The sequence below is a fragment of the Leucoraja erinacea genome, chromosome 26 (genome assembly GCF_028641065.1).
Source record: "Leucoraja erinacea ecotype New England chromosome 26, Leri_hhj_1, whole genome shotgun sequence".
Taxonomy (NCBI): Eukaryota; Metazoa; Chordata; class Chondrichthyes; order Rajiformes; family Rajidae; genus Leucoraja; species Leucoraja erinaceus.
In genome coordinates, this window is record NC_073402.1 from 21,804,156 (window position 1) to 21,914,942 (window position 110,787).

General features: G+C 41.2%; 4 protein-coding genes across 12 annotated transcripts in view; 1 reads left to right on the forward strand and 3 right to left on the reverse strand.

Annotated features, from left to right (window-relative positions):
* The window catches only part of LOC129709781 (14-3-3 protein beta/alpha-A-like), a 26,720-nt gene extending 16,385 nt beyond the window's left edge, over positions 1 to 10,335 (reverse strand). The window contains exon 1 of the mRNA XM_055656356.1: positions 9,855 to 10,335. Within this exon, the coding sequence (XP_055512331.1) occupies positions 9,855 to 10,157 (303 nt within the window). The 5' untranslated portion in view covers positions 10,158 to 10,335. The remainder of the gene's footprint in view (positions 1 to 9,854) is intronic.
* Positions 10,336 to 16,485: 6,150 nt separating this feature from the next.
* On the reverse strand, positions 16,486 to 26,768 carry zgc:91910 (Zinc finger protein 706-like). Its single transcript, XM_055656357.1, has 4 exons — positions 26,626 to 26,768; positions 23,155 to 23,303; positions 20,622 to 20,739; positions 16,486 to 17,693 (listed from the first exon to the last, which is right to left on the reverse strand). Exons 2-3 carry the CDS (start codon positions 23,284 to 23,286, stop codon positions 20,644 to 20,646), a joined length of 228 nt encoding a protein of 75 aa, XP_055512332.1. The 5' UTR covers positions 23,287 to 23,303; positions 26,626 to 26,768; the 3' UTR covers positions 16,486 to 17,693; positions 20,622 to 20,643.
* Positions 26,769 to 41,946: 15,178 nt separating this feature from the next.
* Positions 41,947 to 94,612, forward strand: LOC129709783 (homeobox-containing protein 1-like). 8 transcript variants are annotated; one of them, XM_055656359.1, is made up of 11 exons: positions 41,947 to 42,078; positions 58,669 to 58,748; positions 60,582 to 61,038; positions 62,011 to 62,096; positions 63,037 to 63,147; positions 69,746 to 69,893; positions 71,892 to 71,974; positions 73,101 to 73,196; positions 74,261 to 74,355; positions 84,237 to 84,379; positions 85,203 to 94,612. In XM_055656359.1, the coding sequence occupies exons 3-10, from the start codon at positions 60,590 to 60,592 to the stop codon at positions 84,375 to 84,377; spliced, it is 1,209 nt and encodes a 402-aa protein (XP_055512334.1). In that variant the 5' UTR covers positions 41,947 to 42,078; positions 58,669 to 58,748; positions 60,582 to 60,589; the 3' UTR covers positions 84,378 to 84,379; positions 85,203 to 94,612. The 8 variants fall into 8 exon arrangements, with proteins under 8 accessions (XP_055512334.1, XP_055512333.1, XP_055512335.1 ...); XM_055656358.1 differs by lacking the exon at positions 85,203 to 94,612 and having other exon boundaries at positions 84,237 to 85,175; XM_055656360.1 differs by lacking the exon at positions 85,203 to 94,612 and having other exon boundaries at positions 74,264 to 74,355; positions 84,237 to 85,175.
* A 363-nt stretch (positions 94,613 to 94,975) lies between these two features.
* Positions 94,976 to 106,595, reverse strand: ppie (peptidylprolyl isomerase E (cyclophilin E)). Of its 2 annotated transcripts, none has more exons than XM_055656367.1 (10): positions 106,452 to 106,595; positions 103,115 to 103,213; positions 102,752 to 102,795; positions 101,277 to 101,303; positions 100,965 to 101,046; positions 100,456 to 100,559; positions 99,608 to 99,731; positions 97,631 to 97,816; positions 96,388 to 96,530; positions 94,976 to 95,163 (listed from the first exon to the last, which is right to left on the reverse strand). In XM_055656367.1, the coding sequence occupies exons 1-10, from the start codon at positions 106,480 to 106,482 to the stop codon at positions 95,095 to 95,097; spliced, it is 909 nt and encodes a 302-aa protein (XP_055512342.1). In that variant the 5' UTR covers positions 106,483 to 106,595; the 3' UTR covers positions 94,976 to 95,094. The 2 variants fall into 2 exon arrangements, with proteins under 2 accessions (XP_055512342.1, XP_055512341.1); XM_055656366.1 differs by having other exon boundaries at positions 106,448 to 106,565.
* Between the last annotated feature and the right edge of the window lie 4,192 nt (positions 106,596 to 110,787).

Sequence of the window (110,787 nt, forward strand, 5' to 3'; positions counted from 1 at the left end):
TCAATCACTCCAGTTGATCTGCCATTAGTCAGACTTCAACCATGACTTTAAATTCTGTAAGTGCTTGATGCATCACCATTAACCTTTATTTCCACTCGCATAAATCCTGAAACGTTAGTTCTTTCAGTGACTCTAATAGTCGTCCTCCAAATTTAATCTAAACCAAAGTGAATATTGTTGTCTTACACGTATCAGGTGTTAATCATTGTAATTGTAAATGTTTTATCCTAAAATCACACACAGCACCGTGGGAATATGCTCGCAACGAGAGTACCGTTATCTCCAATAGTTACAGAAAAGCAAAATAAATTTGAATTTTCAATGCAAAATGTCCAAATAATTAAATTCATATTTTAATACAGGGCAATTCTGTGCAGAGTTTAATGTAGTGAGGTAGAAACAGAAAATATTGGAAATAAGGCAGCATCTGTAAAGCGAGGAGCAGAGTTAAAGTTTTATGTTTTCAAAAAATCCATCTGAAATATTAACCTCTCCCTCTCTCTCGACACGTATTGTCTGGCATGTTAAGCAAATTCCCCACCATCTTCAGATTTTCACTCTTTGAATGTATTTAAGTGACATCATGTTAGGTTTCCTTTCATAAGAATACAATGTGGAAGAATGAAAAACATGATGAAAATCTTATAATATAATCGCCTTGGCTATTTAAGTAATATATTAAAAGGATAAAAATTCAAATTAGCTTAACTGAAGATTTGTACATAATATACAATAAGTTGTTGAGTATGTACAGCTACGTCACAAACATTCCCTTTGTAGCAAAACAATCCCAAAGTATAACATTTTGGAAGTGAAACCATGGCAGATGATAGGACATACGTAGTGAATAGTAGAGACCATGGTAGTTTTGTTGAATTGAGAGACCTTGGAATAATACATAATGCATAATTCCCTAAAAGTGGAAACATGGTTAGAGAACAATGAATGTTCATAGGATGCATGCCTTCATCCGTTGAGGCACTGAGTAAAGTGGTGGAGCGCATGTTACAGTTGTAAAAAATGTTGGATTGGTTGCAGTTGGAGTATTGTGTGCAGTTCTGGTCATCACACTTTCGGAAAGATACGATGAATCTAAAAAGGGTGCAAAAAAATTCAAAAAGGTGCGCCTGGATGGAAGGGATTGTACTATAAGGAGAGATTTCATAGACGGGTCTGTTTTCCTCAGAGCAAAGTATGCTGAGAGGTGACACAATAGATATATATATAAAATTATGAGGGGATAGTCAGTCTAAAGAAGGGTCCAACCCAAAACATTATCTATCCACTTTCTCCTGAGATGCTGCATGACTTGCTGAGCTACTCCAGCACTCAATGTCTTTGCTTAGCCAGATAGCCAGACTTCATTTCCCATGATAGGGTTGTCTAAAACTAAAGTGAAAAGGGGATATGAAGGGTACATTTTTAAACAGAGTAATTGCAATCTGGAACTACTGCCAGAGGAGGTGGTTAAGATAAGAATAGCAGCAACATTTAAGAAACATCCCTAAGTCAGTTATTAAAGATGGGATAGCAGCACATTTGGAAAGTGGTGAAATTATTGGACAAAGTCAGCATGGATTTATGAAAGGTAAATCATGTCTGACGAATCTTATAGAATTTTTCGAGGATGTAACTAGTAGAGTGGATAAGGGAGAACCAGTGGATGTGTTATATCTGGACTTTCAGAAGACTTTCGACAAGGTCCCACATAAGAGATTAGTATGCAAACTTAATGCACACGGTATTGGGGGTTCAGTATTGATGTGGATAGAGAACTGGCTAGCAGACAGGAAGCAAAGAGTAGGAGTAAACGGGTCCTTTTCAGAAAGGCAGGCAGTGACTAGTGGGGTACCGCAAGGCTCGGTGCTGGGACCCCAGCTATTTACAATATATATTAATGATTTGGACGAGGGAATTGAATGCAACATCTCCAAGTTTGCGGATGACACAAAGCTGGGGGGGCAGTGTTAGCTGTGAGGAGGATGCTAGGAGGTTACATGGTGACTTGGATAGGTTGGGTGATTGGGCAAATGCATCGCAGATGCAGTATAATGTGGATAAATGTGAGATTATCCATTTTGGTGGCAACAGGAAAATAGACTATTATCTGAATGGTGGCCGATTAGGAAAAGGGGAGATGCAACGAGACCTGGGTGTCATGGTACACCAGTCATTGAAAGTAGGCACGCAGATGCAGCAGGCAGTGAAGAAAGTGAATGGTCTGTTAGCATTCATAGCAAAAGGATTTGAGTATAGGAGCAGGGAGGTTCTACTGCAGTGGTACTGGGGCTTGGTGAGACCACACCTGGAGTATTGCGTACGGTTTTGGTCTCCTAGTCCGAGGAAAGACATTTTTGCCATAGAGGGAGTACAGAGAAGGTTCACCAAACTGATTCCTGGGATGGCAGGACTTTCATATGAAGAAAGACTGGATAGACTCGGTTTGTACTCGCTAGAATTTAAAAGATTGAGGGGGGATCTGATAGAAACTTACAACATTTTTAAGGGGTTGGACAGGCTAGATGCAGGAAGATTGTTCCCGATGTTGGGGAAGTCCAGAACAAGGGGTCACAGTTTGAGGATAAGGGGGAAAGTCTTTTAGGACCGAGATGAGAAGAAAAAAAATTCACAGAGCGTGGCGAATCTGTGGAATTCTCTGCCACAGAGGGTGGTTGAGGCCAGTTTATTGGCTATATTTAAGAGGGAGTTAGATATGGCTAAAGGGATCAGGGGGTATGGAGAGAAGGCAGGTACAGGATACTGAGTTGGATGATCAGCCATGATCGTATTGAATGGTGGTGCAGGCTCAAAGGGCCGAATGGCCTACTCCTGCACCTAATTTCTATGTTTCTATGTTTTTATCTTGACAGGTACTTGAATGAGCAAGGCATAGAGGGATACAGAATTAATGCAGGCAAGAAGAATTTGTCTAGATAAGCATGGTGGTTGGCATAAACGCAATGGGCTGAAGGGCCGATTCCAGACACTGCAGGAAGATTAAATCAAACAAAATTTGACGTCATACCACTTGAAGATATCTGTTGACAGGAACTAAAAGGTTAATTAAAAGAATCTTTGTTAATTAGTATAGATATAAAGTTGGAATAGTTTACAAGGGAATTTCAAATCTTACTGCATTGCAGTGTAAGATTCAATAATAGTTAAAGGAGATCAGCAAACACATGAATGTTGGGTAAACGGGAATAATTGCAAGAGCATAACACAGTGCTGCATTAACGCAGAATCCCACGCAGCCTCAGTTCGGGACTTTTTCCAGGCTGGTTGTGGTTGGGAGAGAAAGCAGGAAGAGAGAAGTAGGGGTTGCACAAAACCTGGCAAGTGATACAGATACAAATGGAGGGGAGCATGGGTTTGATTAGCAGATGGGTGAAGTAAGTGACAAATGCTAGAGGTGAAATGGAGACATAAAGTTGTCAGATAAGGAGAGAAGAGGGGTAAGATCTAAAGCCAGCGGAATATAGGTGGAAGAGGATGGGTAGAGGGGCAGGATAGTGGAGGAATTACATAAAATTGGAAAATTCAATGTTCATACCATTGGGTTGTAAACTACGCAAGTGGAAAATGTGGTGCAATTCCTCCAATTTGTGTTGCCTCAGTCTGGTAATGAAGATGACCCAGGACAGAAAGCTAGTATGGGAACAGGAGTTAAAATGTTTAGCAATTGGGAGATGTAGTAGGCCATGGTGGTCAAAGCAATGTTTCCTTGGTCCGCACTTGGTCTCTCCAATGTCTCTCCACATTGGGAGCACTGAATATAGTAAATGGGATTTGAAGAGCTGTATATTAACCCATCTCACTTGAAATGCTTGCTGAGGTCCATGGATAGAGGTGAGTGAGGAGGGATAAGGGCAGGTGTTACATCTCTTGCAGTTACAGGGTCAAGTAGTTGGGGAGGTGGCAGTTTGGGTGTGTAGGGATGTGAACCAAGGAGCTACAGAGGGTGTTGTCTCTGTAGAAAAGGGGTGGGATGGGGAAAATATGACAGTGAAGGTGGCTGAAATGTTGAGATTGATGTGTTGGATGCGGAGACTAGTGGAGTGAAATGGATACGATATCCTTGTTCCGTCTGGGAGAGGGAGCGAGAGGAGAAATGCAAAATATAGACATGGGTGAGGATCCATCCGCAACAGCAGGTAGGACCGATGTTTACTCAAGATAAGAACTTAAATGTTCAAGAGCGGAAGTCCTATGATTGAAGTTAGGGCACAACCATCTGTACTTCGGATGACATGTTTATAAAGAATAGGGAAAAGGTGGACCAGTCATGGAAGCATTGGTATAAACATGCTCAGGGGTACTAAAAGCATGGACTACAGTTTCATCAGCAAAGGAACTGAGGAAGGAAAAGGGATAATATTATAAAGCCATAAAAGGGTCAGGCAAGAAAAACTGCTGGAGAGGGTCAGGCAACATCGATGGAAGGAAATTTCATGGAAAGGAATGGACTGACAACATTTCAGGTTGGGGTCCTTCCTCACATTGATACGAGGGAAGATAATTGGTAGAAAGAGGTGTGGAAGAGGAACAGTAACAGTTCGTCTAGTTGAAAGGGGGAGGGGAGGTAAAATGAGGAACCCGGAGTTGGGAAAGATGAGTGATGGGCGGATGGAAGAGGTGAAGAAGGGGAAAAGAACGGTGACACACTTGAGCAGGGAAGCAAAAGGAATTATACGGTGGGGGGGGGGGGGGGGGGGGGGGGGGGGGGGGGGGGGATGGAGGAGGGGAGGGTGTACCTGAAATTAGTGAATTGAATGTTCATGCTGTTGGATTGTAGGCTACCCAGGTGGAATGAGAGGTGCTGTTCTTCCACTCTAGCAGTGTCACTCTGCAAGGGGTGACTTTGAAACAGGAGATGTGAAGTCAGTATGGATAGAACTGAGGAACTGTAAGGGTAAAAAGACCCTAATGGGAGTTATCTACAGGCCCCCAAGCAGTAGTCTGGATATAGGGTGCTATGGTAAGATAATGCTACGTAAAGTTAACACTACGGTTGTTATGGGAGATTTCAACATGAAGGTAGACTGGGAAAATCAGATTGGTACTGGACCCCAAGAAAGGGAGTGCCTCCATGATGGATTCTTAGAGCAGCTTGTATTGGAGCCTACCAGGGAGAAGGCAATTCTGGATTTAGTGTTGTGTAATGAACTGGATTTGATAAGGAAACATGAGGTTATGGAGCCATTAGGAGGTAGTGACCATAATATGGTATGTTTTAATCTACAATTTGAGAGGGAGAAGGGTAAATTGGAGGTGTCAGTGTTACAGTTGAACAAAGGGGACTATGGAGCCACGAGGGAGGAGCTGGCCAAAGTTGACTGGAAAGATACCCTAGCAGGGATAACAGTGGAACAACAACGGCATGTATTTCTGGGAATAATATAGAAGGTTCAGGATCCGTTCATTCCAAAGAGGAAGAAATATTCCAATGGGTGTATGGGGCAACTGTGGCTGACAAGGGAAGTCAGGGACAGTATAAAAATAAAAGAGAAGTACAATGTAGCAAAGATGAGCAGGAAGCAAGAGGATTGGGTAATGTTTAAGAAGCAACAGAAGATAATTGAAAAGGCAATACGGGGAGAAAAGATGAAGTGCGAAGGTAAGAGACCCAAGAATATAAAGGAGGATAGTAAAAGCTTCTTTAGGTATGTGAAGAGGAAAAAAATAGTTAAGATCAAAGTTGGACCCTTGAAGACTGAAAAAGGTGAATTTATTATGGGGAACAAGGAAATGGCAGATGAGTTGAACAGGTACTTTGGATCCGTCTTCACTAAGGAGGACACACACAATCTTCCTGATGTACTAGTGGCCAGAGGATCTGGGGTGGCGGGGGAACTGAAGGAAATCCACATTAGGCAGGAAATGGTGATGGGTAGACTGATGGGACTGAAGGCTGATAAATCTCCAGAGCCTGATGGTCTGCATCCCAGGGTACTTAAGGAAGCAGTTCTAGAAATTGTGGACGCATTGGTGACAATTTTCCAATGTTCTATAGATTCAGGAACCCTTAACAGGTCCCTTTCTTAATGGCAGACAGTGACTAGTGGGGTACTGCAGGGCTCGGTGCTGCGACCGGAGCTTTTTACAATATACATCAATGATTTAGTTGAAGGGATTCAAAATAACATTAGCAAATTTGCAGGTGACACAAAGCTGGGTGGCAGTGTGAACTGTGAGGAGGATGCTATGAGAATGCAGGGTGACGTGGACAGGTTGGGTGAGTGGGCAGATGCAGTTTATTGTGAATAAATGTGAGGTTATCTACTTTGGTAGCAAAAACAGGAAGGCAGATTATTATCTAAATGGTGTCAAGTTGGGTACAACGGGACCTGGGGGTCTGGTCAATGAAAGTAAGCATGCAGATACAGCAGGTAGTGAAGAAAGCAAATGGCATGTTGGCCTTCACAACAAGAGGAGTTGAGTATAGGAGCAAAGAGGTCCATCTGCAGTTGTACGGGGGCCCAGTGAGACCACACCTGGAGTATTGTGTGCAGTTTTTGTCCCCTAATGTGAGGAAGGACATTCTTGCTATTGAGGGAGTGCAGTGTAGGTTTACGGGGTTAATTCCCGAGATGGCGGGACTGTCATATCCTGAGAGAATGGAGCGGCTGAGCTTGTATACTCTGGAATTTAGAAGGATGAGAGGATATCTTATTGAAACATAAGATTATTCAGGGTTTGGACACGCGAGAGGCAGGAAACATGTTCCCGATGTTGGGGGAGTCGAGGACCAGGGGCCATAGTTTAAGAATAAGGGGTAAACCATTTAGAACTGAGACGAGGAAACACTTTTTCCACACAGAGACTTGGGAGTCTGGAATTCTCTGCCTCAGAGGGCATTGGAGGCTGGTTCTCTGGATACTTTCAAGAGAGAGCCAGATAGGACTCTTAAAGATAGCTGAGTCAGGGGATATGGGAGGCAGGGACGGGGCACTGATTGGGGGTGATCAGCTATGATCACATTGAATGGCGGTGCTGGCTCGAATGGCCTACTCCTGCATCTATTGTCTATTGACTGGTCATTATTTGAATAGGAAGAGCGATAAAAATGGCTAGCAACCATGAGCTCCAGCTTGCCCTGGTGGACAGAATGCAATTGTTTGGTAAAAGGTTCGCCAACTTTACAATTAGTCTCACCGATTTAGAGGAAGCCGTAATGAGAATACTGAATGCAATAGATGAGGTTGGAGGTACCTGGAAAAACTGACTTACCTACAAGAATTATTGGGATAAGTGGAGCTGAATATGCTAGTCTATGCCAAAGATAGGCACACAATATTGCAGGAACTCAGCGGGTCAGGCAGCATCTCTGGAGAAAACGGATAGGTGACATTTCAGATCAGGGCATTATTATCAGACTCAGAATGGAGGTAAGGGAGATGGAGTAGGGACACATGTTGCATCTCCTGCAGTTGCAAGAGAAAGGGAGGGGAAAGTGGCGAGTTGGGAAGGATGGACGAACCAATGTCGTGGAGAGAATGGTCTTCGCAGAAATGCCTGGGGATGGAAAAATGTGACTGTTGATGGGATCATGATAAAGTTGACTGAAACATCGGGGCACGGGGTATTGGATGCGGCGGCTCGTGGATTGTAAGAACTTCATTGTTTTATCTGGGACATATGACAATAAAACACTCTTGAACTCTATCCCTGTTCTGTCTACAAGAATTGGGAGCAGACTTGTAGGAACAGAGGAGACACAAGTGAGGGCTCCACCCACAACTACAGTGGGGAGGATTCAACCCCGCTGAAGAAAAGGCACATCTCAGAGAGCCTCGTTGAGAGCAAATGAGTCAGAGGTGGAGAAACTGCAAGAAAGTGGCAGGGTGATTAGATGCAATAGGTCGGTCAGCGTCCTGAAATGGAGCGATGTCAGTGATGGTCCAAGTGCATTTGAGGGCAGGAAAGTTAGAGTCACACAGCACAGAAACAGGCCCTTTGGCCCAACTAGTCCATGTCAACCAAGATGCCTCATCTAAGCTGGTCCCATTTGACCATGTTTGCCCCTTGCCCCTCTAAACCTTTTCTATCTCTATATCTATCCAATGTCTTTTAAATGTTATTTTACCTGCCCTAACTGCTTCTTTTGGCAACTTGCTCGATATACCACCCTCTGTATGGAAAAAGTAGTTCCTCAAGTTCCTTTTAAATTTTAAATCAATGCCATCTAGTTCTAGATTCCCCTGCCCTGGGCAAAACAATGTTGGGGGTAAAGCTATGAAATCGACTAGGTTCTGCAGGGTCTAGGTGGCAACCATAATACAGTCGACAAGAGTTGGGAAGTGGTGCCTGGATAAACATGGAACAAAGTGTTCAGCATAGCCACGGTAGCGCAGCACTAGAGTAGCTGCCTTACAGCGCCGGAGATCCGGGTTCGATCCTGACTACGGGTGCTGTCTATACGGAGTTTGTACATTCTCCCCGAGACAGTGTGGGTTTTCTCCGAGATCTTTGGTTTCTTCCCACACTCCAAAGACATACAGCTCCGTAGGTTAATTGGCTTGGTGTATGTGTAAATTATCCCTAGTGTGTGTAGGACAGTTTCAACGTGCAGGAATCGCTGATGGGTCAAAAGGCCTGTTTCCGTGCTGTATCTCTAAACTAAACAATGAAACAAACGGCATGGATAGGGTCAATGCCAATGGCTACACCTTTTATTGGAAGAGAGTGTTGATGAATCAAGATTAATGATGGTTGGCTTTTATATATGAACCAGAATCTCTTCAGAATCAAATGTGACTGAGAAAGTGAACAGTCCAATTCACTTCAAACAGAAAGTGATGGAGTTGGGGGCTACGAAATGAGATGTACAGTTAATTGAAGACAAGGAATTCAGACTTCCCAATATTTAATAAATATTTCTTGCATTAAACACCATTTGTTTATTACAATACAGGATTTCCACCAAAAGCAAAAAATATGATAGCTAGAAATCGAATACAAGAATGGAAAGGTGCTTGGAATGCTCAACAAATCAGGCAGCATCTGGGGAAAGAAACAGTTAATGTTTCAAATCAAAATAGCTGTGGCATTGATAGGTGAAGACCATTTCCCCAAAATATTGATATTTAATGAATTAGCAATTCACCTTCAAGCCCCTTTTTGCACACCACCTGTTATTGACCTCTGTACAGGTCACCTACATAACGAGACCGAATTTGTAAGGAAATGTTCATTTGCACATCGTTCCTAAACCAACATACCAGGTTATACCCAACATATCCAAAATTTCCATCCAAAAAAAATTATATTTAGAAAAAAAAATCTTAAACTCTAAAACACATGCTCCAAAATTCCCATTCTTTTATTACATATTGGCTGTAATTTTATGTAAATGTGCTGCTTTTTCAATAGAAAGGAACTCGACGCTGCGAAACAAAGTAACTGAAATAACATTTAATTTTAGATAAATTAAATTACTGCATCCAAGCAATGACAATTCATGTTTCTTGATGTGAATATGTATTTCTTTTGAAAACCGAGCCAACTGCATAAGCTGCTAGGTAATTTTATTTTGCTTGGTATACGTTGGATTTTATAACCGCCCACCCCGCCCGTTTACCCGCAGCTCATTGCAGAGAAGAGGTTAGTTATCCTCCTCCATTTTCTACAGGTTACTCGCGTCTGATACCCAGAAATGATGGCGAGGAACCGTTTTAATGCGGCAGCTTGGTATTTATACCGCCCGAGTCCCCGATATCTCGGGGCATGTCAATGACAGGGAAGCTGCGGCTCATTTTCGTTTTAAACAAAAATGATGCAGAGGCAGCGGAAGTGATTGGAGACTGCATTCATTTTATCAGCCAGTAAACCAGCCCCCCCTTTTTTTTCCTCACCAGCACATCATTGCAGATCTCCCTGAGCTCAGCCTCCACCTTCTCCCGATACTCCTTCACCATGTGCAACTTCTTCTCGCTGCCGCCGCCCTCGCCGGTTTTCTGCTCGATGCTGGAGATGACCCTCCACGCCGAGCGGCGGGCCCCCACCACGTTCTTGTAGGCGACCGAGAGCAGGTTGCGCTCCTCGTTTGACAGCTCTTCGCCCCACTCAGTTACCGCCTTCATGGCAGCCGCCATGTCCTCGTACCGCTCCGCCTGCTCCGACAGCTTGGCTTTCTGCACCAGCTCGTTCTTATCCATGGTCCCCTCCTTTCTTTCTTTTTTTTTTTTAAACTTTGCTTCGTCCTTTCTTCACCAGTAAAGCGCGTCTGACGTTTTATTTCGGCCTCGACCACCAGCCAGGAGTAGAGCACCGTGCCGCCTTCTTTCCCTCCGATTCTCTCTCCTCGAAACCAAATGGCGGTTGAGATCCTTCCCCCCCCCCCCACCCCCCAGACCTCGCCTGCACATGCGCGACCAGGCCTCGCCCTGGCGATGACGTCAATGAGTGACCAAGGCTGCAATGGGACGGACCTGACTCATCCAAATGGGTAAGAAAGAACTGCAGATGCTGGTGTAAACCGAACTGCTGGAGTAACCCAGCTGGTGAGGCTGGAGCATCTCTGGAGAGAAAGAATGGACGACGTTTCGGGTCGAGACCCTTTTTCAAACTGATGTCAGGGGAGGGGGCGGGACAGAGATAGAATGCAGGCGGAGATAGTAAGACTGGTGGGAGAACAGGGAAGGGGATAAAGAGGGAAAGGAAGGGCCATCTGAAGTTGGAGGAGGCAACGTTCATACCGCTGAGGTGTAAACCACCCAAACGAAATACGAGGTGCTGTTCCTCCAATTACCGCTGGGCCCACACTCTGACAATGGTCCATCGTCTCGAGTGCCCATCCTCGACCTCCCCCCCCCCCCCTCCCCACCAGGAGGGTCTTAAAGCCCTTAGTTCCTTCCTCGACCCCTATTCCCCACCAGGAGGGTCTTAAAGCCCTTTGTTTCTTCCTCGACCTCCATTCCCCACCAGGAGGGTCTTAAAGCCCTCCGTTTCTTCCTCGACCGCAAAACCAGTCAATTTCCGTCTACCAATACTCTCCTCCGCCTAGCAGAGCTGGTCCTTACCCTCAACAATTTCTCATTCGACTCGTCCCATTTCCTCCAGATCCAAGGCACTAGCTATGCCTGCCTCTTTGTAGTGTACGTTGAACAATCCTTTTTCCAGACGTACACTGGCCCTATCCCCGAACTCTACCTCCGCATATTGACTACTGCATTGGTGCTACCTCCTGCACCCATGCAGAACTCACTGACTTCATCAACTTCACCACTAATTTCCATCCTGCACTCAAATTCACTTGGACTATCTCCGACATCTCCCTACCATTTCTAGATCTCACTGTCTCCATCACATTACACAGACTATTGACTGACTTCTATGACAAACCTACGGACTCCCATAGATATCTTGACTACACTTCTTCCCTCGCTGCTTCCTGTAAAGACTCTATCCCCTACTCCCAATTCCTCCGTCTACGCCCAGGATGAGGCGTTTCATAACTAGGCATGGGAGATGTACTCATTCTTTAGGGAATGGGGGTTCCCCTCTTCCATTATAGATGAGGCTCTCACTAGGGTCTCCTCAATATCCTGCAGTTCCGCTCATACTCCCCCTTCCCCCCCCCATTCTTAACAAGGACAGAGTCCCCCTTGTCCTCACCTTCCACCCCATCAGTCGACAGATACAGCATATTATCCTGCAACAATTTCTCCACCTCCAACGGGATCCCACTACTGACCACATCTTCCCTTTCTGCTTTCCGCAGACCGTTCCCTCCAAAACTCCCTGGTCAACTCGTCCCTTCCCAACCAAACCACCCCCACCCCAGGTACTTTCCCCTGCAACCGCACGAGATGCAACACCTGTCCCTGTACCTCCTCCCTTGACTCCATCCAAGGTCCCAAACCGTATTTCCAGGTGAGACAGGATTACTTGCACCTTCTCCAACCTCATCTACTGTATCTGCTGTTCCAGGTGTTAACTTCTCTACATCGGCAACACCAAGCACAGGCACGGTGATCGTTTCGCTGAACACCTCCGCTCAGTCCGTCGTAACCTACCTGATCTCCCAGTGGCCCAGCACTTCAACTCCCCCTCCCATTCCCAAGCTTTTGGTCCTCGGCCTCCTCCATTGTCAGAGTGAGGCCCAGCTTAAATTGGAGGAACAGCACCTCATATTTCACTTGGGTAGTTTACACCCCAGTGGTATGAACGTTGACTTCTCCAACTTCAGATAGCCCTTGCTTTCTCTCTCCATCCCCTTCCCAGTTCTCCCACTTGTCTTACTGTCTCCGCCTACATTCTACCTTTGTCTCACTCCCTCCACTGACATTGGTCTGAAGAAGGGCCTCGACCCGAAACATTGCCCATTCCTTCATCTAAATGGGTCATGATTGTGCAGTGGTTGTTCTCAGAGAATAGGCGGATGTTTTGGTGTGCAGAATTGCTCCGATCAATGCCGTAAAACATCGTAGTTGCTATACCAGTCCGATTTGCTGCTTGCGTTTTAACCAGGTGTTGCAAACATATTGCCTTACTTCTACAGTAACAAAATGCAAAGTGCTGGAGGGGGTCGGAATCCTTCTTTGGACTGATATACTGCAGAGATGCAGCCTGGCCCGCTTACTCCAGCACTTTGTGTCTTTTTTTAAATCAGCATCTGCTGTTCCTTGTATCTCCATACTTCTACAGTAGCTGTTTGCTTGGAACCAGTTTTGAAATATTGTTTACGACTATTTCTTCACCAAAAAGAACAAAGTTATCAAATCAGTTGCTCCAAACCTACTGCACAAGTAATTCAGTGTAATGAACAGTATAATATGGGCTAAAATCGATGGATTTTAGAATCCAGTGGAATTGATTAATATTGGCGATGGGTAGCAAGCAGAGTGGGCAGAAAAGCTGAAGGCATATCACCTGTGATCTTGACAAATGACAGCTTTCTTCTACTATATCTTATGGGCATGAAAATGTACTCTACAAGATCTAATCAAAATAACGTATGGAAAGCATCCAAATGTCCTTGGTTATTACAATTACCGTGTATTTTTTAACTTAATAATATGTAGAGCTTTCCTGGACATTTTAGCAATGTAACTGGTTGACAAAACAAAAATTGCAATTTAAATGCAATAAGTCCTCAGTCAGAGAAGGTTTTTGATAAACTATCACTATGACTATGTGTCCCCAATAGAGTGTGTAAACAGACCTTCGGCCCAACTTGCCCACACCGGCCAACAATGTCCCAGCCACACTAGCCCCACCTCCCTGCACTTGGTCCATATCCCTACAAACCTGTCCTACCACGTGCCTGTCTAACTGCTTCTTAAACATTGCAATAGTCCCTGCCTTAACTACGTCCTTTGGCAGCTCGTTCCATAAACCCACCACCCTCTGAAATAGGTACCCCTCAGATTCCACCTTGAACCCATGTCTTCTGGTCATCGATTCCCCTACTCGGGGCAAGAGACTGTGCATCTACCCGATCTATTCCTCTCATGATTTTGTACATCTCTATAAGATCACCCCTCACCCTCCTGCGCTCGAAGGAATAGGCCCTATAGCTCACACCCTCTAGTCGTGGCAACATGCTCGTAAATCTTGTCTGAACCCTTTCAAGCTTGATAATATCTTTCCTATAACATGGTGCCAAGAGCTGAACACAATAAGCGAGTTCAATATTCTGAAAAACGCAAGGAATCATGGGATTTGTCAAAGATCATTCACGATAAAGAACAAGCGAACAAAGCGCTGGCTGAAGAAACTGGGTATAAATTCTTATCTTTATTCCTAACTAGACCAAATCCTGTCACACGGGCTGGTCCCCCAACGCAACCCGTTCCCCTAAGCAATATTCCACCACTCACCCGTTCTTCCAACGCAACCCTTTCCCCCAACGCACTATACCACCACTCACGCCTACCTTCCTCCTATCAAATCCACCCCTCGCTGTCCCCCTTTCTGTCTACTCCCCCCCGCTATTCCACCTTGCCCATCTCCCCGGACCCATTCTACCCCCCCCTCCCTACCCCCCTCCCCCCCCCCCACCTCCCTCCCTCTCCCCCCCCCCCCCCCCCCTCTCCCTCCCTCCCCCCCCCCCCCCCCCCCCCCCCCCCCCCCCCACCGTGCTGTGGACCGGCTGCTGCGGCGCCCCCTCTCTCCGTGTAACAGTGCGATGCTTTAGGGCCGCTGCCCGCCCCAGCACCCGCGGGGATCGTCGCTGCACCCAAACCCCATCTCCCTCTACCACCCCTTCATTCTCACCCCCCCCCCCCCCCCCCCCCATTTCCCTCATCCTCCTCCCCTCACTCCTATTCCCTGCCCCAGCACCTACCCAGGTCGTAGAGCAGCCCCATGGAATGGAACTCGGCCTGGTTCTTGTACTGTAGGCAGCTGAAGAACTCGCAGATCTGGGCCTCGACGGAGCCGGGCTAACTGTGCCGGGGGCGGGGTGAGGGTGGCGGGCAGCCTAGCCAGAGCTGCCAGCAGAGCAGGAAGCGGAGGCTGTGCTACAGGATGGTGGCAGCCGGGCGACCCCTGAGGCGCTGGTACTCCCTTGACCCAGGACCTGGGCATGACTCCAACCCTCAACTCGGCCGCCGCCTGGGCACCAGTCCAGGCCCCGACTTCATCTCCGGGCTCATCCCTGACCCCTGACCTAGCCTCATCCTTGGATCCAGCCCAGGCCCAGTCCCCGGGCTCGGCCCGTGGCACCACCCTCCCCACCAGTTACTGGGCGGTGGCGCCACTCCTTCACCATGGCGACCTCCAGCGGATGGTGCCGGGAAGGGACGTCACCGGGAGAAGAACGGAGAAGCACCGACCTCAGCTCAACTCCCGCCGGGTCAACCGACAGCCCCAGGCCCACAGCCAGCGCGGAGAAGAAGCGCCAACTTCAGCCCTACCATGCTCCCCGATGGGCCAGGGACTCCCCAGACACCTGTCATTTACTGTGTAGGTCCTGTCCTCGTTAGACATCTCAAAATGCCACCCCACACTTCTCTGTATTAAATTCCAACAACCATTCCTCAGCCCACCTGGCCAATCGATCCTGATCCTGCTGCAATCTTTCACAACCATCTTCACTCTCTGCAAAACCATTCACTTTTGTATCATCAACAACAAACTTACTAATCTTGCCCTGTCCGTTCTCATCCAAATAATTGATGTAGATGACAAACAATAATAGGCCCAGCACCAAACCGTGTGGCACACCACTAATCACAGGCCGCCAGTCCGAGAAGCAACCTTCCATCACGCTCTTCATCCTTCCATGCAGCCAATTTGCTATCCATTCAGCTATCTCTCCTTGGATGCCATGCAATCTAATCTTTCAGAGCAGCCTACCATACGGAACCTTGTCGAATGCCTTACTGTATGACAAAGGACACTATATACTGTGCCCGATGTATTAAATATTTAGTTTGAAAATGAAGATTATTTTATAACCTAGACACAAAATTTCAAGAATTAACAAAATTAAGTCAGTTTTCAATTTTGATTCTTCTTGCTATTCTATATTTCTAGAGTCACAGTTCAGTGCAATTTTTGCAGTATATAATCTCAAGTTTTTAAAGTGCCATTTATAATAACAAAGTACGATGTGTTATGCATTTAAATTAATAAACATAGCATTGTCCAACACTTAGCTCTCTTCCTAACCACAGACTCCCAACAGATCAGTGGAAGACCGGCCTTCTCAGGATACAAATACATTTTTAAACAAAATTACAACCACTGAGACAAGGAGTAAAGCTAAAAGGGTGGCAACAATTTCAATGGCCAAATTAAACACAAACTCTTTGTTAAGCATTTGGCATTTGAGAAAATGTAATAAAATTTGAACCATTATTAAACACATTGTAAAATGCAGCGGGAAAATTGAAAAAACCTACGAAAGTTCAGTTCCCATACCATATCTGACAATTCATTCATTTTAAATTCATAAGTGGCAAAGTTATAGTATAAAACTAATCCTGGTTACATTTCTAGCACTAAGAACTTAAGGTTTCCAAATTTAAGTGGTCAGAAACCAGTGAAGGTCAATGTATTGTATGACATAGGATAGAATGGGCAGAAATTGTTAGAATCCAAACACTAGCAGGAAAAGTAAAGTATTTGTATGGAGATGGCCCAGATCACCAGACATTTAAAAAAAAATAACACACATCTGAATGAGTTATGTTTTTTTGAAACAGTGTCCTTGTATACTAGTTAGCTTTAACTCAGCTGTATCAGAAAACAGTGGTCAAAATTTATCTCGACCCTCTTGTATTCATTAACTGCATTCCTTAAAATAAAAGCTTTACTGAAATCATGGCACATTTTTAAAAAAGCAAGAATTTTTCTTCATCAGTGTTTACTATAGCCTTCAACCAAAGGATAGTTACAAGAAACTCAGTGTTAGACTACAGTTTAGAGTCGAGGTTTCTTTAATTAGACTATTATCAAGGGCTACATATTGTAGGAGACAGTACGAGTCGGGCATTGCCACAAATGTCATTTAAACAAATAAAGGTGATTGAGCCATTCTATAAGAAAATGTGCTTTTGATATTTATTGAAATTACAGTGAGCTCCAGTTAAATCACAAAATACTGTATGTATGATTATGCACGGTTGCTACAGAACAGAGAAAATATGGCTAAGGACTAGAAGCATATCCAGGTGTAATAAAAGCTATTGCAATCCTAGATATTGTCATTTCAAATTGGAATACTAGATATTGTCATTTCAAATTGGAATTACAGTCAATGTGATAATTGGTTTCCCTCTATATGGAGTAACCCCTTCAACCAAATTTCATAAAACCATTACTCGTTAATAACCTGTTATATACAAACTTACCAGTTTACCAACAAGATGTTAACCCTGCAAACTGTAGCTATAAACTAATCGTTTGCAAACAATATCTGTAGAGCTCAAACAGCCTCTGATTTCGCATCATGAGTCTGTGTTCCTTCAAACGTCTACTTGAAGCATCGGATGTCTGTACAAGAACGCCATTTAAACTGTTGGGAATCCTACTATGATTTGTGGAGCTCATGAAATCTGTTATTTATTTTCAGAAAATCAAACACAAGGCAAATTAAAATCAGACGGGTGGTCACGAGAATAAATTGTCCTGCAATCATCTGGGAGCATCTAGTGAAATAGACCATATTGTCTTTATGGATTGATCATAATTATCAGTTTGCAACAGGGATACAAGTTTTAATATATTGCAACATCCCTTCTACAAAGAAGATGCCGAACACAAGCGGTACAAGGCATACATATGCTAACATAGCTGACTGGGCTGTACTTGGGAAGGTCAAGGAATTTTATTAGTCATAGACCAGTACTCTAACCTAACACAGTATTCATCCATAGTGGTTCTCAAAAAACCAATATAGTTGTAAGTTAGATTCAAACTCCCATATTTTTAGTAACAGACTCCAACAGTACTAATATTACAATGATGCCAGTGCTTAAAAGTAGTGAAGAGACAAGTTCATATTAGTACTGATCTATCACGAGATCTGTACCACATCTTTCACAGAGCCTACTCGAAGAATTGGCACCTTTGTAATGCCCAAACAAAAAATCTCCAATGCTTCATCCCAAAACATGAAAAGATTAAACATCAACAGTTCAGTAGTAAGTAGAAATGGAAAAGGTTGAAGAATTAAATTTTCTTCATCTTTTCCAGGCCTTGTGTAGTAGTATTCAGTGCATCATGTCAGCAGAATTCCAAGTCTAAAAGCAAACATAAAAAAAAGTTAACAAATACTGCCACATATAACCAACCTCTATTGCACTATCCAATCTTACTTTTAATTTTAAAAAATGGAAGCTGTAGATAACTTCATTGGGGTATTCACTTTGGAAAAAGTATATTCACACGGGTCCGGAATTGATGTTATACAAATTTGTTTGATTCTTTTTAGTGCCAATAAACAAACTATTTTTTGACTAACTTATTTGATGATGTTACAATACACAATAAAATTCCTTAATGCAAAAATTGTAAACTTATCTATATAAATGAATCTGGGATTAATAAATGCTTTTACTTTTACATCAATTATGGCTGTGCACTATTAAGAAAAGATTGTACAGATAGATCTTCTAGCAAAATATCTGCTGCATGCCATACAAACAAGCAACAAGTATTTGTCATATGTCCCAAAACACAACAATGACATTCTTACTTGCAGCAATACAGCATATATGTAAACATAATACTCTTTAAATTGCATATTAAACAAAAAAAGTTCAATATATATATATACACACACACACATATACAATAATGGAATAAGTGGGTGGAAATGAATAGGTTTGTTAGAAATCAGTATAACTAAGGCTCAGATGGAATTGATATTGTGCAGTATTATTTATATCAAGGAATATCTTATTTAACCAGTGTTTTTCCCTTATCCTAACCCCCCCCCCCCCCCCAAAGCTATCACATCCTAGCTCTCTCTCTCTCTCTGTGTCACCTATGGTTAGGGAGGAGAGTCGCCCTTGGTATCAATTTTCCCCTGTTTAACTATTTCCCCCACCATCATAAAACTCCCCAGAATATTCAGGTGCACTGAAACTGCTTTAGCGAGTACAAGCTGTCTAATAATCCATCAGCATATTATTATTTTTGCAGAAGGGAGAAGTAACAATAATACAAAAACAATAAACAGGAATAAAGAAATAACTTTGATTCAAGAAGGCACGTTTCATGTAAATGCAAGGTTACAATCAATAGAGGAAATGTAAGCAGGGATTTTTTTTAAACTGAAGAAGGGTCCCAACCGAAATATTACCCTATCCATCTTCTCCAGATATGCTGCCTGACCTAGTTACTTCAGCATTGTGTGTCTATCTTTGGGATATTTTTGTTACTTTTAAATGAATACTTTGAATATCCACAAATTTATGAGTCATACACAACTAACCAATGAAAGGCAATATACCCCTGCTATTGGTCCTCCAATAGCTGGCTTTGCAAAGCCAAAGCACAACCACAAACAGAATGTTTAAGAAGGGACCACAGATGCTGGAAAATCGAAGGTACACAAAAATGCTGTAGAAACTCAGCAGGTGAGGCAGCATCAATGCTTCCCTCCATAGATGGTGCCTCACCCACAGAGTTTCTCCAGCATTTTTGTCTAACCACAACCAGAATGATAATCTTCTTAAAATTAAGAGTTTACATTTGGAAAATTTACAATTAATTAAACATTTGCTCTTTTTAAAAATTCTGAATGCCAACACTACCCCAGTTTGAATGTCATAGCTCTATAATGCAGACAATGCAATGATTTACATCGTAACACTGAGTAAAATGCTTGATATCTGGTAAACTGTAATTCACTGGGTTAAAAAGTCACACCTGCCAGCTGAATATTAACTGGCAACTTATGGAATAGCAGATTAATCACAAAATGAACAAATTACATATTTAATTTCTAAGCATGAGCTTTGCAATGTAAAATTGTACTGAAGTGTATTTATTATTTCCAGCTGAAAGTAATCCCCATTCTCCCCATTTATTTTCTTTTAACATAGAAGATCTCACCACTGCACCCCATCATCCATCCTACATGGGGGGGGTTGATGAATTACAAAAGTTAATTAGCACAACTTTGGAATGTGGGAAAGGTCTGAAATACCTGGGGAAACCCAGTGTCACAGGGAGAACATAAACTACACATTCAGCACAGATCAGAATCGAACCCAGTTCACTGGAGCTGTAAGTTAGTTATATGAACTGCAGTGCCATTTCACAGTTTAAAAGCATCCCACATGGTTTGTATAACAAGACATTTGGCTTTGCTGAAAGCTACTTAATTGCTGCAAATTCTATGAATCCTGTTCATAAGTGACATGCAAACCAACAAGATGCAAACTTGTGCCTAAACTTTTAGCTCTGGTGACAGGTGACCACTTCATGTTGGGGGAATTCATTCACATGCTTTTGTGGTGCATTAACTGAATGTGCTTGGGAGAAAATCACATTGAGCATCTTAACTGGGTTACATACAAGCAGCATTGAACAACAAAAATCTGAAAATATAAACTTAGTCAGTTCTTTAATGGGGTCAAGTAAAGAGCGTTCATGTTGCGGCCCTTTTTTCATCAATCTTTCCACCACCACGCACAAGAAGCGCAAGACAGATACCATTGTATGCAGATGCTGAGAAGTGTGTTCAGCTCTGGCTGAACAACTTCTAATCTTGTGTGTGGACTCGATAAGAAGTTGTTCTTTAATAAAGTTTCAAAACAAAACAAAATACAGTTCACAACTTTTATTCTAAGGTTTTTTTTCTGATTTAGGTTAACATACATTTATTTTTGTATAAAAACATTGTAGGCTCAATGTCAGAATTAAATAATATATTAGATTCAAATCTCAATTATATGACTGAAAACAACTATAATCTCACAATTTCTGGGAAGAGCCTCATCTACTCGATGTTTATTTAATGATATTCCCTTTCTCCCAAAATTGAGGTATTAACTCCTGTCATCAGATTAATAGTCCAAATCTCTGGTAATTACACCAGTAACTGTATCACTATGCTACTGTCTCCCCATAATGACTGTAACCACAGCCAAAATCAAAAAGCTGTGCTATTTCCTTTCTCTTACTAGGTAATAAGAGATTGACACTGAAAATCTTCTCACCCAAATCCAAGTTGAGTTTTATTTATGCCTGCACATCTACCAGTTCAGGAGGCATGGGAGATTTAGGATGTTTACTCTCAAAATGCTGTTTGAAGGTTTTAGGATCTGGCATCTGTGTCTGGAAGAATAGAAAATATAAAGGAGCATGATAAGTAACACAATTATCTGAGTGGCCATTAAAAATGAAAGTCCAGCAAAATACTAGTTATACAAACTCCTGATTAGACCACAGGTGAAATACCAAGTGCAGTTCTAAGTTGCATACCTTGTTGGCATTGGAGAAAGTGCAACACAAATACAAAATAAATTACAAACAGAGATTCAAACTAAATGTATAACTCCCTAAAATATTTGGCCTGAGTGTTTTTGAGCAATGTTTAATATCTTAAGCAGACCTGCGATGATAGAAAGAAAATATTTCCGTAGGTCACTAAATGGGAAAATTTCAAAAATTACTGAACATTTCAGGTGAAGACTAGGTGAGTGTACACTGGCCGTATCCCCAAACTGTACCCGACAACTGCATTGGTGCTACCTCCTGCACCCATGCAGAACTCGCTGATTTCTTCAACTTCACGACTAATTTCCATCCTGCACTCAAATTCATTTGGACCATCTCCAACATCTCCCTACCATTTCTAGATCTCACCATCTCCATCACAGGAGACAGATTATCAACTGACATCTATTACAAACCATAGCTATCTAGAACACACTTCTTCCCATCCTGCTTCCTGTAAAGACTCTATCCCCTCCTCCCAATTCCTCCATCTATGCCGCATCTGCGCCCAGGATGAGGTTTTCCATACCAGGCCATCTGAGATGTCCTCATTCTTTAGGGAACAGGGATTCCCCTCTTCCATTACACATGAGGCTCTCACTGGGGTCCCCTCGATATCCCGCAGCACCGCTCTTGCTCCCCAGCTCACATTCTTAACAAGAACAGAGTCCCCTTGTCCTCAGCTTCCACCCATCAGCCGTCACATACAGCTTATAATCCTCCAACATTTTCACCACTTCCAACGGGATCCCACTACTGGCCACATCTTCCCATCTCGGCCCCTTTCTGCTTTCCACAGAGACCGTTCGCTCCGCAACTCCCTGGTCAACTCGTTCCTTCTCACCCGAACCACCCCGTCCACAAGTACTTTACCTTGCAACCGCAGGAGATGCAACACACGTCCCTTTACCTCTCTCCTCAACTCCATGCAAGGACCTCCACAGTCTTTTCAGGCGAGGTAGAGGTTCACTTGCACCTCCTCCAACCTCATCTACTGTATCCGCTGTTCCAGGTGTCAATTCCTGTATATCGGCAAGACCAACCACAGGCTGGGCGATAGTTTCGCTGAACACCTTCGCTCAGTCCGCCTAAACCGACCTGATCTCCCGGTTGCTCAGCACTTTAACTTCCCCTCCCATTCCCAATCAGACCTTTCTGTCCTGGGCCTCCTCCATTGTCAGAGTGAGGTCCAGCGCAAATTGGAGGAACAGCACCTGATATTTTGCTTGGGTAGCTTACACCTCAGCAATATGAACATTGACTTATCTAAATTCAAGTAGCCCTTGCTTTCCCTCTCCCTCCATCCCCTCCCCTTTCCCAGTTCTCCCACCAGTCTTACTGTCTCAGACTACATTTAATCTCTGTACTGCCCACTCCCCTAACATCAGTCTGAAGAAGGGTCACGACCCAAAACGTCACCCATTCCTTCTCTCCAGAGATGCTGCCTGTCCTGCTGAGTTACTCCAGTGCTGTGTCTACTTTCAGGTTAGGAAATTCTTCTACACACAAAGATAGTGGAATTCTTCAGCAAAATAGTAATTGATGGTTAAATGTTTGTCTTAAATATGAGAATGGTAAGCGAAAGTATGGATATGAAGCAATGGTGGACATAAGGAATTAGATCATTAATCAGTCAATTTCATTAAAAGAAAATAGATAGAAGACAGCAAATTGACAATGATGGAGAAAAAAAGCTCACTTTCAAGTCAAGATGGTGTGCCATTTGGAGTGAAACATGCAGTTTATGCCCTTGCCCTTCTTTGCTGTAGAGGCCATTGGTTTGGAAGTGCTATTGGAGTTTCCAATGTAACTGCAATGCAGTATGTAGATGGTATACACACTGCAACCATGGTGTGCTAGTGGTAAAAGGAATACATTGCACTCATCCAGGCGGGCACAATGCTGACTTAATTTGTAGATGTGAAAAGTCTTTGGGTTGCCATTTGACATAGTACTCCCTGCCTGACCTGCTCATACAGCCACATTTACCTGGCTGGTCCAGTTGAGTATCTGGGCAATGGACAGTCTGCAGGAGAATTATGTGGGGGGGCTCAAGTTAAACTCTCTCTTTTTGGACAATTTAGTGAATATAATCAAGTTAACGTTGCTGGTTGAACTCACACTGTTAGAATTATTCTAGAAATATAAATGATTTTAAATCACAATTTAAACCAAAAAAAAAATGCAGTATACCATTTTTCTGAAATACATTTCAGCATAGTTGGAAATTGGACTATTGGCATATTATCTTACTTTGCAGACAGGACATGTGTGCACGAGAGCTGCCTTTGCTGCTGCTTTTTGATCAGATCCCCCCTTTTTCTTATCAGCTTGCCTCTTAGCATTCTTCTGCTGGGCCTGTATTTTCTGCTGTCCACGAGCCATGATGAAATTCACGAAATCTAGCAAAATGTAAAGCATCAGTTACTGTGCCTTGTAATGTAACCCAGAAGCTATCAAAACACTTGCTTTTAACCTATTAAATGAATGAATTAAATTCCAAATTCAGGCACCAAAACTAAGACACATTTCCCGCAGTGTGTTCCCCATAAACAAGGGGAAATAGCAAACAAATTACTTTAGGAAGAAATACTTGTTCACAACATAGGTCAGTTCCAATCCAAAATTTTAAAGTTTTAGTTGAAGCAGAATAGACAGAAAATGACATTCACAATAGCCTGTGTTATAAATAACCTGTGTTATAAATAAACGCCCTACACCTGCAACAAACCAAAAATCAGATTTCAAACATTTGACATTAAAACAGTTGCTCAATGAACTTGATTTAAGAAACATTTTAAAGAGCTTCATTTAAGAAGCATTTTAAATTTCTGGATGGTGATATTCCAGAGTCAAATGTATTGCTCCTAATGATGTAGTATGTGACCACATATTTATGCAGGGGTTACTTTCCCAGAAAACTCTCCGTATTGCAAATTTCCATAGCATGAGTAAAAATGCTAGATAAAAAATAAATTGTTTTAAATATTTTGCCCCTGTAATAGTGAATTTTTATTCTAACTCAATTTTTTTGTAAATATTGCAACAGCAAATTTCCTTTACCCAAACTGCTGTAAAGTAGGGGGTAGACTGAATTTAATTTGCGATTAATCAAGAAACAACCTGGAGGATTCGGGGTGTCTCTAGGTTAAAGGGCTGGGGGGGGGGGGGGGGGGGGGGGGGGGGGTTAGAAATAGGAAGGGTAGAGACAAAGGCAATGGGGAAATTTGAAAATTATAAGAGTAATATTTTCTTTTAAAAAGTCAAGGCCTTGCTTATCCTGGATCTGATAATGATCTGGAACAGTGCAAGGAAATACAAAGATATCTTGAGTTTGGAATTACTTCAAGGTTATGGAGAGCAGTGCAAAGTTAACAACGTAAACACTGGGATAGGGTTGGATAAAAAAAAGGCACAAATGCGAGTCAGAGTCCACTTTACAGAGTGGTAAGTAGGCAGTATTTCTGCAGACATGCACGCAATTCTTAGTTCATCACCTCATGGTCAAATATTACACTAAGGATCTAATAAAAGTTTCCAATATAGGCAGCATGGTAGCAGAGCAGTTAATCTACCCAAGATAGCACTGAAGCATGGACACTTTGCATGCTGAACACAGGATCTACGTACATCTATTACAATCCCTCCACTCTTTTCCGTAGCTGCAACACTAGTTTTCACTGTTTATCTTCTTTTATGTACCACCTGTTATACTCGTGTATTGTATAATCAGCCTGAATAGTACACAAAACAAAGGTTTTCACTGTATCACAGTGCACGTGACCATAATAAACCAATATCAATGTTGCCTGCCCACAGTTGTAGAACCCAGAGTTTGATTCTGGCCTCCAGTGCTGTCAGAGTAGAATTTGTGCATTTTCTCCATCACTGCCACCAAGTGTTCCAGTTTCCTCCCACATCCCAAGGACATCCTGATAAGTTTCTTGGCCACTGTATATTACCCCAGGATAGGCAGGTAGAGACATGATGGTGTTGCAGGATAAATCCAGGTAAATGTGGGGGAATGAGACCTGATTGACCAGGTGACCTCCTATATTGTAAGTAAATACAAAGCAAGGGGAAAAACATTTCCAACTTTGTCCATAATCACTTAAAACATGTGTAAAACATCCAGATCTTTGGTGACATCACTATTCCATAAAGTGGAAATCGCATGCATGATTGGCACCCATCTATTTTTAGCCTCCAAAACAAAATATCCTTGAAAATTATACATCTCTATTGACCTCAAATCTTTAGCCGTCGGCTTTTCAAAATTAACAAACATTTGTGAAAAGATTTCAAACCTCAAGCCTATGTTTCAATGGCACAATCAATCATCCTGACAAGCACCTTCTGCCCCATAGGTGGAAGAATCTGCCATTCACATATAATTATCTCAGAACTCCAATGGAAGCAAGCTATCTCAGTCTTGACAAGCTACCCAGGCAAAGTTAAAGCTGTAATACAGATATTATTGAGTCTATCTACCACTCAATTTCCAAATCAAATCAATAATTCATCCTCCGAGAACTGCAAACTTTAATATTGTACTTGTACTTAATCAAATATTTTCTATTAGTCCAGACAAATATCATGATTCTACCAAGGTAAGTGGAAAAAGTACCAAGAAAATGTGGTACAAGCAGAAGAACACAAAATTAGTCCACTTTAGAAATAAACAAATAAGGTGCTCGAGAATCTGTTTATTTACCATGCAAAACCACAATATGCAATATACAACCTGAATAACCACTGAAACACATATTTTGCTTCAAATAAATTAGGAAAGAGATTTCTATTTTTATATTATTTGGTACCTGTTGAGTGAATTGTCTAAATTAATGTCTAATTGAGTGAATTGTATAAATTAAACACAGAATCCCGTCATCTTATGAATTCCACATACCCCCAAAATGCTAAATCTTCCTAAATTTACAGAAAAATAGCTAACTGCAAATTTCGAAACAGGTTGCAAGTTGAAGTACTTTAAAGTTGGCCCTGCGGTACTAAACAAGTTAGAAGTCTGTAGATTCAATCTGCATTCCAGATCATAATATAAGATAGCACTTTGGTGTAACACTGACGGAGCATTCTGCTTGAAGAACAGAATGGACCAATAATCACATCGATGGCGGTTACCTAACTTGCTATATGGGCCCTGTATTTTCTGATTTTATTTTGGATTTCCAACATATTTTTCGAGGAAAAAAGCCCACGAAATCTATGCCACGCTTTTCAACTTCATTTTACGCCCATTACAGTTTCGGGAATAATCTGGAAACGATCTTCAAGAGGAAAAAGAAAATAACGAAGCCATCGAGATGTATGTGCCATTTTACTTCCTTTCTTTATAAATGTGGACCAACAACTTATCCTCCCAAACAACACTCGGCTGAATTCTCGCCCTATGGCACTAACATTCGGGAATATAAAGCGCTGGGCCAGAATGGGGAGGGTGTGTGAGGAAAGAGTCCGCTGCAGCCAGGGTGAGAAGCAGTCCAACCCTAGCCCCCAGGCGCGGCGTGTGGCCTGCGGACAAGGCGACAGCCTGCCATTTGATGACGGGACGCTGCGCTCTGCGCTGCCCTCTCCCTCTCTCACGGCCAATGCTCACCCCGCCGCTGGCGGCACGACAACACGGTCCTGGAGCTTCAACACGAAGCCACCGACAGAGGCAGCCGCGCAGTTACAGACATACAAGTCACGGCGACAACAACTCACCGGCCGCCACCGACAAACACTCGCAGCCCAACGGATCTTTGGTCAGCAGAGGGGAAAGCCTGACGCAGCCGGAAGTGACGCGGTGGTCCGGGAGGGAGGGGTCACGTGGCGGCGGTGGTCCGGGAGGGAGGGTCACGTGGTGCGGGAGGGAGGGGGTCACGTCACGCCGAGGATCACGTGCGTATGAGAGGCTGCGGTAACTGTAACCAAAAGTGTAGCAACCTTGGCCTTTCTGACTCCCCTCTTTTTTGACTTAATCAGATAGTTCAGATTTCAGACAGGCTTAACATCTCTATAAACAATGTTTACTGCATTTTTCCAACCCATCTGAGTCATCCGTGGTTTTTTGTATTTTCATTTTTTAATAGCGTTTCCCCTGACGGTTTTATTAATAAAAGGGAAAAAACGTTCATTTTGAGAATGTTTTGACTTGCTATTCTTCTCAGGTACTTTACAGAGAAGGGAGTCGAATTCAATGTGAGATTTTCTGATGGATTCCGAGAAGAGAGAAGGTAGATTCAACTTGCAGAGGGGGAAGGAAGGGGGAATATGGGTTGCGTATTGTAACAAGGTAAAGCAGCCCCCTATGCTGAAAATATGCACAACATGCTGGAGTAACTCAGCGAGACAGACAGCGTCTCTGGATAAAAGGAATGGGTGACGTTTGGGGTCTCAACCAGAAACGTCACCCATTCCTTCTCTCCAAAGATGATGTCTGTCCCGCTGAATTACTCCAGCATTTTGTGCATATCTTCGGTTCAAACCAGCAACTGCAATTCCTTCCTACAAATCCATATGCTGACAGTTGCTCGTGGATATTACAGATGCAAAACAATTGTGCGTACAAGACATGACGTTATGCCAGTGAAGGGCAAACAGGCGCCATTTATAAATAATACAGGAGCACTTTGAGGCTCGCCGCACCAATATTTTCCGTGGCTGTTTAAACAGTTTAAAAGGCCAACTGGTGTACTGGTGGCATGTTCTTCACCTGAAGTCATCTCACTCCCCACCCACCCTTGGGATGCGGTCGCCTCTCCGCTGTAGCCTGTAGACAAACGGTAAACTGGTGGGTGGGGGGATCTGCCATGAGTGAAGAAACAAGTCTTGTGACAGGATGTGCCTCGACAAAGTACTCAAAAAGTAGACGCAATAACGCGACACCTTTGAGTGGCGCAGCTGGTAGAGCTGCTGCCTCACACCCCGGTTCGATCCTGACTTCGAGTGCTGTCTGTGTGGAGTTTGCACATTCTCCATGGGATCCTCCGGATGATCCGGTTTCCTTCCACATCCCAAAGACGTGCGAGTTTTTTTAGGTTAATTGACCTCTGTAAATTGCCCTAGTTTGTAGGAAATGGGATAACATAGAACTAGTGCGATCTATGGTCTATGGGTGATCTATGGTCAGCGTGGACCAAGTGGGCTGAAGGGTCTGTTAATATGCTAATAAACTAAAATCCAGTGAGTAAGCACTCAATTATGAGGGTGAGATGACTGAGAATATATTGATAGGAAGTTAAAAACTGAGGCAATGTACCAGTAGTGGATATTAAATTCACTGGCAGAATCTAAGTGTTAAGATTTTATAGACCTTGTCATCAGAACACAGCAATGGGCAAGAATACCCGGCTTCTGCCTGGATCTTAAATCATCGATTGGCCAGTTTCTTGTCAAAGGTGATTCCAAAGTATATGTCGGTAACATCGACCACACTGCCCTAATCGGTTTTCACAAATTGGTGAGACATAATTTCTCACACAGAAAGCATCCTGACAACAGTATCTCTAATCAATTGCTGACTTTCCAAATGCATGTGGATCCTGTCTCTCATGATAGTGTAAGGCTCAGCTGTGTATAGCTCCCAGGCTTTTTTTGCAGCCTTTCTAAAATGGAGGCACAATATTAACTGCATTCTGGTTTTACAGCATCTTACCCTTGGCTATCAATGATACAAATATCTCTGCCAGTAGCCACACACTGTACATTCTTCCCTAGCTTCCTGGGGTACACGTGAAAAAGTTCCTCTTGATTTCCCTCTTACGTGTAACTTAATCGACTAGCTGCATTAAGGGGCTGTCCCACTGCGACGACCTAATTGGCAAGTTTAGAAGAGTTTAGGAGAGTTTGAAAAAATGTCATGTTGAAGACCTGCTTCGACTATGTAGAAGCTTCTTCGACCTCCTTCGACTATGTTGAAGACTAGCTTCGAATAGCTTCAGGAAAATTGGACACCGAATGGCGGAGAGTGACAACGACCTCCTTCGATCTCCTTCGACCTCCCTTCAACTATGTTGAAGACTACCTTTGACTACCCTCGATTACCTACGAATAACATGCCGACCTACTACGACCTACTTCGATTAAACCTACAGGTAAAAAAAGTATCGATTTTTTTCCCATGGCGACCTTTTTTTACTTGCGGGCATTTTTCAACATGTTGAAAAAACGCCGCGACCTAGCTGAGGCCTCGAGTATGCGGAGACTACTCTTGAGCATGAAGGAGAGTTACAAAGACTTCCTAGGACCTCGTGTCGACCTTGCTGAAAGTATGAGTCGAGGGCAAAGTCGTCTGAACTCGCGGATTAGGTCGCTGCAGTGGGACAGCCCCTTTAGTTAAATGGAAAGAAGGACAGGTCATACGCTGGGATTTCTGTGGTAAGTTATGGATCGCTGGGTTCAGTGAATTTTTTCAATGATCTACAAGATGTGATGAAAACTCTTCTTTTGCTTAAATGAGTGCAGCTCAACAAAGATCAAGAAAAACCACAATAAAGAAACTTACTTGATTAACACTTTGTTCACCAGCCTAAACATTTGCTCTCTCCAACACTAGAGCAATGTGACTGCAGTGTTCTCCACCTACAGATTGCACTCTAGTTACTCACATGCCTACTTTGAAAATAGTTCCTAAACCCCACAGAAAGGACAAGGAAATAGAGGAACAACACTACAAAAAACATGAGACACTGTAGATGCTGGTATCTGGGGCAAAAAAAAACTACTGGAGGAAATTAGCAGATCAAACGCCATCTGTGGAGGCAAAGGAATGGATGACATTTTGGGTTGTGACCCTTCTGCAGGACTCGGGTTAACAGACTATCCCTCTGTCTCCACAAATGCAACTTGGCCCATTTGTTCCTTCAGCAGTTTGATTTTTACCATAACCTGTAGATTCACCTCCAATTCACAGGCAAACTTGACTTGGAAATATATATATAACTCTTCTAGCGTTCTTCCTCTCACCCCTGCAATCAGTGTGAAGAAGGGTCCTGACCCGAAACGTCACCTATCCATGTTCTCTAGGGATGCTGCCGGACTCGCTGACTTACTCCAGCATTTTGTGTCTTTCCTTGGAGATATCCTTCCTTCATCGCCACTAGGTCACAATCTTGGAACTTTATTCAAATCAGTGAATGACTGCAGTGGTAGAGGAAGGGAGCTTGTCACTGCAGGCTCATGTGTAATTTATAATTAATATTATGTGCTGGGGATTGCCACTGATGTTCTCATCCTATAAATGTATTGAATGCAAAACTTTGTATTTGGCTTATAATAAATCATAAATTGTTGGAAATAGTGTGTCAAGCAGCATATGTGAGTTTGTAACATAATCAACCTTTCAGTTTTAAAACCCTTTGTCAGAACTGGGAAAATGAGAAAAAAAGTTTGTTTTAAGTTCTTCAGAATAACACCATAAATTATTTCATGTATAAGTGAGAAAATTAATGGGATCTAAGTTTAATGCCGCATGTAAAAATCTATAATCTCTGAGAATGTAACTCTCATAGGACTGCCACACAATCTCTTGCAACCTGTTATCTGCATTCAATGCCCACCATTTTACATTAGTGAAACCAAGTATAGACAAGGTCTCTGCTTTGCAGAGTTCCTCCACTCCATCTGTAATGTCGCATGTCATTTTAACTCTCCTTCCCATTCCTGCACCACCCTGTCTATCCTCTGCCTTCGCCGTTACTGCAGAGAGGCCAACTGCAAATTAGAAGAACATCTTATATTCTGCCTAGGTGGCTTCCAACCCACTGATATAAACATTAAATGTTCCATTTTCAGCTAACCCACACTCTTGATTCTCCCACACATATGCATATCCAACAATTTGTTTTTCTCTTTGTTCACCTCTCCCATGGCCCGTCCCCTTCTGCTCCTAATCCCCTCCCCATCTGGTTCCTCTTATCACTTCATACCACCCTCTCCCCCCCACCTGCCTCCATCTGTCCATGATACTCTCCCCACCTGGTTCTACGTATCCCCTACCAGTTTTTTTCACACTCCCTACCCTCATACTTGACTCCATCTATCCAATGCCCCTTCCCCATCCAGTTTCAACTATCACCAAACAGCCTCTATCCCATCCTCCTTCATAGTGCTATATAGTGGTAATCTTTCCTTTACCCTCTAAGTCCTGATGCAGGGTCCTGAGCCGAAGCGTTGACATACATTTGCGTCCATAGATACTGTTTGACCTGCTGAGTTCTTCTAGCATTCTGTTTTTTATTCTAGTTTGTGCAAATGTTCATCTGAATGACAATGAACTTCATCTGTGCATAAAATCAAGACTTGACAAACAGAATTATACAAACATTGATTCAGCCGCACAGTTCTATTGGTGTACTGTACTAGGGTTTACAGAAACTCATCAAAGTACACTGCGATCAAGGCTAAAAGATAATGGGAATGGTGAAATTAATATCACTACATTGTTATGTGTGCCTGGCACCTCATTTTCAATGTTAAGAGCACATAACATATCTGATCAATACCACTGTAATCTGTAAACGCAGACTCATCATAAACCACTTGGTTTGTGAAATGTGTTTGCTAAGGAAAATTTGCCTCAGGGAAAATTGAGTCAACTGAGCTGTTATCTGAACGAATGTATTAACTTTAGCAAGAACAAATTCCTCCAGCTACTAAAAGCTTCTGAACCATTGCCATTGCCATCCAACTGCCATTGATAGTTGTTGACATTTTACAGAGTTCCTCTGCTATTAGGTTTGCTTTTTTGGGATAAATTTAAGGTGAGAGGTGAAAGATTTAATAGGAACCTGAAGGGCAAAGTTTTCACACCGAGGGTTGTGGATATATGGAAATGAGGTGCCAGAGGAGTAGTTGAGGTAGGTATTATAACAACATTTAAAAGGCATTTGGACAGATAAATGGATAGGAAAGGTTTGGAGGGTTATGGGATACACAGGGGCAGGTGGGACTAGTACAGATGGGGCATCTTGTTCGGCATGGGCAAATTGGGCCGAAGGGCCTGTTTCCATGCTCTATGACATGATATTTCATAAGTATAAGGATCAAATTGAAGGTGGGTATGAGGAGCATAATGTGGTGCTGTGGTACAGCTAATAAAGCTGTTGTCCCAGAGCTGCAGCAATCCACGTTCAAGCTCGGCATCTTATGCTGTGTACATGCAGTTTTCTCCCTGTGACCACTTGGGTTTCCTCTGGATACCCCGGATTCCTCCTACATTCTAAAGATGTGCAGGTTGGTAAGTCAATTGGTTACTTTCTGACCCATAGACCATTATCTATGGGACAATTTGCCGTAGAAAATTATCTGCATTGTATTGTTAGTGATACAATCTGGGGGGAGGGTGAGTTGATGAGAACATGGGGTGAACAAAAATGGGATTAGTGTACAATTAGTGTAAATAGGTGCTGTGGACAATTTGGAGCCAATGGTTTCTTTCTAATCTGTATGAGTCTATGAAAGACTATATCACTTCATAAATGTTCCTGACCAGGTGCAGCTATGACAAAATGATTTTAGCTACATGCATTTTTGCTATTTTAGCGGCAAGACATTTCTTGTCTTTTAAGTAAGTATATTTGCTTAAAAATTACAAATCACCACGTGCTATTTACTAAAATGATTGACTTGCCATGGAGGTTGTACAGTGAGGATTCACCACACTCATTTCAGGGATGGCAACACTGGAATGTGAGGACAGATTATGTCTGTATTCTCTAGATTTTAGAAGAAAGAGGAGTGATCGCATTAACATTCACATCATTTTTACTGGGCTCAACAGGCTGGATACAAGAAATACAAGAAAGACTCAGGAGTCTAGAACCTGGGATTACAGTCACGGAATAAGCGAAGAGCTATTTAGGACTGTAATGAGGAGAAACATATTTACAACAGAGTAGTGAAGGAATTAGGGCAAATATGGATAGTGTTACAAGATGTTCATAAAGTAGAAAATCAGCCAGGGTGTCATGATGTCACTCTGTATGACCTTGGATGACTGCATTTGGAGTATTGCGTACAGTTCAGGTCACCCATTACAGGAAGAATGTGGAGGCTTTGGGGAGATAGCAGGTTTCCAAAATGCTGCCTAGATTAGGGAATATTAGATACAAGGAGAGGTTGGACAAACTTGGATTGTTTTCTCTGAAATGCCAGAGGTTGAAGCAAGACCTGATAGGTGTGTATACAGTTATGAGAGGCATATATAAGGTAGCCAGACAGAACTTTTTCTCAGCATGGAATTGTTAAATAATCAAGGGTATAGGTTTAAGCGAGGGGGCAAACTTAACGGAGTAGTGCAGAGCAAGTTTTTTACAAAGAGGGTACGAGCTCCCAGTGGTGGTGCGGACGCATATACAATAGTACAACGCGTTTGAATCCCCCTGATGTGGCTGATCTTTGTTCTGTGTCTTTGAGCTGATTATTTGTACCTACAGTATGTGCTGTGTGCATTCCTGTGTATGTCTGTTTCTTTTTGTGATTTTAGCTACCTGCTCTGGTCTGTACAGCACTTTGGTCAACATGGGTTGTTTTTAAATGTGCTTTATAAATAAATTTGATTTGATTTGATTTACAATAAGAGGCTCTCAGATAGTCACATGGATAGGAATAGAGGGATATGGACCATGTGCAGGCAGATGAGATTAGTTTATCTTGGCATCATATTAGGCACAAACATTGAAGGCTGAAGGGCCTGTTCCTGTGCTGTACTGTTCTCTGTTCTATTATATTGAGTGGCTGAGTATGCTCAATGTCTCAGTTGGCTTATTCCTGCTCTTAATTCTTTCGATTTTAGGTTAACAGTGAATATATATTTAGTTTTTCTTTTAAAAAAAGCGCTCTGCCTTTTTTCTTACCACAAACAAAAAAATCATTGTTCACGTGCCTATTACAAAAAGTGAATATGAGAATTCAGATCATGTGGAAAATAACGTACCATGTTATTTAATTACTATTTAATACAAGTACCCACACTGTGGCTTTTAAATAAAAAAACTGTCAACAATATATTTGATGAAATGAAGCAAAAATATATATTAATATATATATAATAGTTCAAATAGTTCAATTCCATACATTATTTTATCAGTACTCAGGGTAATATAAACACTCTTGGCTGTCGTAATAAAGTTGTTTTTAAAGCTGAAGTTTAGTTCCCTCAGTAATGAAGGTAGACAAAAATGCTGCAGAAACTCAGCGGGTGCGGCAGCATCTATGGAGCGAAGGAAATAGTTGCCTATTTCTTTCACTTCATAGATGCTGCCGCACCCGTTGAGTTTCTCCAGCATTTTTGTCTACCTTCGATTTTCCAGCATCTGCAGTTCCTTCTTGAACATTCCCTCAGAAATGAAATCTTTGTGAAATACCATCTGTTTTTGGAGGGATTGTTGAGAGCCCTGTTAGTAAAGTGAGTAGGTCATAAATTCTCCTGATTGAGAGATCACTAAAGAACCAGGATTGTTCAAGGATTACTTATATTATAGTAATAGTTTAAATAGAGGCCTTGAATGGCTACCTTGAGTATTCCTACCTTATAAAGATCCAGAGACCCATGGCAGCATTAGGTGTCTGTGTTTGGTGACTAATTCAAAGATTGGAGGGAATAAAAACCATGTGTGTTTGCAGCTAAGATGACAGTCAGTGGGGGCGGTTGGTGACAGAAAAACTAAAACAATTGAATTATAGATTAGATTTAAATCATATGAAAGTGAAATAATGAAACAGAAAGAATGGACTAAGAGATAAATAAAATGAATAGGCAAAAAAGGATTTAAAAAAAAACATAAATCTCCAACAGTAATTAACTTATTCATGAGTGTGCTTTCTGGAACTTAAATCCATAATAGTAGCAAGTACTCTTAGCTTTAAAGCTCATCTCAACTCAAATTCCAAATATCACAGATCAATATACTGTAATAGAATACAAGAAGCAAAAACGACCCGCAGCCTATAAATTAAGCATTGTTAGGCCACAAGGAATAATTGGAGGTGGATGTGTAATTGGGACAGTTTTGCTCTCCCCATTAAAAAATGCAAACTATTCATACTTGGAATGAAAATTATGTAAATGTGTCACTAATGTTGCATCCACCTGCCAATGGTGGGGCTCCATAGGAGGAGATTGTGCAATTGCAGTTTAACAAGTTTATATAAATAATTTTGATTATTGCCTGGAATATCTAAATTCATAATTGAGAGATTGACAACTAATGCTAGTTAGGGATTTTTTAAATCAAATTTGTAATTGAAAACATTAAAGTCACATGTATATGTAACATTTTTAATATGAAATGCACAATCGCAAACCTGAGCAAGTGCATACATACATAATAAATTAAAAGTAGGTTATATTTACATAAGAGAAGGTAAGCTCTTGGGAGTTTTTTTCAGTGTTTCTTTTCAGTAGCTGTTGATTTAAAAACCGGTCGGGAACAGCCTGCCACACATACCTTCAAGGTCGGCAGAGGAGCGGCAGGTGAAAGAGTGAGTGCAGGAATTGGCTGAGGAATTAATTCGCAAATCAATAAATTGGCGAATTAGGCAATTTATCAGAAAATATAAGCAATCTTTGCTCTAGGGCAGCGGCCTGTCTGGGGAAGTGCCTTGTGAAAAAAGTGTGATTCTTTGGCTCAAGAGTCTTCAGCGAGGAGGCTGAGGAAGGAGACTACGCCAAACGTTGAAGAGGGTGAGACGCAGCGAGGAAATGACAGGTAAGCTGATAGAGTGATGCTTGCAGGATGTGGGAGGTCAGGGACACTGATGGTGCCTCTGGCTGCTACAACTGTGGAAAGTGTGTCCAGGTTCAGCTCCTGAAGGACCGTGTTGGGGCACTGAAGAAGCAACTTGATGACCTCAGAATCATCCGGGCAAGAACAGGGAGATAGGGGATATGAATGTGTGGCTGAGGAGCTGGTGCGGGAAGCAGGGATTTAGATTCTTAGACCACTGGAATCTGTTTTGGGGTTAGGGTGAATTGTACAAAAGTCAAGGGTTACATCTTGATAGGGGGGGGGGGGACCAGCATACTGGCAGGCAGGTTTGCCACTGCTACATGGGTGGGTTTAAACTAAATAGTGGGGGAGGACACAAAAACTGGAGATATAAGGATGGAGTTAAAGCAGTGGTTCCCAACCTTTTTTTGGCAATGCCCCACCTAATCACCTCTAAAATCCTCATGGTTCCCCCTTGCTTTCCCTTGAGAGAAAACAGAGGAAATAGATATTATAAGGGTAACTTAGCAAAAGCTCTTTGAATCGCATTTCTAAATCCAATTCAATAAATAAGGTTCTCCCATGACCTCGCGCGCTTTGTGCGACGTGCATGAAGAGCGATGGCGCGGTGATTATGTAATAACTACACAATAAAGACCTTTTTTACCCCAAAAAAATGATTTACTCAAAATAACATCTGAAACATAAATTACATATGTTTACCTGATGGAAAATCCAAAAAAATAAAAATCGAAAATTTGGACCCAGACCTCCTCAGTCGTACTCAATTCCCCCCCTTAAAAATCAAATTGCCCCCCTGTGGGGCGTACGCCCCACGTTGGGAACCACCGAGTTAAAGGGAAAGAGAGTATAAGAAAAGTTAAGAAAGACATCAGAGTTAACGGGGCTGAAAGCTCAGGAAGGGATAGGAGAGTGTGGCCAAGATAAATAGGAATTGATGTAAAAGGTGAGGGGTGTAATGGATTAAAAGTATTACATATGAATGCGCGAAGTATAAGAAATAAAGTGGATGAGCTAGAGGCTCAATTAGAAATTGGCAAGGATGATATTGTGGGAATTACAGAGACATGGCTGCAATGGGACCAGGACTGGGAACTGAATATTCAAAGGTATACATACTATCGAAAAGACAGACAGATGAGCAGAGGGGGTGGGGTAGCTCTGTTGGTGAGGAATGAAATTCAGTCCCTTGCGAGGGGTTACATAGAATCAGGAGATGTAGCGTCAGTATGGATAGAACTGTGGAACTGTAAGGGTAAAAAGACCCTAATGGGAGTTATCTACAGGCCCCCAAACAGTCGCCTGGATATAGGGTGCAAGTTGAATTAATAGTTAAAATCGGCATGTCACAAAGTTAATGCTATGGTTGTTATGGAAGATTTCGACATCAGGTTGGCATTGGTCCCGAAGAAAGGGAGTTTGTGGAGTGTCTCCGAGATGGATTCTTAGAGCAGTTTGTGCTGGAGCCTACCAGGGAGAAGGCAATTCTGGGTGTAATGTTGTGTAATGAACCGTATTTGAAAAGGGAACTCGAGGTAATGGAGCCATTAGGAGGTAGTGACCATAATATGATATGTTTTAATCTACAATTGGAGAGGGAGAAAGGAAAATCGGAAGTGTCAGTATTACAGTTGAACAAAGGGGACTATGGAACCATGAGGGAGGAGCAGGCCAAAGTTGACTGGAAAGATACCCTAGCAGGAATGACAGTGGAACAATGGCAGGTATTTCTGGGAATAATACAGAAGGTGCAGGATCAGTTAATTCCAAAAAAGAAGAAAGATTCTAACGGGAGTAAGGGGCGAACGTGGCTGATAAGGGAAGTCAAGGACAGTATAAAAATAAAAGAGAAGAAGTATAACAAAGCAAAGATGTGCGGGAAGCCAGATTGAGAAACTTTTAAAGAGCAACAGAAGATAACTAAAAAGGCAATACAGGGCGACAAAATGAGGTAGGAAGGTAAGCTAGCCAAGATTCTAAAGGAGGGTAGTAAAAGCTTCTTTAGGTATGTGAAGAGGTAAAAATAAGTTAAGACCAAAGTTGGACCCTTGAAGACAGAAACAGGTGAATTTATTATGGGGAATAAGGAAATGGCAGAAGAGTTGAACAGGTACTTTGGATTCCTCTTCACTAAGGAACACACAAACAATCTTCCAAATGCATTAGTGGCCAGAGGACCTAGGGTGATGGAGGAGCTGAAGGAAATTCACATTAAGCTAGAAATGGTGTTGGGTAGAATGATGGGACTGAAGGCTGATAAATCCCCAGGGCCTGATGGTCTGCATCCCAGGGTACTTAAGAAAGTGGCTCCAGAAATTGTGGATGCATTGGTGACTATTTTGCAATGTTCTATAGATTCAGGATCCATTCCTGTGAATTAGGAAAACCAGGTACAGCAGGCAGTGAAGAAAGCTAATGGCATGTTGGCCTTCATTACGAGAGGAGTTGAGTATAGGAGCAAAGAGGTCCTTCTGCAGCTGTACAGGACCCTAGTGAGACCACACCTGAAGTATTGTGGGCAATTTTGGTCTTCAAATTTGAGGAAGGATTTCCTAATGGTGGATGGTTGTTTGTCAGGTTGGAGGCCAGTGACGAGTGGGGTGCCACAGGGATCTGTGTTGGGTCCACTGTTGTTTGTCATGTACATCAATGATCTGGATGATGGTGTGGTAAATTGGATTAGTAAGTATGCAGATGATACTAAGATAGGTGGGGTTGTGGGTAATGAAGTAGAGTTTCAAAGTCTACAGAGAGATTTATGCCAGTTGGAAGAGTGGGCTGAAAGATGGCAGATGGAGTTTAATGCTGATAAGTGTGAGGTGCTACATCTTGGCAGGACAAATCAAAATAGGACGTACATGGTAAATGGTAGGGAATTGAAGAATGTAGGTGTACAGAGGGATCTGGGAATAACTGTGCACAGTTCCCTGAAAGTGGAATCTCATGTAGATAGGGTGGTAAAGAAAGCTTTTGGTGTGCTGGCCTTTATAAATCAGAGCATTGAGTAAAGAAGTTGGGATGTAATGTTAAAATTGTACAAGGCATTGGTGAGGCCAATTCTGGAGTATGGTGTACAATTTTGGTCGCCTAATTATAGGAAGGATGTCAACAAAATAGAGAGAGTACAGAGGAGATTTACTAGAATGTTGCCTGGGTTTCAGCAACTAAGTTACAGAGAAAGGTTGAACAAGTTAGGGCTTTATTCTTTGGAGCGCAGAAGGTTAAGGGGGGACTTGATAGGTTTTTAAAATGATGAGAGGGATAGACAGAGTTGACGTGGAAAAGCTTTTCCCACTGAGAGTAGGGAAGATTCAAACAAGGGGACATGGCTTGAGAATTAAGCGACTGAAGTTTAGGGGTAACATGAGGGGGAACTTCTTTACTCAGAGAGTGGTAGCTGTGTGGAATGAGCTTCCAGTGGAGGTGGTGGAGGCAGGTTTGTTTTTATCATTTAAAAATAAATTGGATAGTTATATGGACGGGAAGGGAATGGAAGGTTATGGTCTGAGCGCAGGTATATGGGACTAGGGGAGAATATGTGTTCGGCACGGACTAGAAGGGTCGAGATGGCCTGTTTCCGTGCTGTAATTGTTATATTGTTATTATATGGTTATGATGGGACTGTCATATGTTGATAGAATGGAGATGAGGAAAAACTTTTTCACCCAGAGAATTGTGAATCTGTACCACAGAAGGCTGTGGGGGCCAATTCTCTAGATGCTTTCAAGAGAGAGTTAGATAGAGCTCTTAAAGATAGCGGAGTCAAGGGATTTGGCGAGGCTAGCCGTCTTCGAACTGTGGCGGCGCTCGGGCGCTCCAGTGACAGTGGCACGACTCAGGACTGAAACGGCGCTCCGGTGAGGCGCTCCAGTGACAGCGGCACGACTCGGGGCTGTGACGGCGCTCCAGTGCGGACGGTCCGGCCCGTGGCTGGGACGGTGCTCCCATGGCTGAGGCGGCCCAGCGCGGGGCTGGGACGGTGCTCCGGTGAGGACGGCCCGGCGCGGGGCTGGGACGGCACTCCGGTGAGGACGGCCCGACACGGGTCTGAGGCGGTGCTCCGATGGCTGAGGCGGCCCGGCGCGGGGCTGAGACGGTGCTCCGGTAGCTGAGGCGACATTCTGGCGGCGGCGAGATTCAATGAATCCATTGTCTGTGTACGTACAGAGCCAGAAATGCACGACATCTCCCTCGAGAGCGACGCAGGTCAAAAAAATGGTGCCTGGGTTCCGGAGGGGGGGGTCCCGCAGGCAACAGGTACGTCCGCTAGTACTGTGAGGGCGGCCGGAGTTTTCGACCACCTCGGGCCGCGGAGCTTGAACAGGACCGTTCGCGGAGCTCGGTTATGGTTGGGACTGACCTTACCGATCACCCCTCCGCTGGTAGCGCTTGCTTTGGACAGCAGAATGGAGGGGAGGAGGAAGAGAGAGTAACCCTAAGATTTTTTGCCTCCAATCACTTCCGGAGGAGGTGCCTGGTGCCATACCATACTGTGATGCAGTTGGTGTAAGGATGCTCTCGATGGTGCAGCGGTAGAAGTTCACCAGGATCTGAGGAGACAGATGGCAGGCAACAGGAATTTCGTTCAGACGCTGATGAGCCTTCTTGATCAGAGGATCTATTCTAAGTCCAAGAGAGGTCATGGAGAGTTGACTCCCAGGAACTGAAGCTAGAAAATTGTTCCATGATCCGTCCCGATCACATTGAATGGGGTGGCGTGCCGCTCTGGACTTCCTGAAGGGCCGACATGGCCTCCTTGGTCTTCTTGGAGTTAAGGGCTATTGTCTTGTCAGCGCACCATGACTGAGACTTGGCCTCCTATGTTAGGCCAGCTCATCGTTTTTAAATGAGGCCAATCACTCTGTATCATCTGCATACTTGATGATGGTGTTAGTACCATGTACAGGTGTGCAGTCGGGCGCTCCAGTGACATTCTGGCGGCGGCGACCTGAATCCAGGGCTCGGTCGCGGGCCAGTGGACGACACCGTCGGGAGCTCGCAGGTCACAGGCTGGTGCCTGTTTTCCGGAGCTCCCGCGGCAACAGCTACGTCCGCTGGACTGGAGGGCGGCAGCTTCGACCACCTCGGGCTGCGGAGCTTGAACAGGCCCGTTCGCGGAGCTCGGTGAGCCGCGGGACTGACTTACCATCACCCGCTGGTATTGCCTCAGCGCAGAGGGAGAAGAGGAGGGAAGAGACAGTAACCTTAAGATTTTTGCCTCCATCACAGTGAGGAGGTGCCTGGTGAACCACTGTGGTAGATGTTAATTTGTGTTTATTGTGTGTTTTGTTGTTTATTATTATATGTATGGCTGCAGGCAACGACATTTCGATCAGACCGAAAGGTCTGAATGACAAATAAAGGATCTAAGTCTAAGTCTAAGTCTTAGAAGGCAGGAACGGGGTACTCATTGTTGATGATCAGCCATGATCACATTGAATGGTGGTGCTGGCTTGAAGGGCCGAATGGCCTACTCCTGCAACTATTGTCTATTGAAGCAATGACTGAGACTTGGCAGCTATGTTATAAGGAATTTTAAATAAATTGAAGATTGCCAAATTCTGATGTTTGCGTTGAATGATTCTTTGCAAAGCATCAATTGGACAATCACTCCGGGGCGAGCACAGGGCGCCATGCACGGCTCTCGGACTGAGTGACAGCGGCTGTCGTGCAGGGCGCTCGGGCTGACAGGAGCCGCCGTGCACAGTGCTCAGAGTGACAGCGGCTGCAGTGCACGGTGCTCAGTGAGAGCGGCTGGAGTGCACGGCGTTCAGAGTGACAATGGCTGTAGTGCACGGTGCTCAGAGTGACAATGGCTGTAGTGCACGGTGCTCACAGTGACAGCGGGCGTTGTGCACGACGCTCAGAGTGACAGTGGGCGCCGTGCACGGTGCTCAGAGTGACAGCGGCTGTAGTGCACGGCGCTCAGAGTGACAGCGGCTGTAGTGCACGGCGCTCAGAGTGACAGCGGCTGTAGTGCACGGTGCTCAGCAAAGATACTAGAGTATCTTTGGTGCACAGTGAGAGCGGGCGCCGTGCACGGTGCTCGTTGTGCACGGTGCTCAGATTGACAGCGGGCGTTGTGCACGACGCTCATAGTGACAGTGGGCGCCGTGCACGGTGCTCAGAGTGACAACGGGCGTCGTGCACGGCGCTCGGACTGACTGACAGCAGCCGCCGCGCGCGATCCCGGGCTCATGCTCGTGCCTCCGCCAGCGCCGCCGGGTGCACGCGAGGGCGCGCGCGCGAGCACGTGGGAGGAGGGGGAGGGGCAGAGAGTGTGGACGAGGGAGGAGGGGAGGGGAGGGAGGGAGGTGAGAGGTGAGGGGTGAGAGCTCCTCACAATCTGTCATGGCGAATGATGGAGCAGCGACTTGGGCTTTGCTGTGACTCGCAGCTCTGGCTGTAACGGACGGATCGCCGAGCTGCAGGCGGCAGGACACCGGTGAGTTTCCAGACAAACTGCAGGATCCGGGCGGGGGCAGGAGATATCTTGGCCGGTAGCTCTTCTGAGAAGGGAGTTTTTTTTAACGATGAGAGCCACGTTATTTGCAGTGTTTTGATCGCTGGTTTTAGCACAATACTCTTTATTGAATCCAAAAGGCTCCCCCTGCCAGTTTACGGGCACTTTAAATATAAGCAGATCTTTTGTGTGATGTTTGGATATTTTTTTCGCTGTACATTATTGTGTACTAAACTATAATAAAACAAATTTTATACAGTATCCCTACTGTATCCAGATCACCCACTCGCTTAATGCTTTGTAATGGTCTGCTTTGTTTACTGTTTTTATTTTATTCTTCTGGCTCTTTCAATTGTTCTTTTTTTTATTTTTGCATAACAGTTTTTTTCTAAAATCGTATTCGCCATCAAGAAAATCCTGGGCAGTGTAAAAGTTAAAATCTCGATGCCGTGTGCGGAGTTGTGATTTTTTTCGTAATATCATCGCACAACGATGATTAAAATAAACCCGGAAAGATTACAAAATCATTCAGAAGCATCATGCTCTGCTGCATGTTTTTTAATTAACATTTGGCTTCGTTTCAAGAGATTACATGTTTGAAGCAAAATGGGTGATGGGACACGAAACGAATGATGCTCGACTAAATACAAAATGTTTAAATTCATTGTGATTGATAGTATCCCTTCAAAAAAGGTATAAACAATATTACAGTTTCAGGTCTTTGTGATATCATTGATATGTAATGTTCAATATTTTAATAGTTTAATTTACTTTAATATAAAATAACTGTTATATCATACCACCATAAAAATAATCATGACTACTTACTAAAGTTAACTTGAATACAATCAAAACATCTTTACTTTGAACACTTTTTAAACTAAATATTACTGAAGTTTCACAAGATTTCTTTCGCTATTTCAATAGTGTTATTAATCTATTTAAAGCCATATGCCATCACTATTAAAATAGTTTAATGTAATTATACAAATTCTATTTTGGAAACTGTTACTTCAAGCATTCAAGTAACTGTATATTATGGAAAATACATTACTTTGAACGTTTTTTCCTTCAGTTTTGTGAAAACTTTCAAACCCCTCATTCATAAGCAGGTCGAAATTGAGACTTGATTCTTACTCTATAATAACATTATATTGAACTAGACCAAGTTATGAACCAAATGCAGGACAGAATGCCACAGGAAATCCTTCTTCCCTGTGGCTATCAAACTGTACAACTCCTACCCCTTCTGTCATGGGGTAGCCTAACTCCCCCCCCCCCCCCCCCCCCAATCTTTCCACATCCCCCAAGCCTTTCCACTCGTCACTTTAATTTTATGTATTTTGTGTTTTTATGACTGTTGGCAGATCAATTTCCGTCCTGGGATAAATAAAGTTCTATCGTATCTAGAACCCTTCTAGATTAAGCTAAAAATTCAAAACAATAAAGCACCAGAAAACCTCTTTCTTCAGTGTATTTGAGCAACAACTAAATATTTTGATATAGGAGATTTAAGGAAGTGCAGCTGCTGCTTTGTACAAAAAAAAAGACACAAAGTGCTGGAGTACCACAGCAGGTCAGGCAGCATCTCTGGAGAGCATGTCTAGGTAACGATGCAGATCATGACACTCCACCGATCTGAAGAAGGGTCCCGACCCGAAAGTCACATAAATGTTCTCTAGAGATGCTGCTTGGCCTGCAAAGTTACTCCAGCAATATGTGTATTTTTAAACTATTTTGGTAGCTGTCCCCAAATAATTAGAAAGACTAGTGAGGGGAGAGAATGATGGCTTCATGTTGTTAAGCTAAAAGATTATAGTATGGATTTTGTTTGGGAAGAACAAAAGGGAAGTTAGTGTTAGGTGGTAAAACTTTGTGTTTAGTGTCAACAATCTATAAAAACAAGTCGAAAGGGAACTGATGTGATGCATTTCATCATCAGACTTTACAAGATAGTTAATTAATTTGAAATGAAGGGCTAATAACTCCTCTTTGCTGACGTTGGGTTATTTTCTAATAAGGAAGGTAAGAGGATTGACAGCAGAATCTTTCTCTGTCCGTCTTGCATTTTGACAGGCAGGGGAGCGGTCTGGGTTGGGTACAGAAATTGTATCCATTGCCCAAAGAAGTGACAGAAATCAAATAAATGATAATGCACAAGAACAAATATCCATTTGGCGATTACTTTAAGCACAAAATCTTTAAATTTTACGTCAGTAAAATATGAATTTTAACTCTCGAATTTCAATACACACTCTTTAATTTAAGCAGTATTCTGAACAAATAAATAGTGCTGCAGTTAGTCACGAGGAACTGCAGATTCTGGAAGTTTAAGATAGTATTAGAGTAACTTAGCAGGTCTGGCGGCATCTCTGGAGAAAATGGATAGGCGATATTTTGGATCGGAACCCTTCTTCAGATTGGTTGTAGTAGGGGAGAGAAAACAGGAAATAAGGTGGGACGGGACAAAGCCAGGCAAGTGCTAGGTAGATACAGGTGAGGAGGGTTGATTGGCAGATGGTTGGACATAGACCAGATATGAAAAGGAGACAAAAGGCTGTGAGATAAGGTGAGTTGATTTCCAAGGTGTTGTACCCTGTTCAATGTATAGTAGGATTTAAAATAAAACGTGAGAATACTGGCTAGTATTTAACAGGAACACGGTCAACTGGAGAAACTCAGCGGGTGAGGCAGCATCTATGGCCCGAAACGTTGCCTACTTCCTTCGCTCCATAGATGCTGCCCACCCGCTGAGATTCTCCAGCATTTTTGTCTACCTTCGATTTTCCAGCATCTGCAGTTCCTTCTTAAAAATAATGAGTAACTATTATTGAATTGTCAGCATCAGCTCATCAGGTATCCGTAAAAGCTCTCAAATTTATTGCTAAAACATCTCCTCTACACCGAAGGTAGACACAAAATGCTGGAGTAACTCAGCGGGACAGGCAGCGTCTCTGGAGAGAAGGAATGGGTGATGCTTCGGGTCGAGACCCTTTTTCTACACCTGCCTTCTTAAAATTTACATCTCTGTCCAAACGTATGGTCATCTATTTCAATATTTCATTCTTTTTTTATATCAAATTTTGTTTGATAAATACTACTGGAAGGTTAATGTGAATGGTTTTTACTTTGTAAAGATGAAATCTAAATGTTATAATTTAGAAATTGGAACGTTTTCTAGGCAAAATAACAAGTGTTATATTTGATGTAATTTAGGATTGGAAAGGGGTAATTTGTGTATGTTATTTCAAAGTACATACACAATTAAAGATTGTGCGTAATCCAATGTCTCCTCAACGGTACCTCTTAATTTGTTTGTAGACTTAAAAACGGCATGAAGAGTCATAAGCAAAGTAGGAAGTAACTTTGGGATGGAGCTTTAATTTATATCTTGCTTTCAGAAATAGTATGAAAATTATATATATATATACATATCTATAGAGCAGAATCTAACTTTGTTAAACGACAACACTATAACAAGCGATATCTCCCTGGACCATGTGCAACTGACATATATTTTCAAATATGCATGTATGCATATATATATGTGTGTGTGTGTGTATATATATATATATATATATATATACACACACACATATATATTTCCAAATATCTGTCAGCAGTTTCACATGGTCCAGAGAGATATCACTTTTTTTATAGTGCTGTAGTTTAGCGAAGTTAGATTCTGCTCCTGGTAATATTTCAGGATTTGGAGACATTGAATTGGCTGATTCAGAACAAAGCATTCTTAAAAAGCCATTCCTAGGTTTGAATGTTCTGAAGAAGGGTCTCGACCAGAAACGTCACCCATTCCTTCTATCCCGAGATGTTGCCTGTCCGGCTGAGTTACTACAGCATTTTGTGCTCGATCTTCGAAAGTTGCAGGACACAGTTCAATCCATTGGCATCTTTCTTGTGATTGGAGAGGTAGTTTGCTTATTGGCAAACTGATATGAATAGAAAAGAATCAATATATGGATACAGAGTGTACAGGTGAATAATGCAACAGTTAAGCATCTGATCTGCTTTATGATCGATAAAAGTGGCTGTGAATAATGTAGTTAAAACAAAATGTCACCTTTTGTATTCCAAGGCACAACTGTAAATTAGTATTGTGGTACATTTGGAGAGTTGTAGATTCAGGTTAGCTGTTAATCTAACTGGCATTGTCAGCGTTAAGCTATATCATGGCCTCAGATGATACAGTTCTACTTCTGATTTAATGCTGATTTGTTCTATGCAAAGAAGTGCAGGATCCTGCCAATGCCAATCACCAAAAGCATTTTTTTCTGATTGTTATTTCATTTTTGTTTTGCAAATCTGCTGCCGTTTCTCCCAACTTTACATTTGAAATACAATTACTATTCTCAATTGGTTGTGGAACGCCTGTCATGAAGTTTGGAAATTGTAATTTTCTCTCTGGAGTCTGAAGAAAATTCTGCACTATTGTTGCAGTTAGAGGTGCCTTTGCTGTAGATATGGTTGACAAATATGGGTAATCGGGCTGTTTTGGCCTTAAATTTCCTTACACAATGTTTGTCATGTAGTAGCAACTCAGATGAAAGTACTATAATAGTGATGCACAATCCCCAACTTTAAGACTCATTAAAACATCACCCATTGCTTCCATGAGATAGCCTGCTCTCACAACCTTCCTTTGGACATGTCTTGTTACCTGATGCACTTCTGCCGTTCAATTTAGGTATTAGGATACTTCTGAAATGAATGCTGATAACCCTTGATGAAGTTTGACCTACATTTTTTTCCACCATCTCTACTCACTGTGAAAAAAAGGTTTGTGCAATTACTGCAGGGATATGAGAGTACCATTGCTGTTAGTGTCAACATTTGTAACAAGATGGACATGAAAAGAAGAAGAAGTGTTTCAAATGAACATCAATTACCATAAAGGTCATTTTACCAACTAAGTGAGAACTGCAGCAATAAATGCAGAAATTGTTTGAAACTATTGGTAAAATATTCGAGCGTGGCTTTTAAAATCCAATTTTGAGCCTACAAATTGAGGTTTCCAATTGAACTATTGAAAGTTAAGGTGATGGCTTTTGTGTCGTCAAATCAAATTTCCATCATCCATCTTTGGAAATGTACACAAATATGCTAAAGAATCAAAAATAGGGCATGACATATTTTTCTGATAAACCTAAAAGTTGAGATAATCAACTGAAAAACTTCTGACTTGTATTGTTATGTGACACCAGATGCTTGGGAATTTTAACTTCTTATGTTTTAAATAATAATATATATATTTCTTTTGTTGAACAGCCAATGCCATTACTAGTGTGAAGTGCTGACTCAAGATTGGGAATTTGGTTGTTGGGGGGAGGGTGGGTTGGAGAGAGTAGAGAGGAAGAAGGAAGTTCATGAAACTCCTGCTGGTTTGAATGTGCTGCAGGCTTCATGAATCAGTTCTTTATTTAACAAACACATTCTTTGGACAGCAACAGATTGCTTGGGCTGCTGAAAATCCAAAATAAAAGCAGATGGTACTAGAAACACCCAAAAGGTAAGGTGGCCTCCCTGAAGAGAGAAACAGTGTTAGTTCAAGTCAATCATCTTTCATCAGACCTGCTGCATAATGTTTGTGTTTGCATGCATATTCTGCTTTAGAAGTATGAAATATAGAGGTGGGAGCAAGCCATTTGAGCCTTTGAGCTTGCTTTGTTATTTGATGTAATTGTGTCTTTTTCTCTACCTCGGTACCATATTTATCCTCTCTTTCACTAATCCACCTAGAGCTCCACCATGAATGTATTCAGCAACTTGGATTCTGTGGTAGAGAATCTCTTCAACTTAGTTCTGAATGACAGCACATTTCCTGACTCTGACCCCTGGATTTCTTAGCCAGTCCGACCGAGTCCTGTTAGAAGTTTGTATATTTTATAGAATGGTTACAATGCAAAAGAAGAAGACCTTTTAGCCCGTTGTGTCGATACCGGCTCTACACTTTAAGAACACACTATTCCCAGCAGCTTCACTTTAGCTTTCCACATTTTCCCTTGCCTTACATTTAACCAATTCCTTCTTAAAGGGCACAATGGATCTGTCTTCAGTACATCAACTGAGAGAACATTTCAGTTTACAATTACATAGGGCTTTAAAACAAAATGGTTTTCCTTGTCACTGTTAATTCTCTTCCCCCTTATTGTATACCTATGACATTTAGTCCTTGACTCTTCAACCAATGGAAGCAGCCACCCACTGGGCACTCTGTACAGACCCTCATCATTTTATATACTTACCACAGATCTCCCCCCAGCCTCTGCATCACCACAGGAAACTGTTCCAGCTCTCCAATCTATCCTTGTAGCTGTAATCCTTCAGATTCAGATTCAGATTCAGATTCAATTTTAATTGTCATTGTCAGTGTACAGTACAGAGACAACGAAATGCATTTAGCATCTCCTTTGAAGAGCGACATAGCAAACGATTTTGAATAAAAAAAATAAATAATAAGTGTCCGGGGGGGGGGGGGGGGTGATTGGCAGTCACCGAGGTACGTTGTTTAGTAGAGTGACAGCGGCCGGAAAGAAGCTGTTCCTCGACCTGCTGGTTCAGCAACGGAGAGACCGGTAGCGCCTCCCAGATGGTAGGAGGGTAAACAGTCCATGGTTGGGGTGAGAGCAGTCCTTGGCGATGCTGAGCGCCCTCCGCAGACAGCGCTTGCTTTGGACAGACTCAATGGAGGGGAGCGTGGAACCGGTGATGCGTTGGGCAATTTTCACCACCCTCTGCAATGCCTTCCGGTCGGAGACAGAGCAGTTGCCATACCATACTGTGATGCAGTTGGTAAGGATGCTCTCGATGGTGCAGCGGTAGAGGTTCACCAGGATCTGAGGAGACAGATGGACCTTCTTCAGTCTTCTCAGGAAGAAGAGACGCTGATGAGCCTTCTTGATCAGAGTAGAGGTATTGTGGGTCCAAGAGAGGTCATCAGAGATGTTGACTCCCAGGAACCTGAAGCTAGAAACACGTTCCACCTCCGTCCCGTTAATGTGGATGGGGGTGTGCGTGCCGCCTCTGGACTTCCTGAAGTCTACAATGAGCTCCTTGGTCTTCTTGGAGTTAAGGGCCAGGTTGTTGTCAGCGCACCATGCTGCTAAGTGCTGGACCTCCTCCCTGTAGGCCAGCTCATCGTTGTTGCTGATGAGGCCAATCACCGTTGTATCATCTGCATACTTGATGATGGTGTTAGTACCATGTACAGGTGTGCAGTCATAGGTGAAGAGGGAGTAGAGGAGGGGGCTCAGCACACAGCCCTGAGGAACGCCGGTGTTCAGGGTGAGGGTTGAAGAGGTGTGCTTGTCTAACCTCACAGACTGGGGTCTGTTGGTTAGAAAGTCCAGTATCCAGTTGCAGAGGGAGGGGTCGATGCCCAGGTTACCGAGTTTGGTGATCAGTTTTGATGGAATAATGGTGTTGAATGCTGAGCTGTAATCGATGAACAGCATTCTTACATAAGTGTCTCTGTTGTCAAGGTGGGAGAGGGCGGAGTGAAGTGCCGTTGAGATGGCATCCTCCGTACTCCTGTTCTTGCGATAGGCAAACTGATAGGGATCCAGTGTGGGGGGTAGGCAGCTTTTGAGGTGTGCCAGGACCAGCCTCTCGAAGCACTTGGTGATGATGGGGGTAAGTGCAACTGGGCGGAAGTCGTTGAGGCTTGCCGCAGTGGAGTGTTTTGGCACTGGCACGATGGAGGTGGCTTTAAGGCAAGTGGGGACAACTGCTTGGGCAAGTGACAGGTTGAAGATGTCAGTCCAGACGTCTGTCAGCTGCGCAGCACAGGCACTGAGCACGCGCCCGGGGATGCCGTCAGGGCCAGCAGCCTTACGTGCATTAGTCCTACACGTCGTAGGGGGTGAGTGTGAGGGGTTGGTGATCGGCAGGTAGCACAGCCTTGATGGCTGTCTCTAGATTGTCCCTGTCGAAGCGGCCATAGAAGTGATTCAGCTCCTCAAGGAAGGAGGCGTCGCTGGATGTGGGGGTGATGTTGGAGGGTCTGTAGTCCGTGATGGCCTGGATGCCTTGCCACATGCGTCGGGGATCGGAGTTGTTGTTGAAGTGCTCCTCAATCCTGAGCTTATGGCAGTGCTTGGCCTTCCTGATGCCCCTCTTCAGGTTAGCCCTGGATGAACTGTAGGCTCGAGCATCGCCTGACCTGAAAGCGGTGTCCCGTGCTTTCAGCAGTAGCCTGACCTCGCTGTTCATCCATGGCTTCTGATTCGGGTATATGGTCACCTGTTTGAGGGAGGTGACACTATTGATGGTGGAGTTTATAAAGTCCAGAACAGAGGATGTATAGGAATCAATGTCCGTGTGAGAGTCAAGGGTGGCCTGGGCTGCAAACGCCTTCCAGTCAGTGTTTCCAAAACACTGCTGAAGTGTGAAGTCCGCTTCCTCTGACCAGACTTTAACTGTCCTTACAGTTCATCCCGCAAACCATTGCCACAAGTCTCCATTGGACACTCTCTGATGCCTCCATATTCTTACAGTCATGATGTGACCAAAATTGAACAAAATACTCCAGCTGAGGCCAGCCTAATGTTTTAGAAAGGTTCAGCATGACCTCTCCCTTTTACTGTTATCCAACCCAAAATAATGTATGTTAACTGCTTTCCCAGCTTGTCATTTTGTTGGCTTGTACACCCATAGCACCAGACCCCTTTGCACCTGCACTACTTTATCCTTTATTCTGAATTGATTCACCTCATTCTTAAAATACAATTGGACAGTTACATGGATAGAAAAGGCTTAGAGGGATATAAGCCAAATTCAGGCTGATGGAACCCTCTCAAATATCAGTCTGAAGAAATGTCTCGACCCAAAACGTCACCTATTCCTTCTCTCCATAGATGCTGCCTCACCCGCTGAGTTCCTCCAGCATTTTTGTCTAGCTCAAATATCTTAGTTAGCATCTAGGAGTTGGTCGGTAAGACCTCTTTCCATGCTTTATAACTATGACTCTGATATAAGTTGAGTCTTATATTTACATCCTCCAGTTATACTGTCAATTTGTGGCATGTTTCCTTCTGTCCCCACACCTAAATTTAATTCTTTGGAGTTGTATCTTGTGATATGATGAAGTATGTTGAAACTGACTGAAATTGAGATGGTAATCGTGATAGCAAGAAACACAAAGGCAATGAGGGATTGTGTGCGACCAGTTTATGCAAAAGTGATGGCTATTGGGCTATTACTTTTGTTTCTTATTGTATAACACAAACATCATAAAAAATATAAGTGTAAGCATTAAACAATACATTATCAAAGTGATAGTACATTTACTGAAAGTACCTTTAAGACTAGAGGGTAGCTAAGAGTACATTTAAACATGTGAAGAGCTGCCATATTTTTGATTGGCCTTGTTAGGTGGCAGTCTAATCACAGTCAAACTGGATTCTTTAATTTATTGCCTTTGCACATAGGTATCTTTGGTATGTGAATCATAAATTATTAAACACATAACCCTATTCACTTTTGTTACTATTGTCCCTAAACAAAGATGATTCATTCATTTTTAATATTATAACAGCGTTCACTTTCAAATTTATATCAGATTGAAAATAGAGCCTTTAATCTTCTCAGAATGAGCTTGAGTGAATTTCAAATTCCCATTATTGAAAGGCAGGACAACAACAGATAACGATTCCGTAAGAACAGCAGCTCACTAACATAAAAAGTGTATTCTAACAATGAGAAGAACTAAGTCTTTTGATTGCTGATGTTAAATAAGCTTTACCAAACTATTTTTCCATTTGTGCAGTTATTTAACCAGTGTGGACCAAAGGAATTGGTTCAAAGACAGAAATATTCCTGCGTCAATGAAGCGCGAAGATCTAGGTTAATCCCACAATCTCCTGTGTGAAAATGTCATCAAAAGCAAAATGTCCCCTCACAGCATAAAAGCAGCACATTTTTCACAAAATCAGTTTATCTGATTATAGAGTTGTTGGGAAGAAGTAGCTTATTCATCATCTTTTCCTCAACGAAAACAATATATTAAATCGGTATCTGCTGCATCAAGCATTCAATGTTTGGTTGGGCATTTTACTAACAACAACTTGGATTTGTGTAATAACTTTTAATGAATTAATATGCTTACGAGTAATATTACCACACAGAAACCACTAAGCCACATAAAGTTAGTTATAAAAGTAGGATTAATGGAGTTTACCATGGATGTGAACTGATTAGTTTTGTTCTGCTCGTGACTACATATACTGTATAGAAACTTTACACACACACACACATATACATAACTAAGTTCCAATAGATTTACAAATAAATTACTGTGTAATTAAGAAACAACTGTATTTTGAATTGGTTGGGAAATCTACCACTATATATACATTGGCATCCGGAATGCAGGCCAAATCTTAGTTCTAATGCTAAACCCTTGCAATAAATATATGTGCTGTAACATTTCTCTTTAAATAAAATCAAGGTAGTAAAATACATTTTTCTTTTGTATTTTGTTTTTTTAAACTTGAAAAACTGAAAATGGATGTTTACAGAAAGTTATGAATTGGTGATGAACACTGGTTCATTAAACAGAAAATGTGTGTAGTTTGGGTTCTCACGTTTTATACAATTGCAATATTCATTAGTGCAGATTTTGAAAAAGAAGTTTAAAAAATACTGTTTTATATACATCAATAAGCTGCTAGCAATACCAATAACATTACAATATCGCAAGAAAATGGAAAAATCGGCAGTTGAAATAACATTTTACAGAATAGATTTATAATTAGCACTTTACAGCAGAACTCCAATTAAATAAATTCTGCATTGGGACTCCTTAATAAGTTGGCCTTAAGTTATATTCCTCAGTTATCTTGAGGGAGCAGGTACAAATGTAGGGATAAAACATCGCATCATAGATCAGTTACAAAATGAAGGGGCAGCAATGGGAGCGCGTGGGTGAGGTGATATGAAAATAACCTACTCCTGTTATGCTATTCCTCCTTGTGGGAGCATCCTTTGTGATTACCTACTATAATCGCAATTTATTTTAATAAACAGAAGTGCCTCTATCTTGGCATTTGGATAAAGAATATTAAGTATTGCAACAACTAACCCTGTTATGATTCATTTATATGCTATTTCTGGTCTTTAAGTAAAAGAGTAGAAATGTAGAAGGTATAAATAAAAAAATAGCTTATCTAAAATCCTCTACATCTGAGAAACACTGATGAAGGCATTAATCACACTTTGTGCGATGCTGAATTGGAATACGAGTCCACATAAATGATTAGTCAGATGACATCTTGACCAAAGAGCTATTCTTATTTGTGAATTATAGTCATACAGCAGGCCTTTTGGCCAAACTCGACCGTGCCAACCAAGATGCCCCATCTAAGCGAGTCCCATTTGTCTGTGCTTGCTTGGCCCAATCCCTCTAAACCTTTCCTATCAATGTACCTATCTAAGTGTCTTTTTAATGCTGTTATAATATCTGCCTTGACGACCTGCTCTGGCAGCTCATTCGATATACTCACCATACACTGAATGGAAAAAGTTGCCTCGCAAGTTCCTATTAAATTCTGCACCTCTCACCTTAAACCTATGTCCTTTGGTTTTTGATTCCCCTATCCTTGGTAAAAAAAACTCTGTGCATTCACTCTATCTATCCCCCTCATGATTTTATACACCTCTATAAGATCACCCCCTCATCCTCCTGCACTCCAAGAAATAGTCCTAGCTTGCCCAACCTCGTCTTCTAGCTCAGTCCCTTAATAAATACACTTAATTTCAGCAGACTATTATTTTAAGGAGAATCTTGTGGTAGAACCAAATGATGACCTCACTTGACAGTGGTAAAGTGCAATTTGCAGCAAGTTTTGTTGGATAGTGATTAAGAATGAGAATCCTGGTTTCATTTTTCCTTTGCTTAATTGTTAACTCACCAGTCCAAAAGTTCAGTTGTAATTTTTTATTACAAGCAGTTGAGTTGGCACGATCATAACCGCTTGTTTTAGCATATAATAGCAAACACAAGTTTTCCACAATATAAGTAAAGTGACAGAATACTTTAGTAATAAAGCTTGTAGTTATCTAAATCTTGGGACTGTCACTACTCCAATATTGAAGTCAGCCCCACTTCAAATTTGTGTCTTAGTTCCAATGCCTGCATTGCCAATAGGAATAATCTGATTTGAAACTCACTTTCAGGAAAGACCTAATCATTATTTTGACGTGAATGAGAATTATTCTGGAATACAGCCGTATTATTGCTAAAAATAGTCAGTACTTTTTGATTAAAAAAACAATAGATCATTTAAGTTTTGAATCAGTCGAACTATTTCTGATAAATGTAACATTTATTTCTTAACAAGATTATCTTGGTATAGTGGGGTCATATTTGTAGTTAGCTAGTAGTGGTGCAGCCTCTTCGTATGCATCCCCGTCATTTGATTCTGCCTTTGTCTGCACTGAAATTAATAGATGGAATAGAGTAATGAAAAGGTAGTTGCATCAGACTTTATATATCTCCAAGCATATCTTCTACATTTCATTTTCCTAAATGACAGGCAAAGCAATATATTATTCCAAAAGTTTTATTTCACAATGTAGTCCAACTTTATGGTCCACTATCTTATCTGCATTTGACATTGCACATTATTACATAACCATTTGTTTACTGTAGCTGGAAATTCCAAAATATTACCGATGTTGGAAATCTGAAACCAAAGTCTCTCTTGATTCCCAGTGCTGGTGAAGGCTTTTCAGGCTGAAACGTTAACTGTTTCTTTTACCACAGGTGCTTCTGACTCATCGAGTGTTTCTAGTATTTCCTGTTTTTATACCTATTATAAATCTTACAAGTTTATTGCAAATGCACTTCTCCAATTCTGCCGCATTGTGGGGTTTCCTTGTTAGTCTCAGCTAGTTTAGTTGCAGCTAATCAGATCGGACTGCTGCACATCTGTAATGATTGTAAAGCTTGCTTTTTCTGAGACATAATCAAATGAATTTCAAGCAGTTTGTTAACCAGGTCAACCTGTGAATCTGTTTTTCACCACATGAATAATTTCCCCAATTTCAAACTTTTATTTACTTTTCATATCTTTTCATATTTGTTTTTCATAAGCTATCTAATTCCATTTTAAATAACATACACATTTCTCTAAGAAATTTACAGCAAAGACATTCACATTCAAAATATCCCCTGGAGACCCAAGAGTCTGCAAATATTGGAATCTGGAGCAAAAAGCAATCTGCTAGACAAACTCAATGAGCCATGCAGCATCGATAAGGAGGAAAGGAATTGCTGCTGTTTTGGGTCGAGATCCTGAATCAGGACCTGAAACACCAACAATTCCTTTCCCCTCAACAGATGCTGCTCGACCTCTTATTCTTCCAGCAGTTTGTTTCTTTGCTTCAAAATACTCCTTAACTGTTTTGTGATTTTTCTAAAATTGTGCCCTTTGATTTTCATCTTGGTAACTAACAGAAAGTTATTGCAATCTTTTTCATCAGGATTGCAATCGTGATTTTCATTTTCCAGTAAAAATCCTGATTCTATTCCAGTGAGAGTCCTCAATTCTCAAGTCATTCCTCATAACACAATCTCTTAAACTAGTGGATCTATCCTACTCACGATCTCATGTTGCTTTTTCTTTCTTTGTTATAATCATCATTGATCATGAAAGCAACCCAATTAACGAAAGTTTTGTAGAAGATGGTCAAACAACTGTGGATGCTGGAAATCTGCAATGAAACAGAAAAAGCTGGGAACACTCGGCAGATCAGCTAGTTTTTACCCAAAAGTTTACATGGTCTGTTCAAAGACCCTCCGATGAAGGCTTGCCTCTTTCTCCTTCCTCAGAGGCTCTCTGATCTCTTGAGCATTTTCAGCATTTTTTTTGTTTAAGGTTTTGTACAAGTTCCTTGTTTCATATTCTGTGTTTCTAGATGAAAAAGCACTGTAATTCTCCTTGTTGGTTGTAGGACCAAGAAATGGCGTTGAATATTTACAGTATCTACAGATTGCACTTAAATCATTGTTTTTACATCAATGAAGGTGAATAACTGGGTTACTGTTGCTCATTAGTTGTCGATTCCTTGCAGGATCTCTCAAATCAATCTAGTGGTTTATGATTCATCCAGAAACATTAAACTGACATTTGAATGCTCACCAACGACCTTTCAAGCACCTCACCAATAGACCTTAAATTGACATAGTTTATGCATAAATACAGATGAGTGAATATTATTAAGGTTTCTAGTGACTTGTCTTCACATTCAGTAGTGCCTCGGGGCAGTTTACATCCTCATCATTTGTGTTTCTCAAGAGACATAATATTCAGAGACTAAGCCCCTTCACAGCCTGTTATCAATGGCTTATTGCACATTGATTATTGCACATGGCCTTGAAGTAGGACATAGAAAGTTATGAACAGAGGATCAAGACATTACAAGGGTAGTGGCCAAGTGAGCAGCTATTGGAGATGGAGTTAAGTCAAGAGAAAAGTGGTTTCTTTTCACAACGGTGCTGCCTGGCCTGATGAGTGTTTCAAGTGTTTTCTGTTTTATTTTAAATGTACAGCAACTGCAGTTTTTAAAATATTTTCATGGATATTGGGTTTTTTTTTAAGAAAGAGAACTTGAAAGGATGGGTAGACAAAAATGCTGGAGAAACTCAACGGGTGGGGCAGCATCTATGGAGTGAAGGAAATAGGAAACGTTGCCTATTTCCTTCGCTCCATAGATGCTGCCTCACCCGCTGAGTTTCTCCAGCATTTTTGTCTATCTTCGATTTTCCAGCATCTGCAGTTCCTTCTTAAACATGATGGTTTTGTAGGATTGATTTAGTTGGATCCATTTCAGTGTTGAACACACAACCCAAGGAAAGGTATATGGCTCAGGGAGACTTATCAGAATAATATTAGGGTTAAACACATTATCTTGAGGACTATTATACAAATTATTAGAGGATTATTTCACCTAATTGGCATTGGAAACTGTGCTTTCAGCTACTAAGGAACTTAATTCTAGATTGATTCTCCAAATTTCTAAGCCTCTATCCCTTCTCTTTCCCTATGATATTCTATAAAAAATACTTTAAAAAGTACTGAAAATGTACAGTTGCCATCTGATCCGTTGAGTTACTCTAGCTTTTTGTGTCTATCTTATAGATCTTTCCTTTGGTAGCACGGTGTGTATTTTTATCGGAGTACAATTTCATAGTTCTAATGTGTAGAAAGGAACTGCAGATGTCGGTCTATACTGAAAATAGACGCAAAGTGCTGGAGTAACTCAGCGGGTCACGCAGCAATTCTGGCGAACAAGGATGGTGACGTTTGAGGTCTGAAGAAGATTCCCGCCCTAAAATATCACCCATCCTTTTTCTCCAGAGATGCCATCTGGCCCGCTGAGTCACTCTAGCACTCTGTGTATATAATTCATAGAGTTCGTCAGAGTCATTAAGGCATTGAAGGAGGCCATTTGGCCATTGGGCAACATTGAGAATTCGGTGAGTGTGGTTAATTTGGTACAATTTTGTTACGTTTTGCATTTGGAATTTAACCTTGCAGTTTTCTTTACAACGTTAGTTATTAACAAGCTACCAGCCAGTTGTTAAAACTAACTGTTAATTAGTGTCAGAAGGAATCGGGCTTATTTGCTAAATACATTCAGCAAAGGCCAAATCAGTACATGTAAAGACCCCATCTAAGCTAGTCCCATTTTCCTGCGTTTGGTCTATATCCCTTTAAACCTTCCCTATCTATGCACCTGTCGAAATGTCTTTTAAATGCTGTTGTAGCACCTTCCTCAACTACCTCCTCCGGCAGCTCGTGCCATATACCCAGCATCTTCTGAGTGAAAAAGCTGCCCCTCAGGTTCCTATTAAATCTTCACCTTAAACTTATGTCCACTGGTTCTTAATTACCCTAACCTGAATAAAAGACTGTGCATTCACCCTGTCTATTTACCGAGCTCTCGGGGCTCGGAATCAAGAGATATGGGGAGAAGGCAGGCACGGGTTACTGATTGTGAATGATCAGCCATGATCACAATGAATGGCGGTGCTGGCTCGAAGTGCCAAATAGCCTCCTGCGCCTATTTTCTATGTTTTCTTTAGAGATTATAGATGCCATGAAATAATTTTCCCACAGCAAAACCAGAGTAAACTTCAGATGATAAATCTATTGAAATTATTAGCCTTTATCTACTTTGAAGTTTGGACAGGATGCAAAACTGCTCACTCGTGACAAGGGGAGAATATTTTAGGTTTGTGGCTGGGAGCCAAGTATTTGAATTTATAGTGTTTAAGAAGGAACTGTAGATGCTGAAAAATTGAAGGAACACAAAAAAGCTGGAGAAACTCAGCGGGTGCAGCAGCATCTATGGAGCGAAGGAAATAGGCAATGTTTCGGGCTGAAGAAGGGTTTCGGCCCGAAACTTTGCCTATTTCCTTTGCTCCATAGATGCTGCTGCACCCGCTGAGTTTCTCCAGCTTTTTTGTGTACCATTTGAATTTATAGACTGATCTCATACATAGGATTTACTTTGTTTTTTTTCCTTTTGTGGAATTCCGTGTTTCTCAATAAGGGGCAAGAAGATTGAAACAAATCATAATTCAAGGAGGCCCAATGTGGACAGTTGTAGTAACTGGACCCTCTGCACCTCAGGTGAGTTATTCGTTTTCATCTGATGTTATTTTTAAGAGGAACCATTACAATAATTAGTGACACAGTCTGCATTGCTGCATGATTCGGTGCTTTTTGTGTAAGTGTGATAACAGTAATGTGATGTTGCTTGGGGTGGCACTTCATATTTAATAGTCAATTGCAGCACGGAACAGTGGCTAGAGCTCCTGACTTTACCAATATTTCATGTGTGGAATACCAACAGTACCACAGACATCTGAAATTGGTGCACTAGTCATTTCAGTGTCGACTTTTTGGAGCAATATGTTTCTATAATTCAGAGTTAAAGCGGCAGTTAGTGTTTAGCTTGATATTCTTTTCCCACACATTTTTGGTCCAAGCCTCATTCTCTTGGTGCATTTTAGTGCAAGGATGAGTATAATCTACAGCCAAGGTAGTTTTACAAATGTCAGTAGAAAGATCCAGTTAGATCCGAGTCGAAGTGGACAGCCAGAAACAAACAGAAATCCAGTGCTTTTTTTGTGATAGTTCACTCCAGTATTACGTACTAGCACCTCTCAAAGGTTTAAAATTAGATTGATATACAGCAGCAAAATTTGTCACGTGAATATGCTACGAATTTGTCACGTGGATATGCGTACTGGCATCTTTTGGCTACGAGTAAAGCGTTGCGGAAATCTATCAGTTCAGTTTCACGCCAATGGCAATTTGTCACGCAAGTGGCAATGGCAATGTCACTTAGACATTGAATAAGTAAAATTAATTTAAAAACATAGTTGCTGGACTATAATGTAACTGGGGCTGGGGATTTAATGCAGTGATGATAACTTCTTCAAGCATGTTTTATCTGCAAAGTGGAACATTAACAGGTGGAAAAAGTTACTTTTATATTTGATCTTTTTTATAACCCAAATACTCACTCAAAATTACCTTTTTAGGTAAGAATTAACACTTTAAAATAATTGAGCAACAACATTGAAGATAAAAACAGCTAGGAATAATGATGTGGAATATCTTAAAGCCCATATTGAAGAAACGTGGTCAAAAGATATTTTGGGCTGCTGATCCAGTAGACACTGCGAGTTGAATTTACTCTCTCTTCATCTAATTTCCGACTTAACATTGGTTCCCAAGATGTGTATCAGTGTATTAGTAGTTGATACTGCTTGATGCACCCTTGGATCACTGTAGACAAACATCAATCTTGTACTCTCATTATTTCTGTAGACAGCCTCCAAATGTCCATGTATGAAGAATTGAGAAACCACTTAATTTTTGATATTTCTTATGTATTCAGACCAACCGAATCATCTATTTTATCCTGGATGTCGTATGATCTGTGGAGCACGTTCAGCATTTTGTCTTAATTTAGATTTTCAGCAACTGCAGTGCCTGCTTGTAGGAACATGTAGCTGACAAACTTGAAATATATGGCCAACCCTGTATTGGATTTTGGCTGGGCAAAGCAAGATTTCTGTACTTGTATGCTTAAGTACAAAAGTTATGAAGCTTCTAATTTTCCTGAAGAACAGTTGGTTGTTTGCAATGTTTTGAGTTAAATTGCTCAGGGAGTGCTGGAGGTCAGCAATTTGAGAAACAGCAAAAACAAATTTGAATTAATGAAAATGATTTGAAGAATTAATATAATGTAGATACGGGGATCTGCAGAGGCTGGAACCATGCACAGGACACAAAGTGCTGCAGTAAATCAATGGGGCAGGTAGTGTCTCTGGAGACATGGATAAGTGACATTTTGGGTCGGGGCCATTCTTCAGACTCAATATAATGCAGTAGTTGGACAAGTCCAGGCTGGGTGTCTACCTGATCACTGATCTGTTCCATTTTTCTTTGCAGATGACATCATGTCTTACTACAATGATGAGCCTCGATACACCATTGAACAAATTGATCTTCTCCAGCGCCTGCGCCGATCCGGAATGACTAAACATGAAATCATTCATGCACTTGAAACAATGGAACGCCTTGATCAGGAACAAAATGAAAAGTTTGTTAGGCGGCCCAACTACGGTAGTAACTATGGCAACAATGTTTCTGCATCCTCTTCAACTGCTTCTGCTGCTACACAAACACAAAGTATTGCGCAATCACCCTCACCTAGTAATAGCTACGACACATCGCCTCCGCCCTACAATGCAAGCCACACTGGACGAGAAAGCATGGCGAGCGAGAGACTTGTTGCCAGCGGAACATTATCTCCGCGGTACCAGAACAGTGGCAGTCAGAGATCATATAGTTTTGACACAGGAGATGATGATGCAGACTTGGAGGAGAAGGTGGAGGAGTACATGAGGTAATGTGATTAAATAAATGTTGAGAATAATGTAACCTTGTCATAATGCGCCACGTGGTAAAACATCATGGATTGGGCCATGTCCATGAATCTTAAGGGTCTGTCACACCAGCATGCGATTGCATGCGTCTAGTGCGACCAAACGTGGTCGCTTGAGGCGTACGGCCTCGCGGGGCCAATCCCACTTCGATCGCCGGAGGCGTATGGAGTTGTGCGGGGCTGGACCCGACATCGCGCAAAGGTCCAAAAATCTTGCACTGTCCGAAAATCCCGCGCGACAACGGTCTGTCGACCTGCAGCCGCATTGAGGTCGTACGCAACGTCTCGACGGGCGTACGCAGCGTCTCGACGCCGTACGGAGCGTCTTGACGTCGTACGCAGCGTCTTGACGGCATATGCCCAGCGCGTGGTGTTGCACAATGACGTCACCGCCCCGGCTTGCCGTTGCGCGATGATGTCACCGCTCGACGCCGTGCGACGTCCAAATTCAGTCGGCCTACCTCCTGCCCAGCTGATTGGTGAGTTTGACGTAAATTACGTCACGCGCGAACTTTGCGCGTACTTACCGCGTACTTAGCGCGACTCAGCGCGAACTCCGCTTCCGTTTGGTCGCGCTAGACGCATGCAATCACATGCTGGCGGGACAGGCCCTTTAGTCTGAGTTTTAGTTTTTCTTGGTTCGCTTATTTTAGAGGAATTGCAATGTAGAAAGAGGTGTTTCCATTTTAGGGAGAGAGAACAGAAAACGCGATGTCGTCTGAATTGCACCACTTATTGGCCATTGAAGGGGCAGTGTTGATGGTGGCAGTGCATTAAATGGAATCCATGACCAGAATCGGCTTGTTTGCCAGCTGCAAGGAACCAGGTGGGGATGAGCTGTGTTTAAATGGGGAGTGGGGTGGGGGATCTTGTGATTATAGGAATGATAGGAGGTAAACAAACCTTAAAAATAAAAGCATTTTTTCCCCCCAGAAGAGACAGCAATGCAGTAAAAGAAGAAATCAAAGCATTTTTAGCCAATCGGAGGATTTCTCAGGCCGTGGTTGGGCAAGTCACAGGTAAGGGCAGAAAGTGTCAACGAAACAGGAATAACATGAAATTAAAATCACTAAACTGTCATAAGAATGATGATTCTTTTAACATGATACTGAGCACGCTTTGTTTTTCTTTCATTGAAAAAAATTGAAATAGTTCTTGAACATCAAGTAATAGAAAATAACATTTATCATTTAAAATATCTGATATTTTAAAATGTAACATTTGAAGTTTTACTGTGGTTAGTAAAACATGAAATAATTCTATTTTAATAGATCTCAATTGATACGGTGCACGGTTTACCCTTGTCTTCCTACTACTGTTCTGTCTTTCTTTTCTCTCATATTTCTTATCTGATTGTTGACGCTGGATATTGTGATCAGATGGTTACTCACTATAAACTTTCCTGTGATTTTGGGAAATACAGCTTGCAATACATAGAGTTCCACCTTCCTTCCACACTGGGTTCACCTTTCCTTTTGCTTTCTCTCTACTCTTTTTGCAGTGACTCCTTTCTTTCCTGTTTCTCATGTCTTATTTTACATAAAGTGCGACAGACACTTTCCCCCTAATTACTGTGCAGTCATAGATTTGGGGATCCATAGAATACATAGAAATTTAGGACTTAAGATATGCGACAAAATAATCGCAGTAGATATTGTTTGCAATTTTAAAATGTCTGCGTGGCAACTTCAAGAAAGTAATAGTGTGACCGTTATTCAACACTATCCCAAGTCATATGTCAATAGTTTTGAACCCTAAATGTTCAATAATTGGGGTATGAGTGAATTATTGACCAATGCGACAGAATTTACTCTGAAAACATTTTTACATAGGTTAAAACCTTACTATTGCTCTTGGTTCCCACCCACTCATAATTCCCTCCATTTTAGAAAAAAATAAATTGAATGATTATGTGTTTATTTTGAAATCTCTAATAATTGTTGTATTTTTTTAATACAGGTATTAGCCAAAGTTACATATCTCAATGGCTGTTGCAGCAGGGTCTTGATATGAGTGAGCCCAAGAAGAGGGCATTTTATAGGTGGTATCTTCTAGAAAAAAATAGTCCAGGTGGGTTACATTCAGATGAGGATTATCTGTATTTGTAAGTTGTGCCAAAGAAAAATTCTTCAATTTTTCATCATTTTTCCTTTTGAGTTTCCAGTACTTTTATTTTGGGATGTTACTGGATGGGATTATAATATTGAGTAAGAACGAGGATATAAATAAGCTTCAACGGGATCCATGCAAAAATAATCTTTCAATAGAGGGAGGAAAGATTCATATCCTGGACTATCAGGCCTATATTTCATGAGGATAACTCAATGGATGAAAGAGTCATGAATTGGAGAATTAGGACAAAGGATGGTGAATTTTTAAAATGTTCTACCTGGGAGGGCTATGGAGATACGATCATTAAGTTTATTCAGTGGAGATCGATAGATTTCTGAACATTAAGAGAATTGAGCAAAATGCAGGAAAATGGCAATGAGATACATGAGCGTACACCAGAGTGAAAGGGTAAAGTGGCCTTGACACAAGGCTGGTTTACAAAAAAAATCCGCAATGTGCTGGAGTAATTCAGCGGATCAATCAGCATCTCAGGAGATCATGGATAGGTGACATTTCTGAAGAGGAAGGGACCCGACCTTAAATGCCATCTATCCATGTTCTCTAGAGATGGTGCCTGACCAGCCAAGTAACTAACTACAGTAAAATGGGCAACTCTTGTTTATATTTCTTGTGTTTTCATGTTCATAAATAATTAACATCCTGGAAGAATAAATGAACTTGTAATTATCTTGGGAAGCAAATTTAACCTGAAAATTAACTAACCCTTTTGACGGGCATTTCAGAGCTGCCTGATTCAGAATACATGTCCATCAAACCCTTCAGTAACTTAGCAAGCTGATTATTTTTTATAGCATTCGTAATTGCTAAACAAAATTAAACAAATTAAATGCTTCCACATTTCAATGCGTTTAGATGAGGAGACTTCTGCAAAGCGCCACTCTCATGTGGCCTGAAAAAGAAGCAGAGCACAGTAGGCAGAGGTCAGTAAAAAATTCAGACATTTTATAAAAAACTAAATAAACAATGGTAAAATATATTCTGCACTAAATGGTTTCTCTTTAAAAAATTACAATGCAGAAGGAGAGCATTTAGCCAATTATGTCTGTGCTGGTTGAAAGAGCGACCAGCCTAATTTACCCTTCCTGCACCAGGAGGGACCTTATAATGTCTGTATGTCTCCTGTACCCTTGTAATGATGTTTTCATCTGCTACTACCTTTCAGGCAGAGAATTCCAGACTCACTATCCTCTGGTCGAAAATACATTTCATCTCCCCTTTAATCTTTCAATGATTTGGATGAGAACATGCAGGGCAAGATTAGCAAGTTTGCTGATGATACTAAAGTTAGTGGTTTTGCAGATAGTGAAGATGGCTGCGAACGATTGCAGCAGGATCTGGATCGATTGGGCAGGTGAGCGGAAGAATAGTTGATGGAATTTAAGACAGAGAAGTGTGAGGTGTTGCATTTTGGGACGTAGAACAAGGGCGGGACCTACACAGTAAATAGTAGGCCTCTGGGTAGTGTTGTACAGCAGAGGGATCAAGGGGTACAAGTGCATGGTTCCAGGAAGGTCGAGTTGCAGGTAGATAAGGTGGTCAAAAAGACTTTTGGCACTTTGGCCTTCATCAGTGAGAGTATTGAGTATAGAAGTTGGGAGGTCATGTTGCAGTTGCATAAGACGTTGGTGAGACCGCATTTAGAATATTGTGTTCAATTCTGGGCACCATGCTATAGGAGAGATATTGTCAAGCTTGAAAGGGTTCTGAAAAGATTTACGAGGATATTGCCAGGACTAGAGGGTATGAGAGGTTGAGTAGGCTGGATCTCTATTCCATGGAGCACAGTAGGCGGCGCGGTAGGCGGCGCGGCTCTGGCCAGCAGCGGCCTCTGCAGCCTGTCCGCGTTTTTATTATTTTTTGTCTGTGTTTTTATGTAGTTTTTGTTATTTTATGTTGGGTGTGTGTGTGTGGGGAGGGAGGGGGGGGGGGAAACTTTTTGAATCTCTCCCTGCACTGGAGACCCGACCTTTTCTCGTCGGGTCTCAGGTGTCGTTGAGGCCGCAACGAGGAGCGGCCTCCAACAGGAAGAAGCCGGGGACTCAGGTGCCGACTCACCGTTGCCGTCGCGGAGCTGGCCGAGTCCGGAGCGGGTGGAGCGGTGGAGGAGCGCTGCTGCTGCTGCTGCTGCTGCTGCTGCTGCTGCTGCTGCTGCTGCTGCTGCTACCGGAGAGTCGGAGGCTCCAACGACGGGTCTGTGGACGACGGCACCGGGAGCCCGCGGCTCCCTGGAGGGAGACCGCTTTTCAGGGCTCCTGCAACGGCGACTTCTCCCGCCCGAGTTGCGGGGTTGAAGAGCTCCTGGAGCGGGGCCTACATCACTGCCCCGCGCGGCTGGAATGGCCGCGGACTCTGCGAGCGCACACCGGGGGCTCCAACACCAAGACCCGGTGTGCGACCTCGCACCACCCGGCGTGGCTTTAATGTCCGCGGGACAATCGCCATCGCCAGCCGGGGGCTATGACTTTGACTCTGACATCGGGGGGGGGGAGAGTGCAGTGGAGAGATAAGTTTATTTGGCCTTCCATCACAGCTATGTGATGGATGTTTATGTTAAATGTAATTATGTTGTGTCTGGGGTCTATTTGTGTGTAATGTATGGCTGCAGAAACGGCATTTCGTTTGGACCTCCAGGGGTCCAAATGACAATTAAATTGACTCTTGACTCTTGACAGGAGGATGAGGGGATATCTTATGGAGGTATAAAAAAACATGAGAGGAATAGATCGGGAAGATGCGCAGAGCCTTTTACCCATAGTAGGGGAATCGAGGACCATAGGTTCAAGGTGAAGGGGAAAAGATTTAATAGGAATCCGAGGGGTAACTTTTTGACACGGAGGGTGGTGGGTGTATGGAACAAGCTGCCAGAGGAGGTAGTTGAGGCTGGGACTATCCCATAGTTTAAGAAGCAGTTAGACAGGTACATGGATAGGACAGGTTTGAAGGGTTATGGACCAAGCGCAGGCAAGTGGGACGTGGGTAGCTGGGACCTGGTTGGCTGGTGTGAGCGAGTTACACTGAAGGGCCTGTTTCCACACTGTATTACTCTATGACTAAAAAACGGATTATCCAGCACTTTGTTGACTGGATTGTTTCATTAAATGAATGAATGAATGAATGAATAAGTTTATTGGCCAAATATTCACATACAAGGAATTTGCCTTGGTGCTCCGCCTGCAAGTGACAAAATGACATACAGTGACAGTTAAGAATGATACATTAAACATTAAACATTAATAATAAAACATTATCGATTAAATATGTGAATTAAATAAAATACCAGAGCAAAAGGAGGCTACAGATGTTTGGTTATTGGAAAAAAGCTGTTTTTATGTCTGGCTGTGGCAGCCTTCACAGTCCAGAGTCGCCTTCCAGAGGGAAGTAATTCAAAGAGTTTGTGGCCAGGGTGAGAGGGGTCAGAGATGATCTTACCCGCTCGCTTCCTGGCCCTTGCAGTGTACAGTTCGTCAATGGAGGGAAGGTTGCAGCCAATAACCTTCTCAGCTGATCGGACGATTCGCTGCAGCCTCCGGATGTCGTGCTTGGTGGCTGAGCCAAACCAGCCCATGATGGAGAAGGTGAGGACAGACTCTACGATGGCCGTATAGAATTGGACCATCATTGCCTGTGGCAAATTGTGCTTCCTCAGCTGTCGCAGGAAGACGTGCCTTTTTTGACTGTGGAGTCGGTGGTAGCCCCCCCCCACTTAAGGTCCTTGGAGATGATGGTTCCCAGGAACTTAAAAGACTCCACAGATGTGACTGTGGTGGTGTTGATGGTGAGTGGGGTGAGGGGAGGGGGAGCTCTCCTAAAGTCTACAATCAATTCCACTGTCTTAAGAGCATTGAACTCCAGGTTGTTGCAAGTGGCACTACAGAGTTAACATCAGGGCATTGCTGTGGGAGCCCCCAGCTGACATTGGGGAGCACTGCGGAAATCCTGACCCAGCAATGGGACAGTACTGAACGATCTCTTGGGCTAGAATTGGGATAGTGCTGATGGAGCTCTCTGTCCACCATCATGACTGCTAGATATTGCTCTCTGTTCAGAAGGTGGATTTTAGCTTCCTTTTAAGAAATGGTGGACAGATGAGGCTGATTTACTGTTGCATAATGGAATGTGTTACATTGACAATTACATTAATATAATAGATTGATGAAGATAATAGGGGGTTTCTGAGCCAACATGAGGCCAACTGCATAATTGATACAAGTGTTGTATAAAAGAGTCTTTACTGTAAGAGTCCTCTGGCCAGCAGCGGCCTCTGCAGTCTGTCCGCGTTTTTATTATTTTCTGTCTGTGTTTTAATGTAGTTTTTGTTATTTTTTGTTGGGGTTGGGGTGTGTGGGGGGGGGGGGGGTGGGGTGGGAGGGGGGGGGGGAAACTTTTTAAATCTCTCCCTGCACTGGAGACCCGACCTTTTCTCGTCGGGTTTCCGTTGTCGTTGAGGCCGCAACGAGGAGCGGCCTCCAACAGGAAGAAGCTGGGGACTCAGGTGCTACTCACCGTCGCCGTCGCGGGGCTGGCCGAGTCCGGAGCGGTTGGAGCGGTGGAGGAGCGCTGCTGCTGCTGCTGCCGCTGCTGCTGCTGCTTCTGCTGAGTCGGAGGCTGCTGCTGAGTCGGAGGCTGCTGCTGCGGGTCTGCGGACAGCGGCGCCGGGAGCCCGCGGATTCCTGGAGAGAGACCGCTTTTCGGGGCTCCTGCAACGGCGAATTCTCCCGCCCGAATTGCGGGGTCGAAGAGCTCCTGGAGCGGGGCCTAACACCATTGCCCCGCGCGGCTGGAACGGCCGTGGGACTTTACGAGCGCACACCGGGGGCTCCAACACCAAGACCCGGTGTGCGACCTCGCACCACCCGGCGTGGCTTTAATGGCCGTGGGACAATCGCCATCGCCAGCCGGGGGCTTTGACTTTGACTCTGACATCGGGGGGGAGAGAGTGCAGTGGAGAGATAAGTTTTTTTTGGCCTTCCATCACAGCTATGTGATGGATGTTTATGTAAAATGTAATTATGTTGTGTCTGGGTCTATTTGTGTGTAATGTATGGCTGCAGAAACGGCATTTCGTTTGGACCTCTAGGGGTCCAAATGACAATTAAATTGACTCTTGACTCTCTTGACTGTACTTTTAATTCCATACCGCCTTCATTTTTGACCTCTCTGTTCAGGGAAATAGGTTCATTCTAGATTATCTTGGCTTGTACTTGCTTGAGTTTAGAGTGCAGAGGATTGGTCTTTGAGTTCTTTAAATGATAAAAAGGAGACAGGAGGAATAGGTAGGGGAAATGTTCATCTGTATCTGGGGAAAAAATCCAGAACTAGTGCATGTACACTTAAGCTAAAGCTAGCATATTTGCCAATTAATCAAGAAGTAAATGCAAATGTTTTTTCTCTTTCTTCCTTGTCGACATCTGTAATGAATGAAGCACTACGTTTCCATGGGATAGGCCTTTTGAGCAATGTTGAAAAGTACATCGTGCAGGGAGCACCCCTTGAACGTGCAAGTGGGGCAGAGTCACAGCAAGTTCAGTCTAGCAACTGACAGTCCATACCGATCTACCATGAATCATTTAACGACAAGTCCCCTGTTTCATTTACCAGCCCATCCACAGATACTCTATATCAGAAAAGACTTTGACTTACTGGATTGCTTCTTGCTTACTAATTGCTGTTGGGATAGATGACACTGAATTAGTTGGGCAGCAGTTTGAGCCCAGCTCTGAACTGTGTGCCTCTTCCAATCTGGTGCCACACTCATCCTCACACTGCGCCAACAACAGAAGTGTAAGGATGATATTGGTCTTATTGGTGTTTTAATGTATAGACTTGATGGGTCGATTGTCTTCCTATGCTGTGATCTATCTTTAAGGAAAACATTTGCTTTAAAATGAATAGAAACATATACATTACATAGTTAATAACTAATTCCCACCAAGTAAGGTTTAGAGAATTGAAGTTGTTTCTGATCCATGGTCCTTCAAGTTGTTTCCTTTTAACAACAGGAATGTGGAACGAACCCTTACATGTCCAGCACAAATTGCATAATCCTGCAGCTATCAATCGCTGATCCCCTCTGACTATTAGAACACAGTAGCGGAGACTGAAATATATAAAATAGCTGCATCCACTTACAGAACTTTTCATTTCACTGCACATCTCGTATGTGTATGTGATGAATAAACTTGACTTGACTTGAACATGTTGTCTTCCATAAAAATACAAATCAAATACTTTTATAACATGTATAACAGTTTAATAACTTGTAATTATGCAAACAAAATTATATCATGATTCATAAAGTAAAATATAGTTTGATAATTTAAAAAAAACTGTTGGAGACAAACATTCCTTCAATTAATTTGTTTCTCTTTAAGCACAGTTTGCAGCATTACATCTCCTTCTATGGACTGTCAGTTTTCCTTATCATGTAAAACTCAACTATCTTCCATCATGTCGACAATGTTTGAAATAATTTAGAAAAAAACAACTTAAACATAACCCATCATCAATAGTATTTCTTTTTATCCATTTTATTCAGGAGCAACTTTAAGTATGAGGCCTGTTTCAACCACAACAACAGAAGATCCTGAATGGCGATCAAATGTCAGCCCGGTGACTGGAAACTTTCGTCTCAGAAGAGGAAGTAGATTTACCTGGCGCAAAGAGTGCCTGTCTGTCATGGAAAGGTTAGTAGGAGGAAGGACTTACTCATATGAAAAATATTAAGTTTCCAACTGCTAACCAACAAGTGGTTTGTTTGTGTTTTTGGAACTAAGGTGAATAAAGGTTGATTTTGTATCCAGGTTTTCATAAGAAGAGCAAGCAATGAGCAATTATTAATGATTTTACTACATTTAAGGTATTTTGCAACAAGGGAAGACCTAAGGGGTAAAAATTCAGAGATAAATTACAATTTGTCACCTAAATCTGGTTGTTAATTGTCATGGCAGTGGCTGAATGCACTTTGTGTCTCAACAGCATAAAATCACAGAGACATAGCAATTATTAATGATTTTACTACATTTAAGGTATTTTGCAACAAGGGAAGACCTAAGGGGTAAAAATTCAGAGATAAATTACAATTTGTCACCTAAATCTGGTTGTTAATTGTCATGGCAGTGGCTGAATGCACTTTGTGTCTCAACAGCATAAAATCACAGAGACATAGCATTAAATTAGGCTATTCACACCCATTATATTTGTGCCTCTTATCGACTCTCATTCTGTTGCCTTTTATGTTGTATCAATTATCATGGCAGTGATTATGTTTTAAATGTGATGGTGACTTCCTCTTGACCACCCTTTCAGACACCCACGTCGTGAGTGAAAAATAATTTCCTTAACTCCCCTCCAATCCTTCTATAAAAAAACTTAAATCATTGTCCTCCAATTATTAGTATCCCAGGTAATAAAAGTAGGCTCACCTGATCACTGATTCTGTCGCCTTAATTTTAACTTTTCCTCAGCCTTCTATATTCCAATGCATACACAGTGACCAGGACAGATTGATAATAGCAAAACCTCCGGCCTGTCAACTAGTTAACATTTTAAAGAGATTCTTTCACCTTAAACAGTTAAAAATAAATAATCAGAAAATCCCCTGTGGAACAGTAAACCTTCGTTGCATTAGATGCAAATACTGGAAATCTGGAACAAAAGCAGAAACACTCAACAATGCAGGAAGCATCTGCAGAGAGAGAAACAGGGTCAGTGCTTCAGATCTGAGGCCCTTGGTCAGAGAGCTGCATTATTTGCATCAGACGAAATGTGTTGGAAGGAATTGCAGATGCTGGTTTAAATTGAAGATAGGCACAAAAAACTGGAGTAACTCAGCAGGTCAGGCAACATCTCTGGAGAGAAGGAATGGGTGCCATTTTCGGGTCGAGGCCCCTCAGAAGGGTCATCAAAAGGCCCTTCGGAAGGGTCTCGCACCCATTCCTTCTCTCCTGAGATGCTGCCTGGCCCACTGTGGCACTCCAGCCTTTTGTATCTATCTTATTTGTATCAGAGCCTTGAGAAGTGCTTCCTGGAGAAGTGCTTGTCAGATTGGCCAGACTGAAACTGAGTTGTTGACACAATTAGCGCAGTGGTAGAGCTGCTGCCTCACAATGCCAGAGACCTGGGTTTGATCCTGACTATAGATACTGCCTGCGCGGAGTTTGTGCATTACTCCCTGTGACCGAGTGGCTTTCTTCTCGGTGCTCCAGTTTCCTCCCCATTCCAAAGACGTGCAGGTTTGTAGGTTGATTGGCTTCTGTAAATTGCCCCTAGTGTATGGGATGCGAAAGTGGGATAACGTAGAGCCAGTGTACTAGTGTAGATGGTTGCCGTGGACACGGTGAGCCTGTTACAATGCTGTATTTCTAAACTCTAAACAAGAGATTAATTTAGCTGTGAACTTGGTTTGTATGATTGAAGTATATTTATATCATTGACACTTTGATGGAATTTGTGCCTCAAAATTCTTACTTACTTGAAAAAACATTTGAGAACTCAATTTACCTCACAGATGGAGGATGAACTTTATCCAACCACCTCATGTTTACCAATAACCAATTGCACGTTAAAGTGACAAAGCATTTCAATATTCTTCTGATTTAACTGCAGTGGTCCAAATATTAAAATTAACATATGCCTGCTTCAAAAATTGTATCCTTGTATTTTTCCATTCCAATACCTTGCAGTTATTTTGGTGAAAATCAGTATCCGGATGAGGCAAAACGTGAGGAAATTGCAAACGCTTGCAATACAGTAATACAGAAACCAGGTATGAGCACCTGCAGCTATTCATCATTTGCAGTTTAAAAAAAATTAAAAACAAGGAATAAGTGAGAAAAATTCATGAAGTGCCCAGTTTAATTTATGAGGTGTTGCAAACACCATTATCGTACACAGCAGTATATCTTATTAACGAAAATAGGATTAGTAGAAAGGCACTTTTTTGAAAATTACCTGTATAATATTTATACAACAAACTTTGTAGATTTCCAAATTAATTATATTGTTTGTGGAAAGATATATAATTGATATATTGGCAAAAATGCTATGTCTGTGATGTAATTATCATTTTGGGAGAAATAGTAATCCGAGTTGTAGTTATTTAAATCATTGACGTACAAAGCTGTTAATTCCCAACACAAAGATGCATTTACATTTCTTTAGCCACAGATTTAAAAAAAAGAATTGCTCCAATAAAAGTACAATCTCAAAAACAATTATGGATTTAATGTGGGTAACCGTTTGAAGTCTGCTATCTTTGGTAACTTAGTAACGGGAACGATTAGCTGAGACTTTTAATAAAGCTGATATCTTCAATTCAATAATATGATATATACAGGGTTTAGAATTACCTGACTTACAGAAATCCAACTTTACACAAAATTTCCATACAATTTAAAAGCAGTTTTCATGCTAGTAATCATAATAATGCAATTATTCAATTTTCTTACCATCGAGTTTGGTTATTAAAAAATGGAAAGATGGCGACACTGGTTAATTGCAGTACTAAAACCCCTGTCCCACGGTACAAGTTCATTCCAAGAGTTCTCCCAAGTTTGCCCTGATTCGAACTCGGAGATTTATGGTAATGGCCACGCGTTGGTACTCGGGGCTCTCGTGGACATTTTTCATCATGTTGAAAAATCTTCACGAGTCTTCCCGTGCTTACCTGCCGTTAGCGAGTCTTCCCGAGTACCTGCCGTTAGCACTAAGAGACGTCCCCGAGCTCCGACGTACCCGCTACGTTCATTCTCCGTGCTTACCACGAGTTTGATTTTTTTTTAAACTAGGGAGAGCTCTTGGAATGAACTCGTACCATGGGACAGGGCTTTAACTTTATCTATTTATTGCGATTTTTGTTTTAATACCTATCTTTCCCAATATTCATTATTCAGGTAAAAAACTATCAGAGTTTGAGCGAGTTACTCCTCTGAAAGTGTATAACTGGTTTGCCAATCGTCGGAAGGAGATGAAGAGAAGAGCAAACATAGGTAAGGCAATTAGAAAGCTTTTGACTATAAGGACAATCGATTCAAAATGATTGGTGTAATTATTGAAATCTCAACCAGAATTATTATTTAATAACTTTACTGCCCATAGGATACTCGCTTCACACCATAAGATGTAGGACAGAATTAGGCCATTTTCCCCATCGAGTCTCCTCAACTATTTGATCATGGCTGGTCTTTACCTCTCAACCCCATTCTCCTCCCTGTCACATTGATGCTCTTACTAATCAAAAACCTATCTATCTCCACTTTAAAAAAAATACAAATGTCGGCCTCCATAGCTGTCTGTGGCAATGGATGCCAGAGATTTACTTCCATCTGGTTAAAGAAATTCTTCTTCATCTCCATTCTAAAGGTACATTCTTTAAATTTGAGGCTGTACCCTGTGGTCCTAGTCTCTCCCATCGCTGGAAACATCCTTTCTACGTCTACTCTATCGAGGCATACATTTGTAGAATTGAATATCCAGAGGATATTCATTTTCTAATATCCATTTTCATCAGTTGTTGAGATGATTTATAAGCTGTGACATGACACGGTTCAAGCAAACAATTCAACTCACAGTGCTGAAAACAAAACAACTCTGGCCAAATGTGGAGTGAGACTGTTACTATTGTGGTGAGAACTGAGTCCATTATTAAGTGCTACATGGTAGCAACAGTTCCTTGGTGGTGCTCTTAATATTGTAAACATTTTGAAAATAAATATGAATGTATTTCTTTCAAAGAAAGTAGAAATAAAAATTTGAGTTTGCAATAACTCAGTTGATAAAAACACTCTAAAGAAAAAGTCCTCAAGTTCCAAGCTCAGTCAGCATCTTATTCCAGCCAAGCTCAGTGCATCTTATTCCAGCCAAGGTGACAGGAAGGACAATGATTTGGATTCAGCACCATCTGGAGCTCTATTCATTACTGCTTTCTAATCACCCTGCAAAAAAAAAAGCATACTCTATTGCATTCAGTTGGATTTTCTTTTGTAAGATACTTAAATGTAGCTATTTCTTACCAAAAGTTAAGTTTAGTTTCTGATCAATCTTGTTTTCAAAGAAGCAGCAATCCTGGAGAGTCATGGGATTGATGTGCAGAGTCCTGGTGGACATTCCAATAGTGATGACATTGAGGTCAACGACTACTGTGAGCAAGTGAGTCACGACTATTAGAGGTTAGAACTACAAAAGTTACTTCTTTAAATCTTTCTCATTTTATCCAGGAATGTTAAATAAATATGTTGTAAACAATTTATTAACAACCTCTAGCCTATTATCTAAATCTATTTGCATATTGACAGACTAAAAGGTTTAACCGTATATAATTTAAGGTCAAACTGAAATCATTTTTTTATTGGTAGGCATTGACATGAATGCTGTGAATCTGCACGGTATTTCGAGAGATGGTTTTACTGTCTTGCTATGTAGTGAAACCATAAAGGATTTTAATGCATAGGCTGGTATACACCGAAGATAGACACAAAATGTTGGAGTAACTCAGCAGGTCAGGCAGCATCTCTAAGGTCTGAAGAAGTATCTTGACCCGAAACATCACCTATTCCTTTTCTCCAAGGATGTTAATGCATTGGAATTAAATCGGAAGAGATACTCAGCCAGTTTATCTTATGAGGAAAGGTTGAGCGGGTAAGCTTGTCAAAGCATGAGTTTAGAAGAGTGAGAGGGCACTTGTTTACAGTCCTGATGAGTCTTGAGTGACAGGAAGAAGATGTTTCATACATATGAATCTAGAAATGGGTTTAAAAATAATGGGTTGCCCATTTATAAAGAGATGAGGCAAACTTTTCTCTTTGAGGGCCAAGAGTCTTTGCAACCCTCTTTCTCAGAAGGCGGTGGAAGGAAACAAAATAGAGGTACTAATAGATGGATTCTTGAGGCTGAAAAGCACAGTTAGAATGGAATGTGGAGTAGAGTTTACTATCGGATCAACCATAACCTTATTAAATAATGGAGCTGCCTTGAAGGGCTGACTTGATAGCTCTTCCTAATTTATATGTTTGGAAACCTTCTCAGTTCTAAAAATTCCTGACACATGTGGAACTTGAACAGCAATTGGAAATGGTAATAGGGATATTTTATTTTTATTGCAAAGCTTTGAAATAACTTGGATAAGGTGCAAATCTATATATTTTTAAAAAGTAGATATTGATATTTTAAAATATAAAGACACAGGATATGATTTTTCAGAGCTCAGCATGACCTTAAAAACCTGAAAGAATAGCATTTATTAATAAAATGTGGTCAGTATCAAATGTGAACCATAGAAAGATGTTGGATTGAGTAGTGAGAAACTCTGACTTTTGGGCTGTTGTGCTTCTGTACCATTGTGGCCAAGGAAGCACAAAATTGCAGTCGCTGATTATAGTCACTGACCTCTACATTGTGATTGATGGGGAGAAGTGGCCACAAGATCAGGAGAGATATGATGTATTTCTCATTTAAATATCCTCAAAGTTTATGTTCATGCATAACTAATAACACGTTATAAACTAGTTGTTGAACAATCACACTCAAACACACTAGCTGTCAAAGATGACACATATGAATATTTATGAATGCCTTAAATGTGCAAAATCTTTTTGGATATGATAGGGATATGTTTTAAAAAAACACCTTTAAAAATAATTAAAACATTCAAACTAACTAAATTAAATGGTCAAAAAAAAGCTCCACCTCTCCCATTAGTGAATGGATTTGCAACAATTGGACCAGGTTAAGCATGAAAGTTGGGATGCTTTTGCCATCCTTTGGACTCCCTGAGGAATCCACAGGAGCAACCAGGAGTGCAGGTAGCAGGATACAAAGTTGCCGAGTTTCTTTCCCACTATGGCTGGACAATACTCATTGAGTAATGCATGTACGTCCCAGCTTTGGTACAAACGTTTGCCCATACAATAAACCAGAATGTGCTGTAATGTTCAGTACACTATGGTGATAGAAAATGTGATCTATAACGCAATCTATTCTGCACAGATATATTTCTGTCCATTTTACTTTTTGAAGCTTGTTCCCTCAACACCGAGGCTAGGAGATTTTCTATTACTTCAGGTTTCTGGTTATCTACATTACACTTTCTTGGTGTCTCCTTTGGTCAATCAGCATGTGAACTGATTTAGTCAAAATCACATCTCCAACCAATTAGTCCCACTGAATTCAATCTAAGTGGTTGAATCACAAGCACCTTGGTTGATTACTTCCTCACTGGGATTGGTATTAATCTTTTTAGTTTTGAAAAGTGGGGAGGTTGCTAATTGAGTCATTAGGGTGTTGAAACAGCTTTGACCTGATTCATTTATTTCTCTACTCATACTGGCGTGTCATGTTCTGCATTACGTTCACACTTCAGGTTCTCAGTTGTGTTCGTTTGTATAATCTGTGACCGAATTGAAGAATTTAGCAAATTTAGATTCATTAATATGACATATTTTGTATAATTGGTTTAATAAATGAGTTGTATATTGTGTTCCGTGACGTTGTTTAAATTTGTCAAATTTGTTGTTAAGTTGGACTGACTTTGCAAACCCTTGGGACAGTGAGAAAACAAGTCAAAACATCAGATCTTGCATCGTGGACTTTTGCCAATACATGGACATCACTGTTGTATCAGTTTGGTTTTAATGACTGGTTTCTAAGACTTTTATATGCATTTTAATTTTAATTGGCATAGACCATTCTTATATTGTCTAATGATATAGTTCCTAAGCATGATACCACAGAGGCTGTGTTGTAGATGGACATTGCCTAATCACCGATGAATATACTTTTGACATATATATTTAAATCTACTCTGGTTATTTTGATAATCCTGCCATTGATTCTTCAACAAGTTTCTAACTCTAAGCAATTCAACCAGTGTCTGAAGTCAACAGATGGTAGATAATAAACCTTATGGTGAATCTGATTCACACCTTCTTATCCACTGCCTTAATAGTGTTTAAAATTGCTTTTTTGGGGGTCGTGAAATCCTAATTGCAGTGGAATAATAACAGCTGTAATTTGCGTAAGGATCAAATGTGGGGCTGAATTGGCTGAACACTGAACCGTTTTTTCAGTTTTCAACCAATTGCTGACCTTGTAAATGAATGGTAAGTGAACTAGAATAGGGAAACAAAGAAGTGTTTTATTGTTAATGCCTTCAAAGAGGCAAAACAATTCTGGCAACTTAAATAAAATGAGAGAAGAATGGTGAAATAATGGGTGAAATCCATTTTGAAACATTTTCTGTAGTTTGGGATCTATAAATACAAGTTGCAAACAATTGATGTTTTGTCAGTAAGGGCAAGTTGGGCCAAAGGGCCTGTTTCCATCCGGTATGACTATGAGAAATGTTATTACTGCACTATTTGTTTATTAATTACTATGGTCAGGTTTGGATTTTTATTTATTCCCTAGGAGTTAAGATGGTTAATTTTAGTTGCTAAGTCTAGAAAGCATGTTCAACAGATGTACGTATGACTAGAATCTCCATGATTTCAAAGTGAAAATGCCCTCCACTCTGCAGAGATTATTCTTCTCAACTCAGCAGTGAACTATTCTTCGGCAATACAAGTCTGTATGAAAACCAGGGTAAATGATAGACAATCCAAACGTGAAGCTGAACTAAAACTGTTTCAATTAATCGTAACCAAAATGTAAACTTCTTCAAGTGATGTCAGAGCTAAGTTAGCATGAACTTAGATTTTAATTGGAAAGGAACAGTTGAAAAGCTGCCAGACACGATGATCTAATAACTATATCACCTGCAAATTGGATGATTCCAGACACAGCATTGAGCATTGTGCAATCCTATAATTGCAAGACAATAGAAAATGTAGTTGAGATTCCTAGCAGGATAATTATTCTTCGTCTCAGTTTCACAGTCACCAAATAATGCTTTGGGTCTAAGAATGAATGAAAACTCAGGGTGGTTTTTTGTTGGTTTTGTTGTGGATTAAAATAACTTAAAATGTTCTTCCTCATGTTTTAAGAAGCTTGAAATGGTTAATTCTCAATATTCCATTGAATCGTGCATACATAGAAAGATAGGTGCAGGAGTGGGCCATTTAGCCCTTCGAGCCAGCACCGCCATTCAATATGATCATTTTCTTCTTAAGCCCTTTGCTCCTCTGGGGGAGCATAGGCTATTGACAAATGTCCTCCACCTCACTCAGTTGTTGGCAGTTCTTTCGAGATCATGGCTGATCATCTAAAATCAGTACCCCGTTCCTGCTTTTTCCCCATATCCCTTGACTCCTTTAGCCCGAAGAGCTAAGTCTAACTCTCTCTTGAAAACGCTTTCTCTCTCTCTCAGAGGTTAGGTCTGTAATACTTCGCAATATAGCAATTAGCGATGAAGCTTGGCAAGAGGAGGAGGTAGGTGGTCGCCAATGTTTAACAGAATAGAACCAGTAATAGTCACTTTAGTCCTTCATGCCAGCTCTGCCATTCAATAAGGTTGTCGCTGTATTTTACCTCAGTGTCATTTTCCGGCAATAAGCAAATTTCCAATCTCTAGTAATTTCCAAAAATCAATTAATCTCTGCCTTAAATATACTCGGTGACTGAGCCTCTTGCAGCACTACTGAGGAGAGAATTCGACAGATTCACTAACTTCTGTGGGGGGAAATTAGAATAAAAGAGAATATCTGTGGCAGATTGCATATTGGGTAGGGAGACGAGGATATTCCAAAACTATGTGATTAGAGTAAGTCTTTACTCTTTACTCTTCCATTTAACTCCTTGTGCAGTAAACTATTTGTCCTTTCAATTGCTGGCTGAGCCTGCTCATTAATTGTCAGTAAAGTTATCGAGATCCCTCCGGACACCATTGTTTTCGGTAATTCATTATTTTAAAAGGTGTGTGTTTTTTTGTCTATCAGTGTGGCTGAACTTGTATTTTCCCACCTTGTATTCCATCTGTCACCTCTATATCCATTCATCTATTACCCTGAAGGTTTTCTGCATCCACCTCACAACCCACGGTTGCATCCACCATTATAGCATCAACAATTTGATGTGTCTTTTGCAAGATAAAAATGCACCAAAAAAACCCAGAATATAATAAAGGACATCTCCCACCCCGGACACTCCCTGTTTGAACTGTTGCCGTCAGGCAGACGGTACAGATCCACAAGGACAAGGACAAATAGACTAAAAAACAGTTTTTACCCCACTGCTATAAAAGCACTAAATGTGGCCGCCAAGGAACGCAGGGGCGATACAGACTAAGGGACTGTGGTAACGGTGAAATCGACAGAAGGATGGAGGGTTGGGTGTGTATGCGTGCTTTGTCTGTGATTTTTATTTATTTGCTTATCTTTATTATTTTACCGTGGATGTTTCGTTAGCTTTAGAAATGTTTGAATGCTGCACTGACTGGCTGACATTTTAAATTTCGTTGTACATGGCCCATGTTACAATGACAATAAAGAAACTATTCTATGTTCAAACTACTTTCTGACAATTAACACCCACTCCATACCTGTATGTTACTCCAAATCCAATGTACTCTATTTTTGTTTTGTGTCTTCTTGTGTAGCACTTTATCCAAGGTCTTCAGAAAGTCCATGTCCACATCTACTCGATCTCCCTTATATATATGTCAGAATCTGAAAAAGCTCTTAACAGATTTATTGAATATTATCTCCTCTCATAAACCTGTATGGATTTAGCCCAAAATATATTATTATTTTCTAGATAGACACAAAACATCTGCCTGAAGAAGGGTCCCAACCCAAAATGTCATCTGTCCATTCTCTCCACAGATGCTGCTTGACTGGCTGAGTTCCTGAGTTTTAAATGGTCTGTTAGCCAGTTTCTTAATAGCAGATTCCAGCATTTGCCCTGCTACTAACGGCAAACCAACTGGTCTACAGTTCTCTGTTGTCTCCTTCCCTCCTTAAACAGAGGGGTCATTCTTTTTTTTAATAATATTTTTATTAGAAGCAAACGCATATTATGGTAAAAACATTTCATGTATATCAGTCGTACATTATTAATATTATCAATTGTGGATTGATTCTGCTTATAGTTTTTTTTTAGATAGAGAGTAAGAAAGAAAGAGCGGTTATTCTTATTGGAAGTATGTGGCCACCAGTCCAAGGTCATTAGGCTTTATCGTGTTGGCAGTCATGGGTTCAACATGGAGGCTGCAACTTATTGGAGGATTATCAGCTCCTGAGAGAACAAGTTAATAGAATACATTTTATAAAGTGGGGACTGCAGTAGTTATTGGAGTTGATGTTGAGGTGTTTTGCACAAAAACGATGTATCTACATGATGCTTTGATATCTTACAAGCATTAACGTAGAAAATGTGGAAACCACAATGGTCTCACCAATACATTTATTATGAATTCTGCAAGATTGCTTTACAAACTTAACATCCACTTGGGTACTCATTAGAAATCATTGGTATTCTGATTCAGTGAATATATTTGGCCATCAATTCTAGATAATATTTGTAATAACGATGTCCCATAACTCATCTATCTATCTATCTATCTATCTATCTATCTATCGGATGCCTTTCTGCCTTTTGATTCGTTTCCATCGTGTGATGTCACAATGCCCAATGCTCGCAGATGTCCAATCACAATGCCCAATACTCGCAGATGTCCAATCGGAATGGATCCATTTCCATGGACGGCTGTCGATTGCCTTTCTTCCTTTGATTCCCTGCAACTCCGAAACCAGACGCAGAATCGCCGACATCTTTTCCATTTCGGTAGAGATTTTACTTTTCTTTCTAAGATTCTCATTACATTTCGTCGTGTTTAAGTACACGTTTTTAATCAAATCCTTCTCCCTCCCCCCCCCCCCCCCCCCCCCCCCCCCCCCCCCCCCCCAAAAAAACTAAACTGGCTTCCCACCCATAGAAGCAGCCCCAGCCCCAGCCCCTGGTAAACGTTCCATCGTGTGATGTCACAATACCTGATGCTCACAGATGTCCAATCGGAATGGATTCATTTACAAATGCCTTTGCAGGAGCACAAGCACTTGGTGAACGTTCCATCGTGTGATGTCACAATGCCCAATGTTCACATATGTCCAATCGGAATGGATTCATTTACATATGCCTTTGCACGAGCACAAGCACTTGGTGAACGTTACATCGTGTGATGTCACAATGTCCAATGCTCAAAGGCATTGTTGCCATAGAGGAAGTACAGAGAAGGTTCACCAGACTGATTCCTGGGTTGTCAGGACTTTCATATGAAGAAAGACTGGATAGGCTCGGCTTGTACTCGCTAGATTTTAGAAGATTGAGGGAGGATCTTATAGAAACTCCTGATTACATTTCGTCGTGTTTATGTACACATTTTTAATCAAATCCTTCTTCCCCCCACCCCCAATATTAAAAAAAAAACTGGCATCTCACTCAGAATCGGCCCCAGCCCCTGGTGAACATTCCATCATGTGATGTCACAATGCCCAATGTTCACATATGTCCAATCGGAATAGATTAATTTACATATGCCTTTGCAGGAGCCCCAGCCCCTGGTCAACGTCACCCATAGAATGGCTTCTCACCCATAGAAGCAGACACAGCCCCAGCCCCTGGTGAACGTTCCATTGTGTTATGTCACAATGCCCAATGCTCAAAGACATTGTTGCCATAGAGGGAGAACAGAGAAGGTTCACCAGACTGATTCCTGGGATGTCAGGACTTTCATATGAAAAAAGACTGGATAGACTCGGCTTGTACACGCTAGAATTTAGAAGATTGAGGGCGGATCTTATAGAAACGTACAAAATTCTTAAGGGGTTGGACAGGCTAAATGCAGGAAGATTGTTCCAGATGTTGGGGAAGTCCAGAACAAGGGGTCACAGTTTAAAGATAAGGGGGAAATCCTTTAGGACAGAGATGAGAAAAACATTTTTCACACAGAGTGGTGAATCTCTGGAATTCTCTGCCACAGAAGGTAGTTGAGGCCAGTTTATTGGCTATATTTAAGAGGGAGTTAGATGTGGCCCTTGTGGCTAAAGGGATCAGGGGGTATGGAGAGAAGGCAGGTACAGGATACTGAGTTGGATGATCAGCCATGATCATATTGAATGGTGGTGCAGGCTCGAAGGGCCGAATGGCCTACTCCTGCACTTAATTTCTATGGTTCTATGTTTCTCTCTCCTCACCCCTTTCCCTCTCCCACCCATCCCTCTCTCCCCCATCCCCCTTCCCTCTCTACGCCACCCCTTCCATCTCTCCACCCACCCCCTACCTCCTACCACTCTGTCCCTCTTCCATCACTCCCCCACCCCTCTCCTCCTCCCTCCCCACTCTTCCACCTCTCCCCCTTCCCCGTCCACTCCCCTCTCTCCTCCCCTCTTTCCCCCTCTCTCCCCCCCTCCTCCTCCCCCCCCCTCCCTCCTCCCCCCCCTCCCTCCTCCCCTACCTGCCCATCCTCCCCCTCCCCCACATCTCTCTCCCCCTCTCTCACCCCCTACCCCGCTCTCCTTTCCCTCCCAAACTCTGTCCCGTTTCCTCCTCCTCCTCCTCCTCTCTCCCCTCCCCTCCACTCTTCACCCCCCCCCCTCCCCCCACCTGTGTGTTTGGGGGGTGGTTAATGTGAGTTTGATGCCGCAGCCCCCCCCCCCCCCCCCCCCCCCCCCCCCCCCCAAAACGCTGTTGGGAAACAGACCCAACGGGTCTGCACTTGGCCTAGTATCATATATATAAAAATCATACTTAATGTTTGACTGGCATCTATAAAATATTCTTTATCTCCAACAACTTGCTATTCATATAGAAAAACATGTTATTCAGGTGCTTTATGGTTGACTCCAGTCCTCAGTGGATATCTGGATAAGATTTTGTTTAAAATAGTGCTGACTTGAGAAGGTGGGCTGATTTCTTTTTTCATTTTAAAACAGCATATTAATTTATTAAAAAGCACAAGAAAACATTTGACAAAATAAATTCTTTATATTTAAAATTGCAACAGTCAACTACCAACAGGGGCTTTACTGTTATTATCAGGACCAGGGTGTCAAAGAACTTTGAGAGTGTGTTCACAGCCAAAGTTAACCTCAGTAACAATGACAACTGACATGAAACTAATGCGGCACGGTGGCACAGCGGTAGTGTTGCTGCCTTATGGCAGCAGAGAACTGGATTCGATCCTGATTATGGGTGCTGTCTGTATGGAGTTTGTACGTTCTCCCCATGACCTGCATGGGTTTTCCCTGGGAGCTCCAGTTTCCTCCCACACTCCAAAGATGTACAGGTTTGTAGGTTAATTGTAGGATAGTGTTAATGTGCGGGGATCGCTGGTTGGCACGGACTTGGTAGACAGAAGGGCCTGTTTTCACACTGTATCTCTAAACTAAACTAAACGCTTATAAATATTGTTTGAAAAAAATGTTAAGGGGCTGTCCCACTATACGAGCTAATTCAAGAGTTCTCCCGAGTTTCCCCTGATTCGAAATCGGAGAGTTACGGTAATAGCCGCTCGTAGGTACTCGGGGCTCTCGTGGACATTTTTCAACATGTACCCGAGTACCTGCCGTTAGCGTTACATGTTTCCTGAGTACCTGCCGTTAACGTTACATGTTTCCTGAATACCTGCCGTTAGCGTTACATGTTTCCCGAATACCTGCCGTTAGCGTTACGAGCCGCTAAGAGATGTCCCGAGCTCCGGAATACCCGCTACGTACCTTCTACGTGCTTACCACGAGTTTGATTTTTTTTTTAAACTCGGGAGAGCTCTTTTATTAGCTCGTATAGTGGGACAGCCCCTTAAGTGGGTAATTGGATAGATTATGCGGTAACTGAATGCGTTACTCTACAGGTAATGTTCAGCCACATCACCGAGACACTGGGGAGGCCAGGAGAATGGAGTTTGGAGGGAGAAATAGATCAGCCATGAATAAATGGCAGAGTAGATTGAGATGGACCGAATGGCCTAATTCTACTCCTATCACATGATCTTATTATCATGTATCTTAATCCTTAACTGTAGCATTATGTTTGATTGTTTTTGTTGATTCCTGTGCTATTTATATGGCAGTTTGTGTTTCCCCCTCTCCCCCCCTTTGCAGGATGAAAATACTTGTCATAGTGACCATCAGCAAGATCCTATCTCTTTGGCTGTTGAAATGGCAGCTGTCAATCATTCAGTCCTAGCTTTGGCTGGCCAGGGTGGAAGCGAGATCAAGACAGAAGCAATCGACGATGATTGAACGTAAGGCTGAGGGCAATCAGGATTATGTTATAGACTATAGCCACCTTCTTCCCTATTATATGTACTGTTCTGCAAAAGACTATTAGATGTATATTTATCATTTGTTCGTTCGCTGTGTGTTAAATTGAAAGAAAAGTTCTCATTTTTTATAGCTGCCAATGTGATCATCTCATGTTAACACATCCGTGAATAGAGGTTGTCAGGTGTGACTCGTGCTAAGGTTTGCTGACAGCTGACTGTGAACTCAAAAAGGAAACTTTTTTAATGTATTACTGCACATTACTTAGTACAGATAAAACTATTAGCTTAAGGCAAAACAAAAGCATTTTCTATTTTCTAAATTTTACATAGCTAGTTTTTTATTAGGGAGGTACGAACAAAAAGTCAAACCAGACTAACCTGGCCCAAAGTCAGAAGTTGCCAGGGCCCAGAACACATACACTGCAGTTTCTCCAAGGTTCCAACTGCTGGAAACTGAGAAACAAATGGCTCCCATGCCCAATGCTAGATTTTACATGGGCTGTTTCAGATTAGTCTTTGTTCGTTGGTTCCTATTTTCCAGCCTGTTTTGAGAATCAGGGTCAGGGTAGACATCACATAGTCAAAGCCTACATAGTAATTCCCTGATCAAATCATTTATTTTCCAATCTATGTTTTATTTGAAAAATAAATTCAAGTTATTTGTAGAAGATTTGGTTGAACCTCAGCTGGAAGGCATCCTGTGGAGGAGCTATCAACCACCTCTTCGTGCCTATTTGTGCATTGCAATTAAATGATGACATTTATAGTAACAAAACATTACATTTTGGAATTTGCCTCGTAGGCTAAAGAGGAACCAAATGTTTGGATCTGACAGACCTTCCAAAAGAGACAATTCTGCCAATTTCCACTTCCCCAGAAGCAAGCTGTGTGTAATGAGAAGTGAAAACCATTCACTGTTGCAATGATCTCATAAGTTTTATTATAATTTTGCCGATATTTAAGGTCTGTAACTGCAGTACCATTCTTTAATTGTTTTTTTTTAAACTGTATGTAGAGTGTTACAAACATGAATCCAGTCTCAAATTTGATGTTTTAAAAAAAAAAAGCTAACGCATGCTTTATTAGGGGTGGCGCATTGATGCAGCTGGTAGACCTGCCAGAGACGCAGGTTCGATCCTGACCTTGGGTGCTATCTGTGTGGAGTTTGCACGTTCTCCCCGTGGCCACGTAGGTTTACTCCAGGTGCTGCAGTTTCCTCCCACATCCAAAGACGTGTGGGTGTGTAGGTTGCTGATTGGCCTCTGTAAATTGCCCCCTGTAAATTGCCCCTAGTGTGTCAGCTGTGGATACGAAAGTGGCATAATATAGAACTAATGTGAATGGTGGTCAGAGTGGACTTGGAGGGCCGATGGGCCTGTTTCCATGCCGTGTCCCTACACTAAACAAAATGGAGATAGATCAAACAATGCAAAGTGTTCGCAAGCTGTTTGCTTACGATCTCCCCATGCTGGAAGAAACTTCTCAATGGCACAGAGGTTTTGATAGATTTGATACTCAGTGCATCTTCTAACAAATCTCTAAAACAGCATCGTTTTTAAATTGTGTTCTTCTGGCATTTTGGAAATTGGTGGTCAATGCAGCAATGGCTGCATCTACCACAGAGCCACGTGGGGATTGCCATGTACACCAGGACAGTTCCATTTTACTATTAAAATTCATCTCTGTAGTGTTGACTGAGGCATGCTATCCAAGAAATAGTAAGAGTCATACGGCACAGAAATAGGCCCACCGGCCAAACTCGTCCATACTGACCAAGGTAGCCCATCTAAGCCAGTCCCATTTACCTGCATTTGGCCCAGATGCGTCTAAATGTTTCCTATCCATATCTAAATGTTTTTTAAACACTGTTATTGTACCTGCCTCAACTGCTTCCACTGGAAGCTTGTTCCATATACCCACCACCCTTTAAGTGAAAACGTTGCCCCCAAGGTTGTTATTCAATATTTCCTCTTAATGTACTCACCCTATTCTTTTCATGATTTAATACATCTCTATAAGGTCAGGTTGCAAGTGGCACTGTTGTATTTTCCCATTGAGGTGCCCAATGACTTAAGATGAACACCAAATGGGATAGATGTCTGGATGAACATTGATAACATTGAGGATTGTCAGATTCAAACTTTGTGCCCATTTGTAACTGGATGCCTACAGAACAAGAAACCTAGGTAACTCTGTAGCTTTGCAATGCTGCAAAACGTGCTTAAGCAGATCTTTTAAGTTTGTGAGGCAGTATTCCGTATCTTCCAAAGTTAAGGTTGACGGGAAATTTGACTGGTTCTGATCACTTTACTTCAAGTTCAGTATTTGTTTATGTCCTCTTGAGGAATAACTGCTGTCCCCTTTAAGTGTGTGTCACTGAGGAAAGCCTCGGAGAAATAACGTAAAATCCTCAGAATGTTTTAAATGCATATCACAGACATTTGAATGCCTGTCATAGCCGTGGAGTCAATTCTCAATGGTGATTCACAAGCATTCCTGCTTCATATGAAGTAGTTTACTAAAAAATATTATCACCATGGGCTCACAAAATTACCATAGAATCTGGAAACAAGCTGGTCTAGTCCCAGTCTATAATGATGCTGGTTGCTAAGCTAATAACAACCTAGATCTGTCCTTGTGTGTTGCTGCTAGGATAATGGCTTCAGTATTTAACCTGCATAAACTAATTTATTGTTATGCCACGACACTGGGGAAAAAAGTATAATATTCAGTGATAGGACTTCTTAAGTCTTATTTTGATTACCAGAGTCAGTATTCAAGATCGTCTCCCCTTTAGATTGATGCTGCACAATTAACACTTCAACTAATTTCAATCATGTAGGTAAAGTATTACGATGGTCCTTATTAATTTCTGACACTTATTACATTTCTAGACTGTCTCAGCTTAGTCTCCATTTTGCCGTGGGTTATTCTGGTTCATTCATAGTGCTGAATGTTGCCTTCATCATGTTGTAATTAATGCTTTAGCATTTAAACATTGACCAACTTATACAATGACAGAAAATGCTGGATCAGGATCAGGGAGCACTGGGAGAGAGAAAGAGTGAATATTTCAGATAGATTACTTTTCATTTGAACAAGGAAAAGGTTGGAAACAACCATTTTCCAGTTGCGGAGAGGAGGGTTTCTGACTTCCTATTTCTGATGAAAGGTCATTGGACTAAATCATTATTTCTCTCTCCACAGCTGCTCCCTGACCTATCGAGTAGTTCCAGCATTGTTCAGAAATCCACATCTGCAAATTTATGGCTTTTCAGACATTTATTTTGCCGTTATTATAACATGGCATTTTATTGTATGCAGTCTTAAAGAGGCTTCTAACTCATTTTTGTCATGGATTTAAATCCTTATGATGACACAAAATATAACACAACAAAACATAACACACAAATATTAATAATTATACTTTCTATCTACAAGGACGCTAAGTTTTGATCACCATTAATTGACGGGTAAAGAAAATTAAAGTTTTAAACAGAATCATACACATCAATCATATACTTGGTAAAAGAGGATGGGTGATCAGTAATGTATGATATTGCAGTTCACAAGATATGAATTCACTTGTGGATTTTAATAAAAATGACATTTTGTAATTTTTTAGGATTAATAGCCTATCAGCAATAATGCCCAGGATTAAAGTATAACAGGAATCAACATTTATTCTCAAGGCATGCTTCACCACCATAAATGTTACCACGGGGACAAAGTTAAGATCAGAGTTAAATCTAATTGTATACAAATATTCATATCAGCTCTTTCAATTAAAACTCGAACATTTAAATGCATCAAACTAACATAGGATTACTGCATTATTCAGTGTGATAAGATCATGAGTACTAACTCTAAATCCAGAAGATGACAACAGTCAATATTTTTACTGCAAATTATACCTTCAATCTGACAGATTTATCAACAAGAACTTGCAATAAACTGCTAAATGTCACCTATGATACAGCGATTCAGATCCAATAGGAAATGATTTTGTGATCAAGACCTATAGGGTTCTGGCATCTGGATTAAAACAATGGCAAATTTTCAATTCATTATTAATTTTATAGAACCGCTCGGATTAAAAATAATTGATGTCACTAAATTAATTAATAATCCATCTTGGTCAACAAGTATATTCAATCTTTGTTTGCTAACCATTCCGTGGATTCGGTACATCAAATGGTCGATGATCTGAATGGTTGTCTTTTGAAGAATTATCTTGATTGGATCAGAAATATCAGTTGTCTATATGTGTGTCAGCTGCAATGTTGTGTCCCAATGAGCTTCTTCAAAATAGGCAAGGACAAAACCAACATCTGTTTTATGCTTAGGTAAAGAAGTTGTTTTGTAAAATTATTTCTGGATTAACCACTCAATTGTTTTTTTCAATGTTTAGAAATACACAAACTTCCAGGCAGCATACAATGTAAGAAGGGCAAAATATGTTTCTTTTTTAAAGCACTAATAATTTATACATCTCTATAAGATCAACATTTGCAAAAAAAAAACAAAAAACAAACAGCTGGAGGAGCTCTGTGGGTCAGGCACCATCTGTGGAGGCACAGGGAAGGCCAACTTCTCAGGTTATCCCACTGCCTCCAAGATGCGGCCTGACCACTGAATTCCTCCAGCAGCTTTTTTTTTTCTTAGGAAATTGTATTTTTATAATCTACTTCACGTCCTGGCATGCCATAGTGCTTTGCAGTCACTTAACTATTACTAAACTAAATCACAATTGTATTATATGCTAAAACATGAAATGTATATGAAGATCCCATATGTAACTGCGGGATGAATGACCAGTTCATTCATTTTTAGTAGCATTGACTGAGGGAAGAATGTGGATCAATACACCAAGTAGCAACAATTCCTTTCTTTAAATACTATGATGAGATCTTTTCCACGAGCTGACAGATAGGACAGGACTTTGGTTCAACAGCACCTCAGATAATGCACTTAACATCTGTAATCCTGTTTGCCCCACAGTGAAATTTCACTCAAGAGTTACCACTGAGCCAAGTAAATAATATTAATTGCACTGATATAGATAAGTATTTAAAAAATGGGTATATCATAATGCACGACAGCCAATTTCAAGCACCAGTTTGTTAAGCGTTGAAGCTTGTACGATTGGTTATGTATTTTTAAGGATTCCTCGGAGTGAAACGAGCACCCTCTGGTGTCTTGTATTCATTTTGCAGGCACACATTTGAAATATATTTAACCATCCTTTTTGGATGAATTCTCACACCTTTTGCAAATATGATATTTCCTACTGGAAGTATCTTTTATTCCCCGTTTTACAGTTATATATATTTCCTAACACGGAAAATAACAACTTGAATTTGTTGAGCAATTAAATTGCTGGAGCAATTAAAATTAAACTTCAGATTTTCCCATACCCTGCATCTTCCCTTTTTTATTTTGTTGTTAAAAGTTAATTTCCAGGAACATTGTATTCCACTATTAGACATCCTATACTATTCAGAACCATGAAATCTTTTAGCTTAATAGACAGTTTAGTTTTTTTTTCTGTCCATAAAAGTCCCTCATTGTAAAGAACACAAAATACCAGCTGTTGTGATGCTTGGCTATTGAATTGAAAGTGTATATTTTTAAAGATGAAGGAAGAATTAATTAGTTAAAGCGGAAACGGATCCGTTCATGTGCAGTTAATTGATTTCATATGGGTTTGGTAGGTTTGGTAAAGCTTGTCTGAATGCATGGGTATCAAGGACAGCAAGGCATAAACCAAGGTTATTTTTCTACTTGTTAACCATGTTATAGTATTAGCAAATATGGATAAAGTTGAGAAAGTAAACTCAACAGGTTGTAGCTGTAACAAAGTGAAAAAAGATGGAGTTAAATTAGGAGGTGAAAAACAAGTTTAAAACAGCAACATTTCAGTTAAATGAAAATAGCAATGTAATCTAAAATAAGATTGGTGGCATGTAATTATATTTTATTTTGATTGGATTGTTATTTTTGAAAAACTCTTGAATATACAGGGAAGATTACAGAAGGCTGTGACTTTACTTTTCTGCTGGGTTCAATTCTCAAAAATGTTCAGCATTCAACTTTGAGTTCAAATGTGACCCTTTTTATGGAAAGGGAAAGTTGTGAGCAATTACAAAACTACTGTGCACTTCAACTATTATTCAACCAACAGCTTTGTGCACTTTATAAATATACTCCATGATTACACTTTGATGTTGATAGTGAAATTTAGGGAACAGTGCAAAATGATTTTAGCTTCCTAAACTGTTCCCATTTTTTTTGCTTTTTTATAACCCACTTCGAATTTCCCTTTCTCAAGAATACCTGGACCTTGAGTCTGAAATAAAAGCATTTAAATCAATAAATACATATGCCTCCCCGTATGTCCATGCTAGGATGGATGAAATGGATATTTCCTACAATTATAAGAAATGTGTTTCCTTTTTTAACACTAACTCGGTCCATTCTGCTCCTTCCCTGCCGTCTCAAACCTCCTGAAGACTTGGATCTTTAAACTCTTACACATCATAGTCAGTTCTGTCACAATAGGCAGTTCAAATAGTTAGATGTATCTGGGTGATTTGTATCAGCCCCATTACAGTATTATTGAATGTGTGGCACAAATGTCCTACTTTGTGCATAATTTAAACTAATTTTCATGTCAACCTCTCCGGGCTACTGTTTCCATGAGGCACATAATTACCAAACATTCTTCACAGCTCAAATTTTTGATGGATCAACTGAGCATCTTAGTTGTTGCAAGTAAGAAATCAGAAATGCTTTTGAGGATACCCAGGCCCCCCTATCTGTAGATCATATGTAAACTTGTTCACAGGATCAAACTGATTGCAGTTGCTGCCCTTATTCTACATGGCACATTGTTGTAGTCACGTATTACAGGGTTTACTTTGCACCTTGCCTATGGCACCAGGCTCATTTTGATACAATTGCCCTCTTCAAAAATGAACTCTATTAATTTGTGAATTACTTATTGGTTTTCACAGGTAAAACAAGTTTTAAGTAATCTTTGTGGGCAGAAGCTTGCAATTGAAAACATACATCTTCCAGTAAGTGCCTCCTTTGCTCACTTGACAGTGCGCCTAGTTCAACCTCTGCATTCATACACTGTAATCTTTTACCCATCGACCATGATGATTGTCAGTTTGTTAACTGGCAGTTGTTTCCTTTCTTGTTTGGATCATTTCTTGCAGTCCAAGTAGATTTATGTAAATAATTCCTCATAGAAATAGACATGGTATTTGGTGGCAGGAATCCATTTAAAACCTTTGATCCATTTTAATGAGCAAAGTGGGGACAACTGTACAGACTTTACATCTTGTCTGTGCCCTATCTGATCACAAATCCACAGTAGGAAAACTTGGACCAGGTTAATTGCTCAAGCTACTATTTTATTGACTCCTAAGCACTTCAGGATATGCTGAGATTGTGAAGGACTATCTCCAATGTCTTGCTTTGAGATCTACAGCTCAGTGGTTAGAAGGTAGAATTCCTATTTCTCAAAAGGTGGGTTTAAAGTTTTTAAACCAAGAATGTAATTTATTTAAGAGACGTCTACTATCATTTCTTAGAATAGGTTTCGGTATTATTACTGCCTTGATTAATAGTAATGAGGAATGACAGTGCAGACCACAAATGCTAAATGTTCAAGTTACTGATAAAATGATTACTTTTTAAATGCATAAGCAAGTTATATCTACAACTAAATGTTATGGCTGGGATTTAAAAATAAATAAATTAAAGCATTAATACTTAATCACTAACTATTAATGATCATTAAAATGACCATTAATGCTGAGTGATCATACGAACACTGATCTACCCATGATCTATCAGTATTAATACAAAATACACTTGACTAGGAATTGTGTTCTTTACTCAAACTCATTGAACTAGTCATAAGAAACTAGTTTTAATTCTGTGGTCCCCAAAGTAAAATTTCTCCAATAAAGTAGATAGTGACAATCATTTTTAGTACTCTGCCAATGCAGATTATCAAAACAAATTTTACCTAGCGGAATGATTAAATGTAATGCTAAACGCTTATACTTTTTCATATAGTTTAAATTGACTCATCATATTTTGTTCCCTGGTATATATTTAGTTTTATTTTAGGTGAGATTTGTACAAATAATCGCTGTAACCATTTCTTTGCTCATCTAATTGAGATGGATGACAGTAAGATTACACAATGACACACCCACATGGAAATTTGACAATTTATTGGAACAACACGGAGATTTGGCATTCAAAACAAATTCAGAAAAATCTGACTTGGAGTGTTTGAACCTTGAACCATTAAAAAAAATTGCACTATTTGTCAATAGAAAAGGTACAGTATTATTCTTTTCATTCTGCCAGATTTCAATAGAACTCCTTGTCCTGTGAGCAGTGTGTTGCACTTAACTTTGTATCCTATTTCATTGTCTGGTTATTTAAAAGACAAACCTGGGTTGCTCCCAGCTAGTAATTTCTGTGAAAGACTTCAGTTACGTGTATAACAAACGCAGGTTTTAATTCAATAGTTTGCAAGATAAATATGTATATACATATCCAAAATGTCAATGCGACCCACATCATGTTCTCGATCTGAAGGAGTGATACTTCGTCACTCACCAGCTTGCCAGTGTAAATGTCATATTCTAGGGTCTATAAAGATGGTCCATATACATTAATTATTGTAAATAATTTTTAAAGCACTTTTTAAAAATAAATTACTTTTTGTACTCCAGTATGTTTAATGTATAAAACTAGATCAGTTGCATACTTAAGAGAATTATACAAAGTATGTAACTACACTGCCCACAGCACAATACTATATGCCCTGTTAGACCTCCTCATTAACTGGATTAGACCAGCTTCTCAGTGCAGCTTGAAGCAAAACAGAAAATGTATAAATGTGGCTTCTGTGAAAGTGTCTAGGGGAGCATCGCTTTTTTTTTCTGTACAGTTTACAAGCATTACATGTAATTTTGCTGCGAGTTACTTCTAAGTAACTTTTTGAGATACTGTACACTGTAATATCATTACTGTTAAAATTAATTTTTATGCACTGTATTTAAGTAACTTTTCACATGTTCCTTTATCTAGTTTTAAGGAAATACAGGACATCTTGAATCTGTAACTAAACGTAGATTCTACAAAAACACTAATTATAGATTTAATAGTATCTGTTACACTAATGTAGCAAAACGTGCTTGAAAACATTTTTCAGTTAAGCTTGTACTAAAATTCAGCAATGCCAACTATGAATGTGTATTTACTAATTTGTTGACAAATCTACTGCCATATTAGTTAAAGTTCAGGTTATTTTTCACTTAAGGGCACTTGTTAGTGTCAATGTGATATCCAGAGATTAACTGTATCTACATATGTACAAAAATATGCAACAAAAGAATTGACCTACTGAACTATCAGCTGTTGATGTGACTATAATATTGTGGAATTTATAAAAGTAGCCATGTTCTGTTTACACTCATTTTTAAAATCACACTCCCCAATCCAGGAAGTGGTCTTTCAGCACCTTCAATTGGAATTGTAGGTCAGCCAGCAGCAGGTATCTGTAATGAAGTCTCTTCTCTCTACTTCCACCATCAGGTGCACATTTTGGGGGGGAGGGCGCATGGGTGATGAATTAGTAGGGGTGGCTTATACCAGGTTATTTTTCCCTCGTTAATATAACTGCAAAGATAGTGCACACAGTGGGTGAGATGAGAATTGAAGGAGGTCTTCACAAACCTGGCTGCGAATGTGACCACAAGCTGAGCACTTGAATTTAAACAGGATATGTTGAAAATCAAAGATCAAAACCACAGAACTGTAAGCCAACCACCTGACACTACAGGGACAAGATCAGTGTTAATCATGCAGCGCGTGATGGCACATTAGGAGTAAAGTGCCCTTCTATATATTCTGTCCCAGGAAAGTGACTGGAAATAAAAGGAAAAGGGAAACGTAAAAAATATTGGTTTAACTGTATTCTGTGCTTGTGTATCCTGTCCTTTGTTCCATGTCCATACATATGCTTCCATATGTATATAATTTGTAGTTAATGGTCTGGATTAGTGCCTTTTGACAGTAGACTGTTATAGAACCCAATTTATAGTTTTTGTATATTTTCATTAATTGAAATTTTGGTTAGCTCAAATTTTCTTTACCCCAATAAAGCAATAAGTATGTTCAAACAGACTTGCTCTTTTTCTTTGGACAGATCGTAAAGAAATTCTTATGCACATATTGTCATTGTTTTCCTTGACCATTACAATGATTGAAAACAAGCCAGAACACTTTTTTCCTACAGAGCTCATTTTGATGCAATGGGCGATTTAAAATTAGAGGATAATTCTTTAAGGGACAAACAGAAATATCCTTAATATTTAAGCCTAGTTAAATACAATTCTCACGTGTTTAAATGCAGAGTTGTCCTGCTGTGGCAATAATTTTATAAGATCCAATTAATGAGATAGCTGGACAAAAGATTACATTTTTGCATGCTTAGAACACAAAAAAAATGAACAATTTAAATTTTTATCTGCAAATAGAAAGTTGGTTTTTAAAAAAATTTATTTTGCATGTTGAATGTATTTACAATAAATCTTCACAAAAAAACATTAAAAGTACGAAAAAATGAAATCTACAAAAGTTATGTCTAACAGCCACTACCATCACACATATTCTCCGCAGTCTGAGATGATCATTTTTTGCTTAGGTTTTCCATCTTTAGAACCTTGAGCCTGGGAATAATAAAACATGTGTTATGGATATTTCAAGGAAAAACAAATCTTCAATTAAACATTCTCAGTAAATTAAATTCTTCATTCAAATATTTTAAAAACAAAATGAATAAACGTTAATCCTTTTAAAGGTACCAAAGGATTAATAAAATTTGCTGTGGTCAGACTGACTGATGTTGGACAATATTAGATGGATTCCAGTTAATGTTATTTTTACCGCGCATGAAAATGTGGCCAGTATGTTTTTTAACCCACCAGCTAAACAACAGTGAAAATTACACCTGCTGCCCATACAGTTAGCTCATAACCTCACACACCCCATTCATTCTTCAGTAATTTTCATCTGCACAGGATTTTGCTTTTAGGAGCTTGTGATTTAATTTCAGCTGTTTTCCAAACCCTGATCCTGGTTCATATTCACCAATCTGTCTTTACTTGCTTCAATTTCTTGACTTCTGCAAAAAATGGTCCTGTTCTGCATCACTTCAATGTCAAGTACCTCCGAGTCCCACTATCTTTTCTAAAGAGCAGTAACTCACAGGAAATCAACCATATTATGCATCATACAAACATAGAAACATAGAAAATAGGTGCAGGAGTAGGCCATTCGGCCCTTCGAGCCTGCACCGCCATTCAATATGATCATGGCTGATCATCCAACTCAGTATCCTGTACCTGCCTTCTCTCCATACCCCCTGATCTGTTTAGCCACAAGGGCCACATCTAACTCCCTCTTAAATATAGCCAATGAACTGGCCTCAACTGAATTCCACAGATTCACCACTCTGTGTGAAAAATGTTTTCTCATCTTGGTCCTAAAAGATTTCCCCCTTATCCTTAAAAATGTACTTAGTATAATGTACTTGTTGCTAAAATACATCTAATTCTCACTGAGAAGGATTACAATTGCTGATGGAATACCTTTAAAAAAAGATTGTTTTTTAAATTGAGCTTCAGATATCTTTTATTTATATAATATATATCATTACATGCTATGCCTTTGTTTCTAACTTATTTGGTGCCAATGACAGATAATAATAGCTCCCAGAGATGTTAGCTACAATCCTAGCAAGAAAGGTTCCAGGTAATATCAACATTTAGTTACACTACTCAAAGCACAGAAGCGGAAGTGTTGGGAGGAAGCCATAATGAACCCACTGTGGAGATGAAAAAAGCAAGCAATTACAGGATGCGGAAAGGATTGGACTAGAGGTTTGTACTCACTTCCATCTGTCTGACAATATCCATTCCTTCCACCATTTCCCCAAATACTACGTGTTTTCCATCCAGCCAGTCTGTCTTGTCGAGGGTAATGAAAAACTGAGATCCATTTGTATTGATTCCAGAGTTTGCCATTGACAGCAATCCTAAATAAAATCCAGAGATCAAAACTTTAACTACAAGACTGAGTAAAGAACACAGTGATAATGACTTAACATATCTTCGCCAGAGAGAATGGGAGATTCCCTTCTTTTTCATCAGCCTCTTAGGTAATAAAAAACGATATCTGCAACTGAAATACAAAGATAGTTTTGTTTTTCTTAACAAAACGTTGTGCTTTTACCAAAAGTTCCAGGTGTATGAATCATCAAACACAGTTTACAGGTTACATCTTTGGGTAAACTGCTCAATGGGGATAGAGGTGGCAGGTACATGATTGCAATATTCTCCGAGATCAGGAAAGGAAGAGAAAGACAATTCTGCTCTGAATTACACTTATTATTGGAACAATCAGCTTCAGGGGTGATGCTTGCTGATGTCCACCATCTATTACCCACAAGTCAGTCCACATGGACACAAAGCATTAAACCATTGAAGAAATCCTGCTGCAGCTTGACCAAAATGGGGAGCGTCTACAATGCAATTCTCAGTAAGTTCTTGTTTACTATGAGGCCATTTAAACACAATTTCCCAGTTAAACCGTAACAAACCTCTATGTAAATGAGTTTAACATCTATAACTTGTTTATTACTGTTCAACAGCAGAAAGGCAAGCCTCTTTATTTGTAGTTCACCAGTGTAGGACCAAGAGATTATAACAGACAGAAATAAGTAGAGAATATTAAAATTTACAGTAACTGCCTCAACAATTTTGGTAAAATGGAAAGCTGCGATTACAGTAAACCTTCGATGCAATGGACCATGCTGATTGTCCGCTATAACTGAGTGTATTCTATGGCATGTCATGTGTGCAGACGCAACAATAAAATGTAGGCTGGGCAGTAATTGCACTGACAGAGGTGCCTTTTTTCAGCTGAAACATTAAAGCAAAGCACAGCTGCCCTAAGCCATAAAGTTCCATGGTTGCAAACGCGCTTGGTGGTGCCGGAAGAAGCTGAGTGGGCTGGCAGTGCAGTGAAATTCAGTTGATCTGTCCACTGTAACTGAAATCCTTGATAAAGTGATCCATGAAACCGAGGGTTTACTGTATGGCTTGGCTTTTTTCATATATACTATAATCACAATACCTGCCGCTGAGTGTTTCAGAATATAGTTTTCATCGTCAAACTTCCTGCCGTAGATGGATTTCCCTCCAGTACCGTTGTGATTGGTGAAATCTCCACCCTGACACATGAACTGGGGTATAATTCGATGGAAACTGCTGCCCTTGTAACCAAATCCCTTCTCGTGTGTACAGAGGCACCGGAAATTTTCTAGAAGAAATGTTTTTTTAAATATGCATTTTAGAACAATTTGTGGAATCTTGATAAATCAATCATGCCAGTTATTAACAAAATCACAGCTCCCTATGCATCCCATTGTGGAAGATTTAGGATGGTTGTGCAAAGGATAACATTAATTAGATGGAGAAACCAATTCCAACAAACACAGCCTAGCAACTCTGGGACAAAACTTGGCATAAAAGGCTGTGATCTAAGTTGCTTGAGTCGATTGTTAAAGATGTACTAGCAGCGCATTTGGAAAGCAGTGACAGGATCAGTCAAAGTCAGCATGGATTTATGAAGGGAAAATCATGCTTGACTAACCTTCTGGAATTTTTTGACGATGCAAGTAGAATGGATAAGGGAAAGCCAGTGGATGTGGTGTATCCGGACTTTGACAAGGTCCCACACGATAGATTAGTGTACAAAATTAAAGCACATAGTATTGGGGGTAGGGTATTGACATGCATAGAGAACTGCTTGGCAGACAGGAAGCAAAGAGTAGGAATTAATGGGTCCTTTTCAGAATGGCAGGCAGTGAGAGAGGATTTGAGTTTAGGAGCAAGGAGGTCCTACTGCAGTTTTACAGGACCCCGGTGAGACCGCACCTGGAGTATTGTGTGCGATTTTGGTCTCCTAATTTGAGGAAGGACTAGATGCAGGAAAAAATGTTCCCGATGTTGGGGGAGTCCAGAACCAAGGGTCACAGTTTAAGAATAAGGGGTAGGCCATTTAGAACTGAGATGAGGAAAAACTTCTTCACCCAGAGAGTTGTGAAGCTGTGGAATTCTCAGCCACAGAAGGCAGTGGAGGTTAATTCACTGGATGTTTTCAATAAAGAGTTAGACTTAACTCTTAGGGCTAAAGGAATGAAGGGATATGGGGAAAAAGCAGGAACGGGGTATTGATTTTAAATGATCAGCCATGCTCATATTGAACAGCAGTACTGGCTAGAAGGGCCGAATGGCCTACTCCTGCACCTATTTTCCTATGTTTTTAAGATGGCAGAAAAATGGCAAGCGTAGCATCTAACTTGAACTCAACCAAACTCATAGCAGGCATTTTATCAACTCAATATTTTCACAGGGAAAAGGTGCCACTTCAGCCCTGCAGCGGAACTGTCCAAGCTTTTTATCTTTTTTAGCAAGTTTGACATAAACCAGGTGAGTCACATATGCAGTACGTTGTTTCCTCTCTATTTGGACACATCAACAGATCACGGTATGTTGATTGATTCCATAATAGGAAACAAATCCCCAGAGCCATAAAGTTCATATGGGACAATCCAGATGAAATGAAAAAAAATGAAATGAAAAAAAATGAAATGATTCAATTTATTGTCATTGTACAGTACAGAGACAACGAAATGCATTTTTAGCATCTCCCTTGAAAGGGAGACACAGGGCGTCGTGGTGTGCCCGCGCCTGCCGCCGTAATTACATTCCATTACAGGCAAAGGTGGGTGAAGTGTCTTGCCCAAGGACACAACGACAGTATGCACTCCAAGCGGGATTTGAACCGGCTACCTTCCGGTCGCCAGCCGAACTCTTAGCCCATTGTGCTATCTGTCGCAGTAACTACAAGCACAAATACAACATTACCAAGAATGTCCCAAGATCTACAGAATGGATATACAGGCTCAGGCAACTCAGTTGCGAGGCACAGAGACACGGTAGAATAAAAGAAACAGGTGTAACTAACAAGGCAGTTAGTCCGGAATAGGATCTATCTGATCTTTGCTCACAAACCATAAGAATGCATCTATATTATGTTCCTCTTTACCTGCAGTCATTGGTACAACGTCAGCTCGTAATAAAAACCGTAATCTACCAACAGCCTTGTTGGCAATTTTGATGTCCATGTAAACTTGAGGATTGGATCTTGATTTCTTGGCTGGTGGCTCACCCTTACGAAATAATATGTTTTTAATGAGTAAACAATTATGAATGTAAAGGAAATTTTAAATTCTGAAAAGTTCCCACACATTTATGAAACAAATTTTAAAGTCGAAAACCTTTTGCTCATCTCATAAGAGTCACATGCATAATTGAACCCACAAATTGCTAATTGTGCATCTGGTAAGTTATGAAATCCATCAAAAATATTGATATTATCTGCACGATTGTAATCGTATTGTCTTTCTGCTGACTGGTTAGCGATGCAACCAAAGCTTTTCACTGTACCTCAGTACACATGACAATAAACTAAAACTGAAGAAATCACAGAATTCCGCTTGTGCCATCCCATCAGAATTGGACGATTTTCTAAGGAATGTGTTGATAACACCAATAGTTTTGCTTTGTTTTTCTAACTTACCCGATGCACAATTGATAACAAAATGTTTGTTGGTCTCACGGTAATTTTACAACACAACAAAACAGAGACTATTATCATTGATTGAGTACAGGCCAGTTTCCTCCCACATCCCAAAGTCGAGCGGGTTTGTAGATACATTGGCCTCTGCAAAATTACCGCTAATGTGTAGGGAACAGACGCGAAGGTGGGGTAACATAGAACTAGTGTGAACGAGAGACCGATGGTTAGCGTGGACTTGGTGGGACGAAGGGCTCGTTTCCATGATGCATCTTAAAACTAAAACATTCAGTGGTGCAAGACAAAATAAAACTCACCTCCTGTGTTTGTGTTTCTCCACCTTCTCCTCCTTGCTCCTCACTTCCATTTTCCTCCAGGGTCTTCCCAGCAAATTTCTTTAACCAGTCATCATCTGACCACACTAGATTGAAAGAGACACCACTCGCATTTCACTCACAGATGAATGAATAGTCCATTATATCGGTTTCTTCTCCATCATGTTGGATTATCACTCTTTCAATTTAAGCACTTACTCCACGATACAGCAGATATATATTTGGTACTTTCCATATTTATTTTCAATCACACCTCACATTTCCTTCATTTCCACCCCTACTCACTTGAAGGTTTAAATATCTACACAGGACTTACTCAGCAATATCAAAGTTTAAAAGAACAAGATAAAGTCCCAACTAAATCCCCTTGCAAATGTTTTTTTTTGTTTTACATATGTTATATATATATATATATATATATATATATATATGTTAGCCATCAATTTGAGAAAAATTCTTGTTCTATATAAAAGCACATTTTTATTCCTTACCTGCTCTTGACGATCCCTCTTTAATTCGCATGGGTTTTGCCAGGTTAACTCGGATTGTCCTTCCAAAAAGTTCAGACTCATTCTGATTAATGACATGAAGATAAAGGCTAATCAGGGTAATATAATGTAATATAATATAATTATATTAATCATTTAGCAAAGACACATCATCCATTCTTGCTCATTTGGTATTTTAGCAAGTTTCTGTTCTCAAAACATTTTAAATTGTTAACAACTATTAAAATAAAATCTTCTTTTCCATATTTGCAAACTGCAATATAAGAACTCATTGCCCCACTGTTTGCCACTTACCATGTTATCAATGGCAGCTGCAGCATCCTGAAAAAATAAGTGTAAAGTTATAAGCCAATAACAAACAGCATTGCAAATTTATTTTATTTTATTAATTGAACATTATATTTGGTCGATGCAGGAGAGAAGATATGATTGGTGGCAAAATAGGTGAATGAAATAAAGCCATTAAAAATAAAATGAATCATATTAGACCATAAGGCACTGTTCACAGACTGTTTAGAAATATGAAGCATTTCCCTTCCTGAAACATTCTTGAATGTCTGTGTTACAGATAGATATAAGAAGGGTCACAAGAGACTGCAGGTGCTAGAATCCAAAATAAAGAAAAAGAGCTGCTGGAGGAATTCAATGGGTCAGCATCTGAAGAGGGAAATGTACAGACAACGTTGAATCAATGCCCTTCAGCTGCTCTGGTCGTTAGATCCCTGTCCAGATAAAGGGTTTCAACTCAAAATGTTGATAGTTCATTTTCCTCCACAGATCCTGCCTGAATCACTGAGTTCCTCGAGTAGCTTGCTTTCTGCTGCACGATTCTGCTGGAAATAGATGGGAGTTGGGAGTGAGGTGGCACATTCAAGTCCCCATTCAAAATCCACACTCTAACCGATTGCCACTGGGTAATAATATCATGCAGAGGCAAAAAACAACCTGCTGGAGGCACTCATTGGGTCAGGCAGCAACAAGAGATGCAGGTTCCCAACCAGAGACACTGTCCATTTCTTTCCCTCCGCAATTGCCATCTGACCCGCTGAGTTCTTATAGCTGTTTTTAGCTCCAGATTCCAGTATCTGTCATCTCTTGTGTGTCCAATATGTTTTAGGGGCAGCACAGTGGTAGAGTTGCTGCCTTACAGTGCCAGAGACTTGCTCCTGACTAATGGTGCTGTCTGCATGGAGTTTGTACCTTCTCCCTGTGACTGTGTGGGTTTTCTCCGGGTTCTCCGGTTTCCTCCCACACACCTAAGACATACAGGTTTATAGGTTAACTGGCTTCGGTAAAATCGTAAATTGTTCCTAGTGTATAGGATTATGCTAGTGTATGGGGTGATCTGTATAGAAGACAAAGAGGTCTTTGAACACAAAACTCAAAAAACAAAAACAAACAATCTCAATTCCTGGTTACCAGTACCTCCAATTTTTTTCACTTTCCATTTGCCCTCAGATTTTCCAGACCTTTACCATAAATTTCACAGCAAATCATATTATCCTTTCAATATATTTTAAACAAATTATAAATAAAAACGTTAATTTGTGTCATTTGGTCATAAAAACATTTGCCAGCTGACATCCACATCTTTCACCCATGGAATAATAGTAATATTTCCATGAGGACACTGAGATAACAAAATATTATTCAGTGTTTAAATCACAAATCCAAATTGGTTCCCCACTATTAAAGAGTAAAATACAAAACTAGTACTCATGTCTGAAAGTTTATGTTTGTTTTAAGCTATTAAAAAAACAACATCTCACCTCAGCACCCTCAAATTCAACGAATGCAAAACCTCTGTGTTTCTCTGAAGAATAAAAGAAGTTAGATTTGTTAGAATTATATTACATTATTTACCAATATAAAACATCAAATTTCACCATAAATAACTCTTTACAAATTTTAACATTTAAATAATTATTTGTAAAATTAAATTGAGATTTAGGTTTTAGAATAAGAATATTAGAACACCAGAATTCAATCATTAGGAGTGCTCAAGATTTTATATAAATGGGCACAAAAAATTCCAAATTACAAAGAATATATTAAATATTAAGATTTTGTATTTGCTCTGCTGCTGACCAAATCAGACATAACGAGGTGAATTTATCAAATGAGGCATTTACCCGTCTCATAATCCAGTGGAATTTGAATGTCCATAATATCTCCAAATGGAATAAAAGCTGCATGAAGAACCTTCTCATCTACCTCTTCAGCAAGGCCACCTGGTAAAACAAAATGTCCATCAATTTAGTTCATGTAGCTAAAAGAGCTCTTGATATTGATGATCCAATTCACTCTTCTCACCAGGATCACTAACAAGCATATTTTAAAAGCATAATCATTGATCATATTGATATCCTCTGATTCCATCGTATCCTCCAGCACTTGCATGTCATACATCTTCCAGAGTAAAACCACTGAACAAAATATCGCACGATGACATAATGTGTGAATATAGCTAATCTCATCCCATAAACAAGGCACTGCTCACCAATTGAATCATACAACATGGAAATTGAGCCAGAGAGCCAGTTTCAATGCTTTATGACCCTGACTTTTCTCAATGACAGTAATAATTGTTTCATGCCCTTAAGCCCATTAAAAAAGGGACAAAAACTAAACCTGGTTATTGTGTAAAACCAAACATAATTACTATCACATTACGCATGAGCCTGTAGATCTGAAATCTTGAACAAAAATCAAAGTGCTACAGGAATTCTGTGTCACCATCTGTAGAGGGAAATGGACACTCGATGTTTCAGATCAGGGCTCTTTGTCAGGCTGATGGAAAAGAGGAAGCTGGTGAAGAGAGGTAGGGGTGGGGCAAAATCTGGTGGATGGTAGGTGGATACAGGCGAGGAGGACTGGTTGGCATGAGTGGAGATAGTGACAAAGGCTAGAGGTGAAATGGAGACAAAAAGGTGCCAGATAACTAGATTAGTTAAAACAAATGTAGGTCCCTTGCAGTCAGAAACAGGTGAGTTGATCATGGGGAACAAGGATATGGCGGACCAATTGAATAACTACTTTGGTTCCGTCTTCACTAAGGAAGACATAAATAATTTGCCGGAAATAGCAGGGGACCGCGGGTCAAAGGAGTTGGAGGAATTGAGTGAAATCCAGGTTACCCGGGAAGTGGTGTTGGGTAAATTGAATGGATTAAAGGCCGATAAATCCCCAGGGCCAGATAGGCTGCATCCCAGAGTACTTAAGGAAGTAGGTCCAGAAATAGTGGATGCATTAGTAATAATCTTTCAAAACTCTTTAGATTCTGGAGTAGTTCCTGAAGATTGGTGGGTAGCAAACGTAACCCCACTTTTTAAGAAGGGAGGGAGAGAGAAAATGGGGAATTACAGACCAGTTAGTCTAACATCGGTAGTGGGGAAACTGCTAGAGTCAGTTATTAAAGATGGGATAGCAGCACATTTGGAAAGTGGTGAAATCATTGGACAAAGTCAGCATGGATTTACGAAAGGTAAATCATGTCTGACGAATCTTATAGAATTTTTCGAGGATGTGACTAGTAGCGTGGATAGGGGAGAACCAGTGGATGTGGTGTATCTGGACTTCCAGAAGGCTTTCGACAAGGTCCCACATAAGAGATTAGTATACAAACTTAAAGCACAAGGCATTGGGGGTTCAGTATTGATGTGGATAGAGAACTGGCTGGCAAACAGGAAGCAAAGAGTAGGAGTAAACGGGTCCTTTTCACAATGGCAGGCAGTGACTAGTGGGGTGCCGCAAGGCTCAGTGCTGGGACCCCAGCTATTTACAATATATATTAATGATCTGCATGAGGGAATTGAAGGCAATATCTCCAAGTTTGCGGATGACACTAAGCTGGGGGGCAGTGTTAGCTGTGAGGAGGATGCTAGGAGACTGCAAGGTGACTTGGATAGGCTGGGTGAGTGGGCAAATGTTTGGCAGATGCAGTATAATGTGGATAAATGTGAGGTTATCCATTTTGGTGGCAAAAACGGGAAAGCAGACTATTATCTAAATGGTGGCCGATTGGGAAAGGGGGAGATGCAGCGAGACCTGGGTGTCATGGTACATCAGTCATTGAAGGTAGGCATGCAGGTGCAGCAGGCAGTAAAGAAAGCGAATGGTATGTTAGCTTTCATTGCAAAAGGATTTGAGTATAGGAGCAGGGAGGTTCTACTGCAGTTGTACAGGGTCTTGGTGAGACCACACCTGGAGTATTGCGTACAGTTTTGGTCTCCAAATTGAGGAAGGACATTATTGCCATAGAGGGGAGTGCAGAGACGGTTCACCAGACTGATTCCTGGGATGTCAGGACTGTCTTATGAAGAAAGACTGGATAGACTTGGTTTATACTCTCTAGAATTTAGGAGATTGAGAGGGGATCTTATAGAAACTTACAAAATTCTTAAGGGGTTGGACAGGCTAGATGCAGGAAGATTGTTCCCGATGTTAGGGAAGTCCAGGACAAGGGGTCACAGCTTAAGGATAAGGGGGAAATCCATTAAAACTGAGATGAGAAGAACTTTTTTCACACAGAGAGTGGTGAATCTCTGGAACTCTCTGCCACAGAGGGTAGTTGAGGCCAGTTCATTGGCTATATTTAAGAGGGAGTTAGATGTGGCCCTTGTGGCTAAGGGGATCAGGGGGTATGGAGAGAAGGCAGGTACGGGATACTGAGTTGCATGATCAGCCATGATCATATTGAATGGCGGTGCAGGCTCGAAGGGCCGAATGGCCTACTCCTGCACCTAATTTCTATCTTTCTATAAAGGTGTGAAATGTAAAGCCAGAGGGAGGGATATGAGTGGAAGGGGACAGGAGGGAGTTGAAAGAGGAAGGTAAAAAAGGGGGAATAGGAGACTTGGAGTAAGGAGAGGTAGAAGATGTTTGTCACATCTAATTGATAGGTTAGCATCCTTAAACATTAATGTGTGCTCTTGCACCACAGACCTGCACAGACACAGATTCCACCCCCCCCCCCCAAATAATTTGGAATTATTACTATAATAATTATACCAGTTGGCCCCAGAGCATTCCAACTGTTTATTTCATTATTTCCTAAGAAACAGAATCCGGGAAAGTTTTTTAATGGAAGTGTTCAGTGCTAGACTGTGGACAGGCAGGGCTTCATAGTGTAATCCCATCAAAGGTACTGTAGATGCTGGAATCCTGAACGAAACACAATGTGCTGGAGGAACTCGGCGGGTCAGGCAGCGTCTGTGGAGAACATGGACAGGGGTTGTTTCGGGGCAGCGTCTGTGGAACATGGACAGGGGTTGTTTCGGGGCCAGCACTTGGTGTTATTTATTAAAATTCATCAGTGGGCTGCCTGAGGCGATGCCGGGCATTGAGCCGGGAGGAGGGATCCAGCGCCCCGGCCGCCTCGCAGCTCGCTTCCCGCCCGCCTTGTGCCCCGAGAAGGGGCCAGACCAGACCGGGCCGGACCGGGCCGGGGCTCCTCACTCACTCACTCACCCACATACAGCACCCGCTTGGTCGCCGCCATCTTGTGCCGAACTGTCCCACATGAACCCTGAACTCCAGCTCCGCCTCCCCGCCGCTCGCCGCCTTCATTCGCCTTTAATCTTCGTTTATGTTCACTTTTACTTCATGGAACGCAGACAAAGGGGACTTAGTTAACAGCTCCGATTTTTATTTTTATTCAATGTTTGAACCAGGTCATTGTGTGAGAGATGGATATTAGATAGCTAGACGGATAGAAGAAGGTCTGAAGAAGGGTTTCGACCCGAAACGTTGCCTATTTCCTTCGCTCCATAGATGCTGCTGCACTCGCTGAGTTTCTCCAGCATTTTTGTGTACCTTAGATGTATGTAGAGTTAGATGTAGGGATATATATATATATATATATATATATATATAGAGAGAGAGAGAGAGAGAGAGAATGATGGGTCGATCCTTGGGTTAAGGCTTCATTACAAATGTTCCTTGAGTTGTTCTCACAATTTCCACCTTCTCGGGCTGAAAGGGAATCGTATCTCGTTAGCATCGTACTTCTACACTGGACTACAAAGAATGACCTTTTATCAATTTCAATCTGTGCATTGTTTGAGTTCCTTTTTGGCTTCACGTTATTTCATTGCTCGGGAGCTCCAACTTCTTGAATCCGCCACTAATTCCTTGCTTTCAATGTGTGAGCTATGGCTTTGCTCCGCATCGCCTCAGTAGCATAGAATGCTTCTGTTGTAGATGGTTAAAACTGGTCGCAATTTAATCGGAACACGGAGCAATTTTAGCATGTCATCCTTGACTATTTATATTAGCAATAAATCTGTAGTGTCCTCATCAACGAAGCTGCCATGAAGAGGGTTGACAGTTTCAAATTCCATGGTATAGGGTGATTTCACCAAAGGTCAAATGAGCGTAGATCCCCCCTCACGTGACCGACAATTTTAACTGGAGGACATATGTCAGTTTGGTACATGTTAGTGAATGGGGAAACACGCACTTTCCCACCCGTTAAAAAACATGGAAAACGGCCGATTTTTGAGCTGAAATTTTCTTTGCTAGTCGAGGTGACCATGAAGCACAGCGACCTAAATTTTCAGGCAAAAATAAAGATAGAAAGTAAGGTAATTACAAGAGGGAACTGAAGGTAGAAAGCAGCGGAAGTGAACAGCTGACATTTGCCGCAGAGATTTTAAGATCCAAAATATCGGGAATTATCGCGTTTGCTCGCTGAATTTCATCAAAAGTAAGGCATTATTAACTTACTTTTGATGAAATTCAGCGAGCAAACGTTTTCCATGTTTTTGACGGGTGGGAAAGTGCGTGTTTCCCCATTCACTTACATGTACCGATCTGACATATGTCCTCCAGTTAAAATTTTCGGTCACGTGAGGGGGGATCTACGCTCATTTGACCTTTGGTGAAATCACCCTATTCATGTTACCAGCAGCCCATCTTAGTCCACACATGAAGAGGCAAAAACAGCTTCTTCCCCACAGATATTAGACTCCTGATCGCCTATTTCATAACCCCCTTCCTGGAGGTGCTGCCAGGTACTCTTACTTGTAACTTTACCTCATTCAGTTATTTCTATTATTGTGCTTTTGTATTGTTTTGCACTACTTCGGATTGATTTAACCTTATATTTATTATCGTCATGTACCGAGGAGGTACAGTGGAAGCTTTGTTTTATTTAGCTACATGTCAACGCCTGCATTTATCCAAAATTATGCTGCATTGTTTGAGACATTTTAACTCTGAAGCATCCTTTTTCCAGGTTTGTTTTCATGTTAGGTATGGAACAGATAAGATATATCATACATAAACAAATCAAATCAACCTAAAATACAATAGAGAGAGCAAAGGGAATGATATAGTACAGAATATAGTTCTCAGCATATCACTACAATGTTTTGCACCCTTATTTCTTGTTCTATTAGTTATTACACCAAGTATACTGTTTACTCTGAGCATTGTACAAACAAGAAATATTGTTGAATCCTGGTGTATACGACAATAAACTAATCTGAATCGTATTGCATAGTGTTTAGGCAATAACATAATGCCATCATTCCTATTAACCTTCCAACTTCACCTTTGTTTATGTTAAAACTTCCATTGTTCCTTTGTGTAGGAAGGAGCTATAGATGCTGGTTTAAACCAAAGATGGACACAAAAAGCGGGAGTAACTCAGCGGGTCAGGCAGCATCTCTGGAGAAAATACATGACGATTTGGGTTGAGACCCTTCTTCAGACAAGTACCTGTTCTTTGAGCCTTTTTTTGTGTTATGGTTTTTAATAGTAACTTCCACGATACTGGTAGTGAGGAATTTTCTGAAGGTAACAGGAGTCAAAAGGAGGTAGTTTGATACCTCTTAAGATGGAACAGATATAATTTGCCTTTCAGCCTACAGCTCTTGTCCAAGTCATACTATTTACAGGCAAGATCTGCTTCGTTATTTGAAGAGTTGTGAAATGGAACTGGGCATTGTGGAATCATCCGCCAACATCCTCATGATGGAGAAAATGTCATTGATGAAACAGTTGAAAATGATCGGACCTGGGACTTTAATACAATGGATAGGAAAGGTTGAGAGGGATATGGGCCAAAAGCAGGCAGGTGGGACAATGTTTTTATTTAAGAAGGAACTGCAGCTGCTGGAAAATAGAAGGTAGACAAAAGTGCTGGAGAAACTCAACGGGTGCAGCAGCATCTATGGAACGAAGGAAATAGGCAACGTTTCGGGCCAAAACCCTTCTTCACACTGATGTAGGGTGGGGGGGGGGTGGGGTATGGGACCTCTGCTCGGTCCGCATTAACCAACCTGATCTCCCGGTGGCTCAGCACTTCAACTACCCCTCCAATTCCGAATCCGACCTCTCTGTCCTGGGCCTCCTCCATGGCCAGAGTGAGCACAACTGGAAATTGGAGGAGCAGCACCCCATATTCCGCTTGGGCAGTCTGCACCCTAGTGGCATAAACATTGAATTCTCCAATTTCTGGTAGCCCTTGCTGTCTCCTCCCCTTCTCAGCTCTCCCCCAGCCCTCGGGCTCCCCCTCTTCCTTTTTCCTTTCTTCTCCCCCACATCAGTCTGATGAAGGGTTTCGGCCCGAAACGTTGGCTATTTCCTTCGCTCCATAGATACTGCTGCACCCACTGAGTTTCTACAGCACTTTTGTCTACCTACAATGTTTTTTATCTTCCTTTGTGTTTGGTATCACAAGTTAATGGAGAGTTAATTTTATTTATAGGTTAAGCTGTAATTAATTTCACCATTCATGTTAACAAGCTTTCCACCAAGTTTGAATAGATTTAGGGTCCACCATAATGAAATAGAAACAGTATTAATATAACTCCTATTTAAAAATAGCTATTTACAATGCATTGCAGCTAGGTTGTGTACCAGTTTTCCATAAATCCAGTACGATTTATATCTGCTATCTGTTCCACGAGGCTCAAAGTCTAACTACACTATCCTCCAGTGCTTCAAGGGAAGATCTTTATTTGATTCTATGCTATGTAACCAAATACAATCAGAGCATCTCCAGTTAATTTATCTTCCCACATTCAGTCGTCCCCTACCCCTCTCTTTAACCATCTCATTCCCAACCATTCTCAGCAACAAATAAAAAAGGAATATGGGCTGTGAGGGTAAAGTCATGGCTCCATGGAATTTATTATCTGCGAAGACTAGAAAAGGTGAAAATAGTGAACAGACTAAATAAGATGGGGACAAAACTGAAGACAATGGGGTGTTTCAATTCAGGGCAAATGCAGCATGACTGAGATGAAAAAGTATTAATTCCGTGAGGTCATTTTCACTTATTTTAACATTATTGTATTGTAATGAATGCTGAGGATGCCGAGGACGACAGATAGCACAATGGGCTAAGAGTTCGGCTGGCGACCGGAGGGTAGCCGGTTCAAATCCCGCTTGGAGTGCATACTGTCGTTGTGTCCTTGGGCAAGACACTTCACCCACCTTTGCCTGTAATGGAATGTTACGGCGGCAGGCGCGGGCACACCGCGACGCCCTGTGTCTCCCTTTCAAGGGAGATGCTAAAAATGCATTTCGTTGTCTCTGTACTGTACACTGACAATGACAATAAATTGAATCATTTCATTTTCAATCATTTGGATAAGAAATGAGAAATTATATCGCTGTGAAACTTGGAATTTTTGGAAGTCCAATCTTGGTGGTTATGAATCTTGTGCTGTATATTCAGCTGAAATTGTTAGAGATTCCACAGGATTCATGAGATAGGATGATCAGGCAGCAAAGTGAGATAAAGTGGAGGATTAGGCAGAATCATATTGAATGGCAGGACAAAATAAAGAAGCTC

Bases quoted from the DNA above. Each gene is read 5' to 3' on its own strand.
- zgc:91910 (XM_055656357.1), bottom strand. From the start codon at position 23,286: ATGGCTCGTGGACAGCAGAAAATACAGGCCCAGCAGAAGAATGCTAAG. The intron at 20,740-23,154 runs GTAAGATAATAT...CTATTCTTCCAG, and splicing joins ACACATGTCCTGTCTGCAAA to ACACAGATGCCAGATCCTAA.
- ppie (XM_055656366.1), bottom strand. From the start codon at position 106,550: ATGAAGGCGGCGAGCGGCGGGGAGGCGGAGCTGGAGTTCAGGGTTCAT. The intron at 101,304-102,751 runs GTGAGATGTTGT...TTATTTTTTCAG, and splicing joins TTGAATTTGAGGGTGCTGAG to GATGCTGCAGCTGCCATTGA. The intron at 101,047-101,276 runs GTAAGTGGCAAA...GTCATTAATCAG, and splicing joins CAGCTGCCATTGATAACATG to AATGAGTCTGAACTTTTTGG.
- LOC129709783 (XM_055656359.1), top strand. From the start codon at position 60,590: ATGTCTTACTACAATGATGAGCCTCGATACACCATTGAACAAATTGAT. The intron at 69,894-71,891 runs GTTAGTAGGAGG...AATACCTTGCAG, and splicing joins TGCCTGTCTGTCATGGAAAG to TTATTTTGGTGAAAATCAGT. The intron at 74,356-84,236 runs GTGAGTCACGAC...CCCCCTTTGCAG, and splicing joins TCAACGACTACTGTGAGCAA to GATGAAAATACTTGTCATAG.